This window comes from Hakea prostrata, chromosome 8 (genome assembly GCF_041222555.1).
Source record: "Hakea prostrata isolate BN-2017 chromosome 8, UWA_Hpros_2, whole genome shotgun sequence".
Taxonomy (NCBI): Eukaryota; Viridiplantae; Streptophyta; class Magnoliopsida; order Proteales; family Proteaceae; genus Hakea; species Hakea prostrata.
The window spans coordinates 44,139,316-44,267,072 of NC_142607.1; the positions used below are offsets into that span (position 1 = coordinate 44,139,316).

The 127,757-nt window shown below is 36.9% G+C and overlaps 7 protein-coding genes, 1 long non-coding RNA gene, 2 other non-coding genes and 3 pseudogenes across 15 annotated transcripts; 6 read left to right on the top strand and 7 right to left on the bottom strand.

Annotated features, from left to right (window-relative positions):
* Nucleotides 1-1,096: 1,096 nt before the first annotated feature.
* LOC149008069 (protein GRAVITROPIC IN THE LIGHT 1-like) lies at nucleotides 1,097-2,449 on the bottom strand. The gene has a single exon (XM_089167199.1). It carries the CDS (start codon nucleotides 2,447-2,449, stop codon nucleotides 1,097-1,099), a length of 1,353 nt encoding a protein of 450 aa, XP_089023325.1.
* A 4,787-nt stretch (nucleotides 2,450-7,236) lies between these two features.
* On the bottom strand, nucleotides 7,237-7,309 carry TRNAR-UCU (transfer RNA arginine (anticodon UCU)). The gene has a single exon. It is a non-coding gene; the product is annotated as a tRNA-Arg (tRNA).
* Nucleotides 7,310-10,708: 3,399 nt separating this feature from the next.
* Nucleotides 10,709-13,343, bottom strand: LOC149008071 (U-box domain-containing protein 16-like). The gene has a single exon (XM_089166247.1). The coding sequence runs from the start codon at nucleotides 13,117-13,119 to the stop codon at nucleotides 11,071-11,073; it is 2,049 nt and encodes a 682-aa protein (XP_089022373.1). The 5' UTR covers nucleotides 13,120-13,343; the 3' UTR covers nucleotides 10,709-11,070.
* An 11,073-nt stretch (nucleotides 13,344-24,416) lies between these two features.
* On the top strand, nucleotides 24,417-25,874 carry LOC149008072 (uncharacterized). 4 transcript variants are annotated; one of them, XR_016175224.1, is made up of 5 exons: nucleotides 24,417-24,443; nucleotides 24,623-24,638; nucleotides 24,741-24,961; nucleotides 25,143-25,189; nucleotides 25,270-25,874. It is a non-coding gene; the product is annotated as an uncharacterized LOC149008072 (long non-coding RNA). The 4 variants fall into 4 exon arrangements; XR_016175223.1 differs by lacking the exon at nucleotides 24,417-24,443 and having other exon boundaries at nucleotides 24,515-24,961; nucleotides 25,270-25,464; nucleotides 25,565-25,874; XR_016175225.1 differs by lacking the exon at nucleotides 24,417-24,443 and having other exon boundaries at nucleotides 24,515-24,631.
* A 7,860-nt stretch (nucleotides 25,875-33,734) lies between these two features.
* On the top strand, nucleotides 33,735-35,875 carry LOC149008073 (EPIDERMAL PATTERNING FACTOR-like protein 6). Its single transcript, XM_089166305.1, has 3 exons — nucleotides 33,735-34,370; nucleotides 34,504-34,553; nucleotides 35,292-35,875. Exons 1-3 carry the CDS (start codon nucleotides 34,247-34,249, stop codon nucleotides 35,538-35,540), a joined length of 423 nt encoding a protein of 140 aa, XP_089022431.1. The 5' UTR covers nucleotides 33,735-34,246; the 3' UTR covers nucleotides 35,541-35,875.
* Nucleotides 35,876-38,337: 2,462 nt separating this feature from the next.
* On the top strand, nucleotides 38,338-51,092 carry LOC149008074 (DEAD-box ATP-dependent RNA helicase 21-like). 2 transcript variants are annotated; one of them, XM_089164922.1, is made up of 3 exons: nucleotides 38,338-41,242; nucleotides 45,194-45,321; nucleotides 50,181-51,092. In XM_089164922.1, the coding sequence occupies exon 1, from the start codon at nucleotides 38,520-38,522 to the stop codon at nucleotides 40,650-40,652; it is 2,133 nt and encodes a 710-aa protein (XP_089021048.1). In that variant the 5' UTR covers nucleotides 38,338-38,519; the 3' UTR covers nucleotides 40,653-41,242; nucleotides 45,194-45,321; nucleotides 50,181-51,092. The 2 variants fall into 2 exon arrangements, with proteins under 2 accessions (XP_089021048.1, XP_089021049.1); XM_089164923.1 differs by lacking the exon at nucleotides 45,194-45,321 and having other exon boundaries at nucleotides 50,181-51,089.
* Nucleotides 51,093-51,396: 304 nt separating this feature from the next.
* On the top strand, nucleotides 51,397-71,047 carry LOC149008075 (TLC ATP/ADP transporter). 2 transcript variants are annotated; one of them, XM_089165627.1, is made up of 13 exons: nucleotides 51,397-51,883; nucleotides 52,389-52,553; nucleotides 57,861-57,959; nucleotides 58,483-58,614; nucleotides 58,730-58,798; nucleotides 58,877-58,973; nucleotides 59,077-59,179; nucleotides 60,365-60,572; nucleotides 63,815-63,928; nucleotides 69,662-69,793; nucleotides 69,971-70,051; nucleotides 70,257-70,373; nucleotides 70,551-71,047. In XM_089165627.1, the coding sequence occupies exons 1-13, from the start codon at nucleotides 51,782-51,784 to the stop codon at nucleotides 70,638-70,640; spliced, it is 1,509 nt and encodes a 502-aa protein (XP_089021753.1). In that variant the 5' UTR covers nucleotides 51,397-51,781; the 3' UTR covers nucleotides 70,641-71,047. The 2 variants fall into 2 exon arrangements, with proteins under 2 accessions (XP_089021753.1, XP_089021754.1); XM_089165628.1 differs by lacking the exons at nucleotides 57,861-57,959; nucleotides 58,483-58,614 and having other exon boundaries at nucleotides 51,399-51,883; nucleotides 70,551-71,041.
* Nucleotides 65,963-68,040, top strand: LOC149008076 (BES1/BZR1 homolog protein 2 pseudogene; annotated as a pseudogene).
* A 6,509-nt stretch (nucleotides 71,048-77,556) lies between the features above and the next one.
* Nucleotides 77,557-78,976, bottom strand: LOC149008077 (putative F-box protein At1g32420; annotated as a pseudogene).
* A 7,807-nt stretch (nucleotides 78,977-86,783) lies between these two features.
* Nucleotides 86,784-86,856, bottom strand: TRNAK-CUU (transfer RNA lysine (anticodon CUU)). The gene has a single exon. It is a non-coding gene; the product is annotated as a tRNA-Lys (tRNA).
* A 12,712-nt stretch (nucleotides 86,857-99,568) lies between these two features.
* Nucleotides 99,569-101,387, top strand: LOC149008079 (CBL-interacting serine/threonine-protein kinase 11 pseudogene; annotated as a pseudogene).
* A 3,958-nt stretch (nucleotides 101,388-105,345) lies between these two features.
* On the bottom strand, nucleotides 105,346-110,712 carry LSF2 (dual specificity protein phosphatase (DsPTP1) family protein). Its single transcript, XM_089166563.1, has 4 exons — nucleotides 110,372-110,712; nucleotides 109,340-109,545; nucleotides 106,240-106,410; nucleotides 105,346-105,952 (listed from the first exon to the last, which is right to left on the bottom strand). The coding sequence occupies exons 1-4, from the start codon at nucleotides 110,634-110,636 to the stop codon at nucleotides 105,749-105,751; spliced, it is 846 nt and encodes a 281-aa protein (XP_089022689.1). The 5' UTR covers nucleotides 110,637-110,712; the 3' UTR covers nucleotides 105,346-105,748.
* A 3,251-nt stretch (nucleotides 110,713-113,963) lies between these two features.
* Nucleotides 113,964-116,082, bottom strand: AZG1 (AZA-guanine resistant1). Its single transcript, XM_089166099.1, has one exon. It carries the CDS (start codon nucleotides 115,850-115,852, stop codon nucleotides 114,110-114,112), a length of 1,743 nt encoding a protein of 580 aa, XP_089022225.1. The 5' UTR covers nucleotides 115,853-116,082; the 3' UTR covers nucleotides 113,964-114,109.
* Between the last annotated feature and the right edge of the window lie 11,675 nt (nucleotides 116,083-127,757).

A 127,757-nucleotide genomic window follows, 5' to 3' on the forward strand; every position in this document is an offset into this window, starting at 1 on the left:
CCCCTGTTCCCCACACAGGACATCTCCTGCGCTTGAAAGTTGAAACCCAGGATACAAGATTCTGTCATACTAAGTTCAGCAACACTATGCAGCAGTAAATCTGGTTTTCTCGTATTTGTGATCATGGCATAAACTAATTTAGTTTATTGCTGGAGGGCAAACCTGCTCAGAACAAGCCAATTGTCAAAATTCAACTATGACTCTCCTATAAACATTCATTCAGAATGTATTCAATCCATAATTCCCCACTTAAGAAACTGCTGGGAGAAAAAAGGAGCCGGACCAGTGCCCTATGTCTGGTCTGTTTTAATTTATTAAATTTACTTCAGTCGTAACCTGCAATTGAAATCTATTGCCACAAGACAATCATCTCAGCTTGAAAGCCAGGGAATTGGATAAACTTTTATTTTTGGGCTTAAGAGCAGCAATTTTATAAAAGATAGGAAACACAAAAGACATACCTAAACAAATGATTGGCTCCCTTATCCACCTTGGGAATTGCCATTAGCAGAAAGAAGACCCAACTAAACAAAATCCAAATGGAAATGGGCTAAACTAATACTTAGGTTTATCCATGGTTTCCCATTCAATCTCATATAACACAGAAGAACAAGGAAGTTCCCAAGAAGGGAGTCTAGATTGGGCAACCTGTTCAGCAGGCCCATCATCTACCAAGATCATTTATATGTAGTAGTACGCCGTTTAACTTGTTTAAGAACTCCAATAGAGGCGTAAAGAGAGTAATTAATTTGGTAGATGTAAGCATCATGTCAACATAATAAAAGCCTGTAACAGAAGGGTTCGGGAATTGTATATAATGAACATCTAAAGGAAAATAGTCTGTCTAGTATTTACATTTCACTTGCAGCAAATAATGCTTGCTGATAATGAAAACAGAACCAATTAACTTAGAAGGGTTACAAAATGAAACCAAGTGAGATACTTGCCTGGCCACCGAACTATATGGTGGCATAATAACACCCAGTTTCTCGCCTTCTGAGGCTTTTCCATCCTCCTGACACTCCAGCAATAGAGAATTAATCAAGGCAGCACTTGCTCCACAATGGCTTTGCCATGGCATTTTCCAGTTAAATCATTATGCCCTACCTTCAGAGCACTCAATCTTTGAAACATAAACACGGGACCTAATCACAGCCTTTCCCACTCTGAAGCCAGGCGTGACCATAAATCCAACAATACGTCTTCCTTGTTTCCTGTCAAGAGCAATGCCATCATCTTTATCATCCACTACACTCTCCATATAATCTCTCGAGAATTCGCTTTGTCTTTTGACCCCAAATATCTCAGCTTTAGCCTCTACTGAAGCAGCAAGCCCCTGTAGAACCCAAACCCACTTAGCCATTTTCACAAACACCTGGTATAGTGGTGTTCTTGGATGCTTCCCATTCAAAACAAATGTCCTTTGATCCAAATTCCCAAAGAATGAAGCCTCCATTTTTGGATGCACCACCAGTAGGTACTTCAATCTGCAAAATTTCGCAAAACTAGAAGTTGGTTCCTCAACTAGTGCATCAAATGGGTCTTTAAACCTTGTAATTTCTTCCACATTATGGAATGCTGGGCGAAAACCATGAAACATTCTGCGAGACAGATAGGATTCAAATGCATATTTCTTGTGTGACCTCTTCATGTAAACTACTGATTCTTCAATGGAGTCGGCTGCAAGGTCAAGATCCCAGCCTGAAGCTTTCATCAAACCAATCAAGGGCTTAGCAAACTCGTGAATCGACCTCGCTGCCGCGTTGAAAACATATAAAAACGAATTTGAATCTAACTCTCGACAAGGCCCCATTTTTTCTTCCTCAGCTTCTTTTTGTCTCTTCAACTTCTCTTCCAAAGATGCATTCTTTCGATCCAAACCCTCAAGTTCTTGCCGTAGTTCGAAGACTAGAGAGTCTTTGTGTTGGATCTGAGCCTGTAATTTCTCCAACCGGGTTTCATGATCTTGGATCTCGGCAACCAAAAGGGAACTCCCAGAGGAGGAATCGCTGTCAGTGTTGGTGATTTTCTTCTCTCTGTAAGAGCGCTTGATGTCAGAGAGGACTTTGAACTGGGACACAACAAGGTCATCAGCAGCTTCAATCTTTTCAGGGTTTAAAGGAATGTGAGCCCCCTGGAGTTGAATGTAAGCTAGTTTCAGAGCTGAAACACTATAAAATAGCTTTGAAATCACAGCAGGAGTAGCCCCATTGTCACTTCCATCTACGATATCTTCAATAGGATGAGGATGGATTTTCTGCCCATCAAACTCGACCTCATCAGTAGTATTGCTGCTATCTTCAGTAGAATAGGCTCCATTATGGTGGGGATGATTAGGGTTGTCACCCGAAAATACTCCCATAGATCCTAACCTACAAACTTTGGCAAATCTATGAACAATATCAGATATGTTAGAAGAAGATCTAGCATGCTTAGTTGCAGACTCCATTGGCTTGAACTTTCTGAGATTCGAAACAGCCTCCAGTCAGTCAACTTCCCTCCTGAAGCATGATTCAGGCAGAATGGTAACAAAGTAAAAGAAGAAGAGAAAAAAAAGGTCTTTGAGCAACAAAGATACGATTGAAAAGCTGAAAGCGAACTGTATAATCAACAGTACTGCAACAGAAAAGAGTGTTTAAGAAGACCCAACATTGTTCGATTCGAAGTACCCAGAAAAATCTTCTTTCACAATGAGGGAGAAATCATGGAATAGAGCGAGTGAAAGCTCACTAGAGAGACGTCGGTCGCTGTCGGTAGATCCAACTCAAATCTCAAGTTCTCAACTAGGGTTTTGAGTTTTAAAATCATTAATTTGTTTCCACTTCCCAGAATCTCAGCAAAAAGATTCCCTAGAAAGATCATTCTACAACTAGTTGCTCCCGCTTTTCCATAGTTTTGCGGTGCGAGCCAGTAACACTGTTGTTGAATCCCGCCAAGAGTAAAATAACCAAAATGGAGAAATAAAAATTTTAAAAAAAAATTGCCGATTTACATGGGAAGGATCGCCATTGTTTGTTTTCAGATTCTCGAACAGAGGATACTAGTAGCTAGCCGTTTTCTGAATTTCCTTTTTTCTTGGGACCGTAAAAGTATCGGAAGCGCACGCGAGTCGCATCTGTGTCAGACTACCAAACCTGCGGTTGCCACTTGCCAAGCGCGTGTGTATTTTCTCTCTGGCGCTCAAATTTCAAAAATTGTCATCGAGATTATATCGTAGATGCAAGTGCCTTCGTGGCCGTCCGATTCACTCTGTTTTCGCATGCGCTATACACCAGCGTCTGTCACTGACTCGCTATGGTGCAGAAAGCAGAAAGCAGAAGGCGCGTGGAGTGTCAGGTGAGGGTCCCACAGTATCTCAAAACATTTAGATTCAAAATCAATCGATCAATCGTGAAGCAGATATCTGTGGCAGAGATTTTCTGTAAGCTGCCATAGTTATCAGTGATGACCTCTGCTCTACGAATAGTCAAACTTTTGGTCTCAAGGGACCCACTGCCTAGAATAACTGTGCATCTCTCTACCCTTTTCCTCGTTCTTCTCATCAGCGAAATCTAAAGTGAATGGTGGCCTGGTGGGGTCATGATAAACGGATGGGTGGATGGATCAATATACTGTGCATCACTTGTAGCCAATAGCAAAAGGTAAAGGCAGGGTTTGTGGGGTCAGCTGGTCAGCAAAGGGGAAACATAAGATCCCGTATTTAGGGTGTAAACCCATATTTTCTCCTTAAAAACAAAAAGGAACCACCCATTTTCGCCTAAAAGAAAATTGTAAAACCCTACAATACATCGGTTTCATTAGCTTCCACTTTGCACCCTTCTCCAAGTATGTCTTCTAAACTAAGGCATTTAAACAATGATATTTCTTTTATTCCTAAGCACATCTCAACTGTTCGTCCCTGTTCACCCTCTTGCAAAACAAACTCGTCTATTCCCTAAAAGCATGATATCACATTTGTTGATTCATTGGTTGAGAGTTCATGTGTTACCATTGTTCACAACAAAAATGTAGCGTTACGTCTCAGATCTGATCTTGGTCCCGACTAAATTGGATTGGCTCTCGAATGGTATCCCGACTTTGATGATGACAAAGCCTACAAAAGGGGTTAGACGCAGATCGGCTAAGATGCCAGGCAACCACCTTAGATGGTTGAGTCAGTCAGTGATCAGATTAAGGTCCCAAGCGAATGTTGCTTAGGGATTAACCAGAAAATGTTCGTGTCTCACATAAGGATCGATTCCTCGTTAAATAGTATGTGGGTTACCATACTTAGAACTGACAGGGTCTTGATGACCATCCCATCTGACTTGCCTTTGGGGTGGACCTTCCATTTGTGTCGTCATTGCCTTTTTTGTCTTAGCGTGAATGGAGTGTTCCACATTAAGACTGAATGACCGGGTTATATCCCGACCATCAAACTGGTTGGTTACCCCGGGTGCGATTTTTCCCGTATCACTAGCCCCCTAGCCCGTGCGATGGTTGATATCATCGGACGAGATAGAGAAAACCGGGAACTAGGTCGATGTGACATGTCTCAATGTTGCTCCCAATCTGTTTTGCGGGATCTTTAACTGTTGAGCTTCCCTAGGCGTTAGCCCCAGTCTGGTGTCGCCACGACATCTCCCAAGGCAGTTGGCTATAATGACTCTTTTGGGAAGCTCAAATGTCTTGCAATCTAGGCCATTGAACTGTTGCTTCTCAACCGTCGGATTGAGATTATCTCCTCCTCATTCGGAGGTATAAATACCCCCTTCCATCACTGTTTGTGAACACATCGCTTTCATCACTCTCAACCAAGCTCCCGATCAATCTTTGCTTCCGGCTATCTTCTCAACTCGATCAATATGTTCATTTTCCATTATGCTTCCAGAAGGTAGTTTTAGATTTGGTTTGCCTAAGATCCCTATGCCTAAGGTTCCAAGGAAGAAAGTTCATACTATCCATGAGGGCTATGCTAGTGAGGGTGACAGCGACCAAACGAGAGCTGTCAACCTTATTGAAGAAGTTGGAACAATTGGGTTTCAATGAGCCGATCGAGTGCTCGACCTGGGTAGCAAATGTAATAATGGTCAAAAAGGCGAACGGAAAGTGGATGATGTGTGTCGACTACATAGACTCAACAAGGCATGTTCGAAAGACTGCTACCCACTACTGATAATAGATCTATTCATTGATGCATCTCCGGGTATAACCAAATATTGATGAACCGGGACGATGAAAAGCACACCTCATTTATGACCAATCGTGAAAGCTACTTCTACCGGGTGATGCTGTTCGGGTTAAAGAATGCCGGCGCAACCTACCAGAGAGCCGTAAACAAAATCTTTAAAGAGCAGATCGGGAGGAATATGGAGGTATATGTCAATGACATGCTCGTGAAAAGCTTGGCCGACCAGAACATTTGGTAGACTTAGAAGAAGCATTCGACGTGTTATGGACTTACCGAATGTGATTGAACCCGGACAAGTGTGCATTTGGGGTGTCTTCTGGGAAAGATTCCATTGCATGATTTTTGATTGGTCGGGAGCATGCATATATGGTACATTGCAAAGTATGATGATTAAAATGATCCCATGTGTCAAAAATTACAAATAAGATTAGAAAAGATTCTATTTGAAATAATGTTGTGAAAAGGTATTCTAATCTTACATTACCTAAAAGATTTGACAGCCCAAATGTTATCTGTCATTTTGAAGTGGATATCCAACAGTTTTAAGATGAAATTCAACGATTCCTGAACATTAACTTTCACCCTCTTTAAAAGGCTCTTTTTGGGTGAATAGCAGTCTTTTTTTTTTGGGGGGGGGGGGGTTTGGCTTGTAGATAGTAAAAGAAACGTAGAGGAGAAGCCAAGAAGCAAGATGGATATAGAAAATAAGCTCGAATGTGTATTTTGATGAAAATCTTGAAAAATGTAATTGAGTAACCTACTATAATCTCCCTCATTTGAAAACTTTGATATGTCAAATAGTTACTTGATAGGTTTGAGTTATTTGAGATTATAGCCTTATATTCTTGTGGATTCAATAGTTTATACTGGAGTGTGTGCTCATGTATTGAGAGTGAGTGTTCTCTAGTCAATTTAGTGATCAAAATTTTAGTTGGAGAGTATTGAATAATCAATGTCCCACTACTCTGCAATCGAACCACATAAATTTGGTATCTTGTGTCTCTAGTTTATTTTTGTATTACATATATTGAAATGTTTCGATTGCAGAGTAGTGGGACATTGTCTGGTAAACCCAATCAAGTTGTAGTGTGTGGTGGACGTGTCTATGTATATTGATAATCACAGGATCATCACCATTCTTGTCTTGAGATTAAAGAAGTGTCCTCAAATTTAAAGAGAATTTTGGAAAACACTAATTTACCCCCCCCCCCCCCATCAGTGCCAACCTAGAAATAACAACATTTACTTGTTTAGAATCAATATATGTTGACATTTGAGGTCTTTTATCATACACCAACCCTTTTTGTAGGTTTGTCGGCAATAGATAGGAACTTGGAGGACAATTTTACATAGCTAAGTGGCAATGGAGTCTTGGATTCTTTGCCTCTTTAGTGTAAACAAAGGCCTGGTGTGTTGCCTTATTGTTATTATTTTATTTTATTGGTAGAAAAGACAATTATTGAAGACTGTAGCCAATACGAGCATTGACTTCTTCATTGCACATCTGAAGAAGCCAAGGATTGGTATTATGCCAAACAGTCAGTAGCTCGGCTGGGAGGGCCAAACAGTCGATTGCTCGACCGAGAGTTCCATTGAAAATTTATCTAGTCAAATTTCTGACAAGGACAAGTCACATCAAAGATTTGTGATTAAATTAAAAAAAAATGATGTGGCTTCCAAGTGAACTTCGACCTTTTGATGTAATGTTGGGACACATGTCACACATCTACATGGAAATGAATGATCCATTTTCTTGTCGGAAATGGACTAGATATTGGTCCGAGAGCCACCTTAATCAAGAAATCCACAATCAAGTTGCAAGACCTTAGAATGAAAACAAAAACACAAAATACAAACTTTGTTTGAAATTTATGTAAATTATAATAGATCTGAAAGATTTTTCATGGAAGAAGCATTAATTTGCTTAATCGCATCAAAACAATCAATCCTTGTTGCCTCGTTAATGACAAAGGCAATTGACCTTCAGCATATTATAGTTCTATCCTATGTCATCTCTCTTTCAGAACTTCTTTTCTTTTTTAATATCAAGTTTCAGCATTAAAAAGCACGCCCGGTGGGACTCGAACCCACAATCGCCTGATTAGAAGTCAGACGCCTTATCCATTAGGCCACGGGCGCTTGATTGAACAATCTGATAGTTGTTTGTTATAATTTCTTTTAACAATTTGTCCAGCTGACCAAATTTTGGAGAAGGGTTTTTTCCTATTTCTCTCCCGTTATAAGAACCAGGTAAGATTTTTTCCTTTCATTTTGGTGAACGAACCACAGTAAGGATGTCAATTGTGTATTGAAAGCATTTAACTGTACCAAACTATGCTATTTAAACCGTATACTAAAACCGTAATGATTTATCATAACAAACTGAAAAACGTACCGAATAGGGGGTTATTTATGTAATTTCAAAATTAAAATAAGGCCAAGTAAGTTTTACCTAATTTTTCATTTTTGTCTTTTTCTCTCTTAATTCTTCACGGATTCACATCCTCTATAATTCCTTTCCCTACAATTCCTTGTAATTTCCTCTTAGGATTATGCCATGTGGCATTTAAGTAATCCAACGGTCACCCAATTCAAACTAAATTTGAATTTTATTTAAACTCTAGTTTGTTGGGTGATCATTGGATTACTTAAATACCACATGGCACAATCCTAGGAGGGAATTATAGGGAATTGTAGGGAAATAAATTACAGAGGATGTGAATCCACTCTTCACTCGTCTCTTCAACTCTTTACAACAAGATGAAAGACTCCCATTTTCTGATAAAGCTATCATCTTTTCCATCTTTAAGAGTCCACTACACTCATTAGGATGAGAATTCTCTCTTCTACTTGTACACCCAAATAAAAGACTAGACTACTCTCTTGAGGAGTTTGGATGAAATAGTATGTATTGTTGCTTTCACTTTTCAAAAATTAATGAAAAGAGGTCTTCATTTCTTGTAGAATGGTCTTCTTTAGGGTGGTTGAAGGGCCGTTGTTTGGTGTTATGGTTCATTCTCATGAATGAGAATGTATGTTTTATTTCTTCAAGAATTTCCTCAAAACCTTTTAACATTTCTCTGTTAGCCTTTATAAAAAGTAAAAAACCATTATCTTATCTAGGCAGTGTGGGACTAAGGGGAGCTGATGTGAAGTCTCTATCCATAAACAGTGGCAATTTAACAGTCGTGTTTGTAGGCTTTGTATCTAACTTGACTAACCAAGTGCTTATCTTCTGCTTCTCTTTTTATTCTTTCAAACTTGCTTTTCAACAATGGAAATTGGAAACCCAATAAGAGTTAGTCTCTCTTATATCAATCTTTCACTTTTGAGTAACCACTACCAAGGGGCTGTTTAGGGAGGCAATCACCAGTGGAGGACGAGACATGAAAATGGGTTCTTTTTATAACAAAATTATTTTGTGCCATTTTTTCACACCAATTTCATATAAAAATTATACCGTATGGTTTTTCAAAATATCATTTTCATATTGTATCGTATAAATTAGGTACGATAAGATTTCAATTTACGGTATTTGAAATTTAGTACGATAACAATTTTCATATCGTACCAATTGACACCCTTAGAACCAAGTAAAACATATTGTACACAACCCTTGTGTCAATTTTTATTTTTTATTTTTTGTAGAAACCCTTATGTCAATCAAAGCTAATACGAGCAAGATGGGATGTATTGAGCCCAACACATTCGAGCATGGGCTCTAATATCTCCAGCCTGACCTCAAGGCTACACCTTAATTAAGTAAAAAATTAGCAATGGTAGGGTTCTTCTGGCCCACCCATCCCAATTGGACCGTTTTTCTATTTGCAAATTATTTATTTTTTGGTAAAAAAAACTAACAACTTCATTGGATAAAACAATTAAAGCCAGGAGACTTAACAATAATACATTCCACCATGACTTGGAGAAGTAGAGAAAAAAAAATGCGTTCCCTTGAGTTTGTTTAACGGTGTTCAAATTCCTCTTACACATAACAGTCTAGACTGTTATGTAGTGAAGGGTTACAGGCTTGCAATAATTGAACGAATTTGTAGATTTTTATTTGCAGCAGCCTCTGTTTGCTATTGTCAAAGATATAGATGGTGCCACATCATCAGAATATAATCTATCGGTTGAGAATCAAATTGTGGGGGTGTACTTATAAATAATTTTATTTATTTATTTTTACACAATATTTATTTTTTTTTTATAAATTTACAAAATAAGTCCTCGAATCAACCCACTCCATTTCTCCGATTAACGCAGGGAACGGTGGGATTGCTCCCGAGCCGGAGGGAAGTGAGGTCGGCAACCTCAAAAGATTTTGCCTTCTGCATCTATGCAACTCCGTTTCTTCACCTTCCCAATCTTTGAAAATCCTACCTTGGCCTTCAGGGGCATCACCGTCGATCGAATCGAGCCTGGCTTCGTTGTTTGCACCTTCAAGATTCCCCCATGCCTCACTGTAAGCAAAGTCTCTACCTTACCTCTCCAAGATCACTTCTTCACTTTTGAGAGTATTTGAATCCATCAAGGTTGAACCCAAATGGGCTTTAAAGCGGGGGGGACCCCTTCACTTTTGGGAGTATTTGAACACAGGGAACCCAAATGGGGGGGGTATAATAGCCATTAATTCCATCTCTCCATTTTCTCAAAATGATCGATTAGGGTTTCTTTTGAATTGCCTTTGACTAGTGCTGTAAATCAAACAGGATGGAAGTGGAAACTTGTCCCCAAGTGTTGGGGGAGCATCGATTCTAATGGACGATCTTTTAGGTAAAGGGATTGGGAAGGTGAAGAAACGGAGTTGCAGAGATGCGAAAGGCGAAATCTTTTAAGGGTTCCGACCACACTTCACTCCGGCTTGAGAGCAATCCCACTATCTCCTACGTTAATCGGAAAAATGGGGCGGCTTTGGGATTGAGTAGATTCGAGGACTTATTTTGTAATTTTATAAAAAAACTAAATCTTGAATGTAAAAATAAAAAAATTATTTACAAGTACACCCCTATAATTTGATTCTCAACCGTTGGATCATATTGTGATGATGTGGCACCATCTATACTCTTGGCAGCAACAGCTGCAAATAAAAATCCCGAGTTTGTCTAGTTATGAATATTTGTTTTCTTCAATTTCTTAATTATGTTGCTTTCGTTTGAACATGATGAGATTGGATTGCCTTGAACAACTTGATTGTCCATCTTTCTTTTGTATGTGATACTTCTGGTGTAGTCTTTAAGAAGTAGTTGTCAATAGTATATATTTGCTACTTATGCAGTCTCCACTGATTATCCCTTAAACCTAACTGTATTTTTCGCCCTGAAATTTTTGGACGATTTTGCCACCTCACCAGCCACCTCACCAATCAAACAAGCATTGGGGTAAGAAAATAAAATACAACTTTCTCATATTTTCTAACAAACAAGCGCAGCAGAAAGGACCTATTTGCAGGGTTTGGAATTTTTTTTTTTAAATGAAGCGCACAGTATGGAAATTTTCAACCCATCACCGGTGAATGCACATTAAAAATCTTGCCGACATGTGGAACGTGTCAAAGGGTGTCACGGGCTCACTTTACGTCTCTACCAGAAGTGAAAGAAGGGCCAGAGAGTAAAGATGAGATGGGTCCGAGTAGACCTGGAGATTTAAAAAAGAAAATTCACATACAAAATTACACTATTACAATCATAAGAGGTTTATTTTAAAGAATAAAAGAATGTGTTTCTGTTTTTTTCTTTCTGGGTAAAAGAATGTGCAACAGAACCAGAACCAGAACCAGAACCAAAACCAAATTACAAGTATTGAGGATACAATTGACTCACTATTTACAATTCTGACCCTAAACAATAACCACGAGAGCTTTTTGACAATTTAGAGAATATAGATAAAAATATATCCGATTAAGATATGATAAGTTGAGTCATACTAGGGAAGACATGGAGAACACGATTCTGATAAATCTGACCCGGTTCAGCCGCCCATCTCCGAAGAGTCCGCCAAAGGCTCGCCGCCTTCCGCCGTGCCCTACTCGTTCCAACCCTCATCAGATCCCACAGTGCTTTTTGAATCCTCGGTTGCGCCGACAACAGCGCCACCACTTCATCCCCTCCCCTCCTGCTAACTGTATCAAGCGTCGCCGCCGCACACTCCTTCGCTTCCTCTGGACCGTCAACCAACACCGTCGCTAACTTCCTGATGGCCCCTTCCGTCGTAGCTATAGCCATTGCTCCGCCCCTCTTCGCCATCACCGCCAGAATCGTCACCACCTCTTCCGGCGACTCTTCCATTATTTCCACCGCCATTGTTAACACACCTCCTTCTATTAACTTCCCAATACACGTTTTCTCTCCCGCCAAATTTAAAATGGAGGCCAGAGCATCTCTTCTTGCATTTGTGGGTCCCGCTCTTGCTAGTTCCACCAATTCATGCACCACACGTTTCCTCTTCCCTATCTCCTTCCTGTATTCGCTCACACTCGAAAGGCTATACAACGTGGCAGCCGCGTTGCCTTTTGCTTCCCACGTGGCACCTGATCTCAGAACCCTAACGATGCCGTCCACTACTCCGTTAGTTTCCATGATCGTCGTCTTATTCGCTTCAAGGATAGACAGGTTGAGAATCGTCGTAACGGCGTTGAGTTGGACTTCAGCATTATCTGAACCGAAGTAATCAACTAGCAGAGGAATCGCTCCCGACTCGGCGATGCAGGATCGGCTTTCGGGAACAGTTTTTGCTAGAGTTCGAAGCTCGTGAACGATCTTCCTCGCCGTATCCACTGACGGTGAAAGACGGAGTGCGTTCACCAGGAACGACGCCGTCATTCTCGTGGCCTCTACCGCAGCCTTGCTGAACCTAACGCCGTTAGTTTTGTCATTATTCTCCGCCGTCTCAAATGGGAGTTTACTTTCACGACACCACAACACGATCAAATTCTTCAACGAACGGTTGGGGATCAGATTCGTGTGAGCGAGTACTTGACCCGTCTTGGGACACGTGTTGCGCCCAGAATCGATCCAGAGACTGATGGAGGACCTATCATAGGTCTGTCCTGTTGCGACAACCACTGGATCACTCATCAATTCTAGGCTGATCGGGCATAGGAAATCGGACGGGTACGACACGTCCGTCCTCGTAGAAAGGCTTCTGGAGCTGTAGGATCTCGGTGATCTGGTACTTATTTTTGGCGACGAAGCACCGTAGAGAACGCATGTCGCGTAGCGAACGAGGCCCATCAATGATAGCATCGGAACCGTCGAATTGGCATCTGTCGATTCCAAACTCTGAACCTCCTCTTCGAGACGCTCGATCTCGTCTCTGCAACTCGAAGAATCACCTAATTCTAATCTCTGGAAGATATTCTCCAGCTTTGATTTGTCGGGAACGATTGCTTCTTCTAAATCGTTGAGCATCTTCAGAACCTCTCGACTGAGATTCTCTGCCGACGGATCCATGGATGGTATGCCTTGGCAGCATTGTTTCATAAGCAGAACGACGAGCTCTTTCACGTCATCCTCCAGAGAAAACTCTTTGAAAGGGAAAACGTCTAGCAGGGTTGAAATTTCAGCTGTTAACTGATGAAAACTGTGAGCGACCAATCTGTGTTGTATCAAAAGCCACATCTTGCTTCCATTAGAGCAGTCTTCAATCAAAGCCTTGATTCTCTGCAGAACCACGTATAGTTCTTTGGAGCAGAGAAGTGCAGAATGAGGGAGAAGGGTAATGGGTAGGCGAAAAATCTCTTCGAAAATGATTGCAATAAGTTTGGACTTGCGGATTATAGAAGAGAAGGTGGGCTTGAGGAGGAACTGGAGAGGTTTAAGAAATGAAATCTCTTGGGAAAGAAGAACAATAGATTGAAGAAGCTTTCGGTCGGTGAAGTCCGGAGAGATGAAAGAGCTCGGTGCAGGTCTTCTCTTTCTAGGTGGGAAAGCTTGAGGAGAGATTGCCATGAAAAAGATACAGAGAAATTAAAATCGAATTCCGGTTAACAATCTGGTAAGAATTGCAGTTGGGTTATGATAATTATGGAATAAATATTTATCTGTGTGAGCTTTGCCGTGTCGAATGGAAGAAGGTGGGCTGGCTTTGGGGTTTTGTAGAGCTGGAAGGCATGATAAAAACACAAAATCTTTGAAGGAGCCAAAGAAGGAAGAAAACGAAGAAGCGAAGAGAGTTCTAAAAAGATTTCTTGTATGGCTGTAAAAGTTCTAACAGGATTTAACTAGTGAAAAGTCCAATCTGATGGATTACGTTTGGCTAGGTCAACTGCAACAAGTGCAGCCTGGATGAAAACGACTGGGACAGTGGGACCCCTTGTGATAATTCATATTTTAATTCTAAATTAAAACGAAATTTTCTTCAGCCGACCTGACAACCAAGGAGGAGTTGAACACTTCTTGATGAAAGAATATTTCTTCCTTTTTGTTTTTGTTTTTTATTTGGAGGGTTGTTGAGGTGGCAAACTATTACTATAATGGATATGGGCATGACCGCATGCATGCATAATCTAATAATGGGGATTAAGGTGTTGACACGTTCCTAAGATATTTAAAACGTGCTTTCCAATGATTAGCAGCCAAAAGTAAAATCGTTTCGTGCTATGCAATAATATTCTCTCAATCCCGCACGATACATTATCAATAACTCTACCTGATAGCGTGGTTAACTACGCAGCCGAACAAAGCAAGAAAGCCCAACAACTATTATTCCGAATGTTTTATTATCTGTATTTTGTAATTTCTTTTTCTAAAATTCCCAATAATTTTTTATTCACATTTTGAGAAAGTAACGATGATTAATTACCGTTACTTTTTCTTTTCTTCTTTCTTTCTTTCTTTTTTTTTTTTTTTTTTTTTTTATTTTTTGCTTTGTTATGAAAACATATCAACTCCCTTTCATCCACGAAGCATTCTCTCTACCTGATAAGTTAAATTTTCTATATCAAACCATTTTGATTATAACATGTCATTACTAAGCTCTTCTATGTCGTTTTCTTAAGCATTATTTTCCATGTTAAACTTCAATATCCCATCCCATCACTGAAAATACACACACATCCTCTACCTTCTCCCCGTGACCCTTTCAAATCAAAATAGAACAAGCAACTACGACTAAGGGGAATGGAATGTCGACTGCCGGGTGAGATGATCTTAGAATACGAGTACGAATGACTGGTCAATCATGAAACTTAGTAATTTTGATCAACATGGCTACGGGTTTATGTGCTTGAACTAACTACGACCAAAGTCATGACTACTTCAATCAAAAAAAGGACGATCATCTATTACTAAACAAAATAAGAGCTATTACACACTAAAATTACATCCGTTAATGTGAAGAAAGAGTCTTCACACACGAGGATCATATAAGAAGAAGTCTTTCTTGCACATCTTTGATAATGGTCAAGTAATAAATGGATACATTGCTACTAAACAAGGATTTGTTTAGTTGGCCAAATCAAAAAGTCTTTACTAAATGTTTGTTCTTGAGTTTTTTATACTTTTAGTTAGATCATATATCATGCTCTTTCTTGAGATGAAATTTTTTGCTCAAATATTTGGGAATGTCAGTCATAGACCTCGTCTTCGAGACTTTTCTTCCTTATACAAAGTTTTATTCCAAATAATTGGTCAATAAAATACAAAAAAAATTATCCAAGGACTTATAGTGTGGCATTTTCAAGTAAGTTTTTATTTTACTTTTAACTTTTTTTGGTACACGATTTTCATGTAAAGAATAAATTAATTGGTAAGACCTCATTTTTTATGCTTTGCTTCCTCATACAAAGTTTAATCCAAATAATTAGTTAATAAAATAAATTAAAAAATAAAAAGTTATCGAAAGACATAAATTGTGACATTTTCATGTAAGCTTGTTTCTTCTTTTTTTCTAACATAATTTTAATGTAAAGTTAATTTTATATAAGGAATAAACTAGATTGCAAGACATGAAATCAATTTTATATTTTCACCCAAAAAAATATTAATCTTCTATTTATTTTTTTTTTAAATATTGTTTTATGAGGAAAGATAATATTGCTTCATTGAGTGGTCGATGATAATACATATATAGGAATTGACCATTGGGTTATGATTTATTTTTTTTTTTTGAGTTATTTATGTGTATGTCTTTTTAGTAAAATATAAATTAATATTGGGTCAACTTAATGCAATATATTACATTTCGACCCCAATTAGATTAATACCGTTTCCTATTGTCAACTGTTTTCAAATGTCAAACTTGGAAGGACCAAAATACCCTCTCTTATATAATTTTTATTTTCTTTTTAATGCAAAAAGGCAAGATTAGCGGCAATCAACCGACCTGAAGTCAAAGTCTCTAAAATAAAAAATGAGGGCGATTCATCAAGAGGAGCTGACCCATACAGATATCTTATCTTGATAATAAACTTTCTGCACTTTGAACAGTAACCAAAAACCTAGTCTCCAGTTCATTCGAAATCTACAAATTTACTGGGTCGGAACAAGTATGTGTCGACAAAGAGATACGAAAGCGCCTTACTGATACGAAATCTTTAGTATCAAATTTTAAGAGATGATCGTTTTGCAGTTTTTGGGCACAGATTTTGTCTTTTTCCACCGTAAAAGAAGAAAAACTAATAAATAATGAAAGAATATATGAGTAAAGGTTGAGAAAGACTAAATGAAAAACATCTTCCACCATAAGAAGTCTGCAAATCCGAGCTGAAAATCGAGTATTCAATGGGGGGAGTGAGAAAGAAATGAAAAAAAATGGTTTTGTGGAAAAGTGATAGCAGTGTGTCTCACTTTGTACTTTTCTCAATTTTTCCACAAAGTCCCACTAAATATGTGGAGTTTTAAAATGGCTTGAGTGAGAAAGTTGGGTTGCCACATCACTAGTTATGAATAAAGGAAACTTGTCATTCACTTTCTCACCTCAAGCAACCAAACAATATACCATTTTGGGATTTAAGAGAAAAGTAATAAATCTACACTTTTTTCAAAAATTTTCCTACCCCACATTTATTCCAGCAAACAAACGCAGATAGGAATGAGCATATTTCTCTCTCTGTCTCTGTGCAAAACAGCAAATCGTCAACACCAGCACATGTTCATGGCCATGGGAGGAGATTTTCATTTTCCAATGTTGTCTCAACAACGATTTCTACCATGGCATTAGAAAGAAAATGGGATACGTAAGAGGTGTTATTTTGGTCATTAATTAACCTGAGGGGTACTTTGGTCCCTCTAGGTTTGAAATTCGAAAATACGTAAGGAGACCGAACATTAGCTTATATTCTACTAAGATGACCCACACACAAAAAACTCTTTTTTTTTTCATGTATTTGTGTGTGATGGCATTTTAAGATAGAGCCACAAGTGGTGTTAACTGATCAGGTTAAGGGCTTTTTTGGTATCAATTTTCATTCATATCTAAAAAATTGTCTGTTGTGCACAACAATGCACTACCATACTGTGATACATGGAATATATCAAATAGAGGGTTGAGATCAAAATGTTAATTTTGAATGAAAAAGATCCAGTTTTGAAACCTAGTTAGTAGATTTTAATTTGCCAAGTGGCAGTTGCCAATTGCCAACGATTGGATATTTATCATATATTCTATTTTGGATTGAACGGTTTAGATTCAAAAGTGAAGGGGTTACATGTAAATATAAAACCCTTAGTTCCCTGATTTTAAGGGTATAATTTGTAAATTTAAAAACTCAAAAATAAATTTAGTAAAACAAGAATTTGATAGCAACACTGTACACACTAGCTAGGATATTTTTCTTCTAAAGTAAAGGGAAATTTTCTTCAGCCGACCTGACCATCAAGGAGCACTTGATGACTTCTTCACGAAAGAATATTTCTTCCTTTTTGTTTTTTTTTTGTTTTTTGTTTTTTTGTTTTCTATTTTTGTGTTTTGGGTTTGTTGACGTGGCAAACTTAATAATGGGGATTAAGGTAACACACGTTCCTCTGATATTCCAAACGTGCTTCCTCCAATGATTAGCAGCTAAAAGAAAAATCGTTTCGTGCTATGCAGTAATATTTTCTCAACCTGCACGATACGTTATCGATAACTCTATCTGATAGCGTAGTTAACTACGCAGCCGAACAAAACAACAAATCCCAACTATTATTTGGAATTTTATTATCTGTAATTTGTAATTTTTTTCGAAATTCCCAATAATTTTTGTTTTAGATTTTGACAATATAAGGAAGATTAATTGCCCTTACTTTTTATTAAAATAATGTTTTGCTTTGTTACGAAAACATGTCAATAATGGCAAATTTCTTCTTCACATGAGTAGATACTATGAACTCATAGTCAATGTCTCTTATCAAAGCTCAAATTAGAACAGATTGTATGTTGTCTAATCTTTCTACTAATTTTTTTCCTCGTTTCTTCAATCACCATTTTTTATTTTTTCTACCTCCATGGTTAAAGTCTTTCTGCTAAATTCTTTTCTTTTTCCTTCACATTGGTGTTCTTCATTTTCTACCTTCATAGTTAAAATACTTCCGTTAAAAGTTAAGGGCCTTTTCCCTCATGTGGGTAGATAAATCATTCATGGTGAAAAAAAAAAGGTAGTTACCTAGCTACTCCCATTCATGCACCAAACATTCTATTTAAGCTAAAAACCATTTTGATTATAACATATCATTATAATGCTCTTCTATAAGCTGTTTTCTTGAGCATTATTTTTCATGTTTATACGTTAACATCCCATCACTGAAAATACACACACATCCCCCTACCCCCAGCGCCCCTTTCAAATCAAAATAGAACTAGCACCTACAATTAAGGAGAATGGAATGTCCCCATAGGGTGAAATGATCTTAGAATAGGAGGGAGAATGACTGGTCAAGTCATGAAACTTAGTCATTTAGATCAACATGGCTGCGGGTTTATGTGTTTGAACTGACTACGACCAAAGTCATGGCTACTTCAACCAAAAAAAGGGTGACTATTTATTACTAAACAAATTAAATAAGGGTCATCACACACTAAATTTGCATCTGTAAATGTGAAGAAAAAGTCTTGACACACAACAATCATGTAAGAAGAAGTCTTTCTTGTACATCTTTGATAATGATCTAATAATAAATGGATACATTGCTACTAAACAAAGATTTGTTTAGTTGGCCAGAACAAAAAGTCTTTACCAAATGTTGTTCCTTGAGTTTTTTATACTTTTAGTTAGATCATATATCATGCTCTCTCGAGATGAAAAATGGAAATTTTTTCTCAAATATTTTGGGAATGTCATCAGAGCTCATCTTCGAGACTTTTCTTCCTTATACAAAGTTTTATTCTAAATAATTGGTCAATAAAATAAAAAAAATTATTGAAAGACTTATAGTGTGACAATTTCGCATTTTGCTTGGGAGCAGTAGTGCTCCCAACGGTCTGCCTCTCAGGTTTAATTTGGGGTCCCGAGCAAATTTGGATTGTTGAACGAAGTGTTTATTCAATGGTCCAAATTTACTCTGAACCCCAAATTGGATTTGCGCTACTGGGAGAAGGCAATTTTCGTTTTTCATTGTTGCCTCGACAACAATTTCTACATTGGCATTAGAAAGAAAATGGAATATGTAAGAGGGGGTATTTTGGTCATTAATTAACTTGTGGAGTACTTTAGTCCCTCCAGATTTGAAATTTGAAAATACTTTGAAGGTGAAAGACGGTGTTAGTCTGATTGGGACTCAGACGTAATATACTACAATAAGGAAAACGAATATTAGTTTATACTCTACTAAGAGGACCCACACATAAAAAACTCTTTTTTTTTTCTTTTTCGTGACAGTATAAGGAGGCAGGATCAAGCAACCTTCTTACTTCCTTATTTGTATAAACTATGTGCTTTAGGGTTTAAGATAGAGCCTCAAGGGGTGTCAACTGATCAGGTTAAGGGCCTTTTTGGTATCACTTTTCATTCCTATTTTGAGAAAAAAATCGTCTTCACTACACATTTCTCTGTTGTGCACATTAATAAAGGGTTGAGATCAAAACGTTGATTTTAAGCGAAAAAGACCCAGTTTTGAGACTAGGTTAGCTTACACCTACCCATTTTCACAAGTCCAATTCAATCTCTCTTCATTCCCACGACCTCCTTATTGTTTGAGATTCATCCACTGTTCCTAGAATTGAGTGACAAAAGAAGGTTAAGAGAAAGGAACGAGTCAACAATGGTACTTCAGAAAGATCAATACATGAGGAACAAGTCAACAATGGTAGTTCAGTTATTCATTTTTTTTCTCATGCCTTCGTTGAATTTGATTTTCTATTTAAAATCAATTTGATTTTTTTTTCTCATGCCTTCGCTGAAGTTGAAGACCTAAAACTGAAACTACCATTGTCTTTGTAGAACATATTTAAAATTGAAATTTGTTTATATGAATTGCAAAGACACGCAAGCAACTCTACCATTGTCCATGAAAATCAAATGTAAAGAGCAATTAATCCTGATGCCTATTCCCAATCCTACTTCCAATTTTTGTTTTCAGCACTCTTACTTTTAGGTATGTCTACAAAATTTTCAAACTTGGTTTTTAATTTCAGCGACTCTCTGAGACGTCAATTTGAGAATTTATACTCAGTTGCTAAAACTTTAGTATCTGTTATCCTACGTAAAATCACACCTCTTGTTTTCGAGATAATTTGTTTTTTGACTTTGGATCATTTAAAAAATATTGAAGAATAGGGTTTGGCGTGGTTTGGGTTCCAAAGGATAAAAAAAATCCTCTACTGAGTTGCTTTTGCCACTTCAATATTTTTTGAATAAAATGCCACTGAATAAAAAGGAGTTCTCATGTGAAAATAGCAGTAAAGAAGAAAGCGATAAATGGGAAAAAGAAACGATGGAGGAAAAGGAGTGAGAGTTGAAGAGCCCTTGAATTGGGTTTTCAGAAATGGTCGGGTATAAGCTAATCGGGTCTCACAAATGGGTCATTTTCATTTAAAATTAAAATTTTAATCTCAACCCTCTATTTGACATATTCCACATGGCGCTCAATGTGCATAGCGGACGATTTTCTCTCTCTTTATTTTGCCTATCTAAAAGGAATCAATAAAAAAATTTGTCATAATGAGAAATTAAAAGTTTGGTAATTTTTGTTCAAAATGGTTATGGAATTGAAAATAAAGTTGTAAACCTCCTTAGAAATCAATACTAAGTTAACCTCTTTCTTTTTCTCTTGCAATCAATCGATTTTGCTATCTTAATTCTAGAAATCTCTAGCAACTTGCAATAAGCCCAGTATATATTCTCCATACTAATTTTTTTTTTTTTTATAATTTAGAGATTTTCTTAGATGAGAAAGAACTAGAAGAGATAGTGCGAAGAAGAGAAGTTGTAAACCAACGGGGTTGGTTCAAGTGGTAAGCAGCTTGGTCCGAGCAAGGTTTCGATATTGAAACCTTGTGAATGCAATGAGGTCGTGGGTTCGACTCTGAGTTGCAAGCCCAACACCTCTTAGTGAAGAGGTCGTGGGTTCGACTCTACTGAGGCATTCTAATATCATCATCCCCGGCTTAATAAGCCTCTTTGTACTCTTTGTATATAAAAAAAAAAAATCTAGATAACAACCCTTTTTTTTTTTTTTTTTTTTTTTTTTTAATTTTTAAGTTTGCATCACTAAAGGGTTGGCTTAATTGGCAATGAGCACCACCTCTTAGTGCAAGGAGGTCTGGGTTCAACTTTGCTTGGTAGTTCTTGTAATAGTCATTTGCTTTGATTGCTCAATCAGTAATGACCGGTGGCTCTTAGTGAAGACATCACGGGTTAGACGCTCCCAAGTGTTATGTAATAGTCCCCAACTCCTAATATAAGGCTACCAATTAACTTTAAAAAAAAAAAAAAATCCCCCCCCCCCCCCCCCCCCTCCCCCTTTTACATGTAAAAGCTCCCTTATAACAAGGAAAAAAAATTAATTTGCTTTTCATGACCTGGGTTGCAAGCCCAACATGATCACTCTTTCCATCTTAGCCCACTTAAGTTCATCCATACAAATCTTTGTAAACTTGACAATGTCTTTAACTGCTGGCTGGGTTAGGTCAGACCCTAACTAGTCAGGCTAGTTCCAGCCTCGAATTACTTGGCCCAATGGGTTAGGATCTCACATCAAGCAATATCCCAGTTAGTAGTGTGTAATGAATATTAATGTATAGATGAAACATGCAAGTCTCAGCTGCGGCTGTGGAAAACCTAACTGATGTAGTTGATCTGATGAACGACAGGGACCAAATGCAATTGCAAGAGTTAGATTTATCCCTGTGGGGCAATGATTGATTAGTTCTTCATATCCTCTGAGGGCATGCACATACACAGGAAGGGAACCCTCCCTTTTATGTCTATGTATGAGAAAGATGATAATGACAAGGCTTGGGTATTGATGCTCCATAACTTGTAGTAGTAAAAAGAAAGGTGGATACATAAAGGCTTATGGAGTTGAAACAGGTACACGTAAACAAGAGCTACATAACAAGGGACATGCATGGTCATATGGGACATCAACACTGTAGACAAGAGGTACCTTACAAATGACGACATGGGAAATGAATTAGCTTGCTACTCACCCCTCTTCAGGTCTCTTTCTCACTGTCTCTCTCTACACACTTTACTCCATCTCGGGTACAGACCCTTCAATATTTGGCTCTGATGTAGAAGTAAAATACAAAGATGGTCCCTGCACTATCCCACTCTTAGACCCTCGCTTTCGATTCTCATCCATTAATCTGCCTCTCTCTCTCTCTCTCTCTCTCTCTTAACACACATTAGACTTCCATCATAGCAAAGTAAGTGTCCCTAGATACCATCAAAGACAATGATCAATATCTCTTAGTAATTAAAGAGGTCGTGAATTTGACTCTCCCTAATTATTTATATAACAGTTCCTCTTTATATGTAGAAGCACCCTCTTCAACCATAACTTAAATTCAAAATTTACCCAACTGGTCCTAATAGTTAGCTTCCTTTTCATCCTCCTCTCATTTGGAAACAAGTTATGGGGTTACCATAATATGTTTTCATTTATTTATTTATTTATTTCTGAATTAGCTTTGCTTCCCCTCTGCAGTTCTCTCTCTGTGATGTCTTTCACTCGTCCCTACACAGCCCAACGCAGTCAATATCTTTGAGACACCCTTCATTATTTGGCCCTGAAGTAAAAATAGAATGTAGATGGCCTGCAATGTCCCATTCATTAAACCCTCTCTTTTTTTTTTTATCTCTCTTCTCTCTCTCTCTCTCTCCCCAAGCATACTGTCTAACGCCACAGCAATGTACCCAAATAGGGTGAGCTTGAGATTTGAAGTTCATCACTACATGCACTAGTTTTATCTTCAGCTTGAAAATGAGTTCACATTCCATTTTTATTTTCGCCTTTCCTTCTCAACGGCCCTTCATCACTACACTGTGTTCCATCTTCTCATTAGTTTCTTTTCTATCATAAATCAATTCATTTTGAAAGAAAAAAAAAATATTAGAACTCCTAAGTAGGATATATTTTACTAAGTTTTCTCATCATGCATGAATTCGGTCCCCCTTTTACACTACAAGAAAAGGTAGAATTAGTGACATTTAATTAGTGGCGGTTTTTGATAAACCGACACTAATAATGGATATTTAGTGGCGGTTTTTAATAAACCGTCACTAATTAGAAAAAAAAACACGGGCTCCATATGGGATGCACATGGGTTGAGGAAAGATCTAGGGTTTTATTGGCGGTTTTATAAAACAGTCGGTAATTATTAAAACATCAGTGACGTTTGTTCGATTACCGCCGCTAAATATCAAATATCAGTGGCCTTTTCTATATTACCGTGACTAAATATATTAATATTTAGTGGCGTTTATATATTACCGCCACTGAAGATAAATATTGCAGCGGTTCATAACCCTAGACTTTTACCGCCGGCTTTTACCTCAATACTCCCGCCCAATCCCGCGTCAATTTTTCACTATTTTCCGTTCGATTTACATTTTCAGCTTCTCAAATCTCAACTCAGTTTGTTTTTTATTTCAGACGACAGCTTCAGAACTCAGAGAGATCGATAGGACTTTCAAGGTGAGAAATCCACTCGAAATTTTGGATCAGCTTCGGCACTCGCAAGCTTACGGTGACCATACCCGAGGTTCTTCCCTGGACAAACCGGTTCTGTTCTGCGTGGGAGAGGGAAGCCAAGAGAGCAGCAGAGTAGAAAGAGAGGAATCGAGAGAAAGTCATGATTGATTTATTAGTGACCACTTACAGAGTTGAGTAAATGGTTTGTGGTTTGAGGAAGTTATGCGCAGCTGGTTTGTTCAAAAGAGAATGTCAGTGGCTAACTAGATCTGCAATCGAAGCAAAGAAATACTCGTGTTTGGACTTTGAAGGAGACGTCTTGATGGTTGGAACTTCTAAGCCCTCAACTGCTTCGACTTATCAAGTGCACCGAATGGAGCTATCTTATCTCTTTTTCTCTCTTTTCTACTCTCTTCGAATTTCTTTTCTCGATTCGCTCTCTGCGATTTAGGGTTTCTTGTTCGTCATCTCCGCTCTCTGCCTTTTTGCATCAGGTATTGATCGTTCTCTTTTTCTCTTTCTCTTATGTCGGTTTATTGATTGTTTGTTTATCTCTGAATAATTGAAACAAAACCATGTAAAGTGCATGAAAAGGTATTCCATATGCTGTTGAGTATGTATAGATAATTACAGAACCAGATTGTTAATTAAGGTGTTCCATCTTGTTTGTTATTAAGGTTTGTTAATTTAATTTTGGGTTCTAGTTATAAGAATTCACATGGTGACACGTGAGCAGATACCGAAGATTTGGGGGTGTGTGGTATGTCATTTAGTAGGTGATGAACAGGCATGAGTTGGTTCTTTTGTTCATTCAAGCACTCAAAGCTGGAGGAGAAGGAGGGATTAGGGAAGTAAGTGTCTATTAGTGACATGATATTTCATTAAAGGGTTGTTAATTTGAAAGTTGGAATATTCTAAACCTTATCCGGTTGATGAAAAAATATGTTTATTGGGTTGTTAGTTGTTTAACAATTTTTATTTCTAGTTTAGCTCATATGATGCATTTAACAAAGAGAAGCAATTAAAGGGTCATCTCTAGTGATGGATTTCAGAAAAGTTTTAGAAATTCAAATTCAGATTTGGAACTGTAACAAAAAGAACAGAGGGCAGAGTGTTGATCTGTTTTCAAATTCAAATAGGCATAGTTGGACTGGGAGATACGGGGCATATATATTGGGATAGCAGTTGCAGGAGGAAGGACAAACAAGAAAGGAAACAAGGTGAGTAGAATAAATAATCTAACTTTGAATCTCCGTTTCTTTCCCTTTCTGTTGTTTTTAATGTCTTAGCTGAAGCATATAAATGCTTTTGTGAAAGAATATACTAATAGCTCTATTTCTTCTTCTTATCTGTTGGTCTTTCACTGATTGTTCAATTCATTGCTTCTACATTGGAGCAGTTTACCTTGGTAAGAGGTAGTAACAACTTCTATTTCCATCTTCCTGTCTTTTCGTTTTGTCATGTTAATCTTTCTCTGGGATTAAATACTTACTACTTTCTTGTTTATCCACTGGCAGAGCTATCTAAGAAACTTAAATTCCTTGTCAGCCAAGGTGGTTGTGGAACTAGCAAACGAAAATTAAATCCAAGCTGGAGTGTTGTGCCATCCTTCATTTGTCGATGTAGATGACATCAAGGGTATTAAATTTGACAACAAATTCAAGATCATTTCTTTATTTCATCAAATCTGTTCATCTTTTACGTGAAACTGGGTTATGTGCAGAGCTTTAATCTACAGGTAAATAGCCTGGTCACCAGTCATGCAACTGTTCTTAGGAACGATTGTTCAGTCTTGACATACTTTTTCCTGTTTTCTTCTGCAATGAACTCTCTTAGCTGTTTTTTTGTTTTTGGTTTTGTTTGATGAATGCTGTAAACCTGCTTGGTATATCACCTCTAATTCTTTTCATTGTCTCTAGCAATTGGAGCAATATTTTCTGCAGCCGATTATGTTTGCACCCTGCAGGTATGTGAAGTTTTAAGAATCAGTCGTCGCTGTTTTGTTACAACAGCTCATTGTTATATTAATTCCATCTGATGGTGCAGGTTCTCAATCAGGATGAGACACCTTTACTCTATAGTCTAGTATTTGGGGAAGGTGTTGTTAATGATGCCACCTCAGTGGTGCTCTTTAATGCAATCCGGAGCTTTGATCTCTCGCACATTGACACCAGCATCGCTTTAAAGTTTGTTGGCAATTTCCTTTATTTATTTATATCAAGCACCTTGCTGGGAGTGATTGTGAGTCTCTCTCTCTGTCTGTCTCTTTCTCTCTATTAGCCCCCTGAATTTGTTGGACCATCCTGTTAGAACCTCCATTTACATTATTATTGCCTTGTAGGCTGGATTGCTAAGTGCATTCATTATTAAGAAGTTGTAATATGGAAGGTATGCAATTTGTTTAATTTTTTTTCTTTAATATTTCTTGTCATTCTTCTATCTTTGGTTGAACATTCTATTTCGTGTTTACTGTCAGCTTTCATCTGCAATACTTATGGTCTATCTGTATTTAGCTTTACCTTTTAAATGGGAGTGGGGGAATAAGTTTTAGAAAAAGATTTAAGGTGGAATGTCTGTCAACCTTGTAATGATGCACATACAAGAGTGTACTTTCATATCAGTGCTGGGTACTGTTTCACAGTTTTTTTTTTTTTTGTGTGGTGGTTGTTGTTGGGGAGAGGGGTGTAGGGAGGGGGTTTCTTCGATCCTAACTGTAGCTTCTTATCAACCTATTGGTTCCCAGCCACTGCTTTCTACAGCTTACTCATACTTTTCTCAATGACAACTAGTTTCTTGCAGCTCATCAGGGTCATGTCTTTATTGTCTAGCATGAATAAAAATTATAATGGTATGCCATGCAAGTCATTTGCAATTTATTTTCTATCAATACTCTAATAGCTTTTGTTCTTGTGACTTCTAGGCACTCTACTGATCGTGAGTTGCACTTCGATACTCTGGCCTACCTTTCCTATATGTTGGCTGGGTAAAATATTCTCTCTTATGTTGTGTGAGCCTTATTGAATGCTTCTGCTCTGGATTATTTTCCAAAATTCAGTACCTACACGCCCTATTGCAAATTTTTTTGCAGCTGTTCTACTTGAGTTGTATTCTTACTGTATTCTTCTGTGGATTGTCATGTCCCACTATACCTGGCATAATGTGACAGAGAGTTCAAGAGTCACCACAAAGTATGTTGAATGTACCTGTAATTTTGTTTTGCCTTACTGATGATTTAAACTAGTTATTCTTACATATGGGCTGTCTTTACTATTTTTGCAGGCATGCTTTTGCAATATTGTCATTTATTGCTGAGATATTTATCTTTTTTTATGTTGGTATGGATGCATTGGACATTGAGAAGTGGAGGTTTGTGCAATAGGTAGGTTTATGTATGTACCCTTATGTCATTGAGCTACATGTAAATAAGATCTAGTAATCATTTTGACTTCATGTTTTTCACTTTTTCTTGTTGTTGAATACTTCTTATTCTCTTTCTCTGTACTTCTTTTATATTTTTGAATGTTAGCCATTGAATTTCAACTTACAGCCTTACAGGACTACTCAGTTCATAAGTTGCAATAGAACTGCTTTTATTTATAACTTTAGATTTTTATTTACTTATATTAAATCCTGTAACTTGAATACCTCTTATTGATGGTAGCTTAGTGGGGGAACGGGGGAGCTTTTTATTCTTGTGACACATTGTTTCGTTCATCATTATACTCTTATTCATCCTTTTCTTGGGCTTTTTGTTTACTTTTTTTTTGATCTTCTTTATTATTCATTCCTCCAGGACTCCATGCCCTGCTATCTTATATGACTTCTGTGATCTGATTTTTGCTTACACTCTTTTTTTCTGTTCTTTGTTTCAGGTTATTGTAGCTTTCCTTTTTGTTACTGCTTTTCTTTGCTCTTGCCTTCTTTTACTTTGCCTTTGTTGGATGCTTACTCTCATCCTGTATACAGGGTTTACATCTGCCCTTCATGCTTATTCTGTGCACCTGTCTTGCTCTTTTGGAGTTTTCTTAATTTTTTCTTTCATTTTCTGGATGAGAATCCCCATGACACTGAAACCGATTTTTTTCCCTGTGTTATGTTAGACCAGAAGCCCAGGCTTTCCTCCTTCTGTGCTGCTTGTATATGGTCTTTGTTCCTGATCACGTTAACACAGTTTCTCTTCTTCTGTCTGACTTATAGGATAAATTCTTCTTTTCTATTCCTTGTGGGTGTCTCTTGTTATGCAACTGCCTCCTTGGGTTTCTGATTCTTGCTCGTGGATGATTAGGAGATTCGCAAACCTATGCGACTTTCTTTCACACCTTGTATATGAACCACCTGACTGAGCACTTGCCTAATTGTTCGGTTCTGTGTTCAACCAGACTACTTTGGTTGTTCTCCAATTCCTGGCAGTTGCCATTGTCCTTTGTTTTCTACTCCTAGTTCAGTGATTTCCTTGTTCCTTTGTTATATGTCTTGGTTGCCTTTTGCTTGGGAATGTGCGAGCCCTTCACTGGATAGGTTTTCTACTTCTTCTTCCTCTGTTTTCTGCCATCTACATCCACTTTGTAACCAGTTTTCTTCCATTTCCAGGTTGGATCAGTTAGAGTTTGTTTTAGTTTTATGGTTTCTCTTCCTTCTCCACAATTTTTGTGCTTTGTTTGTTTTTGGTGATGTGCTTTACCTAAAAAAAGAGGTGGGTACAACTTACATTAAGCCTTTTACGTTTCTTACCTAGCTCTGCTTTGTTCCATTCGTAGTTTGAATCATACCCAGATATTTCTTCATTTAATCAATCAGCTCATTGTTAATCTTGATGAGTGCTCTTGATTTTTTTTTCATTTTTCACCTATATGCGATAGACATCTCAAAATTTGCAGTTTCATCATTCTCTTATATGTTAGAACCATTATTTGTTCTGGAAATAATGACATCACTTGTTGTATTTTCTTTTTATATATAAATTATTGAACAAAGAGAGATTTTTGGAAAAGATTAGTTTACACGGTTTCGTTGTTTGTTTCTTTTATTTCTTCTTTGTCTTTTCTTTCCTGACTCCGCTATTCTTTTTTCGACTTCATCTGAATTCACTCACTTTGGGAACAACCCTGGCCTTGCCTTCCTCCCCATTCTGCTGTTTGTTTTTTTTTTCTCTTATCTCTCGTGGTTGTTCTTGTTTCTTTTGTGACTACTCCCTATACTGAACTATTGTTGATTCTACTTGGCTTTTGTTGTTCATTGGACTAGTACTACTTTCTTTTGGTTTGCCATAGAACTCAATCTGAGAGAGGAGGAAGAGTTCTGTTGTTGCACTATTTTCAGTTTCCAAAATTTTGATCCGTTATCATCCACATGGCTTCTTCTTGAGATCTTTATTAATTTGTCCCTTTATTTCTTGGGGCTTCTTGGGGTTTCTATTCTTGGCTTGCCTCTGGAGGGCGGTTTGGCTTGTGCTGGTCTGGTCCTTGTGGGGAGAGCTCGGTCTGTTCCTTGGGTTTTTTCTCTCTTTTTTTCCTTGGTTCCCCCTCTTTCTGGTGCCTTCCTATTTTTCTTTCTCTTATAGCTCAGTAGATGATCTTTCGACCAATACCTAATCATTCTCAAGTTAAAAGAAATTAGGCATCTTTGAGTGCCTTTTAGAACCAATGGTCATCTCTTGTTTGAAAGGACTTCTAAGTACTTTCAATGTGGTTAATCTGGTCATTTGTAATATTTGTAATATTTGTAATCTTTTTGCAGCCACCTAAACAACAATTCAGTTTTGGGAGAATTCTACCTAAACTTTCCAATCTAACAACTCTTTTTCACTTGTGAGTTCATATAGGATCTTGAGAAGTTCATATTATACCTTTAAATTTTAGTTTAGTTATTTCATAGTCTACAGAGATAGATATTCTAGTCTATTTAAGTTTCTCTCTTATGTTTTTCTTGTTTATGATGTTAATGTTCACAGGTACTACACACTTTGCTAGGCCAAACTAGACCAAGGTTTTCTCAAATGTAGCTATTAGACATGAAGGAGCAAAGATTTGTAAGTCAAATAAGCAAACCCATTAATCCCTTTAAAAATGGTGAAGATTGTTCAACCACTACTATTCCTATATTGTTCAGGTTCATGAGTGTATCAAACCAGACTACTTTGGTTGAGTTCTCCAAATCCTGGGACAGTATAGCACAATTAGTCGCTTTGTTTTCTACTCCTAGTTCAAGTAGAAATGTTGCTTTGTGAGGTTTTTAAATTCACTGAAGGTGCAAGTACTCCCAGTCTTGATTGCAATCTAATTTTCAGTTTAGTTTTCGTAGGACTTTATTTTGATCTCTTTATATACCGTGTAGGGATGCTCAGCAGTATTACAACTTTGATTAATAATGTCTTGAGTTGCCTTAATTGGCTTGAGGAATGTGCAAGAGACCCTTGCGACTGAGATAGGTTTTCTCCTTCTTCCTTAAAGTTTTCCAGGTGAGAAGGCATTTTAGGCCTGAGTTTCTAGATCCACTCTCTGGTGATATATACATAGGATCCATGTGTTTATCTTACTAGGCTTTAAACCCTTTGATTGTTTTTCAGCCTCTGGGTTTGTACTTTTGCTATATGGTTCTTGTTCTTCCACGCACATGGTAATAGCTATACATTGTTTCTATGCTAAAGCATTTCTATTTTCATAAATCATCTCTACATATATATAGCGTGTGTTCTTATTGCAGGTTAGGAAGAAAGGAGTGCGACGTTTAGATCACCCAAGTGCCAAATTCGTGTCGTTTTTTTCTTCAAGTAGAGTACTACATGTAGTTTTTGTATATTTGTATACAAGTTGACTTGATTAATAAGTATTGTATTATTTTTCTTAAATTGTGTTCTTTGAATACTTTTAGCTTTTTTGAATTTTCTTTGTATTCATGTATTTGTATTATCTTTTAGGAATAAATGTAATAATAGCAAATACAGGGGAACTTTTTTTTTAAAAAATTAATCTAATTGGTGGCGGTAAAATAAAACCGCCACTAATTAGAGGGAAATAAAGAGTAAACACAATACAAATTCGAACACATTTTGTGGCGGTTTATATTAAACCGCCACTAAATAGCCCATCACTCGTGGCGGTTCTATTTTAAACGACACTAAATTTGACACAATTGGTGGCGGTTTTCTATTTACCGCCACTAAATGGCCTTATTTTCTATCCGCAAAACATAATTAGCGGCGGTAATATCCGTCGGGGTATATATGATTAGTGGCGGTTTAATAAAACCGCCACTATTTGCACGTTACACGCGCGGTACCGAAAACCGCCACTATTAAATGGCTGCGGCACATTCCGTGGCGGATTTGTGGCGGTTTAAAAAACCGCCATCATTTAATTGGTGGCGGTTTTTGGCACTTCTAGTGGCGGAAAAAACCGCCACTAAAGGCAATTTTTTTTGTAGTGTTACCAATGTAAGGAGGTTACATGCATCACCTTTGATCACTGATAAGGATAAGAACTTAAGTTCATAAAAATATAGTTCATCCACAGCAAGGATAGAGATATCTACTTGGATGTTGCAACAGAAAAGGAAAATTGATAGACAAGGATCCCATAGTATCTTAGAAAATTATCAATGAGAAAGGGACACCATGATATTTTCTCCACCTAAACCCAACAGGATAGTCATTATTAAATTTTTTGATGTGCACATGAAAATATACTTTGTTTGTTTGTTTTAAGAAATCTACTAATTGTGAGAGTGATCTCCATTGAAAGAGTACAGGCTAATTAAAGATGGTGGGCATATATGCTTTTCCATGTTTTTGGTTTCAAGCTATATTAGATACTAGAACTGAGAAAGCAAGATTGGTGCTGGAGATTCTCCAGTCTTGACTCTCCTGACCCAGGAATAAGTGTGTGAGGAGTAAAAGATGGATCAATTAGTTCCAAGAAAATGGATGGAAGGGTAAACCTGTCAAGTCAGGAAAACAAATAATTGGGGGCAGGGAGGTAGAGAAAGACACATTGGCTGCTGGGCTCTGCGGCACACCTGGGGTATCCCCATGCTGTTGTCGGGAAAGTGGGAAACCCAACATCAGTTTTACACTTTTACATCCTTACCCTCTCAGTGTCTTCCCTACCCTTTCCCAGCAGTTGCTTTCCTAGGCAGGGAGACAGGATTATTAATATATTTTTTTTATCACAGAAAATGAAAATATATTACTTAAAATAGATATATGAGTTACAGGTCTGCTCACTACTAAATTCATTAGTGCTGCTATGACTATATGCAGCCCATAATGCTAACTGAGTCCAGTTTGATAGAAGTGATAAGGATTTAAAACTACAAAAAGTTGCTCCATGATAGTTAGTCAAAATACTAATCAAGTTTGATGTCAAGTGCATTGGCCAGGCTTGTTGGCACGGTTTAGGCAGCAATTCAAACACCATTTCCAAGTTGCACCAGATTTCGTGTGGTCTTATAGCCATAGCTGATGTTATAGATAAGCCTTCTTGAATTGCCCCTAACAATGCCTTCATGCTGTCATTGCCTTCGAATCTCCTTGTTGTCAGATGATAAAGATTTCCTCTATCTACAATCCCCAAACACCATCCTGATCCGTTCAGAAGTTTGTTAGATACCCCTGCACATAACAAAGTGGGTAAGTGGATAGTTTTGATATAAGACTGAAAATCATATTCCATCAATGGGCATGACATAAACAAATTCTCAAGCTCCATATCCTGTCCTACATCAGAGAGATTAGAGTTCCACAGCTTATATTCATTTACCCATCTATTAACACTGGTTAAGATGTTGTATGGGTTAGGTTTTTGTTTTTTGAAAAAAACCCTATTTCTCTCTTTCCAAATAAAATAACATTGTATTATAAAATTCAGAAAGAACCACTGTTTCATTCTTTTGTCTAGCTCTGTGTTAGCCAGCATACTCCTGCATAGATGTAGAATTGAACATTGGGTCAAATGTTCAGTTCTTAATCCAATCTCTCCTGCAGCCCAAACCCTTTTGGACCATTCACATGAGAGGAAAACATGCCAATTTGTCTCTGCCTTGTTGCCGCAAAATTCACAGAGAGGAATCGTGTCTGACCATTTGGATAAAACACTCTTAACTGGTAGCCCTGCATTCACAAGACGTCAAAAAAAGCTTTTAAATTTAGGGTGTAAAGGAAGTTTCCAGAAAAATTTCCACCACGAGGTAAACTCATTTTGACCAGTTGGGTATTTTTGTTTCAACAATGCTTGCCCCGCCAGCTTGGCAGAGAACTCGCCATTGAATCCAAGTAATGATACCCATCTGTCAGGAACACAGGAAAGAGATAATTCAGATATCTCAGAGGAAATGTTTTCAGAGTTTGTTAGATGTGAGAGATACTCCCTGTTCATCTGAACATTTCTGACCATTTCGGCCACAGTGAGATCATGGAACCAAATGTTTTCTTTATGGTGTGTTGAGGATATGCTGCAAGCCTCGAGCCTCCATGGGTCAAACCAGAAAAGTTTTTCATTACCATTTCCCACCTTTCTCAAAACCATTTGTTCTAATTGTGGTAGGATACCGCAAATACTTTTCCATGTCCACGATCCAGTCTTTTTTCTTACTCTTGGATCAAATACACTAGTCTTGGGAAAGTATTGTCAAATATTGATCTATCATATATGGAAAGAGGGCTAGAAGAGAGATTTCAAAAAAATTTGGAAAAGAAATAAAGGAATATTTGGAAAATTAAGGGAAAATTTCGAAGAAATTTCAAAGAAAAGGGAAATTTTAAAAAAATTGGGTCCCTGAACTTTGGGTAGTTCTGCCCCTGCTAGGGACTATAAGAGTATAAGTTTATTACTGGAGAGATACCAAAAACTTGCTCCTATGTTTACTCTTTAATGTACTCATATATATAAATTTACAAATAAATGGGAACCAAATAAGTGGTAGGATTTTACAAGAGCAATGGGAAGTTGCCACTTGCTATCTTCCATAGCCAAAGGCCCTACTTGCCCAACAATCCTTTCTTGGTTTCTTTTAATCTAGGAAAAGGACAAAAGGAGAGTGAAAATTTTCTAATTTCTCTATTTCCCAGAACTGAACTCCTTAGCAGTGGTTTTCACCTATTCATCACTCTTGACCAACTGAACAAGACTGTTGTTTTGGTTACCATATTCTGTAACCCAGAGGCCACCTGACTTGGTGGGCAGAGCACGATAACATACCATTTTGATGTAAACAAACAATGGCTACAAGCCTACAAGTAGGTAAAGGTAATTTCGTGAATCTGGTTACTAACTTCCTATAATTTGCAAATGCACTGTTTTGGGATACTGAGGAAGGGCAGAACTGTCCTTTTACGAAGCTGGTGATAAATGTCTAGAAAGAGTTAAAGAACGACAGATATACTTTTGTTTGCTTTCTTTGGAGAACAGAGTAATATGTGTTTTTGTGGTGTGGTTCCAAGTTTGAATGGAGGGTATGCTTTTCTCTCTCTCTCTCTCTCTACTAATACTACTATTCCAAGTTCCAACTCTATAGTTTTCTTGCTTGGAAAGATTGGCTCTGAGTAAGTGTGCATGAGAGAGAGAGACAGAGAGGCACACTGAGTAGTATTATTATGGTCGATATGTGTCAATATATACAGAGAAAGAAATATTAAATTGTGTGTTGTCTGCTTAATGTAATCACTAGGATCTGAGATTTTCTCAGAGAGGTCCAGCAGTTTGATCTGCATAGTTTATTAGGCGAATTCACCAACGAAAGCTCATGTTTTGTGGGTGTTTGTCCCACAGAGGGTGAGAGAGGGAAAAAGGGGAGATAAAGGGTGAAGTTTCAGGGTAGTATTGAGGTGTAAGGGAATGGTTTATACTGACAAACATCAAAAGAAGGGGCCATGATTTTCCTGTAGGGCGCAAACTGTAGATCTCGAGAAGGTCACTAACACATCCAGGAGAGAGAGAGAGAGAGAGAGAGTAGGGAGACATTTAGGCAGGGAAAACAGCGAAAGAGAGGGATCAATAAGTGGGCTTGCTTGAGCTACAGGTATCTCATCATGGATTTAAAGAGAAGTATGCAGAAGTTCATGTCCAGAAAGCTTCTTTTTTACTTGGCTTCCCTCTGTTTCTTCTCCGTTTGTGCTCTGCTCAGCACCAACGCCCGCAAGCCTCTCTGTTCAGGTGAGTGATTAATACCCATCTCATGTTTCCACCAAATTTAGCAAGTTCTAACATCCACACCACTCATTGCTGCCAAATTTAGCAGCTTTTCCTTCCAAATCTCTGCTTATCATTCTTATTACTGTATTTGCAGACACCATTGGAACTCAATTGGGTAAAGCCACAGCGAAACATAATTCTCAGGTACGTCTACTAAGAGCTCCTTCGAACTTCATTCTCTAATCTCATCACCTTTCCACAACTCAACCCAGGCTTTCTGATAGCAGAGCCAAGATTTCTGCCATGAAACACACAGAAAAGCAGGTTTTTACTTCTAATTCCGGAGATGCCTTTTCCTGGCTCTACATTGGCCTATCTCTTAGCCTGAAACTTTGTATTCGATCCTGAAGCCGTTGGATTTAAGGAAACAGCTTGTCCACGTCATATCTAATGGCTCAGATCACGTCAGTGCATTACAACGCATTAGACGAAATCAAGATAGCTTTGTTTTTTTTGGTAGATCTTTCAAAATTTGGGGCATCGGTAACATGCGCTGATTGGGTTCAGCGCCTTAACCGGAACCCAGTTTATGTTACTGGTAAGGAGTTAGGCTGCCACGGTGCCACCCCGTGAACTCTGGAATCTGACCTCAACCCACAAAAATATAAAAGAAAATTTCTGGAATCTGAATACAAACCAAACATGAAATATTCTCTACAGCTAGCAGCCCTAGGGTTGCCTTCTCGTGATGTTGTTTTGGTACGTACACGAGCAAAAGATTTCTGCATGCCTTGTCTGCTTTTATGATTGGTTTGACAAGGTTTACAGAAGCTCAGATTTAGATCATCTACCTCCAACTTTCTGCTCTGTTTTGATTCTCTCCAGCCTTATTAGAGAATATTACTTTTTGATTCAATAACTAGCCTATTTGATGCAAAACAGGAGTTTGACAGTAGAGTGACTATGGAAGATGGAGAAAGCAGCAAATGGGGGCTTCCATTGATGGGTTTAAAGAGGAGATGCCTGCTGAGAGGAGTTGGGTCTTCGCCACCTCGATGTACGTCAAAATGTGGCAAGTGTACGCCGTGTAAGCCGGTTCACGTGCCGGTGCCACCGGGAACACCTGTGACGGCGGAGTATTATCCAGAAGCTTGGAGGTGCAAATGTGGGAACAAATTGTACATGCCCTAAGAGAACTACAACTTTCTTGAATCAGAAAGTTTGAGTCTAGCATCTCCACTTTGGTGGTTGTTGTGTAAAGATTACCAGCAAATTGTTGCCTATCTATGTGATGTTGGACTACACTCTTCAAGTTTGGATTTGTAGGAGTTGTAATGGATGATGTGCAAGCTAATTAAGAGATATATATGATATTCTTATGTAATGCCGTTGTTGAGGTGTACTTTCACCAAAAAAAAAAAAAAAGTGTACTATTTTGATTTCATATACCTCAGAAAACATAGATGAAAGCTGACCAACAACGTCGAGAAATTATTTCATGCAAAGAAGAGAGAGACAGAAAGACTATTAACACAACCTAGCTTCACAATAAATTCAAAAACTCTTCTCTCTTATTTCTAGTGGAACCTAGAGAGACGATTCATATGCATGAAGACTCGAAGATTATTTACACCAATAGAGCTTCGTCAATTGTAGCAGCAATAATTTAATCTAGAAAAGTGCTAGCAACTCCTCCCCCAAAACATATAAATGCATCAAATGTCTTCAACTCCTCCCCCAAAACATGTAAAACGCATCAAATGTCTTTCTTTTATTTTATTTAATTTTTTTTTTTGGGGGGGGGGTCAAACATGGTGGCTTTCCTCTTTAAGTCTGAATGCATGTGTAGTAGGGTATGTGTGTAACAAATTTGTCTTTAATAATATTTTTCTACCACCCATAAGGAGACCATTACTATCATGTACATGAATTTTCTCCTTCAACCATGGTCTCACATGTTTCTTTGTCATGTGAAATCAATAAAAAGACAGATTGCAACTTCAATTGTGGTCCAATCCGCGATTAAACGTTGTTTGATATAAATTTGAGTTTTGACAGCCACTGAAAACTCAATTCATTCCTAGCAAATGTTGTGATACCATACCATCTAAGAAAATTTTCAAAATGATAAATACATCCTTCCACCATATAAGTTGTTTGTTATATTCTATGGGAGCTTCCATGGTGTATAAAATATTTAGTTTCCCCTTACATGAGAATTACTATTGAAATAGTAATAAATAAATAGCCAGACAAAACATATTAAATATTGAGTTATTATCTGTAGTTTTGATGTTAAAAAAAAACTTAAATAAAGTTATCATGTAATTTAAACAGATAAAAGGGACTTTGCATGTATACTACTTACAATAGATAAGAAGCATTTGATAAATGCAAAGACTTGGGAAAATGTCTAATACTATAGCAAACCTTCTAGCTTGGAAGCCCAGTCTATTTCAGACTTGACTATATGGCTTATTTCATCTCATTGGTTGCAAGTGTTATGCACTTTTGCTCCCTTGGCTTGTCCGACTTAATAAAAAAGACTTGGTTACCCAAAAAAAAGAGAATTGAAAAAATAAAATATCGTGAAAAGTTTTGACCACTACATGTGGCAATTTAATATCCACATGTACAACTCTTCCAAGTGTTGAAAATGTTAAAACTTGGCAAAGAAGAATCATAGAGCACAATTTTACCTACTCCAGGAAAACACTGGCAATTGTAATTTGTAAGTGACATTTGAAGGAGGGAAAATAAATAGTGTTTGAATTCCATTGTGTTATATTACAATATAGAAGATTAAAATTATACAAAAATAAAAAATATATAAATAGAAGATTAAAATGATTGTAAAAGAATAAAATCAATGAGATGCTTTTGCCTTGAATCTTTTTGACTTTTTTTTTTGGTAAGAAGAAAAACTTTATTCATTAAATTTGAAAGAAATACACAAATACATAAAAAAAAAGAAATATAGAAATTTAGATGCATGAAAACACAAGGTTAAGAACATAATCATTCGAAACTAAAGTGCATAATTTTTTTTTTTTTTTTTTTTTGTGGTGTTTGGGGTGGGTTGACCCAATAGGGAAACCTTAGAAATAAAGCTATAAAGACAATAACAACCAATAAGTTCAAAAGATGCGAAATATGGATATTCTATTCACAAATGCCCAAATAGGCGAAAACACGCCACAAAGGTGGAGATTAACACATCACATGGGTGGACAGAAAACGTGCCACATGGGCAGAAAGATAACACACCACAAGTAAGGAGTAGCTATAGCTTGAACAACTATTGGATCGAGTGGGAAGTCAGACGAGCAGGGATATTTCTCAACTTCACTTCGTGCTTCGGCAGCGGTGACTTTTCTTTTGCTAGATACGTAACTGGATAATGTTGCTAAAGAGGCTTTGGCTAAGGAAGTTGTAGGAGCTGCGATGGTAGCAACAAACAGCAGTACAATGGATACAACATGGGCACGCAACATCAAAACTTCCAGGCCTGAGGAGTTGCTTCGAAATTTGACATCTACAAGAAATAGAGGAAAAGAAAAGAAAACAATGAAGAAAGGAGTAAGAGGAGGAAAGATAAAGGAGAAAGATTTATGAGAAGTGAAGAGGGGATAGGAGGAAGGAGGAAGGAGGAAGGAGGAAGATGGAAAAGAAAAAGAAAAAGCGGATAGAGGAGGAAGAAGAAAAAGAGCGGAGAGTGCCTCAAAACATTGCTTGGGGCGTAGGTTTTTTACCCTAACACCAATTAAGAAGATAAGAAAATATATAAAAAAAAGCTTAGATTGAAACAGAACGAAAGAAAAGAAAAACAAAAATGAGAGAATAATCTAATTAGAATCGCTTGAAAACATGGACTGAGGATTTTTAGTTAGAATAAGATTATGTTTCTTAATAATTCTAAAGTTTTATTTTTATTTGTTTTTCCTAGTTAGTATAGGACTTATCTAAGTTATAGGTATAAATAAGTTATCGAAGTCTTGAAAATATTTAGAGTAACAATTCGTCTATTCGTCAGTGGTTTGGTGGTTTTACTTTTAACACTCGATTTTACAAACTCGGCTGTGATATCGAAGAAATAAAGTTTCGATCAATCAACCATTTTGGTACCTCTTGCTCGCTTCTGCTTCCCCTCCTGCGAAGTAATCAAGCGACATGAAACGTTCGATCGAAGATGCTAGCGCTACGCTCTCCACCAACATCAAGAAGCCCGTGTTCCTCACCAAAGCCGAACGCGAACAATTAGCTCTTCAACGCCGTGAGGAAGAAGTTGCAGAGCAGAAACGCAAAGCCGAACAGCTTCGTCCCCAACAGCACCAAACGACGGATCAGAATCGCTCCTCTAAACCCTCTGAATCATCTCCTGACAATCGTCACCATCGCTCTCGAGAACGCGACCGCGACCGTGACAGAGAACGCGACCGCGACCGGGAGCGAGAGCGTGAACGTGAACGAGAACGAGAATCAGAGCGGCGCAACCGTGACAGAGAACGAGATGAAGATCTCAAGGCGCGAGAGAGAGCTCGCTCGGAGAAGCAAGCCAGCCGAGAACGTGATAAGGAGCTTGAAGCAATTAAAGACCAGTACCTCGGAACTAAAAAACCTAAAAAACGAGTTATTAAACCTAGCGAGAAGTTCAGGTTCTCGTTCGATTGGGAGAACACCGAGGACACCTCTCGCGACATGAACATTTTGTACCAGAACCCTCATGAAGCTCAGCTGTTGTTCGGTAGAGGGTTTCGTGCTGGAATGGATCGGCGAGAGCAGAAAAAGCTTGCTGCCAAGAACGAGAAGGATATGCGAGAGGATATTAGAAAGAAAGCTGGGGTTGCAGAGAAACCGGAGGAAGCTGCTGCACAGCTGCAGAAAGAAAAGGCGGCGGATTTGTATGATACTTTCGATATGAGGGTCGATCGGCACTGGTCGGAGAAGAAGCTTGAAGAAATGACGGAGAGGGATTGGAGAATTTTCAGGGAGGATTTCAATATTTCCTATAAGGGTTCCAGGATTCCCAGGCCTATGAGGAATTGGGCTGAGAGCAGGTTGAGTACGGAACTCTTGAAGGCGGTAGAGAGGGCAGGGTACAAGACGCCTTCTCCGATTCAGATGGCTGCAATTCCACTTGGTCTACAACAAAGGGATGTGATTGGGATTGCAGAAACAGGTTCTGGAAAGACTGCTGCCTTTGTTCTCCCGATGTTGACTTACATCTCTAGATTACCTCCTATGAGTGAGGAGAATGAGGCGGAAGGGCCATATGCTGTTGTCATGGCCCCTACTAGGGAGCTTGCCCAGCAGATTGAGGATGAAACTGTCAAGTTTGCACACTACTTGGGTATCAAAGTGGTCTCAATCGTTGGTGGGCAGTCCATTGAAGAGCAGGGTTTTAGGATCAGACAGGGTTGCGAGGTTGTGATAGCAACGCCTGGACGACTTATCGATTGCTTGGAGAGGCGATATGCTGTTCTTAACCAATGTAATTATGTTGTCCTTGATGAAGCTGATAGGATGATTGATATGGGTTTCGAGCCCCAGGTTGTTGGTGTATTGGATGCAATGCCTTCAAGCAATTTAAAGCCAGAGAATGAAGATGAAGAGCTTGACGAGAAAAAGATATATCGGACGACCTATATGTTCAGTGCTACCATGCCCCCAGCTGTGGAGCGTCTTGCCAGGAAGTACCTCAGGAACCCTGTTGTGGTCAACATTGGAACTGCTGGAAAGGCAACTGATCTCATAACCCAGTGTGTAATCATGCTTAAGGAATCAGAGAAAATGCCGAGGTTGCGGAAGCTGCTGGATGAGCTGGGGGATAAGACTGCAATGGTGTTTATCAATACAAAGAAGGCTGCTGATAATCTTGCAAAGAATTTGGATAGGGATGGGTATAGGGTGACAACGCTGCACGGAGGGAAATCACAGGAGCAACGAGAGATTAGCCTTGAAGGTTTTAGGACCAAACGTTTTAATGTTCTAGTTGCAACGGATGTAGCAGGGCGTGGGATTGATATACCTGATGTAGCTCATGTCATAAACTATGATATGCCCGGGAATATTGAAATGTACACTCATCGAATTGGACGAACAGGACGTGCTGGGAAGACTGGTGTGGCAACAACATTTTTGACACTCCATGATACTGACGTATTTTATGATCTCAAGCAGATGCTTATTCAGAGTAACAGTCCTGTGCCTCCTGAGCTTGCAAGACATGAGGCATCAAAATTCAAGCCAGGATCAATTCCTGACCGACCTCCTAGGCGCAATGACACTGTTTTTGCTCACTGAGAAATTTGTTTGCCGGAAGATATTTCTGATTCCTTACATCTACCATATCAAGCTGTTTGTTTCTGTAGTTTAATTGAAGTTCTTGTTTTTGTTAGTCAGCAGAACCATTTTAATTTTAACTTTATTGATGATAAGTTAGGCATCTATGATGTTGAATTGTGGATACTGCTGATAGTCATTTGCCTCTTCATCCAGAAATGCAACAATGTCCTCAGTAGCTTATTTAAAGAACATCAAATTTGAGAATCTTATTTCATTACCCTTTTTTTGGATATATTTACTTATTTATTTTTAAGCCTATTCACTAGGAAAAGCAACATTGTCCTGACGTTCGTTTTTTGTTTAGCATACTTTTCTGCATCCAATGTGTTTTCTACTGTTTTCATATTTCAGTAACTTGATGAGTTGTCTACTTTTAAAATTGCCTTATTGTGCATTAATTCATGGAGATATGTTAGGACTAACATTATTGTGTGTTATTCATTGAATGGTAGGACTTCGCAAAATTGTGTTGTTTGCTCTGAACAGCTTCTCGCTCTAAGCCTAGTCTCTGTTTGCACGACTTGAGTTTGTGTTTCTGCGTCATGGAGGTACCACTTACTTCTTCACGTAGTTCAATTTGAGACCTTATGACATCTATTAGTGTGATTAAGGTTCTGCTTCAAACTTGTGTTGTCCCCAGTGACTAGACTAGAATTTCAGTAGATATTACAAAATGGAATTTGTTTTATAACGTTTTCTTTTGTTTCTCTCTTGTTAACAGAGATGTTCTGGATCTAACATGTTATCAGTTTTTCCTTCTGTTGTTCTGTCTATTGATGTTTTTCCTTCGGTTGTTCTGTCTATTGATGTCTATTGATCTAACATGAGGTTGGAGTTTGGGGTGGGGGGGGGGGGGGGGGGGGGGGGGGGGGAGGGGCACCAAGACCCATCATAGATGAATGAGGCTAGGATGGTGTCTTTAGGGATGCGGGTATCATAGACCAAGCGGGGACCGAGAAGAGGGTTCAAAATGCCCATCGGATGCCATGGATCAAGCCAAAAAGAGGTGGAGGATCCAAAAGCTACTAGGATAGAAATAGCTGGCAAGGCCCTAGGACGGAGGAGAAGGAGTTTTCTCCAGACTCAAGAAGGGTTAGAGGGGATAGGGGAGGTCCAGATGGAGTCTGATTTTAGGAGGTAGGAGTAGACCCAAGAAACCTAGATGGAGTCTTGCTTAGAGGCAATTTTCCAAATAAGTTTCATAAGGTGGGCAATGTTGACATCCATGATGCGACGGATGCCTAGGCCTCCTTCAGAGGTAGGGCGGCAGGTATCGGACCAGCTGATAGGGTGGAGGAATCGGGAGGACTCTCGGCCTTTCCATAGGAAGGCGCAAAAGAGGGATTCCATGGTGTGGATTGTGGATTTAGCCAGGAAGAAGTCTATTATGATATTGGTGGTCTCTGTTTAAATTCAATTTAGTTATCTTAGTTAACGCATTAATAGTGGGCTATCTGTACAAACTCTCATGATTAATTACCAAAAATAGGCTTCAATGCTTGTTGACATTTGGTTTTGGTATCCTTCAAATTAAGTTTTCATGGCTGGCACATTAATTCTAGCACCAACTCACCAAAAAAGAAGAAGCATGCAGCGGAAACCTATTTTTTGTTTCTCTATTACTATGGAGTTGCTAGAGGGAAAAAAAGAGATAAAAAGGAAAGAAAAGAGCTGCTCATGAAAAGCATTGTATGATTCGTTCAGAAAAATAATAGGGAAGAAGAGGAAGAAACATGATCCTTACAATGAATAAAACATTTGGAAAAAAGGAGAAATAGTAAGTACGAAATCCACCATTTAAACAAAGAGAAAGTAAGAGGACTTTGTATAAGGATTTTGGAATCTTTTTCTCGAGCTTGTGTATAGGTTTGGGAGATGAATAGAAACACAAAATTCATGTAGGTGTTGTATTGAGGTTAGGTGTTCCTAACATTTTTATGGCAGTCTGGATTCAGTAGAATTCAGTGGAAGGGATGGATTGGGCAGATCCTGCTCCTTTGCTTTAGATCGTATTTGTTGAGGTTGATTATGTGCAAGAAGGGCACACATTAAGTGGATGGTGGTAGATGGTTCTCCAAAGAATGCTTCAATGATTATAATGACCTCACTATATGGCAACAATGTGTTATGGATACTCTGCATGGGAAGGGACAACTTAAACTCTCAGTAAGAAATCAGAAAAGCTGGAGAAGATGAGCAGCAAGAGTTGAGGAATTTGGGAAAGACTAGTATCCAGTTGTTCTTGAGAGATGTCCGTTGTTTTCTTTTCTATTACATATGAATCATCTTAAGCTTCATCTGTGAATGTAGCACTTCGTATTGGTGTGTGAACCCCATTAAATCTGTGTCACCTTCATAGTTGTCATGGCGACGAGGCGATACAAGGCGGTTTAGGCTAGTTGAGGCGATGAGTCGATGAGGCGCCCTCCGAGGCGCTTTTAAGGCGGTTGAGGCGTTTTAAGTGAAATTTTTAGTGTACATCTCATTCACTCTAATCCATTATAATTTATTATATCTTATATAATAAAAAAACTAATATTAGCCTACCTCAAGTCATCCAACATACTACAAACCACACATAGTAGGTCCTAAATAAAAAGTCGTAGGAAGAAACCAAGAGAAGAAGTCACCTGTCGCTGGCCACTGTTTGCCGGAGTGTTGTCGCGGGAATCGAAGAGAAGAAGAGAGGAAAAGAGAAAGAGATTAGGATTAGAGTGAGAGTGAGAGTGTGAGATTCGAGTCAAGAACTTATTCTCTTTCGATTTTGTTTGTTTTTATTTTGATCACATGTAGCGTCATTATAAATATGCATATAGGTTCAAACAATAAATAATTTACAATCGGAATCTAATAAGTAATTCAATATATGCCTTCAATTTGGCATCTTTCATGTGATTTAAAAAAGAAAAAAAGCGGATGCCTTAAGGTATAAGGCGTCCGAGGGGCCTGAGGTGACACCTCATACCCTAAGGCGGTCGCCTTATTGCCTAAAAATAAGGCGATGCCGATTTGAGGCGCTTCGAAGGCACCCGGACGCCGAGGCGACGCCTTGACAACTACGGTCACCTTTGTTTGCAGTTTTTTGGGTGATCAGAAACAAGTATCAAAAGTCCAAACCCTGGTTTTTCACTGATATAAACCAGGTCTTCTTGGTAGAAAGTTTCGGCAATATGTGGTGGTACATCACAAGAGAATACCCTGAAGTTGAAAAAGGTGGCAGACATAGAAAAAGAGAAAAAGACAAATCATTGCGAACATAATAAATAATGTAGAACATGATTTAAAGATCAACCAGTCCCAGTACCAGGATTTGGTAACAGTTAAAAGATTCCACCCAATGGGTTAAGGCAGGGCTGTGATATAATTTAGGTCTTCTTGGTAGAAATCACAGGAGAATACCCTGAAGTTGAAAAATGAGGTAGCAATAGCAAACAGAGGAGAGGAAAAAAGCCGGGGGGGGGGGGGGCATAACAAACACTGATTAAATAATGTAGAACAGGATTTAAAGATCAACCGGTTCTGAAACCAGGATTTAGAAAGAGCAAGAAGGTTCTACTTGATGGGTTAAGGCAGGGTTCCATGATAGGTGAAGGGGTTAGGCCAGGGGTTAGGCTATAGGATAAGCGGATAAGGTTAGATTAGGTCGTCTTCAGAATTTCAAGCTCTTTAAAGTGACTGGTCGTAGGCCCAAAACTGTTTGGAGGTGGTTCTTTTCTTTTTGGGGCAGGGGCATTTTGGTTCTTCCCCCCTCCCCTCTCTCCCTTGAAGTTAAATTTTCACCTGTTCTTCTTTATAAATAGTTTATCATATGTTTGAGAGTGAGGTAGATAACGGACTAGGGCTGTAATCTCTGAGCCACTTAAAATTCTGTCTTGTGCACATGTAATTTTCACCATTTTTGCATTTTCGTTCTTAGTTTGTTAACAAAAATTAACCCAAGGATTTACATAGGAGCCAGCAGTAGGTTGCTTCAATTGTAGGATTGAGACTTCTAATGGCTTTACAGTCTAGAGAAGATTAACAGAAAGTAAAGGAAGCTCCTGGGCTTTAAGCCTCAAGGAGTCAGTAGGGTCCACCCCAGCTCCTTGTCCAAGGATCAAACACCTAGGGAATTCTTCAGCTGAAGAAGCAGCTTGGTAGCAATAGTGACTATAGAAATTGTGGCCTGTTCTGACCCCTCTATGTTGTATTTTTAGATTCAATGAAAAGACAATAGCAGGGAATCCATTAAAGGGTTTCAATAATAGAAATGTCCAACCTTGGCCCCTTACTTGAGTTACAGGACACTCAGTATCTGAACTGCTGTGACTTACTAAGTCCATTGCCTACTAATTTAGGAAACTCAGTACTACTGCTTACATTGAAAATAAAAAGCTAGTATTCTCACCTAAACTACTAAGGAAACAAATATGACAAAAGATTTGAAATAACCCGTGGAATCAACATTCTGCTGCCTCACCTTCCCAACTGATGTTTTCTTCTTCCTTGAATACTTTCAGATCTGCATCATAGCACCTGCTCTGATACCATGGAACAATATCAAATCAGTGTTAGCAAAGGAGGGGAGAACAAGGAGAGAAGAGAAAAAAGGCCCACAAGCAAGTGGCGAGAAGGAATACTACTCATGGTTGGGTCAAATTCGTCATCCATATGCTCTGTATTATATTTATATCTAAAAATAATTAAAAGGACAATGATGCCCTTGACATAAGCCTTAGAACATAAAGTGGCTTCACCCCATTATGAAACACCCAAAACACCTCCTGTAGTTGCATAATGATAAGCATAAACTTAACACATAGTCATGCTTTCTAAATCATGTGGTATTTGGTTAGGGTGTCTTCTTGATTTGTTGGTTCAAATTTTTTTTTTTTTGGATTAATAAATAATATATTAAAAGCAACAAGCAACACTATGCCCGGCCCGGGGGGAGGGAGCACAATGCTCAAGAGGGGGAGATAAGAGTGCAACGGAGACTCCATAAGCTAACAATGAACCTATTTCTGGGGTTGTCAACAACAGGGGGATGGGGAAGGGAAAGCAATCTATAAGATACATCAAAGTAGATGGCTTTCCAAATCAGGTCTAAGGATCGAGATTTGGAAGTCCATCAAATGGATGAGAGGGCTCTATCCCAAAGGGGATGGGAAAATGGGCAGGTGAAGAAAAGATGGTCAATGTCCTCTGAACCACTCCAACAAAGGGTGCAGCTAGGGTTGGCGGATATATGACGGCTAATGAGGAAGGATTGGGTAGGGAGGACATTGTTGAGAGTTCTTCAAAGGGTGAGGGTATGATGGGGAATGTGATCTTTGAACCAGACCAAATGGGACCAGGGAGACAGGGGAATGAGGGCAGTGGAGAAGGTCCTGAGCGGAGAAGGTTTGAAGTAGAGGAAGTGGTAAAGGATTTGGAGGGCGATGGGTCCTAATGGTGGTATACTAGTTAAGGATGGGGGGAGAGCATTCCAAACAAGTGTGAGACTGGGGTGGGGGAGAGGGGACCAAGCCCCATTGGAGATGAAGATGTCAAGGGTGGTAGTCTGGGGGATGCGAGTCTCATAGATTGTGCGGGGGCCAAGAAGGGTGTAGAGAATGCCCAACGGATGCCAGGGGTTTAACCAGAAAAGGGTGGAGGATCCAAGCGAGGTTTGGACAGAGATGGCGGAGAGAGCACGGGGACGAAGGAGCAAGATCTTCCTCCAGATCCAAGAAGGATTTGAGGGGCAAGAAGTAGTCCAGATTGAATCCTGTTTGAGAATGTAAGAATAGGCCCACAAAACCCAAATAGAGTCATGCTTGTAGGCAATCTTCCAAATGAGATTCAGGAGGCAGGCCAAGTTGAGTATTGTTATGTTTCGAGTGTAAAGATGATTCTCCAGCCAGCCGCCTCTTATGGTGGAGGCAGTAACAGATATAAATAGAAGATCATTACCTTGAATTGCTTCAAGTAAGAAAGGGTTTAGAACACAAAATGCTACAAAGTATAGAAAACCTAAACTATATGATCAGTAATGTGGTTGATTATCCAAATATCAAGAAATTTATTTTTTGTTGATTGTTGATACGTCAGATCTACCAAATTATAATTTTTTAAGAATTATTGGGAGATTTTTATTCAGTTATCAAGTTAACATATCTTGGTTGACCTCTAAATGCTCTGGTTGGTTGATTTAGTTGAGTTCTTCTGAGTAATTTACTTCTCAGGTATTTTATGAATTTGTTAATATGTGATCTGATTTTGAAATTTTGTTACGATTGGGTTGGATATTATGTTGGTATTTTAACCTTGAAATCATTGTGAGGGTGGGTCTCAGTTTTAATGTACCTTGTTTGTTAAAAGTTGTGGTAATTTTGTCTACTGGACAGAATATATACTTGTAAAACTTTGTTGGGCATATTTCCTTGATATGAAGTTGCCCTTATCAATGTTATTTTGTAGGATCTGGCTTTCTGAAATTTTCTGCTTTACTCAACTTTTCATCCCCCCTTTTGTCCATATTTTCTTGTCCAAAACAAGTTTCTGTGGAGCAGGATCCTTGTGCTTTTGTATGGAGAATATTAGGATAGTTCTGGGTATTATACCTGGTAAGAGAATCTCTATTGTTGGTGAAGTGATCAGAAAGACATTTTACTCTAGCTGGTTTTGTATCTTTGACAGCCCCTCCACTCAAACATACCCCATACTCGAGAGATAACTAGGAGAACATGCTTCTCTGTTGGCACCAAGTATTGTTGCTGTGATTGATATTGCAGGATACTGATATTAAATTTGAACTCATGAGTGTCGTCATTGATCTATGGTTTTGATCACTTACGATCTTGTTCGTCTGTGTTATCTATGATCCTATGTAACAGTTATTTCTTGAAGATCAGTGCTGTAGATGGGGTTCTTTGTTGAATATAAACATGTGATCGGTGTCTCTTGATTTCAGGCTTTGTTTTTGATACACAGGTTTTTAGCATTTCCCTTGTTGTATTCTTCGTTCTTCTTCCTCAGCTAAATCATTCCCTTCTGATCCCTAGGTAAGAGATGTAGGATGTATGAATGGGTATGGAGTTAATAATATCCTGGCCAAAGTATAGAAGTGGTTTGTGTTATTCCAGCATTAGCACAGTGGCAGCCTGGCTTTAGGCCATGTAGAGGGGTAACAAACCCAAGCTGCTGTTTGCTCTCTAGTCTGTCAACTGATCTCATGTTAAATTTGATGGCCCAACTCAACTGTTTAGGACTCTTTCTTTTTTAGCTGCGGAGAGTATCTTGCCTTGCTTTTGAGTTCTCAAACATTTCATGACCTTTATTTTGCCAATTGGCAACATCATTTTTCTTCAAAATTTGGTTGGTAGTATAGGAGGATGATCCCTACCTGTGGGCCTACCGTGAGAGCCAGGAAGACCGCTGGTGGCAGTCCTAACAGGATGCGCTAAGCTTGGCACAATACTGCCCATTGTTCTACCATTGTACCACCTGCCCTATTCTTATTAAGACGTACCTGAATTTTGTTTACCTATTATTTAGTTAATTGGTGTGCCGTGTCCAGGTTTCAGCCCCTCACTCCAATTTTAATGACAATCACAAGTTTGTTGAAAACCATGAAAGTCCTGGAATTTCTAATGGTTGGGGTAACCATGGCTGGTTTTACATTTCTGACTGAAATGTAAAACCGGCCATGGTTTATTAGCTAGATGTATCTGCCTATGAGATGTTATTGCATAAATCTCTTTGTTTCTTTGATTTTCTTCTCTCTTTGTTTTCTGAAGGTGGCCTTACTTAATCTTGTCACTATTACTTCGACTTGTGCTAGAGCAATTGATGTTCTGGACAGTGAGGTGTATATGCGGCCATTTTGTTTCATATGATGATTGTAAATCTTGTACTGATCCCAGACTAACATCATTGTGCATTCAGTGAGGTTCAAGATTGTTTGGGTTCATTGGAGCTGGTGTTACGCTTGGCCAACTTTTTGGTTTGTTGCTTGCTGCTGCCATGACTTGGATGGGACCCTGTGTGTATATGCTATCTTCTAAGATGTTGTGGTTTGTGATAACTTGTTCTTGCTGTTTGTACTTCACCTTATTGCAACAAGTAATTTTAGTTAGGTGGCTCCTTTCAGTTTTGCTGCTTTTTGCTGCTTTCTTGATGGACTTGCTACACAGTCATCAAAAGGTATTTGTCAGAGCATACCACATGACACTAAACAATTCTCTTTCCTGAGGTCAGTTGGGGTTCTTGGATAGTGACACCTCCAATGTGTTTCTATGTTATAAGGTCACCACCATAGGCTGGTCCATTTTGGGCATTATATCATTTTTGCTTATTCTACTCAACATATTGTGGTTTGAGGCTGTCTATAGATTCAACTATCTGGAATGTGATTCACCTACTTATTGTTGATAAATATCTAGGGGTGGGCTTTGGCATAATGATCGGTGGACCACAGTTGTATCCCTGAGGTTAAGGCATCGTAACAGCCTCTGAGCAAAAATAGCTGGGGTATTGCTGCATAGGAAAATTGCCCCTGGGACACTGCTTGTGCGGGAGCCTTTGGCACCGGGTTTGTCCTTTATTATTGATAAACATCTCAACGTAGAGCCTTTGAAATAATTATGATGATAACATGAGTATTGATGAACAGACGTAAACAGGATTAGTCTTTAGATGGGCTGCTAGATTGTAGAACTTGGTACTTCCAAGGAGCTAACATGGAAATTTCTGTTTGTACAAGCAATTCACTGTACTTCGGATAATACTGACAGTAGGATGTGGATAGCTTTTTCATGCTTAAGCTTTGGGTTTCTTATTAGCGAGTTTTATATGTTTAACTACTGCACAGACAGGAAAAAATGACCCTGCGTTTCCTTGAGACTTTAAAGTTTCTTCTACACAGTAAACTTAGCATGGAATTATGGTCTATCTTGGTATTATTTCTTGGGATCATGGTGTTCCCCTTTATTTTTTTTCGCAGACCAAATAGACTCAAGACTTAAGATCTATCATGGTATTCTTTTGGGTGAAATTTGTCATGGTATTCACCTTTATTATTTTTGTAAACCGAATAGACTCCTAGCATACAGACTACAAGATTAAAGAGTTTAAGACTGCTGAAGACTAACTTCAGAGTAACAAGGAAACCAACTAAAGGAGACAAGCTCACAGGAACGCTAAAACTCATCACATAGACACTCCCATATCGTAACTTCTTGAGTAGCCTTTTAAATCTCATGGTCTATTAGGTTTGTAATATACTTTTTAACTTTTGTACAGTGGTTTATACAACTTAAATATGTCTTCCTTGATCATTTATTTACTTTGATTGCTTCTCTTTATAAATAGCGGATTCTTAACATGTTGAGACTGATGAACATATCAAGCCTGCTCGGGAAATCCTCTTCCCCCAACTTTCTATTCTGTTTTGATTCCCTCCAGCCTTATGTCAGCAGGGATGGATCCCACCTGAGAGAATATTAATTTTTAATTCAATAACAGGAGTTTGATGATAGAATGGCTATGAAAGATGGAGAAAGCAAATGGGAGCTGCCATTGATGGGTTTGATGAGGAGATACCTGAGAGGAGTTGGGTCTTCGTCACCTCCATGTATGTCAAACTGTGGCAAGCGTATGCCGTGTAAGTCAGTTCATGTGCCGGTGCTACTAGGAACACCTGTGGACGACGGAGTATTTTCCGGAAGCTTGGAGGTGTAAAAGTGGGAACAAATTGTACATGCCCGAAGATAACTACTACTTTTTGGATCCAGAAGATTTGAGTCTAGCATCTCCACTTTGGTGGTGGTTAAAGATTAGCAGCAAATTGTTGCCTACCTGTGTGATGTTGGACTCCAGTCTTCATGTTTGGATTTTTAGCTGTTGTGTTGTGTTGGATGTGAAGCTTATTAAGTGATATGATATTCTTATGTAATGCTGTTCCTGAGGGTGTACCATTTTGATTTCATAGACGCAGAAAACATAGAAGAAAGATGACCAGCAAAGCTGAGAAGTTATTTCATGTGAAGAAGAGAGACATAGAGGCTATTAATACAATCTAGTTTAGCAATAAATCCAAATTTTGTTCTCTCTTATTTCTAGTGGAATCTAGAGAGATGATTCATATGCATGAAGACTTAAAGATTACTTGCACCAAAAGAGCTTGATCAGTTGTGGCAGCACTAGTTTATTCTAAAAATGTGTAGCAACTCATCCCCCAAAACATTTAAAATGCATCAAATTTTAATTTTATTTATTATTCTTTTTAAAGGTCAAACAAGGTGGCTTTTCTTTTTAAATCTGACTGCATGTGTAGTAGGGTATGTGAGTAACAAATTTGTCTTTAATAATATGTTTATGCCAACCACGAGGAGACCATCGTCCGTGGCCTCACATGTTTATTTGTGATGAATTGCAATTCCAGTTATGTTTTAAATCGTGATTAAATGTTGTTTGCTAGGTAAATTTGAGTACACAACCATTGAAAACTCAATTTATTCGCTACGAAATGTTGTTGTACCATATAAAGGAGATTCTAGCATATGGAATTTGTTTAGTTTCATGTCTTGTAAGAGAGATGTTATTGAAAATAATTTAAAGAAAAAATATATAACAAGTAAATTTTTTTTTTTTTACTTTTAATTATAAACAATTTCTACATCACAAATAACGTATATTATAATTAAAAATAATAATAAATTTGGCCAGCAAAGAAACATGTATGCATTGCAATAGGAGAAAATTTTCTTGTTGTTCGTGGTGGTGCATGGTGATTTATAATTATAAGCATGTAACATGATTCTAGGTGTTCCTAAAAAAAATGTTAATATTCTTATTTTTATTTTTTGAAGTATGTTTTGGTTTTTCAAAGCATCTTTTTCGTATTTTTATTAATTGCGGTCAAGGCATTTTTATTTGTTTCATAGCGTTATCTTGTTTTAGGTTTTACCGGGAAAAGAAAATGAAAATTAAAACTGGTTTTAAGTCAATGATGTGCGTTTTAATTTTGTAAATCAAGAACGAACAACAAAATCTGAGAAATGTGATTCTGTTTCTACGAAGCCTCTCTGTACAGATTTTAGAGGACAACAGAAAGAAAAGCGAGGATGACAATTTATTCTCGCTTGCATCCGATCGTTTCGTCTATTGTTTCGGTTTACCCTCACGAGATTCCTGCATTGCTTCACTCCTCTTCGTGCTTTTTCTTTGTAAGTTCTCTTTGTCCTCTGATCATATGTATACCTGTACGTAGCTCCAATTTTTAAGGACCAACTTGAGATTTTCAGCTAAAATTTAGCATATTAAAGTCCGGTAAAGTACAGTCTCTCATTGTCGAAGTTATTATCTTACACTAAAATGTTAATTTTGTGAATTGTGGATTAAAGGAATGTCTTCTTGCAGCATGTTTACCTCAGTGGATAAAGTTATCGTTCTTTATAGCTGGAATTGTGATAATTAGGTTATGTTCTTTTAAAAGCAACATGTTACATGGTTTGCCAATTCTTGCTGTGTGTTGTGGTATTGGTATTCCCTACTTGTCCAAAGAAGTTATCTTTTCATGGCTGACAATTAATAAGTAATAGTTTATGTCTGGATGTGGGTTGTCATTGGTTTCTCCTTTGAGATTGATAATTGCGATAATCTTGTTTTACTTCTTTATCCTACAAACTTCTGTATTTGATTTGATTCGTGTTTTTGCTTTTCCAAATGTAGATTTTGAGTGCATACTTCGTTGTTCTTCCTTTACGTGATGATGGTGCCATCTCTTTAGGGATAACAAATCTCCCTGGCTTGTTCGTTGGATCATTAGTCCTCACATTGGTCGCTGCCCCTGTTTCAACACTCATATTCTCTTTGCCCCATCTTTCTAAAGGGAAAGTATGTCACTTTTTCCTTGCCTTCTTTTTTGTTTGATTTGATGGGAGATATTACGAAAGAAAATCTAGGCCCATTGGAATTTGCATTTGCATTTATATCCAGCTTGTTATTTTCTTGTCATGCCTTTTGGTTGATACTTTTCACAGTAAATATTTGACATAGAGAGTGATCAAGTCCGATTAACACCTTTCAAGTACTGTTATATTTAGAAAAATAACTGACACTGGTAGAAAAGTGGTATTATTTTGTGCTTAATGATTCAATTTTACTGGAGAAATCCCCTGCTCAGCATTTTCCATGGCATATGATTGCTGTTTAAAACGTTGTCAAAGAATCTCCTGATCTGTGTTAGTGTACACTATATTCACACTTTGTGCTTTGTTGGGTTTTATGTCTTGTATTTTTGTATTTATTAGACTTGTATATGTATGGGTCATGCTTCTATTTCTTCTATTGTGTTTCTATCAAAAAACTCTAGACACAAGCATAGGAAGATAACCTCGAGGCGTACCTTCGGATTTTCCTGTAATTGGCCTTGGATCTTGAGAAACTTTGCAGGTTTATCCATTTGCGATCGAATTGGTGGGAGCGCAACCTCAGAAGATGGACTTCCAAATCCCCTCTTTGATAGGTTTGGCGCCATCTTTTTGTTTTCTTCAGGCTGCTGCTTCCCCCACTCCTCTGTTGTGTACCCCGGCGGATTTTGTTGTTACCTGGGCCTTGTCTTCTTTTGGTCTTTTGCTTAAAGACCTGTCCTCTTGTTTCTTGTTATTTAATATAATTATTTATTCATCCAAAAAAAAGATAACCTACCTTGAGGTGAAAAGTGGTTAGAGAGTATTTTTGGCTTAGTGAGAAATATCTGATTTTCTTGAGTGCATGTAGGCTGCCAAACCATGTTAAAATACATAGTGTTTGTGTGATTAATTACCTGGTTCCTTCCTCATGATGGTACATTTATCCCCAGCAAGTAGTATTAGTCTTAGAGTGAGGTTAAGCAAGTCGTCTCAGTGGTGAATGGAGATCTAGAAATAGGTAGCGCACAAGGAGTAGAGAACAAGGTCTTTTCCCATCCACCCCCGCACCAACCCACCAAAAAAAAGAAGCATCCAGTACAAACTTGATTTTTCCCCCCTCCATAACCATGGAGTTGTTGGGGAAAAAAAGAAAAAGAAAAAAAAGGAGATGAAAAGGAAAGAAAAGAGGTGCTCATCAAAGCATTGTATGATTCATTCAGAAAAATGGTAGGAAAGGAGAGGAAAAACAATAGTGGAGCAGTGATCCTTACAACAAATAAAACATTTTAAAAAGGAGAAATGGTACCTATGAACTATGAAATCCAGTCAATCCACCATCAAACCAAAGATAAAGTAAGAGAAGGGCTTTCTATTAGGAGTCTTGGAATCCTTTTCCTGAGCCAGTTGTGTATAGGTTTGGGTTATGAATACAAACACAAAATTAATTTAGGTGTTGTACTGAGGATAGGTGTACCTCACATTTTTGTGGCAGTCTGGATTCAGTGGAAGGGATGGTGGTAGATGGTTCTTCAAAGAATGCTTCAATGACTATAATGACTTCACTTTGTGGTAACAATCTTGGATGGGAAGGGACAACTAAAACTCTTGGTAAGAAATCAAAAAAGCTGGAGAAGATGAGGGAAGATGAATTGCAAGAGTTGAGGAATTCGGGAAACATTAGTATCCAGTCGTTCTTGAGAGATATCTGTTATTTTCTTTTCTATTACATATGAATCATCTTAAGCTTCGTCTGTGATTGTGGCACACTGTATTGGTGTACGAAACCACATTAAATCTGTGTCTCCTTTGTTTGCAGTTTTTAATTTGTGTTTTATGATGTTTGTTTTTAATGGGTTTTAATCATCTTCTCTAATGGGTGATCAGAAACAAGTATCAGAAGTCCAAACCCTAGTTTCTGTACTGATATAAACCAGGTCTTCTTGGTAAAAAGTTCCGGCAATATGTGGTGGTACATCACAAGAGAATACCCTGAACTTGAAAGATAAGGTGGCAGACATAGAAAGCGGGGGGAGGACAAAGTGAACACTGACTAATTAATGTAGAGCAGGATTTAAAGATTAACCAGTTCCAACACCAGGATTTGGTGACAGTGAAAACTCTACTCAGTGGGTTAAGGCAGGGTCCTGTGATATAAACCAGGTCTTCTTGGTGGAAAGTTATGGCAATATGTGGTGGTACATCACAAGAGAATACCCTGAAGTTGAAAAATAAGGTAGCAAACAAAGGGGAAAAAACCCATGGCAAACACTGATTAAACAGTATAGAACAGGATTTAAAATCAATCAGTTCCAATACCAGGATTTAGAAACAGCGTAAAGGTTCTACCTGATGGGTGAAGGCTGGGTGCCGTGATAGGTGAATGGTTAGGCCAGGGGTTAGGCTATAGAAGAAGGGGATAAGGTTAGGATAGTAGGCAGAATTTTGAGCTCTTCAAAGTGACTGGTTGTAGGCCTAAAACTGTTTGGAGGTGCTTCTTTTCTTTTTGGGCATTTATTTTTGGGGGCAGGGGCATTGTTGGTTGATTTTTTTCTCCCTTCCCTGAAGTTGAGTTTTCACCTGTTTTTCTTTATAAATAGTTTCTCATATGTTTGAGAGTGAGGTGGAAAACGGACTAGGGCTGTAATTCTGTGTTTTCTTCATCTTCATAGTGAAACCATTACTTCTGGGCTGGGGACATCCTTCTGGTGAACGACATAAAATTCTGTCTTGTGCATGTGCAGATTTCACCATTTTGCATTTTCATTTCTTTCTTTCTTAACAAAAGTTAACCCAAGGATTTGCATGGGGGCAGGGGCAGCAGTAGGTTGCTTCAATTGTAGGAATGAGTCTTCTAATGGCTTTACAGATTCAAGAAGATGAACAGCAGGTAAAGGGGGCTCCTGGGCTTTAAGCCTCAAGGACTCAGTATGGTCTGCACCAGCTTCTTGTCCAAGGATCAAACACCAAGGAAATTCTTCAGCAAACTGAACAGCTTGGTAGCAATAGTGAACAGATAAATCGTGGCCTGTTCTGGCCCCCTCTAGGTTGTATTTTATAAATTCCAATCAACAGAAAATAGCGGGGAACCAATTAGAAGGTTTCAGTAATAGGAATGTCAAACCTTGGCCCCTTACTTGAGTTACAATACGCTATCAGTTTCTATACTGATGTGACTTACTAATTCCATCGCCTACTAATTTATGTAACAAGGAACTACAGCTTACAATGAAAATAGAAAGCAAATATTCTAATGTAAACTACTGAGGACTCAACTATGATTGATTTTTCGTGTTATCGGTCACTTTAGCCTATACTATTTCCTTGTTGGTATTAAGTTATTCTTGTGTTTTTTGCTATATATTGTGTTGTTGATGTGTTGGTTTTTTTTTTTTTTTTTTTTACTCAGGACTCAAATAAAATAGACAAAAGATTTGAAATAACCCACCAGGAATCAGGGGGAATCATGTGATAACTGGCAAGAGGATGCTAAGATCGATGAGTGGCAAAACTTGGATAAGATAAGAACTGATCATCTTCTAGTTGGTTTGGGAGTTGCTCCCTTGAGTGATAAGCTTTCAGGGGGTGTAAAGGTGTTTGGGGGCGCCGCCCCCCCCCCCCGGAGCCCCTTAATCCCCCCCGTCGGTGAAGTGATATAATCTAGATTGAAGGAACTAAAATAGCTAGGGGTAGACCTAAGATAACCTTAAGAGAAGTGAGAAATGATATGCATAGCTTAGGCCTAGTATCTAGCATGGCCTAGAACAGAGCTGATTGGAAAGGAAGAATCCATTTAGCCGACCCCATTTAGTTGGGACAAGGCTTATTGTTGTGATGATATCAGTGTTAGCAAAGTAAGGGAGAACAAGGAGAGGAGAGAAAAAGGGGCCCACAAGGTAGTGGGAAAAGGAATGCCGCTCATGGTTGGGCCAAATTTGCCATCCATAGGCTCTGTTATATTTATATTTTAAAATAAACAAAAGGACAAGTATGCCCTTGACATAAGCCTTAGTTCATAGAGAGGCTTCACCCCATAATGAAATACCCAAGGCACTTCCTATAGTTGCATTAAACATGATAAGCATAAACTTAACACATGCAGTCATGCTTTCTGAATCATATGGCATTTGGTTAGGGTGTCTTTTTTTGTTGGTTCAATTACTACAGTTGAGTATTGCTCTGTTTTGATTGCAAAGTTGATTCTCCAACCAGCCACCTCTTATGATGGATGCAGTAACAGAATATAAATAAAAGATCATTGCCTTGAATTGCTTCAAGAAAGAAAGGGTTAGGAACACAAACATGCAACAAAATATATAAACTTAAACTATGTGACCAGTAATTTGGTTGTTAGACAGCATTTTAGATGAATCTTAGAAATTCTATATTGGTTTATCCAAGTATCAAGAAATTTATTTTTTGTTGATTCTTGATACATCAGATCTACTAAATTATAATTTTTTTACTAAGTATTTGGAGAATTTTAATCAGTTATCTAGTTAACATATCATGGTTGACCTCTAAACGCTCTGGTTGGTTGACTTAGTTGAGTTCTTAGAGTAATATAGTTCACAGGTATTATGAATTTGTTAATATTTGATCTAATTTTGAAATTGTGTTACAATTGGATAGTATGCTGGTATTTTAACTTGAAATCGTTGAGAGGATGGGTACTCAGTTTTAATGGACCTTTTTTGTTAAAGTTGTGGTGGTTTTGCCTACTGGACCGAGTATATACTTGTAAAACTTTGTTGGGCATATATCCATGATATGAATTTGCCCCTATCAATGTTATTTTCTAGGATACAGGCTCTCTGATATTTTTTGCTTTACTCAATGTTTCAACCTCCCTTTTTTCCATATTTCTTGTCCAAAATAAATTTCCGCAGAGCAGGATCTTTGTGCTTGTGTATGGAGAATATTAGGGCAGTTTTGAGTGTTGTACCTGGTAATAGAATTACTGTTGTTGGTGAAGTGATCAGAAAGAAATTTTACTCTAGACAAATATGCATATCTTTGACAGCCCATCCACTCAAAACATACCCCACTCTTGAGAGAGAACTAGGAGGACATGCTTACTCTGTTGGCACCAAGTATTGTTGATGTGATTGATATTGCAGGATAGTGATAGTATATTTGAACTCATATTGGTGACTCAGTGATCTATGGTTTCCATCACATAAAATCTTGTTCATCTCTGTTATCTATTTAGCGATATTTTCTTTGAGGATCAATATTGTTGATTGGGTTCTTTGTTGAATATCAATATGTGATCAGTGTCTCTTGATTTCAGGCTTTGTTTTTGATACACAGGTTTTTTAGCATTTCCCTTGTTGTATTCTTCGTTCTATGGTATTCTTCCTCAGCTAAACCTTTCCCTTCTGATCCCAAGGTAAGATAAGAGCTTCAGGCTATATTAATGAATATGAAGCTAATATTCTGGCTGAAGTGTAGAACTGATGCATGTTGTCCCACTGCAGCAGCCTGGCTTTGGGCCATGTAGAGGGATAACAAAACCAAGCTGCTGTTGGATGACTAGGGGTTGCTCCGTAGTCCATCAACTGATCACATGTTAAATTTGGTGGCCCAACTCAACTGTTTACGACTCTTCTTTTTGAGCTGCAAATAGTTTTTGCCCTGTTTTTGACTTTCAATCATTCCTTGACCTTTATTTTGCCAATTGGCAACATCGTTTGTCTTCAAAATTTGGTTGATAGTATAAGATGATGGTCCCTACCTGTGGGTCTATTGTGGGAGCCAGGAAGACTGCCAGGTGGCAGTTGTAACAGTTTGATGTGCTAGGCTTGGCACAATACTACCCATTGTTCTACAATGGTACCACCTGCCCTATTCTTATTAAGAAATACCTGAATTTTATTTACCTAGTTTATAGTTAATTGGTGTGCCATGTCCAGGTTTCAGCCCTTCCCTCCAGTTTTAATGAGGATCTCAAGTTTGCTGAAAACCACGGGAGTCCTCCAATTTCTAATGGTTGGGGTAACCATGGGTGGTTTTACATTTCAGTCAGAACTGGGTTCTTCCTTTGGGTACGGCATTTTCATTTATTTTTGCTGGTTTATTAACTAAGTTTATTTGCCTATGAGATGCTATTGGATAAATCTCTTCGTTTCTTTCATTTTCTTGTCTGTTTGTTTTCTGAAGGTGGCGTTACTTAATCTTATCACTATTTCTTCAACTTGGGCTAGAGTAATTGATGTTCTGGACAGTGAGGTATGTGTTCTGCCATTTATGTTATATAATGATTGTAAATCTTGCACTGAGCTCAGTCTAACGTCATGGCGCATTCAGTCAGGTTCAAGATTGTTTGGGTTCATTGGTGCTGGTGCTACGCTTGGCCAACTTTTTGGTTCATTGTTTGCTGCTGCCATGACTTGGATGGGACCCTGTGTGTATATGTTATCTTCTAGGATGTCTTGGTTTGTGATAACTTGTTCTTGCTGTTTGTACTTCACCTTATTGCAACAAGTAATTTAAGTGGTTTCTTTCAGTTTTGCTGCTCTTTTCTGCTCTCTTGATGGAACTTGCTGCACAGTCATCAAAAGGTATCAGTCAGAGCATACCACATGACGCTGAAGAACTCTCTTTTCTGAGGTCAGTTGGGGTTCTTGGATAGCAACACCTTCAATGTGTTTCTCTGTTATCGGGTCACACCATAGGCTGATCCATTTGGGTGTTATATCATTTTTGCTTATTCTACTCAACATGTTGTGGTTTGAGGCTGCCTATAGATTCAACTATCTGAAACATGATTCACCTACTTATTGTTGGTAAATATCTAGGGGAGGGCCTTGGCATAATGGTTGGTGGACCACAGTTGTAGCCCCAAGCCCAAGGTCAAGGCATTGAAAGAGCCTCTCAGCAAAAATTGCTGGGGTAAGACTGCAAAAGAAGATTGCAACCAGGATTCAATTTGTGCGGAAGCCTTCAGCACCTGGTTTGCCCTTTATTATTGATGCATATCGATGTAGAGCCTTTGAAATAATTGTTATAATAACATTGAGTATTGATGAACAGGGAAAAACAGGATTAGTCTTTAGATGTACTGCTAGACTGTAGAACTGGGTACTTCAAGGAGGTAACATGGGAAATTTGTATAAGCAATCCACTGTACTTGGATAACACTGTCAGTAGGATGTGGATAGCTTATTCATGCTTAATCTTTGGGTTTCTTTTTCTGTGTGTAACTATTGCACAAAAGGGAAGCAATGACCCTGTGTTCATGCTTAAGCTTTGGGTTTTCTTATGAGCAAGTTTTCTGTGTGTAACTATTGCACAAAGGGAAGCAATGGCCCTGCGTTTCCTTGAAACTTTGAAGTCTTTTCTACGCACACACACACACACACACACAGAGCAAGTTTTCTGTGTGTATCTATTGCACAAAAGGGAAGCAATGACCCTGTGTTTCCTTGAAACTTTGAAGTCTCTTCTACACACACACAGGTATTCGTTTGAGTGAAATTTATCTTGGTATTCACCTTTATTATTTTTGCAAACCGAATAGACTCCTAGCAGGAGTACAGAATACAAGATTAAGAGTCTAAGACTGCCTAAGACAAATTTCAGAGTAACATGGCAACTAACTAAAGGAGACAGGCTCACTGAAACACTAAAATTCATGACAGGGACACTCACCATATCTTAACTTCTTGAGTAACCTTTCAAATTCTCATGGCCTATTAGGTTTTTAATATACTTTAGAATTTCTGTACAGTAGTTTATACAACTTAAATACATGCTCCTTGATCATTTATTTACTTTGCTTGCTTCTCTTTATAGACAAGGGGATTCTGAACAACATGCTGAGACTGATGAACATAACAGGCCCGCTGTCGAAGAATCTTCCTCCAGGTCATCTACCTCGGGAAATCCTCGGCTTTTGGTTATGTTAGATGGGCTCCAGCTGATTATGTCATCAAGTTACCTCCTTTTGATCTCTTTATTCCTATGGCTTGGTGCAGTTGTTTCTTCTTTCTTTTATTTTCAGGTAGCATGTTTCTCTTTTCAAAGATAATTGTATTTGTCTTTTTAACCCATGTGGATGGTCTTTTATTTTTCCTGTTCAATATAAGATTGTGTTGGTTGAGTTCTATTAGGAGTTCAATTTTAGGAGTTTTAGTTCATGTAATTTTCTATTTTTTTGTTACCCAAGTAAGGGTATTTATGTAATAGTGTTCTTTCCACTTTATTGATCACACTAATCTATTCAAGCCATTCTACCAGAATCAGTGTTTCTCAACAGATTGCTTTTGTGTGTGTACAACTCGAAGATGCTTTGTGTTACCCAAAGTGCTGTTAAACAATACAAATTGGAAAAGACTCATTAGGGTCTTTTCATGTTTTTTCTTTGTGTATGTTGGACTTTCAAAAGAAAAAGTTTCTATGTGAACTCAATTACTAGTTGTTTCTTTTTTCTTGTTTGAAAAGAATTAGAGAAAATGTATGATATTTGGCTGCACATATTTCCCTACCACCCCACCCCCACAAAAACAAAATAGCAATAGACTTCAGTGTGCTTGGTCCTCTCACACAATGCTGGGTTGTTCACATTGTGACTAGCAGCCCGGTTATCACAGAACATCTGAGTTGGAAACCCAGCTGCTGAACTGATGACTTTACTCACAATAACTTAGCTGTAATGTGTCATTGCCCAACAGTAACTTGGCACTAGATCTAGCAAGAGTAGTTTTACTTACTTTTCAAATGGAAGAGAACTTTGTCTCCCCAAATTATTTGACTAGATAAGTTCAAATTAGACTCTTCACTTGCTTCAAGAGTGATCCAGAATCGTAGGGCTACCAGTGATCGGCTTTTGCTGAAGGCACCTACTGGTGGAGGTTTCTCAATCCTTTCTCAAGACTTTTAAGAAAAGATGAAAACTCATCTTTATTTATGCAGTTGGAACTCAACGCATGTTTCATAAAAAACTAGGGTAACAGCTGATGAAACCATGTCTTGAGAACTCAGTATCGAATTCCAACTTGTTAGTCCAATCAATCAAGTTGACCCAAGATTTTGCTAAGTTGCGCTTTTGTTGTTGTTTTAGTTGCTTTTGTTGTTGCTGTTGTGTGTGTGTGCTTTGAAAATCAAAGCCAGATTTGGTAGGAATCATTGAATTACAGTAAAATTCTGACCGTATGTGAGAAATTAACTTGTAAGACATCCGGTCTTAGAATCCCAATAGAAAATGACATTTGCTGAGATAGTGAGTAATCTTGGTAATTTCTTGTTCTATGGTTAGAATGACAATCATCATTAGCACCAGCTTGTCAGCATTTGAGAAAATTCAATTAGGTTGATAAACAATTCCCTTGTAGGAGCACCTTTGAAATAGTGTGAACAACAAACAACTTCTTGATGAATTTTCTATGGTGTCTGCATTGCTTGATTGATACAGTTGAGTAAGATTAAGATAGATAAATCTCCCAACTAATCTTTTGTACCAATGTGCATCTATTTAAATCCTCTCTAGAACCCGGCTTTTGATTAGGAGCCACAGGAGTGCCTGCTAGCTTGCTTGCATTCCAATTCAGACAGAATATTAAGGGCATATTTCATTTGTGATAGGTCAAGTCCCTTCTTTCTGCCTAATGCTTCAACACCAAGATCAAGTTATCTTTTGATGTATCCTCAATATGTTTTAGGGCTAATTGCCAATCTCCTGCGAAAGTAGTGTTTCTTCAAAAGTCAATGTTAGGTAATAGGGGTCTTTTGGGAGCAAACAAGGTTTTGGGATGAAAGCTTTGGATGAGGATGATGACTGGGTGTGTGGGAAATGGTGTACAAAGAATTCTTTTCTTTTTCAAGTTTGAAACAATTAAACTGATCTGATTGTGTTTTTGTGAGAAACCAGGCAACCAAAGAAAATAGGTTTTCTGTGACCACATGTAGAAGAAACTTGGATTGACTGCAGGGTAGGGGACATGTTGATGGCGCTCAAAATTTGCAACTAACTGATGAGGGAATTTTTGTAGATTTCAGTTCTTGATCTACTTGAATTCAAGAAAGGATGGTTTGGAAGTTTGGATGGTGGGCAAGGGCTCAAACTTGGATGGCTGGGTCTCCTTACCAAGTGACAATGTTCTCCAGGCAGCAAACTTTGTAGGCCTGATCTCTTCGAAGATTGGTTCCACAGTCACAAATAGGAATTAAAATAGAAACAAAACCAAACATAACAAACTTAGAATTAGAAATAGGTAACATGATCTTCAACAGTAATTTTGAAAAACTAAAATGCAGCCCTAAAATTTCAGAATCAATTGAAGCAACTTAAATTTATTGTTTTATGGTCCCATACATGGAAAAAAATTCGAGGGAAACTCAAGTTTTGACGAGGTGAAAATGGGATACCTAGGTGGGAAACTAGGAAATTTCGAGGAAACTTAGGACTTTTTTATGCAAGTTTCAACAGGTTTTAGAGAGTATTTTAGGGTGAGACTTTGCATTTAAGCTAATTAAAGTATAAAGATCACATTGACTATATTTTGCTAAAAAAATCAATGTAGATATGTCATTTAATGTACATAACATCAATGTGATTGTCCGAGGTCCTTAACTTAACTACTTCGCATAACTTCAAATTTCTCTTTCAAAATATCAAATACAAAGTAATTGCATAAGAGTACACGGGGAGGGCCCGGGTCCTCCGTGGCGGTGTTCTGGCTCTTCTCCTCCCCCGACTGCATCCCATGGCTTTTTGCCTGGTTGTCGGTTCGCCTTCTTTATGTTTGTCTTCCTGTCGGGGTCGCTTTGGTGGGGTTGTGTGGGGGGGTTTTGGGGCATGGCAAAATTGATATGGGGCTCGCTTGTGGAAGTCCCGTTTCCCTTTCCGTCCTGAATTTTCCGTTTCCATGATTTCCCTGTTTCCCTTTTGGGAATATTTTTTCCTGCTGCTGTGCGGGTTGCCTGCGTTTCCGTTTGCGGTTTTGTCCTTGGGTTTTTTCGGTTCCCTGTTTTCGTTTGGGTTCCTAAATGGGTTTCGGTGGTTTTGCGTTTCGTGGTTTTGTTGCATGGTCCCATATTGATATGAAAATGCACATTCTGCTCATCTTTGGCACCCAAAATGCTCCTCTATGAATTTCTTGTTTTGAAGTAGCACTGCATAAAGCTCTCTGATGTTTAGACAGATAACCTCTTTAAATAGTCAGATTTAACTTGTAGGTTTCTATATCTGGACATCTCTAGCACTCCAGTGTAACTAACTTTTCCTCCTTACAATTTTCTTCACAGAAAATAACTGTAATTGCAATTACTGTTGCTAGTCCTCTTGGCCGAAGAAGGTTGTTTGCTCAGATCAATAGCTTCATTGCCGTTTTTATCCTTGCTGGACAACTGACTTTGACGGTATGGTATCTTAAATTTTTTTGGGATTTGTTTCTTCTTTTTGAATATTGCTGCCTCACCACCTTTGGTTTGAAAAGTGTCCCTTGGCAAAGAAGCTTGAAGATAGAAGTTTGTTCACCTTTAGGTTCTCTTGGTTTGCAATAGACATGATTGTATCTGATGGAGCTCATCTCAGAAAGAACAGCCCACCATCTTATAATCAGGGATGACAAAACCTTATGAATCAAGAATTACAAGACCTTTTTGACTTGCATATTTATTAATTAAGTCTTTGGTTCAGCACCAGTACTCAAACAAGTGATGCATCCTCAATTGAATGAGGGTCAATCAACCAAGATCCTTTGAAAGAACAACTCAAATGGGTACAAGAAAGGGTTTCTTGAAAATTTGGTGATGGGGCTTATGGGAGAAAAATGTGATGTCTCAAAAGGAGGTCTTGAATGGTTGGTTTGGCTATGGGATCCAAATGCTGTGATAATGAAGGATAAAAGGGGCTGTGCGTGAAATTAGGATTACAATCAATTACTTATGTAGAAAAGGCTCAAGGATTCATTATCTTGCGATGTGGAAGGGGGCTTCAGTGAATGAGATGGGGCTGTGACTAGGATCTAATGTAGATGGGTGGAAATAGATGTTATCACTGAAGTTTGGTAGGACTCATATGGGTGGGCTCAATATTCAAGTTCTTGAAAAGAAGTAAGGTTTGGAGAAAAATCTAATTTCAAGAAAGTCCGGAATTAGGGTTTAGGATGGGGGCATTGTCTGTAACTTGGATCGAAGGTAGGGATGATGCAGGGATGAGGTCTAGGGATGAGGTCTAAGTTAGAGACAGATCTGAGGCTAGGTTGATGTAGATTTTACTTTGAATGTTTGCTTTATTGGGGGATCCAAAAATTCAAGAAAATAAAGACTGGTGAAGCATGGGGTGAGGATGATCTGAAGTGCAACTAACATTGCTGGAGATCTAGTTCTTCAGTGGAGGAATTTGATTATTGAAAGTATAGGCTGAATTCACAGCCGTTGCAAGGATGGGGGCATTGTCTGTAACTTGGTTGGGGGGTGATGCGGGATGGGTCTAAGTTAGAGACAGAGCTGAGGCTAGGTTGATGTAGATTTTACTTCGAATGTTTGCTTTTTTGGGGGATCCAAAAATTCAAGAAAATAAAGACTGGGGAAGCATGGGGTGAGGATGATCTGAAGTGCAACTAACATTTCTGGAGATCTAGTTCTTCAGTGGAGGAATTTGATTATTGAAAGTATAGGCTGAATTCACAGCCATTGCAAGAATCTTGGACTTGGAAAAACCAGGAAACTTCAACAATAATGGACTTTAAACAACAAAAATCCTTGGTTCTTAGACTTAAACCACCAAATCAACCAAACCTAGGTTTGAATGCCTTCTTTTCGGGGTGAATTAGGTTTGAATACTTTGATCAGCACTCTAAGAAAGAGAGCATAAGAAGTTAAAGCAATAATCAAATAATCAGGTTATGCATTCATCCCATCAATGGTGAGTATATATAATGGCCTAAACAGCTTTACGAAGGGATTCATACTTGGACAACTTAAATATTTAAAAGCACGAATCAAGCATCTAAATCTTTGAGGTCACTTTTAGAGCCTAAACTGGTTAAAACATAATTTGAAGACTCTGCTGTCCTTTAATAGTTAAACAAAACTACCAACTTGTATTGGACCTGAATTGAACTTTTGGTTCAATCAAGGATGAAGATTTTGGTGTCGACCAAGGTTTTGATCTGCCAGAATCTGAAATTTGGTTGAAACCGGTCCAAGTGATGCATTATGGGGTAAAATTTCGACACGTGATGGGGCTGATCGTAGCAGGTTGAAACCATTGAAACTGGTAGGAACTTGTTGAAAGTAGTTGAAACTATTCAATTTTGGGTTGGTTGAAATTGGTGAAAACTTGGTGTTCGATGATTGAACTGTCTAAATTTCCGAGGACGACATGACCCATGGTTTCTTTTTACACCCCCCCCCCCACCCCCACAAAAAAAAAAAACAAGACCACTGGTTTGGACCAAGATTTACTTGCATGGTTCAGTTCACCTCGATTAAAAGGCTTAAGAATAAACTTTAAGTACGGGAACTTTGTGCTCAATTCAAGTACCCCTGTTTTAGTCCATTGGTTTGGCTGATTAAAGGGGAAATCCATCCAATAGGCCCAACTCATTCATCTATCAACCATAGGTTGTTTCCCAACAAAGGTTTAGTACCTGTTCAGTTGAAGTGAGCAACCTTGTGAAAAACTTCTGAATTTTGATTAAAATGAGGGTAGTTTTCATTAGGACCTCTTGAGGTTTGATCCAAGTCATTTTTAGTCTAAAAAAAATGTCCTTTTGTGTTTGCCTTCCCTGTGGTATCCAAAAAACAGTTAAGGACATATCATCATTTTATGACCAAAATTCTCTCAAATCCTTTCCCACCCTGCCACTGTTAAGATTGTTCCACATATACAACTAAAGATCTACGATGGTGAATGAACATGTTGGGGCTAAGTGTAAATAATGATTTATTAATTTACATCATGGGGGCTTTGATGTTTCAAATTCACATTTCTTAATCCACGGAGCTCTTCTCTTCTCCATGGAGATCTGCAAAGATCAAGGTCTGCAAACAACCCATTTTCAATCGTATCATGCTATCCCAACATCTTCATCCTTCCCTAGCCCTTCTCATTTTGATGCCAACACGGCATCATCCTCTTACCTCTTACCCTTCCTCTGCAACCTGGCCTCCATCCCTTCATTTCTCTCCCCTCTGCGCATCTCCAATAGCACAGGTAACTCCACTTCTTTCATCCCCAAATTCCAGATCTCCAAAGATGAGGCCTGACTGGGATTCCCTCACCTACAGTTCTTCCATGGCTTCCTGCTGCCACCTATTCTTTGCTGCGTCGGCTCATACCAGCCCAACTCGTCACCAACATTTTCCTCCTGCCACTATACCTGAATGTGACTAGTATGATATCTCTACTATTGATTCTGGCAGATGGGTCAGTTTCCAAACCGTAGCACCAGGACCATGGGCTGCAGCTTCGGCATTGCCGACATTTAATTTGGGGTAATCTGTGACGGCTCAGCTGAACACACCACAGGATTCTTCCGCTGCAGGATCTGGTTGGGGACTGACGGGACACATGAAACAAAGAGTGAAATTTGAGTTTGCGAGTGGTAGCGTGAAACTCTGGGAGGGTGAAAGGATTCATGAGATGGGAGTGGATGATCTGGAGCTTACCCTTGGGAGCAGCAAAGCTCGAAGTTAAAATTACCAGCTCAAGTGTAGTTTAAAGTGTATCTATGGATACAAGAAGAAAGAAGAGATAGCAAGGTTCCATGGTTGCCTGTTTTTCACTTCTCTCCTGACCTTCCAGCGCCTTAGTTCAAGATTTGAAGAAGACCATGTTACTCCATGAGAGATTTTCATCCGGTAAAGTTGCGATTGGGGTGTAAATGGAAAAAAACTAAAGAAAAGAAATTGTAATCAGGAAGGTAAAGTTGTTTGGAATTAAATTGCCTGAAAATAGCTCTCTTTTCTATTCCTGTTGATTATTGTACTCAGCTGCAAGTTTCGAATCGGGAAGTTTCGAATCGGGAACTGAATGAAATCAGGTTTGTTTAATTGTCAAAGTGGTAGGAGTTGGTCATTGAGAGAATGTAGTAAGGTTACTGTAGAGATCAAGGATACGGGCATGAAGTCATGAACTTGCTCAATCTTACTGATTCCCAGGTGTCATTGAATAATGTAAGCATAGGAGTTGTAGATAGACAATGAATGCCAGCAATGGATGGTTTTGAAGGTGGGAGAATGGAACCTAGCAGATTGAGAAAGCCATTAGGAAATCTTGTCATTCTTCTTGGACAGTCGCTGAAACCCTAATCAGTTTCTAAAAACCCTTCTTTTGATTTTTCAAATTTACCTCCTAGAAAAACTCTCGATCTTTAAGATCCAAGTCATTGAATAAAAAACTCTACCTTAAGAAAAAGGTTTATCTTACCTAAAGATTGAAAATGGATTGTTTGCAGAGCTTGATCTCTGTAGATCTCCAGGGAGAAGTGAAGAAAAGAGCTCTGTTGATTTAAAAATGTAAATTTGAAATATTCAAATCCCCCATGATGTAAATGAAAAAAAAAATCACTATTTACACGTAAGCCTCACACATTCATCCACCATTGTTGGATCTTTTGTTGTATACGTGGAACAATCTTAACAGTGGCAGAGCTGGAAAGGATGTGAGGGTATTTTGGTCAAAAAATGATGATATGTCCTTAATTAGTGTGTTTTTTCAATACTACAGGAGAGGTAAACACAAAAGGACCTTTCTTTTTTTTTTTATTTACTGAAAATGACTTGGTTCAAACCTCACAGGGTCTAAATGAAAATTGCCCCTAAAATATTTTCTTCCTTTTACTTGCTTCTCAACTCTTTGCTAGCAACTGATATTTCAATATCTTGAGCCATGAGTTTGTTGTCCTCAACAATTTGGACAATATTACTGAGCAAAAACTTGTAATTGATGGTCTAGGGAAAATCAGAACAATTTAGTACCCATGGTATGAAATTGAGATTTCGTGAGACTTTGGGTTTTTCAAGGTCACCGAGACAAGATACAACTAGGAAATGAAGTTTAGTCATTTCGGGAATTTTGGTGGAATCTCAGTGAAATTTCAAGAATTTTTGAGGTTGTAATTGTCAATTGTAATTGAGATTTGACTACTCTACTGGGATGTTCTACTTATGTCTTATGTGTTTGTTGTGCACATTTCAATGAAGTTTCAATGTTTTCTTGATTATCAATTGAAATTGCTTCTTACTTGTGTCAATTTATACTTCAACCATATTTAGGTTGGTGAAAATACATCATTCTGCTTTGTTTGTGTACAACCGAGCATGTGCAAATCAAGAAGACCAATTTGTTTTATGTTTTAGTAAAAGAGTCAACCTTGGGAATGTGTTTATTGGCCTCAAAATAGGCTGTCCACCAGAAACCAGATCAAAACCCTTCAAAACCTAGCACAGTCTTGTACCAGGTTTCCCCGAAATTTCAATGTCTCGACCTGGTCCAAAAACCGAGATGAAACAAGTTTCTGAACCTTTGCTTAGTACCAAACTAGGAGTTTCAAAGTAGTATATAACTTCTGAGAAATTTGGTGGAACCAAAGGAATGTTGCATGTGTCTTTACTTATGCATGATAGAAGTTTCATTTTCCCTGTTCTGGTTTCCAAACTTTGGAATCTTGGGATTGGAATCGTTATTGTTTACCAAGCATGGTTAATAATCTCTGATTGTTTTTCTATTGGTCTGACCATAAATGGTTGACAGATTTAGATTCCCAAAGGGATTACTGATATTTGAACCTTTTAATCTTGGATTGTTGAAAATCTTATTCTAAGTTCTTTTCTATTTTATGTTATTCTGACTTTAAATGGTTAGGTACTTGGTTTAATGCAATTATGACGCATTAATTGTGATCAGCTCATAGTTTTAGTCTAATGATGATGTTTCAACCATGTAGAACATAATCGTGGTGATGCATATTCAGATGTTGAAGAGTAAAAATGGAGTATCTATTGTATGAGTTGTGATAATTATCAGTGAAGTCTAATTTTGGGTGCAGCTTTTTCCTTCTTTGGCCTTCTCTCTGATAATTATTTTTCTGAATTTATGCTTCTAAGTTTAGAATTTCCTTTTCTAATATCAACATTGTGCAGGGACGTATTCTTACAATTTTTGGGGTTACTGTGGCTATTTGCTCGGCTCCGTTCATTGCCTTCTCAAATATGGTTGCCATTGCTTTATGGCCCACCTGGATTGTGGTGGCTTTCTCTGAGACTTTGCGGAAGGTTTGACTGTAGGAATGGTGATTCAGTAGTTTCAGTGGTATTTCCATTTCAGTTTTTTCCATTTAATATTAGTTGGTGGTGTGTAGGAAATTTTGAATTAATTTTCATTCATGAAAATTCAACTGTTTAATAAGTGTGGTTGCTCAGTTTTTTTTTCTTCTTTTAATCATGTTGCAGGTAGTTACGTATGTGGTGACCAGACCTGGAAGAGAACTCCTATTTACTGTTGTTTCACAGGAAGAGAAGTATAAAGCCAAGGTAACATCCTAAGAATCAAGTGTTTCTACTGGTTTATGAATGTCAAATGCAGGATGTCTTCTGCTGCAATAGCTGCAGCCATTTGTGGCATAGAAGAGGACATCTTGTATCCACAGTTCGAGTTTCAGATTTTGGAAAAAAGGTTCAGTTCTTAACAAAATGAGAGTCTATAAAATATGTAAGTCAAAGTATTATGGTGCTGCAGGTATGTATAGATGTAATTGTTCAAAGACTGGGAGATGCAACAGCAGCAGGAATGTACAAAATCCTTTTTGGCACTCTCAATCTGGAAACATCAACTGTCTCCCTCTTTGCTTTGCCTGTATGTATCATTATACCTTCCAACTGTTCTTCAGAAAAGCTTGTTTCTCGATAATATTTTTGTTACTTATATCATGGCGTCAGTTGTTTAATCTCTTATCCAAAAAGCTTAATTTCATTGCATTTTGCATCACTCCCTTCCCCGGCCTGTTAAATCAATACCCTTTTTGGATTTCAGGTGTGTTTTTTGTGGATGGTTACAGCATTCTATTTAGGACGACGCCAAGAGAACCTGGCCAAGCTCCATGTTGCCTCTCCACCGTCATAATTTTTGCAGGATGGTGAGGTTTGCCGGCCTTTGAAGATTTTTTTTGTTCCCTTAGATATCAACATTGATCAATCCTTGGGAAATCTTTTTAGTTCCCATTAAGTATCAATTTTTCAGTTCATTCTCATCTATGTATATAATTGTAACAATCCAAGATCCTTTATAGTTTTGAGCCCATGTTCCTATTTTTTGTGATTGGTCATCTGAATTCTGAGGGGGAACATCTAGTTATGCTGGACAATGTAGTTAACCGAAAAAAGGATAAAAAAGACTTGAAACAAACTGGTTGTCAGTAGGGAAAATGGCTGAATTTATCTTTAGAGCAAATTGCACTGGCACTCCAAAATGGAGGCTTTAAAGCACTGACACCCTACTTTATGTTTAAAAAACATAGAGATCTTAAAATTGAATTTTCATTAGATATATTTGTTAAATTTATCACTGAAAATAGTTAAATCACAGTTTATTTTAAAAAAATATTTCTATAATAAACAATGTTTGAAAGGTTTTCAGTGACAAATTGAACAAATATATTCAATGAAAATTCAATTTTAGGGTTTTGTGCTCTTATCTTTATCCACAATGAGAAAAAAGTTGTTCATAGATTATCAAGTAATTTAATAATGGTTTGAAGTTTCTAGATTTGCAATCATGAGAGTGCATCTTCATGGCTTTATAATTTCCATCCCAACTTTTTTTGTTCTTGAAGATTATTTTCACTGAAAACGAATGACAAACATATTTTAAACCAAACCAGTTAGATGTTTTATATGAATGGAGAAATTGAATAGAGAGAAGCATTTTGAGATTTCAATGGTTGTTATATGTATTGATGAAGATGAGCTGCCTTTACTTCGCTGATATTGTTTATTAATGAAATTACAAATGTGGCCGAGTGCTTGTCAATGCAGGGTTCGTCGACTGGTAAGAAGACAGTACATGTAATATTTCCGTCTCCTATCCTATATATAAAAAATTGTCAGTTCTATCACACAAAAATAAAAAAAATTAAAAAAAAATAAAGAGCTAGTTGTGGATCTGAAAATCTGTAGATACGAATCCTAACATATCACACAAAGATTCTCTCTAGGTCTCTATCACATCACAGGAAGCAAATCTTGGGAATTGAATGGTGAATTGGGGTAGATGGACCGGAGCAGGCAAAACCCTACTCATCAACTACTATTCACATGAATTGATTCAATTTTTTTCTCTTTTTTCCTTTCATAATACATTGACTCATGATATGGTCCTGGTAATGCAACCTTAAGAGACATGTAGAATTATTTATGTAATGGATCCAAAATGTTCATTAGCAGCAGATGGGGTCACTCACATGAAACTTATCTGTGACCATGCATCTAACAGATGTAAGAGAATCCATTAAGCATTTTTAGCGGAATCGAAGGGGAAGTTTCATGCACCTCTGATTTATATATTTGACAAAAATTATCTTTTTCTTTAAAGATTAATCATTAAACTGCTGGTGTTAGAAAGAATGGATCACGAGAACTTTAAGATCATGAACAGAATGTGATTGGAATTGACATGCATTAAAGATACGCTAAATTATCGATCTTGATTGTAATTAAAATTATATTAAATATGAATCAAATAAATGCGATATTGTTCATTATTTGAGAAAAAAATGTTGCCCCCCCACTTCCCCCCCCCACAAAAACAACTCCCCCCCCCTTTGAAAAGAATATATATATAATCATCATACAACCCACTAGAAAGATTTCTCCTTTTTAGAAGTAACTTTATATATAATTTAAAAATTAGATTTCACCATTGTCCCTTAAAAAATTTATATTTTTGACAAGTGAGCCAACCTTGAGTTTCAAATTTGATTTATTCATTAACAACAGACATTATTGAAACCCAACATCACCGACCAAATCCGAATCTATTTCATGTGTGATTTTGACAAGGACGAGCTTCTTTGGTATACAATTAAATTTTTTATGAATTGCCCACCAATGAATCTAAAATAACTAGGTGTAGCTTCTTAATCACATCATTTCGACTAAACAACTAACACAAAACCCATTAAGAGAAAGTTCAAGGCATGAGACATTGTCCAAAAGAATCTCTCTTCCTGTGAAAAAATATATTGGATTATTTTTTTTACGCTTTCCTTCTGTCTTTTAATTAATTTTATTTATTTATTAATTAACTGAACAAAACTCATTACATAGAATCATTAACCTTGAGCCTTAATGACATCTGAAACTATAAATTGTTATTTCATCATCACAGGGTTGCTCAATTAGTTATGACCAGTATTTCTTCGTAAAGAGAACGAAAGTTCAACTCCTATATGTGGTATTTATGTCATTTCCATCCCGAAAAAGTACCATTTGCTAAAAAAATAATTAATTATTTTTATTTCTTTTAAATCTTCAAACAATAAAATCGTAGTTGACAAAACAAGAAGATAACTGCTAATACAAAAAGAAAACCCATAAATAAATTTGGCAAGTTGACCTTCAACCCAATTCAATTCTTCATTTGACGAGGTGTACTGCCTCTTTTTCATTTTTTGCTCTAACTTATATGAATGTGGTGAAGCTTGTATGAATGTGTTCTATAAATTTGATAGGATTTTGTTTGTTTTGTGAAGTGAGAAACTTCTATGCAACATTAAGGATTTCTTATGGTTTGATTCCTCTCCTCAATTTGTATAACATCAAAAGAAACTTGGGTTTCCACCTTAGCTCGATGGTTTCTTTGTCCACTGTTTTCTCTTCATTTTCCTCTTCTTGGTCGTGATTGAGTCTTTGATCTTGAAGTCCACTAGATCTTATCCCTTTACTAGTTTTTGGGATCCCTATTCAGATTGGCTGATAAAAGCTAGTCTTTTGCTTATTCGATCGATTTGCAAAACTTTCACCAAGGCGACTAGGGTTTTTCTAAAATAGTTTATCAGCAATATGATTAAAGAGACCATTTTTATAAATTTAAATTTAGATGGGCAGATTCTTATAATGTGGTAAAGCCAAGGTTCGACATGTCGGCCCGTGTCGCCAAGGTCCGACATGGCTACTCGGGCGACATGTCGCCAGAAGTCGCTCGATTTTTCAAAACTTAAATCTTAAATTTTTTTAAACCTAAATACTAAAAATCGTTTTTCAATTCAGTCTTCAGTTTCACGGTTTATCTACAACTCTCTCCTTTCACGGTTTATCGCCGTCTGGGTCTCCTCGTTCTCCTCCGGTGGTATTTTCTCCTTCCCGGTCTCGCCTCCCATCCCAAACCCTCTTCTCCTCCTCCTCCGGTGGTGGTTTTGAGTCGTTTGGCGGTGGTGGTGGTGTTGGTGTTTCGGCTTTCTTTTGGGTGGTGGGGGGGGGTGGTTTCTTTTGGGTTTTTGTTTTGTGGGGTTGTCGTTTTTTTGATTCGCTTGGGTCGTTTGTTGGTTGCGTTGGTTGGGGTGTTGCCTTGTCTGCGCGCGTTTTGGGTTCTTGGTGGTGGTGTGTCTTTTGTGTTTGGGTGCCGTTGTCCTGCCTGGCTTTTTTTTGGGGTTGGGCTCGGGTTTTGCGTTTAATTTCAAAGCCGTGGAGGGGTTTTGGGTTGGGGTGGAAGCCATGGATGTCTATGTGCCTCTCCCTCCCTCTCTCGACCTCTGCAATATCACCGCCGGTGGTTGCAGTTGGTGGATCGATCGACACAGGGCCAAGTTTTCGACTATCTTAATGTTAAGTCGGTGTCTCTGGGGGTATCGTGTCGCCCCCCAACGACACCACGAGGTACCATGGGTAAAGCTTCTAAACCTAAATAACAAAATCACTTAATTATCAATAGTTTCCAATCATAGGACCTTTCTAATGACATATGCATGTCACCATTCTAAACCTGTGCAGAAACGCAAACAAAAATCCTTTTAATGAACTTAGACCTGTCACTCAAAATACTAATTTGAGGTTATGATACCTGATTCTCACATCAATGAATAAAATTCTATCAATGACGTAACAAAGTACTAAATAACATTAGACAACCTAAAAATTATCTCCAAAAAAAAAAACTATAAATTATCAAAAGTCAACTTTTATTGCCACCTACTTTGAACAATTCTTAGTCAAATTTTCTGTCACTCTTTTATATAAAAAACCTAGGTGCATTTCTCAATGAGAGATCAAGTCCAAAGTGGGGATGAAAAGAATTTCGATTTGAAAATGACTCATCAAAAAATTACCATGCAGAATTGAAGAGAAACATGGAGGGACAGCAAAGAAAACCAATTGGGGCTATTATGAAACTTTGTGGTCGCACACGAGGCACTCCCGCTGCTGGCTTGTTGGAGTCAACCATTGGAAGTGAGCTAATGGGCTTCTATGTAGCATTCGTGATGGACCTTCCGGCTGGGCCTCTTAACCCCGGTCCGTGGGTTCCCCCTCTCTTTTACCTTTTGGGATATCACGGGTTTGTGCTTGTTGTTTCTTCACTCGGGTTTTGCAGGGCGATAGCCTATGTCGCCTATTCTGTGTTCCGGTCTCCTGTTGTCTCTGGGGGTGGTGGTCAGCTATATCAATCTTTGATGACTAATTCTTTGGGGTTATTTCTCCTCACATCGCTTTCATTCCTGCTTATTTGTAATGTCTTTATGGCCCATGTATTTCATTATGTGAGTGGAGGGGTTTCTTGTGATGAATTAGATATGCAAAAGCATATGATCGTTGGATGGCCTTTATCAAAGCACACTTCTCAATTGGGGTTTTCAAATATGGGTGGATATGGTCATGGGTGACTACATCGTTTCTTACTCCTTGTTGGTTAATGGGGTGGGCTCTTTTGTCAACTCGAGGTTCGCGGCGACCCTCTTTCTCCTTTTTTTTTTCGGGTCCGGGTTCTGTGCCATTGTGATGATGCGGGCCAGTTTTAGGTCGTGTCCTCGGATATCCATCTTTTTTTGCGGTGGCCTAATGTTCTCGAGTCAACCTTCATCGTTTGAACTCAAGCTGTTGGAGTTATATTGTCAGCGAGTGGACAAACTATTATGGGTAAATCTTCATTCACTTTTAGTCCTAACCCCTATTCGTTTCGCGTGGTTTTCTGAGTTCTAATTAATATGGTGAGGGCCTTGAAGTATCTCGGATTACCTCGTTTTGGATCAAGAAATCGAAATCTTCAAGGAGTTGGAGGTTGGCAGAACTCAAGGTTGAGGAGCTACTTTCCAGCGGGCGCGGTTCTTATAAGTCGGTTGCTTCTACCATATCATCATATTCGGGCTCCCACTTCCTTCTTCCAACATCGGTTCATAATGATACAAGGCATTATTTCCAATTTCTATTGGGGGCAAGGGGAGGAACATATTGCGGATGTCTTGGTCAGATTGTGCAATCTGGAGGGGGTGGTTGGCCCGATTTTGCGTGGGCTCTTCTTGCTGTGGCGTGGGGTTAGGTCACCGGATTCCAATTGGGCTAGTTTATAAAATCCATTTATTACCCCAGCACCTTCTTAGGGCCGTGGTTCTCCGCTCCGGGCGGAGCATTCTCAAGGTAGGAGTTCTTCAAATGGGCATCATCTCCTCTATGGTAATGGAGGATACTCCTTTTGGGATGAGGGATTCCGCTCCCCTCTTTGGTTTCCTCTCCTAGACCAACATCATGCTTACTAGGTTTCGGCTGTCGAGTCCAATTCTAATACATGGAATAGAGTCGCTCAACTTATTTTCACGGGAGGTAATGCTATCCGAAGATCCATCTCGGCCACTTCCGGGGATGTGCGGCGTTTGGGGAGGAACTTCCAATGGCTTTTCTCCGTGTGCATATCATATTCTCGCAATCGGCGTGATTCAAGATGGCATGGTCCCTCCTCCTCTCGGCTGCCAATGGGAGGTGCACGGAGCATGGAATTGATCCGGTATGCTATGCCTTCCAAAATCGATCCTTTGTTGGAGGGTTTGAATCGGGCTTAGCTCGGGGGACAATTCGTCGGCAAATTAATGTCGATCCAATATGCAAGTGTGGAGGATCATTAGTCACCTATTGTTGGTGTGTCATTCTAGGGCCATATGGTTTGGTGTGGGACTTACCGTTATCGGCACACTCCCACTCTCTGTCTGTTGGAATAACATCTATTTCCGGAGTCACTGGTGTTGGTCTCGTTTCTTCACTTGGGAGTTTATGGCTGGCTCGGAATGACCTCTCGCTTCACAATATTAATGGATCCGTCGATAGTAGTCGGCAGGGCTTCCGGTTTTGGATGGTCGTCGGAGACTCGCACCTTCACTTACCGTTCTAGGGTTTGGGAGCCTCCGCTGGATGGGATGAATAATTCTTTCTCTTGTTCTCCACCGTCGGCGGTTTGGCTTTCTTCAAGAAATTCGTGGGTTTGTGTAGGCTTTCGATTCCCGGGTTGTTGCGACCCTCGCGGCGGCCTGGCTCTCGGAGCGCCGTGTGGGCTCGAGGGAAGGCTGCGTGTTATCTTCGAGTGTGCTCGTGCCCGGTTCATCTTGTGGGTCCCTTTCTCCCATGTGATTTGGATGCTCATCGTGTGGTAGTGTGTCCGGCGTCTATCATGTCGACCGTCGTGGTCGGTGTTTATCTCTAGATGGGCTAGCTGTGCCGTTGTCTGCTAGGAGGCCCTATCCTGCAGTAGGTGGTTTGGTCTTTCCACTCCTTGGCTTCGGCTTGTCTCGGTGTCTTGGGCTCTTGTCCCCTCTTAATTAATCTCCTTTACCAAAAATTACCATGCACTGATAAATTACCCATCAAAAACATAAATGAGTCCAACAAAAAGAGATCATTACTGTAATAAGTAATAACCATGCACAGATCATTTATATTCAACAACAAGGAATCCAACAACGAACTAAATCATCCTTCTCATCACACAACATGGAAGGAACATCAACACAGAAAACGTTGCTCAAGAGCACGAGTCGAGCCATTATCAATTACACTTGGATTAATTAGTCGATCAGTTTTGCTTTTGTTTCAGCTGCTTCCATCTCTTCCCCTGCAAAATAACAAATCCAAATCTACAAATGTGGTAACAGGACAATTAAGAACTGCATGAGAAACTTGAAATGGTTAGAATCAATGGTGAAAACCTTCATAAAGTTTAGCACATACCTGTACTGCTTGTTCGTTTTAATGAGCGCAAACTCTCCACATAGAGACTCCAATAATAAAATGTAGTAGGGCTACGCACGAGTACCTCGAACTTTTTTGTTTGGAGATCATAATAGCCGAGACCTTTCCCAGTTATCTCAATTAGTACCTTTGTGTCTTCTATATATGTTTCTAGGTATGCCAAAGCCATAGCCATAATTTTGGGAGTAGCGATCGCGCAAATGTCTATAGGGCAAGTGATTAAGATTAATACTGTATTCTTTCACCCAGGTACCGCTAATATGATCATTACCACTTTTGCAGTAATAGTCTTTTAACATCCATATCTCCATTTTAGGATATATAGTACATGAAAGGCATAGCAACCCTTTCAACTCCACCAATATGAGTGCTTGTCCATTAAGTCTCAGAGAAAAAATACCTTCAGGAGGTGGGAGTAATCTGAATTCTTCGCTCTTGATGTCAAAGGCAATAATTTTGTAATTGTCGTATTCCATCCAGTGGGTGGCTCCATTAACAAAAGCTGACATATATGAACAATAAAACTCTTCGATTGGATAATTCCTCAACTTTCTCCAAGCTGGAAAACCCATCTGCTCTCTCCAAACTGGAAAACCCACCACCTCTCTCCAAGCCCAAGAAGAAGAAGGAGAGGAAGGAGAGGAGAATGAACTGCTAGAGCCATGTCTCTCCGTTCCCAAAGTAAAAACATGACATTCTGTATTGAGTGCAGAAATCAAATGAACTACCTTATACTCGTCAGTTGACTGACAATATCCGAAACCCACAGAAATGGTAGAAGAGGACCAAGGAAAGTCTGGCAATTTTATGAATTCATGTGTACTAGGATTAAAAATATAATCATTCTTAGAGTCAATGATGCAAACCAAATCAAAACGGGTAGGTATAGCCCTGGGGTACTTACTATCAAATGTTGTGAACTCAAAACTGCTTATTGGATTCCCTTTTCTGTCCATGGATTGTACGAGCATTTGGTCTCCAATTCTTGGTTTGAATAAGAGAAGTGGTTTTGATTTGAAATTCTGAGAATGAAGTTGATACAAACAAAGGATCATTAGAGATCAGATAATGCCATTGTTTACAAACGCACCTGAATCTCAAGAGGGTCTTAACGGGTAGCCACGAAAGCAAATTAAGCAGAATATCTTCTACTTGAATCAGCCGATGATGGCTCTTGGTCTTGGACATGGTCTCTTCATCATCTATCTTCTTCTTCTTCTTCTTCACTGCTTCCATGTTTCATCTATCAAGAGCAGTAAAGCATTAACGACACTCGTAAGCAAATATATAAAGCTACCCTTTGCATTTTTATATTTTTGGCTCGTTAACATTTTGTTGGGGGTAGAATTTTTTGTATAATTTCTCGCTTTAGTTTGAAAAGCTGCAATTCAAAAAAGTATTTTTTGGTATAATTTTTTGTATAATTTCTCGTAAGGTAGAACCGTTTCTTCCCCTTGAGTTGGAGCTACGGGTAGGGATGGAGGGTTGCTTCTCTGAACCAACTTGGTTGGTCAATGTCTCGGTGGGCCCGCGTTCCCAGCTGGGGCCCGGCCTGGGGGTTGCGGTCTCCTTCCTTGGCTGTTCGGTGTCTTGGGTTTTCTTGCCCTTGCTATTGTTGTAAAAAAATCGTTTACTATTCTCATTTCATACTAAAAAGAAGTTAGTGGACGTCATTAACTGTTTCTCTAAGTCTTTTTTTTTTGGTAGGACTCTAAGTCATTTAATAATGTATACAAGAATAAACAGAAGTGGTAAACAAACAAATCACATCATTACAACCATGAAATGAGACATGAAACAAGAGATGTAAGCAAACTATTTAGAAAGAGGGTACCCAACTTGTAATGATATGTTTGATATTTTCCAAGAAATGTCAATAGTGGTTGATTCTTTATCCAGGCTAATCTTATCGGTGAAACTACTAATGATTTGGTTTTGAACTTGGCTTCGATGTATTTGAAATGTTGAACTCCTCGCTTGTTTCAGTATTTTAATTCAATAGAATATTTTCTCTAAGAAAAAAAAGATATGCTTGATATTTTCCATTAAATTTTTATGTTTCGCATATTCGAATGTCCCTAAATTTATCTTGTAAGTCATCCTACAAAGTTTGGATAATATGATTGAGTTTGTATCCGACTTACATAAAAAATAAAAAAATAAAAAAATAAAAATCAATCCCGTACAATTACAAGTCCTTCATTGCCACATATTTTGGAAAAAAAAAGTTTCTTCATTTGAAAGTGTTCTTTAAGCAAATAGATAGGAATGTTGCACTAGGGCGTCATAATTGTTGAAAAAGTATATCAAGAATGTATAACAAAATCATATCATACTTGAAGAAGCATGACTAACAAAAGTAACCAATATTCCTTCTCCAAGCGACTCAAAATGAAAATCATTTTTTTCTAATGAATTTTTAAGAAAAAAACTAGTAAATAACTAATTATACATTTGACAGTCCAATACACAAAAAAGAATTATACTATATTCTATGATGGAATACAAAATTTAACAAATGAATATTAGAACTGGTGTTCCATTTCCCAAATAATGAAACATGGCCCCCACGAATAAATTCATTTCACTTGATAAACTTTTAAAATGGAGAACTAATTAATACAATTTAGAAATCATAACATGTCGTCTTAAAGAAAGCAACAAAAAAAAAAAAAAAAAACCATATAGTATGGGTTATGTAATAAAATGTAATCTTTCTTAATTTTTGGAAAAGATTAAAATGAAAAATTATATATTATATATAATCATTTTTCTTTTTGGTTTAAATATATTATATATGATCTCTTTTTTCTTTCCGTATGGTTTTACAATTTGATCATGAATATCTAACTATAAAAGAAACATGATTATATGAAAATTGTACCTTGAGTGATCTTTGTTTTTGATTAGTAGGATATTAAGATTGTGTTATTGTTACTTATGATCTAAACGATATCATCTTTTATCACTCTTTTATTTTTTGGGGGGTTTATTTAGAATTTCCAATAGACCAGTTATAGGACCCTAGACTCGCTATTATTTTTTTGGGGTAAGATTCAATCACTATTTAGAATTGCTAATTAGTTTTATAACAGTGGATGCTTACCTAAAAATAACAAAAGTTAAAATAATTGACAGTGGGGTTACCATTGATATATTCTCTGTGAAGCACACTGCACCAAGTAGATCATGGAACATCTTTTAAATTTTTTTAGTCTTAGTGGGTAGAGTCTTGGTTCAGCGGTGCTTTTTAATTTTTATATAGAGAAATGGATACATTTTATGTGTATCATTATAGAGTTGAACCCACGTCTTTATCACTAAGAAATGTTGGTCATTACGGGAGTGTGCATTTGTCTATAAGAAAAGAGAGGGAAAGAATGCTGGATTTATATATTTATTTTACATAAGAGTAGTTAGCTAATGAAGTTAACCAGTGAAGTTAGCTAGGTTTATCTGTCTTAATTCCCCTTGTGATCCAAGTTAATTTGAGCACAGAAGGAAAGAACACACGTTTAAATTCAAAATAAGTGATTCAATAATAAAATTTCAAGCTCCAACTTGATGATATTGTCTGACTTGAACATCCTCAGGAAAGAACTCGCGCCCAGCAAACAAACCCACACACATCGGTGGAGAGCAAGATTTCCCATCACCTAAATAAGAGGCATTTAGGATTATTTTGGCCTGAATTTTGTTGTATAACTCAATTTGAAGTCAATATATAAACACATTGGGACTGTTGCTTTGACTTAAAACATCACCTAAATTAATGTTCCTATTGGCATATGTCCGACTGTATGTGGGCAAAACTGAGAAGTTTGAAAAACTCATCTAAAGTGTGTAAACATGCAAAGAGAACACAAGTATACAACTAGCGAAAGTTTTATATTGATCTCAATATTCTTCATCCATGAAACTACAATTAATGTGGCAGTGTCGTGTCTTTATGGTCGAAGTGACTCACTCCAATTCCCAACCACATTTATATAATTTTCCAAAGAAATTAGGTAGCAGAGTGAGATAGAGAGAGATTGACATGGTAGGGAAGAATACAATAATTTTGGTCACGCAGGATATTTCTGTTTGGATAACATAAATAATCTTTGGGTTCTATGATCTATCACATGAAGCAGATTTGTCTATTTGATTGATATATCTATGAACCTTCCACTAGTCACACACATGAACCGTATATGAAACCATGCATGCAACCGATGTAATGACCATGCATTTTTCTCGGAATCGAAAGGGAAGTTTCATGCATGCACCACTTATTTAAAACATTAATCATTAAGCATATAATGTTAGAAAGAATGGACCGCGAGAACTTTATAATCATAAACAGGATGTGATCGACATTTACCTGCATTAAAAATATTCTTTTTAAGGTAAATATCAGATTTTTAAACTGACATTTATTATTATTGGAGTGAAACTTGTGACCACCTATTATATTCAGCAAGCACAAGCACAAGCACAACCATTCATATCGATCGAAGATGTTCAGGAAATTATATTCAACATAAAAACACACGAAAGATGTTCAGGAAATTTAAAAAACACACGAAGAGACAATGAAAAGTTATAGCCACCTCTCGTAGTCGAATTTTATATGTCACTCTCCTATATATATATACCAAAACTAGAAGCATTTGTTAATGAAGGATCTTATCCAAAGTAAGGATGAAAAGAATTTTTATTTTAAAATTAGTCCATCATTAGTAGTATAAGAAAGTTAAATTTACTAATTATGGTTAAAAATTAAAAGATGAATATTATTTTATCAGATGATATCAAGAGCTTATTGATGTCTTTGTCTCCAGCCATTCTCCTGGCTTCGGATTTAATCAGCATTCAGCAGCAGTGCAGATGGGGTCATTCACAAGAACCAGCTGCTTATCTGAGACCATTCATGCATGTAAGAGACATATGTAAGAAGAGAATCCATTCATTTTTCTCTTCTCAGAATCCAAGGGGAAGCTTCATGCATGCACCACTACTACTGCTCATTCATATATTTTACTAAAATCATCGATCGTTATCTTTAAAGACTAATCATTGAACAGAAAATCTTTAAAGTAAGCATTTCACAGCACCAGACGACCGCTAGAAAACATTAATTAACAGAAAATCTTTGAAGAACCCAACAGATCGAAGGACCTCTCCCTTCTTGCGAAATTTGAATGTTGCAGGATCTTCAAGATTCAAAATATATTAAGCATGTCTTTATCAAGATAGCTGTAAGTACATCATACATATTTTACATATCTCTTTTACGTCTCTTGTCTTCATAAGTATATTCCTTTTATATAAAACTCACCTATTCTAATGAATATTCATATTCTAGATCAATTTTAAGTTTCTTGGCCACAAAATCTTTTCTTTTCTAGAAGAAAAAAAGTGAGATGGAGAAGAAATAAAAGCAGATATGATAAGGACATGAAGATAACATATGTGTGTACATGAGACAATAATCAAACAAATAAACTACGTACATCTGGATCAAAATACTTGATTTTCCTGCACTTTGATTTCCCTTTCCATTTGCAATTTTCCATGAATATATGGTTGGTAAGCCACAATATTTGCTTCGCTCACTTCTCTTTTCACACTCATTCAAACCACAAATGAGAGAAAAAAAAAAAGAGATGAAGCAGACACCTTCTGAAACTGGACACGCAGACACATGGATCATTGAGCTTCAATTCCATTAAAAAATTTGCTACTGTTTTCTTATCCATCCAGGTCTTATCATAGATGCACTTTTCTTTTCAGTTTTACTGCTTTGTATAGCAAAGTGTTACTTTCGTGGTTCTCACATCACTTGATCACTCCACTTTCTTAATTTGTATAAATTATTTACCCAAAATGTTTGGTTGAAACTTGAAACCCAGAGATAAGTTCGAGCACTAACGATGTTTCTTGTAACATAAATATGACCCCCCTATCCAAAACTTTTGACCAAAAGACTTTCTTCATGATTCCCTTTGAATGAACAATTCTTTGCCTTGTAAAACTGAGAGATATATGTTTGTATATTTTCAAAGGTAATAAAGTCTCCTTTTCAAGCTGTTTATATATGTCTCTCGAGTCTTGACTCATCCCTAAGAAAGTACTATATGATTCATGGGAATACGATTTTGTGGACAAAAGATTTGTTACGTACCTTTATATATTCTTTAATTTAGACTCTTTTTGGGTGAGACTTTTTTTTTTTTTTTTTAATTTTTTAGGGTTAAACCCCGTTTTTTCAACGTGGGGTTTGGCCCCTCCCTCCTCTGCCTCCGTTCGCGTACATTTTGTTAAATCTACTAAATGACAATGGAATTTTATGATCACATACTCCGAACCTTCCTTAGTCAAATTTCTTACTTGACTTTTCTACACGACAAAACTAGATTATGCATTTTGTTATTTGTTAATTAGGGATCTTACTCAAAATGGGATGGGAGGATGAAAAGAATTGGGTATTTTCCCCCCCCCCCCCCGGGTTTGGTCCAAGTCCTTTTAGTTCAAAAAAAGTTATTTTTTGCATATGATTTTAGGAGAAATGATAAAGTAAGGACAGATCATAAATTTGATGACCAAAATGCCCTTATGGTGCAACAGTCAAGATTGTATCCATATATGCCATTTCAATCTAACGGCTCATATTAAAAGGACAAATTATAATTACAATTATAATCTTTTTATTTTATATTCAAGGGTTTTTAAGATTTCAAATTTACAAAAATATGCCCTTGCACTACAAGAAAATGGATCTAACGGTTTAATGGCCCGTGTTTTCTTGCTCCATACTTTTTTTATGAGAGATTGAAACGAACCTATCACATAGAACTCTTGGTAACATCAATGGGTTCCAATGGCACGTTCTTGCTTTGCACATTTTTCGATAGTCAGAATTGGGAGATGCTTTCACCAGCCGGTGGACCATCCTTCAAGTGATACCTTTTCGAAGAAGATAACTCTTCCTTTGAAGATCAGGTGTGATTACTTTGGATGGCCAAGAGTTGTCGCCATAAAGACTTCGATGTTGACGTGGAGGAGGTTGACGAGGTGAGGACGATAAATACAAATTTACTGTTAGATTCCTTCCACCGATTCTCTTAAGCAATTGGGATCCTTGAGAAATTTACAATTATAACCCCGTAGGTTGCCCTTGAACTTTCCCCTTGTATATCTGTGTAACTCCTTCTCTTCTTTGTCTTTCATGACAATGAATCGAAATCTCTCCAGACGTTTATGCTTTCCTCTTACAACTGCACCCCCAATCCACGCGGGATGATAAAACTCATTTGTTGCTTTATGTCTTGATTCATGAGCCAACCAAGGGTTTTTATGCAAAATTATGAAATCTTAAAACCCTTAATAAAATAAAAAGATTATAATTGTAATTATAATTTGTCTTTTTAATATGAACCGTTAGATCGAAATGGTATAGATGGATATAATCTTGATTGTTGCACCATAAGGACATTTTGGTCATCAAAATTATGATATGTCCTTATTTTATCATTTTTCAAAATCACAGGGGAGCCAGATGCAAAGAAGAACTTTTTTTGGACTAAAAGTGACTTGGACCAAACCTCAGGGGTCCAGATGAAAAATACCCTTAAAATGTATTTGAAAATTATTCATATGGGTGTAGATGAATGGATAAAGGAGCACAAAATGAAGAAGATCTCACCACCACATTCCTCCATTTCTGTCAATCGATCAAAATATTTAGGAGGAGTTGGAAACTACATGGAAGCTGCAAGGACGAACATCATCTCAAATGACAAGATATCATATTATTGTGGAAACGCACTATCATAATGCAATGGTAGTATTGTTCTCACCATCACTAAATAGTAAGAATTAATAACTCACACGCTGCAAACCCCGTAAAGACTTCGATGTTGATGGAGAGCTAAGATGGGAATAAAAAATAATCTACAGTTAGATTTTGACTGTTTTTTTTTGGTCAACTAACAAACACAAATATAATTTCGGATTTCTATTTAAAAATATTAATTAACATAATATTTAATTTCATTGAAGTAACAAGATCACTCATTGGAATTACAAAATTTTTTAAAAACCTTGATTTATTAAAACAGACAAAATAATAAAGAAAAATAAAATCTTTTGATTGTGCAATTAAAAACTTAAAAACCCATTACACCTCAAAGTTTGTAAATTTGACCTTGAAACTTTCATATAACATTGATTTATACAAAAGGTATTATCTTTTGAAGTAAATCTACACCAAAACAATCAAAACTTGACTCAACAAGTTTATTGACTAAATGATATTCATGTATCTGAATGAATGAAATATATAGTTATTTTCTTTAAAATTCTAGTCTTGAGGATGGATCTAAGTTTGAGAATTTCTAACCGCCACGAATCAATTAAGATTACAATTTGACTTAGAATTAAATATGAGCTAATCCGGGCTAGCTTGACCAACAAGATTAAGATCAATTAGGTGGTCACACATAAATTTAGATTTCATTTTGAAAATATTATTTAGTATAATATTTATTGTAATCAATCAAACAAGATCACAAATTGATGTTGCCCAAAAAGAAAATCCAAAACCTTGAAAAGTTTACGCCAAAAAATTTACATAGACAACTAAATGAGTATTCTTGTAATTTTTCACAAATGATGATTTCATGCAAACTGGCTCCACAAAATGGTAGTTCAATTTCATGCTGATTATAATGATGATTGCCATAGACAACGACGATAAAGAGCTCTTCAAAGAGTGACGAAATTGCATGGAGAGAGCCGTGTTGAGATCTCTCATCAATGGAAGTTTTATATTAATAAAGGTGAGCTACATTTACTTGATCAACATTCTTCATCCATGAAACTAATAAAAACTACAAATGTGGTTGTCTCTTTATCGTGGAAGTGACCCACCCCTATTCCTAACAACAATTATATTTTTGTATGGATATGCGCATAAACAAATTATTATTTTTTAAGATTAAAAAAAATCAGGCATAAATAAATTATTCTTTTAAGGTTAAAAAATTATAATTTGAAACGCCCACCGTGGGGCTCGAACCCACGACCACAAGGTTAAGAGCCTTGCGCTCTACCAACTGAGCTAGACGGGCTTGGAGATATTAATTATTCTTATTGTAATTACAATTAGAGTAAATATAAATATATATGTGATGATATTGTTTATCTATTAAGACTAAACTATTTCATATAATAATTTTCTGGCAATAGTGTAACCATTTCAGACAATTGTGAGAACAAATTAACAATAAATCATCGAAGAACCCACTAGAAGAATCTCTTCCTTGAGGGTACCGAATAATTATATGTATAATTTAAATATAAGGCGAGATCAAACAAAGAAGTTTACAATAATAAATAAAACACTAACGTGGAGACCATATGACATATGTCCTCACCCCATAAAATTACTCAATATTTCCTAAATCAAGATAGTCAAGCCATACATGCTTCACAACCTTTACACTTGGTGTTCCTGCACTTTATATACCTTTCCATGAATGTATGGCTCTAAAATAGTCGTTGACCAAAAAAGAAAAAGAAAAAACTCTAAAATAGAAGGGGGGAAATATATAGACATCTGCAGATTTTTATGATTTCTAGTCCATGCAGTCTCATCATTGAAACACTTTCCTCTTCTGAGGTCTTCTAGCTTTACTGCTTTCTATCTCAAATATTACTTTCTTAGTTCTCACTTATCTATCAACATTCTTAATTTATATCAGTTTACCAAAAATTTTAGAGATAAGTCTTAGCACCTTTGGATGTTTCTACAAATGCAACACATATCCAAAACTTTTACATAAAACAGTATTTCATCATGATTTCCCTTGAATGGACAATTCTTTACCTCGTGAAATTGAAAGATTGATTCTCCTAACATATGCTTTGCATAAAGTATTTGAGTTTTATAGACTTTGTCTAAAAAGTTTTGCTATGTTTATGTTTTCTACAAAGCTAATAAAATTTCATTTTTCTACTGTATTTATTTGTCTCTCAATTCTTGATTCTGTCGTTGAGAAAGTCTAATGTGATATATGGATGACTTAGTTGTGTAGAGAAAAGATTTGTGTACGTGTGTCTATACATTCTTCAAATTGAATTTTTTTTTTTTTTTTTTTTTCTTATCTATGCAAACCCTGAAGAATATTAAATTTGTCACTTAAAATGTCAATTTTGATTATAACACTTAATTCTTACATCAATATTCATTTTTAACAAAATTTAGTCAACGACATAGCAAAGTAGTGAATAATATTAGATTACCCAAAAATTATTGAAAACCCACCAAACAATAATGAAATTTTACAACCTCCTACTCCAAACATGTCTAAGTCATTCATATGTACTTATGAAGAAACTATATACATTTACTATGGATAGAAAGATCTTTTATTTTGAAGTTATTCTCTCGTTAATTAGTATAAAGGACTCAAAATTACTAATTATAGTTAAAAATAAAAATTTTATTTTATCACATTATCTCAACAGCTTATTGATTGATGCCTGTCCCCATTCTCCTGGCTTAACACTTTTGATAAGTGCAAGTATCAATCAATTGCAATGCATTTTATCTAAGTAGTTGTTGGAAAAGTAGGTTTACATTAATTTAAAATATCTTCTCATCAACATCAGAAGGTTGGGACTTTTGATGTGTTGAAATTCAAATTTTTTCGGATAAATTTTTATTATAGAGATGATTAGTAATTTGATTTGGGATAGGTTTGACATCACAATTATTTTTAGAAAATGGTCCACGAGGATAATAATCTTACAAACATAAACAAATGTGATAAACAAACAAGTCACATCTTATTAAGAAAACAAATAAACGACATAATTAGAAGCATGGAATAAGAAATCAAACAAGAGATGCAAAATAACTATCTAAACATAGAGAACAAAATTTGGTAATGATATGCTTCAAATTTGGTATAATAGACAGGTGGATCACAATTGATATGTCATTATAATAAGTACAGTGCACGAAATCACTATAAAAAGTGTAGAATACTATTTATTTCACTTTGATCTTTTCAGATTGAAATCACATTTTACTTAATTTTATCTTTCTAGATGGGTAACAAATGGACTATTCTATGAAGTATGGATCTAATTCAACGGTTCGAGATGTTGCATGGATGTACGGCTGTCCATCCAGCCATTGGCTGCAGGTGCAGCCACTGCACCCAAGCAAAGCCCGGAAATGAAACCCAGACTTCCGGGTTACTGATTGATAAACCGACATTTTTACTAGAAAAAGGTAGAAAATCTACGTGCAAACCGACAATGTAAGCCATATGGGGTCCATGACCTAAAAATTTTATATGGTGAGTTGATAAAATCAGAGTGGGTAAGACGGAGGAAGCTGCTAGGAAGAACGTTAGCATCACAAACGAAAAGGATTTATCATATTATTAAGGGGGAATGTACTAATCATAGTACAATTGTGGGTTGTTCTTGAGTCTTGCTCTCACTGTTAAATAATAAATGTCAAGCACCATTCAATATTGTGTGAACCTGACATCCTCAGGAAAGATATCCGGTTCAACTTCAAATCTTCAATATTAATGCAAAACATTGTGCTGTGTCAACAGTCGAGATCAACCAGCTGCGAGATGAACGGTTAAAATTTCAACCTAGACCGTTGACAGTATAGAAGTGTTGTACATTAAATGCACAGCATTCTAGTCTCGCTCGGAAAGAACACCTGACGCATGAACTCAGAGACATCAAGTCTTAATTATCAAACAATCAAACAAAACTCACATACATTGAACAAGACTTTCCCGGTCAGTGCGCGCAGCAGCAGGGCCCATGATGGCTTCCTTTGACCTGCAGACATCAGCTTTGATCATACAAGAAAAGAAAAGAAAAGGATGGAGGGAACCAGGCAAGACCGCGCGCGCCCATCGACTTCCTTGGTTTTCCTGCAGTTTGATATCCCTTTCCATTTGCAATATTTGCGTCTCTCACTTCTCTTTTCACACTCATTCAAACCCAGATAAGAGAAAACAGAGATGAAGCTAGCAGGCATCTTCTGGTTCTGGAACTGGATTTGCTACTGTTTCTCATCCACGCAGGCCTTATCATTGACGTACACTTTTATTTTCTTTTACAGTCCTCTCAGCTTTACTGCTTTTTAAATAGGAAACTATTACTTTCGTGGTTCTCACTTCATTTCACAACTAGAGATAAGTTCGAACACCTTTTGAATGTTTCTATAAAATAAATATCGACACTTTTACAAACTTCGGATCAAAAACGACTTTCTTTATGATTCCCCTTGAGTGCACAATTCTTTACCTTGTGAAATTGAGAGATGATTTCCCTGATAACATAAGCTTTTCGTGAGGTAATTGAGTTTTATTGATTATTATATATGTTGGTACATATTTCTGAAAGATAATAAATTTTTCATTTTAAGTTGTGTTTATCTGTCTCTTGAGCTTTGACTCATCCCTGAGAAAGGATAATGTGATTCATGGATGACCTCTGGTTGTGTAGAGAAACAAATTTGCTATGTTTATATATTCTTCAAATTAGACTTCTTTTTATATATGCAGACTTTGAAAGAAGAAAAAAAAAATTATGGCAGGACAAAAATCCCCCTATTGAGCATTAGATTTGTCACTTAAAATGTTAATTTAGGTTTATGAACCTAACTCTCACATCATAAATGTTCAATTTGAATAATTTTTTGTCAATGACATAATAAAGTACTAAATAATATTAAATCATCTATAAATTATTGAAAATCTACCAAATGACAATGAAATTTTATGATCACCTATATACCATGAACCATTGTTAGTCAATTTTTTTACGTGATTTTTTTATATGACAAAACTAGATGCAATTGTTAACAAAGGACCTTGTCCAAATGGGAGATGAAAAAGATGAAAAGGATTTCTATTTTAAAGTTATTCCATTATAAGTATAAAGGACTTAAAATTACTAATTGTGGTTAGAAAATATTTTTTAAAAAAATCTCAACAGCTTATTGAATTTCTATTTTAAGATAACTCTATCATCTCTTTCTTTCTTTCTTTTTTTTTCCAAAAAAAAAAAAATTGTCTTTCTCTCCATTCTCCTAACATACGACTTATACAGTGAGGAATTGAATCTCTTGAAAGTTATTTCGTTGGTTATCTTCACAAGATCCACCGGATTTAAAATAACTAAGTGTACTCTTCATGCTTATTCTCATCATTTTTATTAGAGATTTTTATGTATGAATCCCTTTAGTAGATCATAAACTAATGTTGGATCCCTTTAATATAATATATTACATATGGGTCTCAAGTAAACTAATACCCTTTGCTGCTATTAAGTAAATTTAAATTTCAATCAATAGAAGAACCAAAATATCCTCAGATTATTTAATATATTGTGTTAATATATAATTTTTTTAAAAAATAATTAACCATGTAAAAAACTCTTTTGATTAAATAAATAACCTGAACCCTATTTAAGACAGTACATGGAAGACATGAAACACTGGCATATCCTAAGATTCTTTTTTTTCTTTCTTTCTTGTTCTCTTTATTTTGATTAAAGAATAAGATTATTTAATTATGATAATTTTTCCTAATTATTAAAAGTAGTAATATAATTTAATATAAATATAAATAAATAAAATTTTAGGGTTTTTTTTGAATTTTTTATATAAATCAAAGATGCAACAATATTATTTAACTAAAGGAACTTAACGGCAAGGGGACATCAGTAATTATAAGAAAAATTCAAGATTAGATCAGCAATTTTTAAAAGTATAGAAGATAAAGTAGTAATTATACAATAATATAAGAGAACAATAGTAATTATCCCTATATAAAAATTTTAGAATCTAATAAATTTTTACATACACTAAAACTTTGGTGATAACAGACTAATAATCGCAGTCCTACCATCCTTGAACACTACAATTCCATACACTTCTTATCCATATCATCATAGAGATAGTCATGCTATATCCTTATCGATTATTCCTGAGATTCCTAGCCATCATATATTCCTTTCTAGAGAGGGGAATGAAACCAAGAAGAGATAAAAACAAATATGATGACAAGGAAATGAATATAATACATATGATAAGTACAAGCACCTTTCGTAAGGTAATTGAATTTAATTTAGTTGGTCCACAATAATAAAGTTTTCTTTTTCAGCTTTGTTTCTTTTTCTCTCGGGCCTTAGACTCATTCTTGAGAAGATCGAAGTAGATGACTTGGTTGTGTAAAGAAACGATTTAGCTATTTTATACATTTGTCAAAATAGAATTTATTTTTTTCTATAGACTTTGAAGAACAAAATTGAAATTCACATGTATCACGTGAATTCTATTGAATCACAACCACCCAAAACATCATTGTTCATATATAACCAATTTTTCTTAGAAACGAATCAAACCATATTTTGAGCAATTGAAATTTAAAATTTAAGTGCATCTACACGACGCTAGACAGTAGACACTATAGCTACCACTAGCCTAACAAGATTAGATTGTAATATTTTTTTAGACAAATTTTTTATCATCCATGCTTGAAGTGAGTACATACGTTTAATTATGACATGAAAGGCTAGATTGATTTTGTTTCTTATTTATTTTATTTTATTTAAGATAACTATTTCTTGAAGATGACATGCAATTAATTTTTTTACCAAAAAAATTTAAATAATTTTTTTTTTTTTTAATCTCTTGATGAGGACAACTGAACAATTATTGATTTGCATAACTAATTGCACATCTCTATTCTGATGGATAAAAAATTTGGCCAAAGATAGAAGCATGCATGAGGATAAGATGACTTCCAACATAATATACCTGAAAATTTATCAAAAACAATATGAGTGTGAAGCTTTGGATCATCCATATGGTTTTCTTACATTATGTAATAGCATAAACATATACATAAACCTAACCTTTGCATTTTTATAACTTTTGCTTTCCACTGTAGAAAAATATGAAAAATGTGTAACTAATCCTTCTCAATTACGATTTTTTGGGTTTATTTATCGCTTTACTTTAAAAAAAAAACTGCAATTATTAAAACAGTTTATTTATTTTCTGTAACAAGTATAATAGCATATTTGATACTTAAAGAAATGTATTTATATATATAGTAGGTGGATTTCACTGACAGTTTGTGTAAGTTATTTAATTTAATAATCTATATAAAGATAAACAATTGTGATAAACAATCAAATCACACCATTAGAAGCATGAAATTGGACATCAAACAACATAAGTTCATGTTATATAATAATGGATTATATGTTTGAATTTGTATTCAAGTTACTCCCTAAAAACAACAATTCCATATATTGTACAGGTGCTTTATTGTTACGTATTTTAGAGATTTTTTTTTAACTTCAAAGTATTTTTCAAGCAAATAGACATTAAGATTGGACCAATACATTATACTTAACGAAGAAGTATATCGAACATAATAATGTCATAACTTACAGAAGCATGATCAATAAAAAGTATCAAGAAACGCTTTTCTCTATAGTTTTTTAATAAAAATTAAAAATAAAAATTTAGTTGTATATTTTACAGTCCCGTAAACCAAAATACAATTATACAAATTTTCATGGTCGAATACAAAATTTGATTGATGGATAATAAAACTAATTTTTAATTTTCCATCTACCAAACCATGAGCTGCACCCATACATTCATCTTAACTAGTTAATTCAATCCTTACCAAAAAAAAAAAAAAAAAGTTAATTCAATCCTTACCAAAAAAAAAAAACTAGTTAATTCAATCAATCATATGGTATTTGCACTAATTGAATGAAAATGAAAAGTTATAGATATCATATAATTATGCAAAATCATCGACCATGAATTAAAATTGCCATGTCCTCTCCCAAGTACACTGTACTAAGTCACTACAAGTGTAAAATACTATTTATGTTACTTTGATTTTTTTCTAGAACACTACCATTCATTATTAGATTTTTATTTATTTTTGGTATAAACCATTCATTATTAGATCATGGACCACCTTTAGAAGTTAGAACTAAAAAAATGCTAATTCATGTGATCAATTTATCGATATCTTATCAATAATACCATGGACCACCTTTAGAAAAATACCATGCTATGAATGCAAAAGAGTTATAAAATTGTATTTATTTGATTACCCAAAAAAACTGTATTTATTTCTCATAAATTCTCATAAGATGAAGTTCAGATCTTCTGCCTTCACATTTTTCCACTATATGATAGGAATGAGATCCACCACCGAGTCTTAACAAGATGAATTAGAAATAGAATCGTAGTGAGTCCCATATGGGTCGCTTCCTAATATATAATGGAGAAGTATAAGGGGAACATAACCCTCTGATCGGTAGAAAATCCAACTCTAAAGATGATTATCTATTGATATCTCTTATTTGTACTAATGCAAGGAGCTATTTCTACCCAGAAGTTTCTTAACCTTGGAACCTAAACTTAAAGAGTCTGGATCACCTTTTTGTCGTGAAAGAACCATATGCTCTTCTGATGCTTTTTCATGATACATATCATATGCGATCCATATGAAAACAACAAAAAACTCTATAAGTTATTTTGTCATATTAAAACGTAAACCCCACTATATATGTGGTGAAGCAAACGTAAAGAACACTACCAAGGAGGTGATCTAAGACTCCCAAAATTTATGAAGAAGAACCTGATCTCAAATGACAAGGATTTCGTATCATTATTCAAAGCAAACTTACTAATCATGGTGCAATGGCGGTTTATTATTAATTATTAATTAAACAATAAAATGTTAAGCCCCGGCCACTCGATAATGTGTGAACTGGACATCCTCAGAAAATAATTCATACCCAGCACACGAACACATAGACATTGGTAGATATTAATGGAGACAAAGATGGGAATATATAAATTTACAGCTTATTATTTTTCATCAAAATTAATAATAGACGTACGTATGCTAGCTCATGGAAATTTGATAATTGTTTATACAAATATTTAGTTTTTTTTATGAATCATAAAAAAAAAAAATCAACCTATTCTAATATTCTTACATACATTTATATTGAATTTTTTTTTTTATGTGGGCATTACACGGCTACGCAATGATCTCTTATTCGCTCATACATAAATTTGGGTTTCTATTTGAAAATATTAATTAATATAATATTTATTTTAGCTGAGTAATAAGATCACAAATTGATATTACAAAATTTTTTCAATACCTTGAATAAAGAAAAAAGATAAAACAGTAAAGAAAACTAAGATCTTTTGATTGTACAATTGAAAATTTTAGAAAAATAATTTCACCGCATAAGAAATGTATTCATACAATGGGTGAACGTCACTAACTGTTTCTGTAAATAAATTAATAATTTAATAATCTTGGTAACTAAATGTGGTGATTGCAAATTTAATAATCTTGGTAACCAAATGTGGTAATCGTGCAATCGCACCGTTAGAAGCATGAAGCATAAGACATCAAACAAGAGATACAAGGATTAGAAAGAAAATTTGGTAATGATATACTTGACATTTTCTCTTAAATACAACATATTCAAATAGTCCTAGAATATTATACATCAAAAGTATCTGTCAATAAAATAGATAAGAAGATTACACCAAGGCTTTATAATTAATGAAAATAATATATCAACACGCTATGATAAAATATTATCATACTTAAAGAAGCTTCGTCAACAAAAAATGTTGATATGGGTTCAACATCTACAATTCCAACCTCCTGCAATTTCTTGTACTTCCTATCTAGGATTGAGACACGTCGATATTCTTTTTTCAAGCAGCTTAGAAAGAAAACTGTAGTTTTCTAAGAAAGAAAAAAAAATTGTATATTTAAGAGTCCAATAGAGCAATATTGAATAATACCATATTTTATGGTCGAATACAAAATTTAACTGATGGATAATAGGACCAATGAAACATGGGTCTGCACCAATAGATCTGTCTAAACTCAAATATATAAGCTTTTACAATTGAAAACTAATGTTTACCCAAAAAAAAAAAAAAACAATTGAAAACTAGTTAATTCAGTTAATAAGAATCATAAAATGAAGGTTTAAAGTATCTTACGATACCATACGATACTAGCCGATATGTATCTATATTTGACCCAACTGATACAATACATCTCTATATTAAATTACACTAAAATTCATTAACCAGAGCAATACAATATTCGATACAAGACGATACATTTCTTAAAATCACCTGACCGATACGATACTCGATACCGATACTTTAAACGTTGTATAAAAGTATGGATTAGTAAGTATGCAAAGATACCGTTATGTTTAGTAGAGAAAAATCATTTTGGATATGTTATCTTCCAAGTACACTGCACCAAGTCACTAATGCTATTTATTTTACTTAAGTTTTTATTTCTTTAAATTTGAGTATCTAGTTGGGACCTTATCATCATTCCATGACTTGATAGGAGAAGAGACTATGAAGAACATCTCTACTCCTTTTTTTTTTCTCTTGGTTGAAAATAATATATTTACTCTTTGACTGGAAGTTTCTTATTGATCAAAGCACCGACCTTTATTTTATTTAAATAAAAAAATCTAAATGTTTATCAAAAACTATGGAGAGTTGATGATATGATATGATATGAAGGTGGGGATAAGTAAGACAGAGGCCGGCCACTTATCCCCACAGTCGAAATATTTAATTGGATTTGAAAGTGGAAGCTGCTGGGAAGAAGAACATATATGTTTAATTGTTGACGAAACGTACTTATCATAGTACAATGTACAATTGCTCTGTGGACCCTTGCTTTCCTCATTATTAATTAAATAATCAAATGTCAAGCCCCACTTCAATTTTTATCATTTTGCTTCAGTCCTGTGCATTTACGTCATGTCAGAACTTTGGTCCATTGGATCGAAATCTCGACCGTCATATCAAACACTTCTATCCGACACACCGAAAATCTCGCCTGATTGTCATGCGCATGTAATGCGCATGACTGAAACAATTTTGCGTTTGATGATACTGTGTGAACTAGACATCCCAACAAAATAATTCAGATTACCTCCTCCTCAACAAGTCGTCCTCCATTCCCCTCAATATTTTGCGAAATTTGCACTTAAACCGTTAAGTAAAAAAACATAGGCCGTCGGATTGAGTCATCGGTCAAGATTTTAACCATTGGTTTTTTGAAATTTTTGTCGAGATCAAAATCTCGACCGAGATCTCGATCCAACGGCTTGAATACAAGGTTAACAGTTCAGTGCTTAATGACGCTAAACCATAACAAAATCCTACTTTGGGTTGAATTGTCTATGAGCTGCTAAGAAGTTATGCGTTGGTTTAACCAAAAAAATGGAAAATCTGGAGTAAAAAATAATCTAAGAAAGAAGCCAAAATTCGCTCCGATTTAACATACAAACCCACAAGTATTGGAGTCTAAATCCTCTACCCCCATGCCCCCCAAAATTTTCTTTTCACAACCCACCTCACATAGGTGGGCCAAGGAGATCTGTCTATGACAGATCGTGAAAGAAAATTTTGAGAGCACAAGAATAATGGGAGTAGAACATCCTTACGTCAAAATATTGAGTCTGGATCAGCTCTCCCATCGGGGTAGCACAGAGTGCTCCCTGACAGGTTCCCGACCACACAAAACAGTGGGGCCCACAGTGAAAAATATTTTTTGGAAAAAATAAAAAAACAAAAAAAGATTTTAAATTTCATCCGTGGGCCCCGCTGTTTTGTGTGGTAGGTAACCAGTCGGGGAGCACTCTGTGCTACCCCGACGGGGTGAGGATTCGGATTCCAAAATATTGAGCAAGATTTTCCATGTGAGTACACCAAACATGACCATGATGGCGTGCTTGGACCGCCAGGCATCAGTTTTGATCCTACACCATATGGGAATAAACAAAATTTACAGTTTAAGTTTTTTCTTAGGCCACCTGAAATACACTATTGAAAGTTGAAACTTTTAATATTACATTTTTTACTTTTATTTTCCATCAAAATTGGCATAAGCCCGCTAATGGGAATGAGACAATATTGCTTGTATCTTTATTCTTTACACAAATTTTTACATTTTTTTTATGAAATAATAATATCTACCCGTGATTATATCTTTATTACATACATTTTTATTGAATTTTTATATATAAGAAATGAGAATATTACATACAACATATGCAAGGGTGGAATTCACGACTTTTACCAGCCGACCAACTCTGCATTGACAAAAAATAAGAGAAGAGAATGATCAATTAGGTTCTTATTCATTTTTATCTTATGTATATTATACAAATTGAACAACGATAGATTTCCTGTTAAATTACACATAAATTTGATTATATTTTGAAAATAATTTTTAATATTTTATATAATATTTACTTTACTCAATATAACAATATCACAGATTGATATTATAAAAATTTTCAAGAGCTGAATTAGAAAAAAAAGCTCTTCACACCCCTGACTATTTAAATTGACTTTGAAACTTTCATATAATGTCGGTTCATATTTTAAAAAGGTATTATGATTTTGATTTTTAATGATTTCACACAAATTGTGTTGCCATTTAGTGTTTTTTTTGATTGGATGGAGTTGAACTAGTTCAAAGGATATCAATTCTATGAACCCTCACAAGGATAATATTTCACTTTTGTTTGGGTAACCTCCATAATTCATAACAATGTAGGCATCAAGGAGAAGCTTCGAAATGAGTTATGAGTGCTGCAACATCCCGTTTTCTTCCTTTTCGTGACTCTTTTATTTTTGTTTTTAATTAAAAAATACAACATTTTATATTTTTGAAAGAAAATTTACACTAAAACAATTAAAACTTGTCTGGAAATTTGTGAACGTAATGATATTCATGTATCTAAATGAAAGAATCATACAATCATTTTCGTCAAAATTGTAAACCTAGAATGGATCTCGATTCGACTATTCTAACAGCCATGAATCAGAAATACGGTTGACTTCAAATTAAATATAACCTAACTCATCCTAACTTTACCGACAAGATTAAGATCAACTCAGGATATTCAGGGTGTAAAGCCTTACTAGTGTTGTCTATGTAATTCTTTTTTTTTTTTTTTTTTTCTTAATAAGAATATTCTTGTAATATTGCCAACGAGCAAGGTAACCAGAAAATCTAATTAAAAGTTAAAATGCACAGCAACGATTCAAAGGTAATTGGCCACAATGAATCACGTCCCCTGGCAACAAACCCATAAATGGATAGCCAAAATCCGCCTTTGAGTTCGCATTCGTATTCATTTAAAAATGTTTCTATCTGAAATTTTTTTTAATGTAAAGTATTTGTATCCGACGGATAAACAACCGGATTCTAATTAAGAAATTGGTAATTGGTAACTGGATAATTGACAGAAAATTACCTGGTTAAAATAATGTATTAAACATTTTTGTGTCTTTAAAATGGTTGACCAATCGGTAATCGGATAGTTTATCTCGGGGTGAATCCATAATCTCTCGTGAACCAAAGCAAGGTTCAGAGATTTGCTTAATCATTTACGACTCGCTACACTTTTTTCTCTGTCGGACGATACGATACGCCACTCTCTCTCTCACTGTGTTTCAGACGCCTTATTGCAGTATGGATACGTGTTGCACATTTCCTTTCCAAGTAGACCTCACGAGCACACAACGCGGAGGAAGAGCCAAGCGGTAATTCATTCGTAAGCTTTTAAAAACAGTCATTCATCACAACTAAGCAATCGACACGTGTATGGCTCCTTCATTTCCTCCTCTCTCCTCCCTCCTTTTAAATTCCGAATAACCGCATTCGTCGTTCTCATCTCCTCTGTCTTACACTCAACGCCTTCCTTCTCTGCAACTATCTCCTCTCTCTCTTAACACCAAACGCTCTCTCTCTCTCTCTCTCTAGGAAGCTACTTATATCGCTTCCTGCGACCGTCGTTTGCAGCTAAACTAGAAGGTTCGATCTCTGGTTCTTAATGCCAGAGATTGAACAGCTCGATGGTGACGCACAGCTGGAGACCGCCGCCGGCGCCAGCGCCAGCGGCAGCGAATTGTCACCACCGCAGAATGCACTGTTTGGCAAATATGAGCTTGGAAAGCTTCTCGGTTGTGGAGCTTTTGGTAAGGTCTACCATGCCAGAAACATTAGGTCTGGCCAGAGCGTCGCCATTAAAACCATCAGTAAACGCAAGGTTGTCAAAGGAGGTTTAGTCCCTCACATCAAGCGCGAGATCTCTATCATGCGCCGTATGCGTCATCCTAGAATCGTTAAGCTCTACGAAGTTCTCGCCACCAAAACTAAGATCTATTTCGTACTTGAATTCATCAAAGGCGGTGAACTCTTCTCTAAGATCGCCAAAGGCCGTCTCGATGAGGATCTCAGCCGCCGCTACTTCCAGCAATTGATCTCCGCCATCGGTTACTGTCATTCTCATGGTGTTTTCCACAGAGATCTCAAACCGGAAAATCTCCTCCTCGATGAAAACGGCGATCTCAAGGTATCTGATTTCGGTCTCAGCGCCATCGCCGAGCAGATCCACGACGACGGCCTTCTACACACCCTGTGCGGCACGCCGGCCTATGTGGCTCCTGAGATTCTCGCCAAGAAAGGTTACGATGGATCCAAGGTGGATATCTGGTCCTGCGGCATCATTCTCTATGTGTTGAATGCTGGTTATCTCCCCTTCAATGATCCAAATCTCATGAAAATGTACAAGAAGATCTACAGAGGAGAATATCGCTCCCCTAGGTGGTTCTCCGTGGAGCTTCGACGATTGTTGTCTCGGCTCCTAGACACCAATCCGGAGACTCGAATCACCGTCCACGAAATCACCCGAGATAACTGGTTCAGAAAGGGAGGAATTAAAGAGCTCAAATTTCACGAAGACGACGACGAATTCTTCGAATCCAAACCGGATAAAAACGAACAGAGCAACCAGTTCTTGAACGCCTTCGACATAATCTCCTTCTCCTCCGGATTCGACTTGTCCGGTCTATTTAATGAATCCGACAACCCTGTCGATGGTAGGAAATTCTTGTCAGCACAGGCACCGGAGAGAATCGTCGAGAAACTACAGGAAGTTGGGAAACGAGAGGGGATGTCGGTGAGAAAGAAGAATGAAAGCTTAATTGGTATGCAAAAAGCTTATTTGCTGATTAAAGTCGAAGTTTACAGGTTGACGGAAACTCTAGTGGTGGTTGATGTGAAGAAGAAGGGCGGTGATATCGAATCCAGCGAAGGGGTTTGGACTACGAAAATACTACCGGAGCTGAGCAACTTGGTTTACCGGCAGGAATCACGAGTTGCCGGTGACATTGCTTCTACATCATGACCTTCCAGAACATATGCTGAGCGTTCTTCCGGGTGAGAACATCGAACTCGGATGTGTTTTGATTAATCATAATTTATGTCTCTGTCTGTAATATTCGAAGTTAATAACGAAAACCCCAAAGGATAAGAAGAAAAAAGAAAAAGAACAAAAATAATAACATCAAAACATAAAGAAACCAACTTCAAGAATTGGGTTTGGCTATCGTCTGTTTTTGCCCGATTCTTTTTTTATTTTTTATGTTTTCATTGTTAAGCACAGCTTGTGCTGTTGTATATATTCTGTGACTTTTGAATTCAGATGAACTTCGATTCAGGTACATTGAATCTTGTTTGGTCGGGTTTCCATTGTTCTCTCAGACCTTTGTGTGTGTTACACGTGAAAATTATTAAAAGCAGGAAAACAACTTATAATTACCAGTCATGGTGAAGATTTGCCATGGTCAACAAATGATAAGGACAGAGTATCCAAGTCTGTTTGCGAGGTTTGTAAGTTGTAACTGGGAAGGGGGTATATTTTTTTCCTCTTTCGTAGTTGTGTTTCTTTAATTAATTTATGCAGTTTGGTTTGCATTATAAATAAAAACAACAAAAAAACATCTCATCTGAATTTCTGATTTACAAAAAATAAAATAAATAAATAAATTGTAGAGGAAGGTCATCCTGAACATCAAATCTGTAAATGGCGGGTGAGACCGGTGAGCCGGCGTTTCGTCGCAAGCTTCTGCTCGCGCTGCCGTCTCCGGCGTTTTGTTGCTCACACTCAATTGTTGGTGTCGTCGCATACAATCACAACAACAAGACGACAATGACGAAACCTCGACCACGACTTCAACCTCGTCATCTCCGTCTTCTTCTTCATCAGCATCATCCACGATCCTCTCCGATTCCATCAAATCCGTTGGCAGCGTTACCTGATTCCTGCTTCTCTGCCTGTATCAATTGGAAAAAGGATTCGTGAACAGCAACAGGGCAGGAAATCCAGAAGAGTGTAAGATCATCCTGAACTTTTTTGGCTCCAATTTCAGAAGGAAGAGAAAAGGGTTTTGACTTGCAATTTCAAAAGATAAATTGTGTTAGCCAAAGAGTTCGGAATGTTCTATAGTTCTGGGGAGAGCGATATATAGGGAGAGAGAGCACCAAAACAAAGCCCAGGGAGGAGACGCGCTTGTGTTAGAAACCATAGGAGACTGAAGCAATGGCAGGAACGGCGTTGAAAACGGCGGAGACGTCGTTCAGCTTAAAGAGACCGTCTCTGGGTCGATGGTGAGACTGCACATCAGATCGCCATTAAACCATTCAGAGTTTAAGAAGATGCTCTGATTCAGTTCTTCTGATTCAGAAATGGGGAATTTTAATAGGAAGTCATGGAATAAGAGAGAGAAAGAGGGCGCGAGAGAACCTCGTGCATATGCCATGGTGAAACGTGCAGGAACTGATCTTTCTGGTTTTTGCAGGAACTCCTTTCAAATGGCGTAGGGAGTTATAGGGGCTTATTTTTGTAAATTAAAAAAATTCAAAATATAACAAAATAAAATTTATATTTACTGATATATTATGGACAAATGGTCACATTAGTTTTAAATTAACAGAAAAATTAAGAGTAGATAATTTTATAAAAAGTGCAAAATGAGCCCAAGTGTAATTTAAGCCTATTTAAGTGAATAGTCAAAAATTACAGAAGACTCTCTTTTGAAATGAAGTGTCTCTCAACAATTTGAGTTGAAGAGTAATTTTTCAAGAAATAAAATTTTATCCAATTTTCTCTTATACAAGTAAGAAGGCAATTTGAAGAAAATACAGTCACGTTAATTATAAAACTAAGAAGTTAAGCATTTGATTATCAACTCAACAAGGCAATCGATCATGATCAATTTTACCCTATATATGTAACACCTCCTTGGAAAGAAAAAAAAACCGTGGAATGATTGAGCTATGGAATGGAAGCAATTTCTGATTTTATGTTGTTTCGTCAAGTGGTAAACACTAGCCGTATTCATGTGAGACCTTTAAAAAAGTGGACAAAACCATGAATCATAAGGCATGAGCAACAAAAAGTGATCAAACCCGTGAAGCAATAAAGACTTCCACTTGGGTTTCTATTCTTTCTTTTTCTTTTCTTTTTTTTCTTTTCTTTTTCTTTCTTTCTTCTTCTTTTTTTTTTTTTTTTTTTTTTTTTTTTTTTCTGAGGGGTGGTGCGGTTTAGAAACTTGCCTCCAACTATTTAAGAAAAAAAGAAGAAAAAAAACTCAAAATGTCAATGATCATCCCTTACAAGTATGATGTTGGTGCCATTTTATATTTTGTGCGAATCAGGTTTGAGCATCCATCTAATCTACTAGAATTCTTTTTTAGTGAGAATTTTTAATGCGTGTTGAACTAGTAATAAGATTTAATACATATAATATTCTTATCTAAAGGTACGCATTAAGTTCATTTTTATTTTTTTTGATTAAAATATTTTATATGATTAAATTTTATAATTCATTGAGCACTCACTAAGAAAATTTCTTTGAAAAAATATCCAAACTTCCATCCAATATCATAATGACATCGTCATACATTAATAACTGCGGTATAACAGTTTGATTAATGGGCCCAAATTTAAAGACTCATGATCCAAAAGGTTAGGCTATTATACATGATTTTTATTTTATTTTTACCAATCAACTTGATTGACTGAATACTTTAACTAGAGTTATACGTATAGTAGGTGGATGAATTTTTTTTTTTTTCATAAGTCATATTCTTAAACTAGCATAAAGACTAGTTAGAAGAAATATGAAAAGTATATATTAAGAGCTACTGAGCTTCATAATATAATATTTGATTTCGAAAATATTTAAATAGATGGTGTCCACTTCGACAAGTATACTCAACTATCATGATGATGACAATGATGATCAAATTGGTTTTGTCTAATTATAAATGATTTTAAAATATTAAATTGGCACTTTATAATTATTTGAAATGACTTAAAGATTAAATATTAAATGATGGCTCTTAAAATCATACATTATGATTAGAATGTGACTTGCATCCATAAGTCCTGGTCAAAAATTTTGAGCATATTGAAGTTCTCGTATTGGTTTTGGGGGCTCGACTTACACAGCACCATGCTGCGAACACATTTTTAAAAATAGATGGTCGAAATTGAAATCTCAGTCGGTCATTTGCTGAAGATACTATATAATTTTTTCACTCGAGCAATTTCCTAGTTTGAGACTTTGGGGGTTTCATGAGTGGTTCACGCATCATACTCTAGGATGAACTGACATGGCAGGTTGGACACAGTTGAAACTTGCTAGATAAGTAAAACCCCACCAGGATTCTCCAGCCACGCCAGCACAAGGTCCACTGCCAACTGAGCTAGCTGGGCTTGGATTCTTCATGCCTTGCTTGGTGTTTTTGAACACGTTGGCCAAATTTCAGTAACTGGTGAAGCAAAGGTTTTTGAACAAGTTGGCCAGATTACAGAACTGGTGAAGCAAATTCCATGCCTTCTTCTCTTGGTTTTTTTCTTACCGTCTTCTTCAGTTTCCTTGCCCACCAAGTCATTATTCATTGTCATATATGATGAATCTCACCATGATTTCCTTCTGCAGTGAAGAAGCTTGAAACATCAGATTCATTTGAATGATGTGATCGCATGGATGATATAGCTTTATGGTTTAGAGGAAGGCCAACAAAGAACCCATAACCTTTCACTTTTGAGTTCCATTCTCTTATTGTGGATCAGTTTTGAATTAAGCAGAAATCCCACAGTGATTATTAGAATGAGCTTAAGCTTCCCTTCACCTCTACAGAAGAAATTCATGCTACATTTGTGATTTGATCCTATATAGGATTCATCATTAACTCCAAACCCATAACCTTTCACTTTTGAGTTTCATTCTCCTATTGTGGATCAGTTTTTAATTACGCAGAAATCCCACAGTGATGATTAAAATGAGCTTAAGTTTGCCTTCACCTCTAGAGAAGGAATTCATTTTACATTTGTGTTTTGATCCTTTAAGATTCATCATTAACTCCAACCCAAAAGTTAATGCTCACAAATAACCTCCTTATGTTACTTTCACAAGTCTAGAAATGAATAGTTGATCACAAAAATGATCAGTAAGTGCAATCTAGGAATTGTAGATGGATAACTTGGGGTTTCAGAGTTTTGCTAATAAGGGGAATGTGGCTGAAAAGAGGGAATGTTCAGAGAGTAACTTCAGATCTCACTGCTATGGTACTGTTCCCTCCACCTCCATGGCCATCACTTTTCAACCAATATAGTGCCATCATGTATAACTCATCAAACCCCACTAAACCATTCTATCAGTGCAACCATGAGAATTTAGCTACCACAATAACTACGTGTGAACTGATAATGTTGGTCCAAAGGTTCTATATCATGGGATTTTAGACTAAAAGACTGAAAGTAATTGAAGTTTCTTAAGGTACAATTGAAACAGTATTCATCATGCAATGTCCTAATGAATGTTGTTCAAGAAGCTTTCAGCTGTTCAACTTGAAAGAATCTCTTGACTTCTGGTAAGAACTCCAGACAACTTATGACATCTTATATCTTGAACTTGCATTGATATTAGATAATACCTCTCCTCTGGTTACATCAGAGGTACACAAGGCCACAAGAAAAGAGGGGTTTAAATGGACTTCCCCTGCATTTTCAAGTTCCACGGAGGGCTCTTACTCGTTCTTGAATCAAGTTCCGCTCCCAACCTGCTATACCCTCGAAAGCTTGTTCAGGAAGGCTCTCAAAGGGCTCTTTCCATGGATCATTTTTCGCCAGGTCATAAGTGGCTCCACGTATTGCTCTTTTATTTGGTCCACATGGCCTCTTTGAAGTAAGCTTTTCATATGCTGTATTTAACTGCTTCATGAACACACCTTATGATCAGAAAATAGGTCCCAAAGATAAAAGTCATTGACATGAGCATCACAGTCTGGAATTTGAAATGACTAAAAAACTCCCATGATTTTTGTAGAATGAACACCAAGGTTTCAAAACAGCCAGCTGGAAGTTGAGTACTAAGTTTTAAAATCCCATGTAAGTTTAACTAAGGAGAGAGAGATTTACACACAAAATGCAAATAAATTGAGTGATGAAACCAAAGAAAGGCCGAAGGATAGGCCAAATACAGCAGAGATTAGACTTACATTCATATCACAGAACCAGAACATATACGCAATTGCAACAGCAGGGGCTCTTCCCAATCCAGCTGTACAGTGTACATAAACTCTTCCTTTCCCCTCTGATATGGCCCATTCCAATGAAGAAACAGATTTAGGTAATGTATTCCTTAGGGAATCTGGATCAAAATCCCTAGCCTGCAAACAGTATCATCTCTCAGTCCATTCGAAAATAAAGTCAAAAGAAGAAAAAAAATGACTGATTATTTTTCTCTATGACAACAACTGATTTACACGGTGAAAAAGCAAAATGTCCAAGAGCTTCAAAAACTACCCTCATGATTTTCCGTTCTCTTTCCCAATAATGAACTACCTTAGAAGGTTGCAAGCTGTTCTAATGTTAGCTTTGAGCTTTTGCGTATATTTATAACTCACTATAGTCATAGGAATATATTTTGTAATTTCCTTATTTTTCTTATTAAATAGAATATGGCTGCACTTCCACAAGACACAAGTCATTGTTTTCCCCAACTATTTGTCATTCTTCACGACACGTAGAACCATTCTATGCCAAACAAGGTTTAAGAAGCAAAACAGGAAACACAAAATGCACAAAGAACCATCCATATAACACATTGATGAGATGCCACAATGTCCATAACTGATCTGCCGCACTGGAACATAGAACTTGCCAAAATAGAAACCAAAAGATGCTCAGCTCTTTATATCTAGAAGCTTCACCGTGGGAATAGGGCATGTGCAATAGACTTTTCTTGAAAGAAGCAAAAAATAATTTCTCCATTTTCTCCTTTTTTATTCCACAATAATGTCAACACATTCCCCAACTGAAAGGCTCATATTATTTCTGAAAGGCTCAATTTTTAGACAGATTCCATATTCAAAAGCTGTATTGTTGTTATCTTATTACAATATCTAGCTAACATAGTAGCTGAAACACCAACTGAAACTCTCATGTAGTTTTCTATATTTTTTGGGTAACAGGTCATTTCTATTAAAATAAGAAACAGTGAGAAGTAACAGTTACACTAGTTTTCTATATGTAATGTATAAATGGAGGGAAATTGCATTTCTAAGTGGTGGTGCCCCTGAAGATGTACTTTTAGTTGGCCAATTTCCCATGAACTAGGGTAAAATCTCAATTGAATGCTGTACTAACATCTATGAGCCCTAGAAGAGCCATATGGAGCGCAACTGGCAAAGGATTCTAGCCCCATGATAACTGTATGTACTCACACAGTCAATATACAACAGGGGCAAACTGAAGTTAATAAAGACCAGTAGCTTCCCTCTTGAGATCCCATACACTTTATTATTATTTTGTTGTGTTGGGGATTCTGTACACTTCAAATTATGACAAAAGAAGTCCATAAATTCCTCGACTAAAAGTTAAAATTGACATGTTTTGTCCAACAAACAAGGTGTGCAACTCTCTTTGTGGGTAATTGCTGATCTGTTTCCTGATATATAGTTCATTTTATGATGCCTACAATTCCTCGACTAAAAGTTAAAATTGACATGTTTTGTCCAACAAACAAGGTGTGCAACTCTCTTTGTGGGTAATTGCTGATCTGTTTCCTGATATATAGTTCATTTTATGATGCCTACAATTCTTCTATTCATTAGACTCCTATCCAATGATTATATCTGTCAGAGATATGAGATATAAAAAATGCAAGCCACCTTGAAACTATTATAACTTGCTTATCCAAGAGCACCATAATAGCCATCTTAAGCAACCCAATCTCACACATGAACTTGGCAGTTAGCATTCCTGACTCTGACCAAGAGTAAAATGAAGATTTCTTTCTAGATCCACTGTACGATTTTCTCAATCTGTACTGCATCTTTTCACAGAGTCACACAGTGGACATCAAATTGGTATGAAAGAAGAGTCATGCATGCCAATTGTAATCACTAATCAGTTGTTCCATTCAACAGAAGGAAATAAAGTCAATCATCACTGGAAAGATATGGTTGCCTTAAAGAGGTGTTAAAAAGCAGGTTGATATATGCTACAAATTTACAAGTTCACTTTGCAATTTATCAATTCCTTCTACAATATATATATATATATATATATATATATATATATATATTTTTTTTTTTTTTTTTTTTTTTTTTTTTTTTTTTTTTTTTTTTTTGGGGGGGGGGAGGGGGGAGTAGACCCAGGAGTGTTGAACCGTTGAAGTCATGACCAATTAATTGTAAGGTGTTGGCGGTTGTTGAGTGAGCCTACTCTGCAGATGATCTTTCATAACAATCAACAGAATGGGAAAAACATGAAAGGGATTTCGTGTCAGCAAAGGATCATGTCCCCTAGAAGACTAATTTATAGGATGATAGGATCAGTAGCCTAGCATATTTGAGTTTGGATGATTTAATCTTCAATATCATTGAAGATGCTGCAATTGATATATAAATGAGATAATACATAAAAATTTGAATATAGAGCAAGTACATGTGAGGGGATCATAGGAGTTTAATTAAAGTAGGTAATTTTATCTGCAGCAGAATCACATGAAATATCATGGACCCTCAGTGGAACATCAAAAAACAGAGAACAGTTGCTACTCAAATAGAAAATTCATAGATTAAGAAGAGTACTCTGAACATCACCATGATAACAATTATCTTTGGCAAAGGAAATTGCTATATGAGACTACAAATCAATGTAAAAACTGGTCAACAGATCAATCCAATCAACTCCTCGGCAACAGTGGTTGATATGATACAAAATGAAAACCAAGTTAAAGACTATTGAGTAAAAACTGGAAAAACTAAAGATATAAGGCCAACCCTCAACTAACTGATGCTGACCAAAAATCAGTTGTTTACTTTATGGGCTCCAATGGACCATGCCAATGTAGAGTAGTGTAACAGAAATACAGAACATCCTGGATGGTTGGTTTCAGCCAAGAAGATATATACGGGACCCACCACATTTTGAGCAACATATTTCTCTGTACCACAATGACACAAACATCGTGGTAGAACTCCACAGGACCTGTTGTACAGGCACCATGGATGCTCGAAATAAAGGATCTTGTTCCTAAATTGTTGACAAATCAAATTCTCAACATTAATAGAATAGATGTAATTAGCTTACAGGCCTTCTCATGTGACGAATTCCGAGATCTTTACACCGGTTGACAATGGAGTGCAAGTCAATTCCCCAATACTCAATGTCCTTATCCTGCTGCAAGTTTAGAATGTAAGCCACATTCTCCTGCTGCTTTAGATGATCTATGTCTTCAGGCTTCTGAGGCTGAGAACCCACAATTAAATTGTGAGTTATGTGGGTATAGTTCATGCCTGAGAGCAGGAAACAAACCCAGAGATATTAGAAGAGAGAGAATGGAATCATATAAAACTCAAAGTCACCAAATAACAACATCCTAAAATATGAACATAGGTAAGCAGTTTCAAGAATTTAGAAAAACCTTCCTTTCAGAGCCCTTCGAGATGATCTTGCTTTGAATTTTATATGGAGAGAGAGAGTAATAGTACAGTTATATTATAAGCCACCATTTAGCAGAAGTGGCACAAATGCTTCTTATAGGAACAAGAAATTGATTCAAACATCAGCTACAGTTACAATTGTACTGATGAACAGAACTCATGAGTGGGAACAACAAAATATAGAAGAAACTAGATTTGATCCTTTCAACAGAAAGAGAAAAAGTTAAATGGACAGGGTACCACACTTATCATCCATAACCTTCTCCTTCCCCCTCTCTCCCACCAACCCACCTCCCCAAAAAATGTTAGTAAGTAAATAAACCACTTTTCACAATTGCTGGATAGTGATAAGAGTACACCAGGCGAACTTGTTTTGCAGTTGTCCACACAACACACACACACACAAAAAAAAAAAACAGATCCAATCAACTAGTTAAGCATGAGATCACAGAATAACACTATCTCTCAGGATACGAGTCACGAAATCAAGTACAAGGACAAAAATCAATTCATTACAAATAAAACAATTGGGGGAAATACCATGTCAGTCGTGTTAATATCAAGAGGGATTTTTAGCATAGCATTATCAGAGTAAGTTGAGTCCGATCGAGCAGGAAAGAAATTTTGGAAAAAATGAATGAAAGGTGAAGAGGGATTGAGAGGAGAAGAAAAGGCTCACCAAGATCATGATGGTATTCATATGGGTTCCTCATCATTCTCTTCATGGCAGTGTTATACTCTTCCATCTTGGTCCCACGGGTACCGGTTGCTGTGGGATTATTTTCGAGCCCACCACCTGAAACTCTGCAGGAAATTCTACTCATTCTAGACGATTTTATGGAAACCATGGAACCGCAGAATCGTCTGTTTCTAGAATAGAAGAGCTCATCTTCTGGTTGGATTCTGATGACTGTTGAGAAAAAACCGTTAGTAACAGCGCCCATTTTCTCCACCTTTCTCTTCTACCCTTTTTCAGATTCGAACAGGATTCTTTCAGGGTGACCCCAAACCAAAAAACGAATGCAAAAAGTTCAACGCCCACTTCACGGACGGCCATGGAGCAATTCGGACCACACGCGTACAATCACGCGCGGGTGCAGTTGGCATTGTTGGTAACTCTTGACGTTAGCCTGGGGAATTACGGAATTAGAACGGTAGAAGAACACCAACCGGGCCAGCCAACTTGGGCAAAAGAGGAAACTTACATGAATTGCAACTCTATGACTCATGAGTAAAGCAAGCTTTTCGCATGAAACTGTATCTCGACGCAACTTGCATGCGATCGAAATGGGCCTCCGGCCCAAAAAAGTTTATAATTGTAAATTTGGCATTGAAGTATTGAACCGTGTGTCGCCGACGCATGACAATTTTTCGCCGTGTCGCTAACCCCAGCAACACGATTTATTCTTTTTATCGGCGATATATCGCCGACAGTCGACTTTCTAGACGACCTTCGACAGAACCACCTCCACCCCCACCTCCGGCACCCAAGCTAGAAGGCCCAGAACCACCTCCACCCAAACTAGAACCTTGCAGCCCACCGGTCCCGAGAGGGGTATGTTGGTATGATGCTTGTGCAAGACCACCTCTGCCGTGCTATTGTGGCTGCAAAAGATCGCAGCAGCAGTGTTTTGATCAGCGTGATTAGCAGCAGATTCTGAGGAGCAAGTGAGCAACACGAACCCATCCCCAAACTCTAGAGTAACCATTGTGATTCGAGAAACGGCCAAAGTTGCTGGAGCAGATGAAGAGAAGTAGAAGCTTTTTACGGATAGCCCTTTCGTTGAAGTGCTAAAATATGCTCGGGTTTACTCCACAATATCACACTTTCTGATCTTTCACAACATCATCGTGCTTTAAGCCTTTAACAGAGAGAGACGGTCCGACGGAGATTGAAAGTCGCCCAACATGTCGAACTTTATCGCCATGTCGGCTATGTTGCCGGGCACCGACACGGCGACATAGGTCCACATGTCGGACCTTGAAATTTGGTAGCATGCATTTAATAACAATTTATGGTTGAGTATCGAGTTGCAAAGCTTAATTGAAGGATGGAATAGAGGAAAACAATTCAATTACATTTTTTTTTTTGTTATTCTTTGATTTATATAAGGTTTACCTTTCATTACCAACCATTAGATCAATTCACAAGTCTCATTTGTTGTTGTATGATCATAGGCCCTTAATCTGAGTTAATTACAGTTTTCATATGGAACACGATTGTCTATCTCGAACTTGGCGGGGTCACATTTCTTTTTGTAACCGTCGAGTTCCTTCATGCTCAAGGTACCTATGGGTTTACTTCTAGAATCGGTCCCAATCAAAGAGATTACATCAACTATGATTTGATCTGATTGACCTTTATTTTTTACTTATCAATAACAATTACTGATAGGGATATCAAATCAAATTTTATGTAAAATCATTCTTATACGTTTCAATGTTAAAGAGATGTCAATGGTTAGTTATGGTTTGACTACCATGTCAAACATTCATATTCATCCAACAAAATTTATTTTGTGATACACATTGTTGGCGTGAATTTCCATCTTTCTATGATGTCCACATATTTGTTTCCAAATTTTGTTGCAAAATGTGAAAAACCATCAACATTTACCATAGAAGAGTGAGAGAATTGATGTATATCATCAACAAGGATTCTCGATTATATAAGGGGGTGTTTTTCCGCTCCACGATAAAATCTTTAGCTTCTTAGCTATAGGTCTCTATGAATTTGTATTACTAAAAGATTTGTGAACACTAAAGGTCTGTTCAATTGGCAATGACTAACATAGAAAGGTCAGAATTCGATCTTCCCTAATAGTACATATAATAACCCCCCATCCTTTCATTTGGATTCAGATTGTCTCCACCAAACCTGTCTGTGCTTACCCTGTGTCTGGCCTTATGTGAATGGGAGGGAATGCAAACACGGGCAACCATCTGTCTGTGCTTACCCTGTGTCTGGCCTTATGTGAATGGGAGGGAATGCAGACACGGGCAGGTTGGGTGGAAAAGATCTCCGCACAGCTCACTAGTGGATACGTCATTGCTTACGACTCCATAGACAACAATTGAGTTAGATGGGCACATCATCAATCAATTTTGCTCTTTGCCAATTCTTCCCAACCTTCCACTTCCAAGTCCCACGATGTGACTTGCTCCAAATTGGGCTCGCTAGGTGTCCTTGGTGTGTGGGCCAACACCTCAACATTCTTGATGGTTCTATTAGGCTCGTTTGCTCCCTTGGTGAAGCCCATCTTTGAAACCAATACTTGAGTTCCATTCAGATTTTTGTTGTCTAAAGGTAAACGAAGCTCAAACATTCCTTATAATTATGCTTCTTCTTGTATTTGCAATATCCAGCTTCATGGGCCCACCAAAACATTATAATGGAAAATGCCAGCTAGACATTGGTGTCAATCGTGTCTATAACATGTCCTTAGACAGTATTTCTACTACATGATTCCAATTACCTTTTTACCGCATGATTTTGTCTAATTGTCGTATTAATTGTTGGTTGATGTGAATTTCACTGATAAAGTTCCATAATTTTATTGTATATCTTTTGGATTAAATATATATGAAGTTATTATCAAATATCCTTATAGGAACATTTCATTTTATGATTTTACCTTAATAAAGTCTCTAGTCTCCAATTAAATTCTCTGAAATTTCACATGAACTTGGACAACTCACCTACATCAAACCCTAACTTTTAACTAATGCGTAAGCAAACTTAGACAGCTCACCTAAATCAAAACCCAACTTTTAAGTATGCATTTATGGAATATATTTTTTTTTACCTAATTATTCTTCTCCCAATGGGTCAATAAACCTCATCATTGACCCTTAAGAAATAAATAAATAAAACTCATTGTTTTTAGTGGTTTGTCGGAATTTATGGAGTATTTGGCGTGTGTATCATGACCTCTCTAGTATCTTATTTGAAAATTACTAATTGCGCAGCACTTGCAGCAAACGGTTTAGATCAATAAAGATTTCAATCTTGGTCGTCGTCCATTTCAGAAAAATGTCAGTCCTCTCATCTTATTTTGAAAGTCGAAGAGGATTGTAAGCATCTCTTTGGCAAATATATAATATTTCAGAAACATTATTCACATAGAGAAAAATTATACTAACGTGTTTGAAGTAAATTCATTCATAACCTAATCGCATTCAACTTCTCAAAATGTTATATTTAGCTTTTATTAGTATTCTACTTGATCTCAAGAAAAAGAATTTTTACCAAGAAAAAATTAACAGTACTATACAATACAAAAATTACATTTTTTCACAAATAAAATTGCCTTTCCACATTTCTTCACTATCCACTATAATAATTACCAAGAAAAATACAGCAAGAAAATGTTTAAAAAATAAACCAGTATGCAGATTATGTGTTAATGGGCAAAAATTAAACTGTTAATTGAACTTCAGATGATGGCCTCCTCTCTCCATCTTCAATATCAGACCGATTTGACTCATCTACCCTGCTTTTCTCCCTTCCTTTCCCAATAATCCCATACATCACCAAGAACTCTTCTCCCCAATCCCACAAATGCAAAACAATGTAAGTTCCGATTCCACCCACCAATCCATACGCTATCGAATAAGTCATAGGCATCAAGATTATTGTCACAAACGCTGGTATAGCCTCTCTCATATCATTCCATTCAATCTCCACCACAGATTTCATCATCAACACCCCAACTAAAATCAACGGTGATCCTACCGCCCATGCAGGTATAGAAGCCAACAGCGGCGTAAAGAAGAACGACAAGAAAAAATAACCCGCCACCGTTAACGCCGTCAGTCCCGTTCTTCCACCTTCTCTTATTCCCGTCGACGACTCTATAAACGCCGTTACAGGTGAAGTCCCCAACAACGATCCAACCACTATGGCTGTAGCATCCGACATGAACGCGAAATATTGACCCTCGAAATCGCCGTTTGTATCAACAAAACCGGCAAACCGGGCCATGGAGTAAAGCGTGCCGGTCGTATCGAGTATGTCTACGTATAGGAAAGTAACCAAAGATTCCCAAAATGACCCTGTACCTATACCCTTGAAGCTTAACGCACCTGCCGTGCTCTTGATGGCATGAACGTCAACTACTTTCTTGAAGTATTGATAGGCCGAATTACCCGAGTCGGTGTCGGGGAAAGCAGTGACTTGGGTGTTCCGGAACCATGAAACGGCTGTTACAAACACTATACCGTATATCATCGCTCCTTTGATGTTCTTCACAAGGCAATAAGCAATGATAACGAAACCCAACGCGCCAAGCCAGAAAGTTGGGCTCAACATCTTGTCGTGTAAGCAGAGAATACCACCCGAAACCGTGCCACCCGGCATGAGACTGACAGTGCCGTTCGGATACGTTACTACCGGAGCGACTGCCACTTGTGACTTAGCAGGGCAAGCACCGATTGTGACAAGGGTGGATGAACTGAAGCTAACGAGGCCGAGACCTTGGCTGCTTTGAAGACCGATAAAAGCGAGGAACAGACCGATTCCAGCGGAAGAAGAAATTCGGATTGGTTTGGGAACGAGTTTTGCTAGTTTGGCTCTTAATCCAATTGCAGATATGAGGAGAAAAATCAACCCTTCTATGAAAACTGCTGCTAAAGCAGTTCTATAAGAAACGTTGCCGGAGCCGTGAAAGCCGACGACGGAGTAGGCGAAGTAAGCGTTGGTACCCATACCAGGAGCCAAACCTAAAGGGAGATTAGCGAAGGAACCCATGATTACACAGCCGATTAGTGAAGAAGCGATGGTGGCAACGATGAGATCTCGTCGGACTCGGTCGAGGCAAGCTGTGTAACCCGGATTGACTGGGTCGAATTTGCAGGACTCATCGGGTTGAATCACGGTGAGGTTGTTGGCTGCGCAGTTGGAGACAGATACGGAGTTGTCGCTGCAGAGAGGGACGCAGTCGGAAACGGAGCAGGTTCCGCCGGAATCAGTGAGGATGCTTGCGTTGACGGCGAGGATGTAAGCCATGGTTAGGAAGGTGGCTGTGCCGGCACGAAGCTCGGTGGTGAAGCTTGAACCTCTTTCCTTAACTTTGAATCGCTTTCCGACTGGACCGTTGTCGACGAAGGAATTGAGACGAGAAGTCATGGAAGACACTGAAGAACGTGATCGAGTCTCCATGGATGATTCAACAGAGAAACACACACTCAACAGGGTCGAATCTCTTTGAGGGGAAAGAAATATGGCAGATCTCAGCTCTTGCCCTCTTATACCTGCATTGTGTGTTTTTGCATGAAACAGAGACTAAACAGGAATGGGATTCAAAGATTCCACCAGAGAAGGGGGATCTTTCAAGTTTCAGCTACAGGTGGGAGATGTTATGGTGCATCGCAACTCAACTCCCATTTGTGACTCTGGGTCTCCCTGCGAATTCATGCGAACCACCCTGGAGGCTGTAGTCGTATTTGACCTTAGAGACTGGCGCTGCCGCGCTGGTGTGAATGAATCTCGATAGATCGCACGTCGACCATGGGAATCCACGTAGTGGGACCCACTAGTAAGTCGTAACCCAACAGGACTCCACATTGGGGCCCACTTGCAACCAATAGACTCCATACGTGGGACCCGCTTGTAACCAATAGACTTTGTTTACCCTTTGTGCTGCTCTCCACTTGTATACCCAGCTGGTCCTGCTAGACGGTTTATTTGTTAGAAAATACAAACTCCTATCATTGTGAAATCATTATTTAAGTGCTGATGTAAGTAAATTAATTATCTTTAAAAAAAAAAAAAAAAAACCCTTTAAACGAATAAATCTTTGTTCTTCTTCTGCTACTATTTGTAACTCTCTCTGACTCTCTTCTCTCAATTATAAATTTTCACAAAACTTGTGTTATCGGATATTAGTCTTTCAGTGTAACATAAAGACTAATAATCCCACTCATTATAAAGTTCATTTACTTGTAGAACTCTACTTATTGTAAAATATCACATCATATATACTACCATCTCTATTTAAAGATAATGAAAGCTCTCTCCTCAGAAAACAGTTGATTGGGAATTTCACCGTGGACGTAGACTTCACAATAAAGATCGAACCACGTTAAAATTGTGTTTTTATTTTGAACATAAAGATTATATAATTTATGAATGCTACCTTTAAATTTAAGATATAAGGATAATATTGGAAATGGGTAGGTAAAAAAATTGTTTTGATACTTGAAGGTCTGATCATGAAAGGGTTATTCACTAGTAATGAAATGACCTGCACTTCTTAGTAACGAAGTCATGAGTTTGATGCTCCCTATATGTAATAGTCTCCATCTTTAATATAAAATTACTAATTTAAAAATAATAGTAAATTTATCTGATAAATTAGATAATTTAGGAGGTGACGTGAATATTTGGAGGTAACTCAAGGGTTGACAAAGAAAATTTTACAAAATAATATGTGAAGAGTCAACTTTTTCTGATAGTGGTTATAAGTTTGAAGCGACCAAATTGTAATTAATTAACCATATAACCATATAATAATACTATCTCATATTCTCCTCAAAAATGTGGTTCTTTTTTCTACTCTTACCTTTCTAATGTGAATGTATACTTTTTTGAAAATTTGGTTTGAATTTGGAGCCATTTTCCTTGACCATCTGAGTTTTTGAAATTTCAACGTCGTAAGTATTTCATATTGAAACACAATAATCTATAAAAGTCTTCACTTCAACTAAATATAATATCGATTTTTTCAATCGATTCTGTTTGAGACCATATGAGATACATGAAATATAAATATAAAGAATTTTCTACACTAGAGCTTTTAAAAATATTCTAGCTACTATCAAGAAACAAGGAGAGTGGAGTATCTGTTTAAAATTAATGGGAGAAGTCACAATCGTGGAGTACTCTCTCCCCTCTTCTTTTATACATAATATGACTTGTCCACTTTGGGTGGGAAACAAAGTTTCGAGTGTTTTAGGTATCCAATAACACGATGACAAGTGTCTTTGATATCCCATGAATTCCTTGTATGTTATAAAGTCTAAAGTTGGATATCTTACCTAATCCAAATAACTCAACAATATTATTTTATTAATGAATTACAAAATTAATCAATCTCATTAATAATATCATCACCTAATAGCAAATTAATTAATCACTAAGGAGTAAGGACCATTATCTCTCTACAAAAAGAGAGATCTTCAATCTTTTTTACCTTTATTTTTTGTCTTTTACTATATCACATAATCACATTTTGGACTATGGACATGTAACTTCACTATCATAGCCCACATTAGATATGTGATTTCAAAAGTTGTGTTAATAGTAATGAAGAAGATTATGTCCGGTTGGTGTGAAGGCCGAGGGTCGGCTCAATGCGTGGAAGGAAATAACCCTTTCTTACGCTGGTAGATTGACTCTTGTCAAGTTTGTCCTTGGTGGTATTATTAGGTACTGGCTTTCTTTTTTCCGGATGCCTCAGAAGATTGTTCACATCCTAAAGGGGTTGATGGCGAAGTTTCTGTGGTAGGGGATAGAGGCACTCATAGAGTGGCTTGGAAGACTGTTTGTATGCCAAAGGAAGAGGTAGGATTAGGGTTGTGCAACATCTATGAACGGAATAGTGATGTGTTGATGAGGCAGATATGGTTAATTGCATCTAATCCTTCCTCATGTTGGGCCCAGTTTGTGATCCACCAGTATTTACACGACCATTCCACTTTGTCTGTTCCTGTTCCCACAAGATTGCATCTAGTTCAGCAATCACAAACCAAATCCCCCCCTGAGGTTCAACCGCGAGACGTAGCACTCCAACGACATTTGGCACCTTGCCCCCCCCCCCCCCCCCCCCCCCCCCCCCCCCGGGGCCCCCCCCCATTTTCCATTTTTCCCCCCCCCCGCCCTTATTGCAAATTGTGAAGATTCACTTGTTTGGTTTGATCCATGGCTGGGAGGGGGCGTTCTTGAGCAGTAGGGACATTTAATATCTCAAGCCTTGGGTAGGAACCCGTTCATGCAGGTTTCGGAGTTGCTAAAGGGTCTTCTGGTTGGGTGGATAGACCTTTTGAGTCACTTTTAAGAAGTTGATGGGAAGAGGTCAAGCAAACTCGAATTCATCAGTGTTTGTAATGAGATATGGTGTTATGGGTGGCTGATCCTGCGGTTCTATTGTGGTCGAACATGTTATCCGACCAGACCCCCATAACACAACCCGTCTCAACTCAAAGGATAAGTTTGGATAAGAATAAAGGTCATGAGAGATAAAGGAAGAAGTCCATCTCGAACTCTACCAATATAATCCAAGTAAAGTCCATCTATACCAAGGGAGATAGAATCCTACCACAACTCTAAATAAGAGTTTTACAGGTAACCTACGACTAAGAGCTATATAAGGATGTATCGTCCTTGACACAAGGTATGAACTCTTAAGTTTTTGAATACACTGAGAGATTGAGCTTGATTCCTTTGTTCGTCTGAACTAACTTGTTTGTCGGAGACGATACTCGACCACACTGGTCGAACACATTTTTGTAGGTTCAAGCATTCGACCAGGGGAGACTGAATTCTGCAACAACAGGAGGCTTTCTCTGAAATTGCTATGTTTGAGCATGTTCTCACAAGTGAAGCAATGGCAATGAGAGCAGCTTTATGGTGTGCCCTTTAGAATCACATTTCCAAAGCTAAAGTCTACTCTGATTGTGAGGAACTCATCCATCTTTTCCACGGCCAAGACTCTCAAGTATCTCCTTTATTTGTAGCCCCCATTGTGAAGGATATTACGGTGTTGTACGAGGAGTTTGAAGCTTGTTCTCTCCTATACCTTTCTAGGGAGGATATTAGAAATGCCCACTCCCTAGCCCAACGAGCCCTCACTTTGAAAAGGAAGACTGAGTGGTCATGTTATACTATGGGCCTCCAAGCTGTTGGAGGTATATCCCTTTCTTGCTGTTTGAAATGAAAGTTCTTAAAAATGAAAAAATGAAATGAGAGAGAGAGAATCTACTATCTTAATGTATAACTAGGAATCCATCAACCTTTGATATGTCAAAAACCATTGATGTCACACTGACAGTGTGAAAAATACTCAAACCAAATAACCAATCAAATTCTTGTTTCTTACCCGTTAGTAATGCCTATGGTATTTCATGTAATCAAATATGAACACAACTTGCATGTAGACATTTGTGTATTAAGACTATTTACTAAGGGGGAAAAAAACCTTTATTTAGATTATATGGGGCCATCTAAACCATTAGATCTAATTTAAAATTTTCTCTTTCTGTTCTTTTTTTCATAAAGGCTTATAACAAGATAATAAGAAATCGTCATACAGCAAGACCAATCCAAATCTGGATTAGTGAATTTCAAATGGCTTTCTAAAAGATGCATCTGACAGATCAGAATCCACCACATTAAGATTTCTTCCCTTCTTAATCACTAGTTATTCTTACTAACCTCAACTTATGTTAAATAAATAAATATATAATTTTTTCTTTTCAAACTAAGATTTGTTGGAATCAGCTTACGCATCTCACCACATCCACAAAGGGTGTCATTTAAAATTCAGAGCTCTCTCATTTTCTACTTTTAGTTGAGTGCTTGAATTCATGTATCCTCCATCTTTTGAAGATTTTAATTTTCTAATCTGGGTCCTATTGGGTCACAAATCTGATTTACCAATTCCAACATATATGAAAGCTTAGTTGTGTTATAGATGATTTTTTTTTTGGAGGAAAGACATTTATTCATTAGGATTTAAGGAGGTTGAACAAAAGCCCGGTTCCAGTACAAGCACAAACTAAGGCCCCAGGGAGAGCTCACAGGCTAACTGAACTTGGAACCACAAGAGAGGTCACATAGGGCCAAAGAGTCCGCTACAATATCAGTAGAGCGCGGAATATAAAAGAAAAGAACAATGACTAGTGGTGCAACAAGTGTCAAAATGTCAGCCACCACCAAAGTAGCAGCCAACGAAACAACATCTCCATCGTTCAAAGCTTGAACAACAACAAAATTGTCCAATTCTATAATAATTCTATGAAACCCAACTTCCAAAGCACATAAAGGACCTTCTATAATCACGTCTAGTTCACCAATTAAGATGATTATGAATCATGCTAAAGTGCTTCAGACATAAATCTTTCTTTTGAGGTTTATAGAAATAAGATATCATCAGGAATTCTCTAATCAGGAAGGCTTTTTTTTTTTTTTTTTTTTTTTTTCTTAGCTTGTGATCATATAATTCTTCACTTTCTGTTAAGAAATGAGCACGTTTGCTTCCTCCATGCATGCATGCTGGAGATTAAGGTTACTAATTAATCATGTTTAATCCCATTATTAAATTTCTACTAGCTAAATGAACCCGTTTCACATCATATTGTTTTCCTGCCTGGACAATGTGAAAGCATGAAAACATCATTATTGTCTGATTTATCATTTATTCAGCAGGTAAGAAATTTTAAACATTCGATCTGAAGTAGTTAACTTTTTTCTCTTTTTCTCTTTTTTTTGCCAGTCAAAATTTGTGGGCTTTGTTCCCTTATTGGAGGTCATAGTCTTATAAGTAAATAATTGAAAAGTAGCTTACTTGGAGAATTGGATTTAAAGTTTGACTTTTTTTCTTACAAGTTTTTATATTTTTAATGGTACGTCATCTTCATTTTGTGAACCAGAAATTACTTGGATACTACGCAATTAACGGTCAAGATTAAGATCTCGATCGTCCATTTTCAAAAAGTGTGTTTTTTCATACTTTTGAGAAACGGGCGATCGAGATCGAAATATCGACAGTTCGCAGCACAATGGTGTGCATTAATTACGTAGCACTGAAATCAATCTAGCCTTTGTGCAATCTAGCACCATTGAAATTGATCTGCCACAAGTAGGCTTTGGATAGCCTATGTGCAATCTAGCACTTGTTGAAGAAGACTCTATGATTCAATCTCACCCTCAAAGCCTAATGTGAATTCAATGACAACTTTACCCAAAAAAAAAAAGTTAATAAATAAATAAATTTTTGTTTCAATTTTGTTCTTAATAGATAGGATATACCTTACAACAAAACTTTATTCTTAAGTAACTTAACAAATGTCATGTAATGACATGGTTAGGACCTAATTTTGTGTTGACATTCTATGTTAGGGTGTCATATGAAAACAATATAATCACATATTAAACACAATTAATTTGATATTGAAGTTTTATAAGGACTTTGAACCGTCCTCAAACCCTTTTTTTTTCCTTCTCCTTTCTTTGAGGGGTTGAGAGTTGGGGTGATATTAAAAGCACTCTCTCCAAGTGAGAGTTAATTTCTAATGACGTAAGGTATTTATCTTTGATTCATATCATTTGATACTCTTACATGTATATAATCTTGAAAATATGTTTTGAAGTCCAATCCAGTTGCCTAATTATAAATCTATATATAACCACGGTCCGACATGTTGCCTAGTGTCGCCATGTTGGTGCCAAGCGACATTGGTGACATGTCGCCCAACTTTGGGTGAGTATTATTCCATTGGCTGCATTGGTGGCACATGAAAAATTCAAGAAAGGCCTTATCTTTCCTCCATTTATTAATATCAGAAAGTAACTCTGCAAGTTGCAGACTGCAACATGGTAAGTTTCACTACAAGGCTTGACTTTCACATTTACTTTACTATGAAACCGACAACCATAAAAACCTAAAAAATATTTCATTAATTCTGAGATTTATTTGACTGACCTTCAGTTAACCGCCCTGCTTCTCACAATTCCACTACCAGGAAACGCGAGACGGAAAAGTTGGAGAAGAAATGAAACGCCGCAATTGAGACGGAGAAGATGGATTAGGTCACCGGAAGACGAGGAAGATGATGAAGGGGGATCGCCTTGGCAAGGACAGGAGCAAGGTTTGGAAGCTTTGGTCAAAGATAGTCTTGGTCATCGGAGACGGGGAGGATAATGAAGGGGATCGCATATAACCCAATATCCCAAGGTTTGGAGCTTAAATCCAAATATAATTGATTATTGTTATTCTACCTTATAGGGTGAAGGACGATTTTGTCTATACCCAACTCATGTCATTAATGCTTGAGAACCTAAAGATAGCCCTTGCAATCAGACTGGGCCATGCATATAACCCAATATCCCATTTCCTTAAATCCACTTATAATTAATTATTATTATTATTCTACCTTAGGGTGAAGGACGATTTTATCTATAATCTATACCCAACTCGTGTCATTAATGCTTGAGAACCTAAAAATGATAGGCACCTTACAGGTCGGACTGGGCTTGAGGTAGCATTAAAAAGCCCAATTCAGAATTCTGTAATTCTGTTGGGCAGTCACAAAACTGATTGGGCCCATGAGGTGCAGTAACTCAGTTTTAATCCCCACCGGCATTTAACAATGGAGAGTGAAAAAATGTGACCGGACACTCTTATCGGGTTGGTTTGAGTTTTGATTTGTAGACATTGAAAAAGACTGAAACCGTTCATTTGGAATTGGGTCTGTATCCACGGTGGAAAAAAAAAATTTCAATCCACATTGTTTGATTCGTGTCTCTAGTCTAAAAATAAAAATCTTTGTTTTTCTAGCAAATAAAATAAAATATTTAAATTTTTATATTTTTTAAATTTTAAATTGAACAAGTGTCATGAATCTAATATTGTAAATTGATAAATTTATCTTCATGTGGGTAAAGTTCGATTCAAATTCATTTAGAATGAAAAACAAAATAAAGCTACCAATTCTCCCCAAAAAAAAAAAACACCCAAACATTTCTTTACAAAATAAATAAATTAAATGCCTCTTTAATTAAGGTTCCCCTTGGAAATGTATTCACCATGTTATAAAGTTTAATGATAATTAGAAGAGATAATATATCAAAAGCAATGAAATAAATTAAGATAAGATGAATTGCTCTCTTCATTGAGTAATGTGCATTATATATTTATGGTAAAAATAAAGACATATATGATATGAAAATATTATAATTTAAAAAAAAATACAATATATATATATATATATCTATATATAAATATATCATATATATATATATATATACATATATATATTAAAATGATTATTGTACATAAAAATGTCCTTGGCTGGTATTTTGAATAGAATTTGCATAGAATGAAAATGTAGATTTCTATAATGCACGTTGAGGTACTAAGATCTTTAGTTAGAAGCTATACATTTTGGTATTATCTCTTTGGGGTGATGGATATCATCATATTATTCATAAAACTGCCACTTGGATGTCCATGAATAGGCAATGTACATCGTTAAAACTTTGCTATGAAAAAACACCTTATAAGAATTTTAGTGAAGGAAAAAAAGTATGCATTTCTATTAGATTTTTAAATTAAAATCTATATTAAGTTTCAAAATAAGTTTTTGCATTTCTTTTATTTAATTGTTTTGTTATTGTGTGGGACCCATGAGGTAAGGGTGATAATGAGGCACCATGAGTAAATGAGGTCCTTCATGACCTTAGTTATGAGGTTCTTCATGACATTGATCATAAGTCTTAAAGGTCTTGATCAGAGGTGGGCTTACTTGAATGGTGGAATTTACTCAAATTCTGACTATTGACCTTCAATTTTATATTCAACTTCATGACCATTTATGGTCATTATCATGAGTGGAGTTAAAAGTTTTTGAATGAATTAAATCCAATTCAACTAAAAGAAGTGAATATAAAAGTTACTTTTCCACCAAGTAGTGGGGATGTTATGTCAATGTGGTTTATTCACATTAGTGGAGGAGGGATAATCCCTTTGATTATCCCTTTTGTGAGGAGGTGAGTCATTGTGATTCAATGACCCAATTCATTGTCTTGAGAATCTCAAGGGGTGTAAGGTGTGGTTTGGGTTTATAAAAACCCAACTCTTCATTGCATATAATGTGTAATAGAGACACTCCTTACACTCACATTGTTTTACAAAGTTCATTTATTTATTTGAATTGTCTAAGTGTTGTACTCTAACTTTAGCTCATTGAAATGGACTAGAATAACTATCTTATATTCTAGTTGGAGGTTGCTTTATCTTGGAGGTGGTGGTGCGAAGAACCCTTGGTAGTAGGGTGTATCAATTACCATAAAGACAACACTCAATGTGTGACTCAACCTCATTGATCGGTGGTTTGTTCGATTGCAACATCAAGTTATCCGAATTGGCTAAGGATTTTCATTTTTCAATTGTATTGCAATTTCATTTTTAAGTTTTGTAGAATTTGTAATACAATTACCCCAATAATTTCTAAATTATACGTATTGCTAGATGATACATTGTTAAACACCTTATTGGAATAACCCAATAGAAAAAATAATGCAACATGTATTTTACTCTTCCTAATAACAACATTTACTTCAAAAATAAATAACATAATTCATAATATCTCATTCTCAATTGGAATCAAATAGCTATTACCCAAAAAAAGTTAAATTATATAGCGACTACTGGAACTATTTAATATTATATCTTAAATACTAAACTCTCAAAAATTGATGTTGATAACGATTTGATAAAAGGATCTACAAGATTATTTATTTTTTATTCTTCTTCTTTTTCTTTGAGGGGATAAGTTGTGGGGTGAGATTAAAATCACCCTTTGAGTCTGCATCCTGTTACCAATTCTTAAAAAATAAAAAAACACGAATACAAAAACTACCCACGACTTCCCCTTTGATTCATGATTCCTAATGTAAAGATGGAAGCAATCTTTTTTTTCCTTCAAATTGCTTCAATATAGGAATCAAGAAGATATCAAGTTATTTCTATGATTTTCAAGATGTGGTTTCCGGTTAAAAAAGTGAATTCTAGTACTTTGGATTGGAATTGTTCAAACTTAAATCAACTCATTAACAAATTTCATTGAGATCTAATATTGTGGATTAAAAATTTGCTCTCAATGTGAGTAAAGCTTGGATCTGGACTCATTTGGAACAAAAACAAAATAAAGTTACCACGATTTTGAACAATACTCTAAACAAAAAAAATACGGGAGGATTTCCCCAACACTTGTTTCTGTGAATGAATTTCTTTTTCTGTGTTTGGCCAAAAAAAAAAAAAAAAAAGGGTTCCTCTTGGCAATGTGGACACCATATATATTTTATATTGTGGTCCATAACTCCAAATCTTGCTCATTTGCGTTTTCCTATAATAAAAAAAATATCATTTTAATTAAATACTTAATCAAATATCTGGATTCATGAATTCGAGATTTATGCCCGTTTGGTTGTAAAAATCCATAGATTCATGAAATCTAGAGATTCATCATTTTACCCTAAAAACGTTAAACTGCAAGTTTATGGTTATGGGTTGAAATCACCCTTACTATAAAAACACTAAATATTTGTGTATTCACAAAAATCACGTTGACTAAATAGTTTTTCGAGATGAATCCACAAATTTAGGTTAATCAAACAGTTAATTTAATAAATCTTGACTCCATAGACTTGAAATTTCTAGCTATTTGAAGTCTTTAGACTCATATAACCAAACATGCCCTTAATGGAAACTACTACAATTAATAATTGTATCATTTTTTTTTTTAAATTCAGAAAATTAACTATACAAGCAGTAGGTTTAGAAAGATTCAAAAGTCACTGATTGATAATTGGTCAAACAAGTAGTAACTCTATCGAAATGATCAACCATGACAATTAATCAACTATTCCATTAGACATTCATTAAAATACAATTGAAAGAGTATATAACAAAAGAGTTCTTAAGTTATAGAACATCTTGTTGGGATTAAAATAAAGAAAATTTACTCATCTTCCTAGTCAAGTTCCACAATACTGTTATTTGCGTTTGGTTAAGGGTTTATATTACAAAATTTCATAGTTTTACAAGATAATCGGCATTGAACTTTCTGAGGCTTTCCAGGAAAACTACAAAAACCATTAACAAAAATAAAAACAAATTAAATCACATGATGACTAACAGAGAAATACTTTATATGACTTATATTATATATATATATATATATATATATATATATATATATATATATATATATATATATATATATATATATATACATAAATATATACTTTATATATATTTCTTTGTCTACTTAATAAAGGGTTTTGTAGAGGTCATGCATAACCCTCTTCTATTTTGCTTGATGGATAAAGAATATTTCCAAATGTAAAGGAAGTGCAAAAGTGATGCATCATGCTGTATCTTTGCTGAGTTAAATTTTGATTTAGTATTTAGTGCAAGTCCAGTTCTTACAATAAATAAACAAAACAAATTAAAATCAATCAAGGTAAAGGAGAGAGAACATTTTTGTTGTCAAAGTGGAAAAAAATGTGAAAGAAATTTACAGATAACAAGAAACCTTTTTTTTTTTATTCATTTAAAAATTTGTTTCCGTTTTTTATTTTTTTTGTTTTTCATGGTCATATAATACTAAGCAATTGAGTATTTAAGCATAATATCTACACTTATAATAGAGTTTATAGTGCTCGTGCAAGTGCAGGAACGTGGTTTTGGTATAACAATGTATGTTACAATTCTAAATGTTGAAATTAATGACTACATCATTATTATTATGTGTTCCCAAAAAAATTATCTCTCCCAAATTGTTTTTCCCAAGATTTGTATAAAGATTTCATCTCACATCAAAATTATATAATTCTTATTCATTTATATTTGAATGACAAATTTTTGATTGCACTGATCCACATAAACTAAAGCAAACGGTTGAAATTTAAAATTAATCCCATTAATCACTAAAGGTGGTTGGCTCAAGTACATATTTCTAATACAAAGTGGTGGGTTAATGGTAGGCCAATCAACAAAAGAATCAAAGTATATCCTTATTCCATTATTGACCATTTTAGATTATAATTTAAGAATAAAGTGGTATGCACGTATATTCATAACTTTTTCTTTAGTCTATTTAAAATTTTAATCACATAGGTTATAAAATAATAAAATTATAAAAACTGCCCAAGTCATGACTCATCGCTGATGCATCATAGGTTAAGAAATCGTCGAGTTCTACTTAGGTGCTACACAAAACCATGTAATTTATTGTTTAAGATCAAAACTTGTGATCGAAAAGAAATCTCGACCTCTTGTTTT

Coding starts and splice junctions, on each gene's coding strand:
- LOC149008069 (XM_089167199.1), bottom strand. CDS start 2,449: ATGGAGTCTGCAACTAAGCATGCTAGATCTTCTTCTAACATATCTGAT.
- LOC149008071 (XM_089166247.1), bottom strand. CDS start 13,119: ATGGCAATCTCTCCTCAAGCTTTCCCACCTAGAAAGAGAAGACCTGCA.
- LOC149008073 (XM_089166305.1), top strand. CDS start 34,247: ATGGATTTAAAGAGAAGTATGCAGAAGTTCATGTCCAGAAAGCTTCTT. Junction 34,371..34,503: donor CCGCAAGCCTCTCTGTTCAG/GTGAGTGATTAA, acceptor CTGTATTTGCAG/ACACCATTGGAACTCAATTG. Junction 34,554..35,291: donor CAGCGAAACATAATTCTCAG/GTACGTCTACTA, acceptor GATGCAAAACAG/GAGTTTGACAGTAGAGTGAC.
- LOC149008074 (XM_089164922.1), top strand. CDS start 38,520: ATGAAACGTTCGATCGAAGATGCTAGCGCTACGCTCTCCACCAACATC.
- LOC149008075 (XM_089165627.1), top strand. CDS start 51,782: ATGACAATTTATTCTCGCTTGCATCCGATCGTTTCGTCTATTGTTTCG. Junction 59,180..60,364: donor GAAGAACTCTCTTTTCTGAG/GTCAGTTGGGGT, acceptor TTCTCTTTATAG/ACAAGGGGATTCTGAACAAC. Junction 60,573..63,814: donor CTTCTTTCTTTTATTTTCAG/GTAGCATGTTTC, acceptor TTTTCTTCACAG/AAAATAACTGTAATTGCAAT.
- LSF2 (XM_089166563.1), bottom strand. CDS start 110,636: ATGGGCGCTGTTACTAACGGTTTTTTCTCAACAGTCATCAGAATCCAA. Junction 109,546..110,371: donor TGAATACCATCATGATCTTG/GTGAGCCTTTTC, acceptor TCCTGCTCTCAG/GCATGAACTATACCCACATA. Junction 106,411..109,339: donor TTCGTCACATGAGAAGGCCT/GTAAGCTAATTA, acceptor TACTGTTTGCAG/GCTAGGGATTTTGATCCAGA.
- AZG1 (XM_089166099.1), bottom strand. CDS start 115,852: ATGGAGACTCGATCACGTTCTTCAGTGTCTTCCATGACTTCTCGTCTC.